The 121,629-nt window shown below is 41.4% G+C and overlaps 2 protein-coding genes, 2 non-coding genes and 10 pseudogenes across 4 annotated transcripts; 2 read left to right on the forward strand and 12 right to left on the reverse strand.

Moving 5' to 3' along the window:
- Positions 1–4,478: 4,478 nt before the first annotated feature.
- Positions 4,479–7,213, reverse strand: LOC149514800 (25S ribosomal RNA; annotated as a pseudogene).
- A 232-nt stretch (positions 7,214–7,445) lies between these two features.
- Positions 7,446–7,600, reverse strand: LOC149514801 (5.8S ribosomal RNA; annotated as a pseudogene).
- Positions 7,601–7,864: 264 nt separating this feature from the next.
- Positions 7,865–9,668, reverse strand: LOC149514802 (18S ribosomal RNA; annotated as a pseudogene).
- Positions 9,669–33,815: 24,147 nt separating this feature from the next.
- LOC149514803 (uncharacterized) lies at positions 33,816–34,510 on the forward strand. The gene is made up of 2 exons (XM_089744260.1): positions 33,816–33,989; positions 34,151–34,510. The coding sequence occupies exons 1-2, from the start codon at positions 33,816–33,818 to the stop codon at positions 34,508–34,510; spliced, it is 534 nt and encodes a 177-aa protein (XP_089600386.1).
- Positions 34,511–34,861: 351 nt separating this feature from the next.
- On the forward strand, positions 34,862–35,392 carry LOC149514804 (uncharacterized). The gene is made up of 2 exons (XM_089744261.1): positions 34,862–34,984; positions 35,099–35,392. Exons 1-2 carry the CDS (start codon positions 34,862–34,864, stop codon positions 35,390–35,392), a joined length of 417 nt encoding a protein of 138 aa, XP_089600387.1.
- A 7,241-nt stretch (positions 35,393–42,633) lies between these two features.
- LOC149514805 (25S ribosomal RNA) lies at positions 42,634–44,133 on the reverse strand (annotated as a pseudogene).
- Positions 44,134–62,807: 18,674 nt separating this feature from the next.
- On the reverse strand, positions 62,808–65,930 carry LOC149514806 (25S ribosomal RNA; annotated as a pseudogene).
- Positions 65,931–66,158: 228 nt separating this feature from the next.
- On the reverse strand, positions 66,159–66,314 carry LOC149514807 (5.8S ribosomal RNA; annotated as a pseudogene).
- Positions 66,315–66,603: 289 nt separating this feature from the next.
- LOC149514808 (18S ribosomal RNA) lies at positions 66,604–68,404 on the reverse strand (annotated as a pseudogene).
- Positions 68,405–75,940: 7,536 nt separating this feature from the next.
- LOC149514809 (25S ribosomal RNA) lies at positions 75,941–79,283 on the reverse strand. The gene has a single exon (XR_016328426.1). It is a non-coding gene; the product is annotated as a 25S ribosomal RNA (ribosomal RNA).
- Positions 79,284–79,511: 228 nt separating this feature from the next.
- Positions 79,512–79,667, reverse strand: LOC149514810 (5.8S ribosomal RNA; annotated as a pseudogene).
- Positions 79,668–109,082: 29,415 nt separating this feature from the next.
- On the reverse strand, positions 109,083–112,475 carry LOC149514811 (25S ribosomal RNA). Its single transcript, XR_016328424.1, has one exon. It is a non-coding gene; the product is annotated as a 25S ribosomal RNA (ribosomal RNA).
- A 219-nt stretch (positions 112,476–112,694) lies between these two features.
- LOC149514812 (5.8S ribosomal RNA) lies at positions 112,695–112,850 on the reverse strand (annotated as a pseudogene).
- A 277-nt stretch (positions 112,851–113,127) lies between these two features.
- Positions 113,128–114,940, reverse strand: LOC149514813 (18S ribosomal RNA; annotated as a pseudogene).
- Positions 114,941–121,629: the final 6,689 nt, after the last annotated feature.

Below are 121,629 nucleotides of genomic sequence, written 5' to 3' on the forward strand. Positions count from 1 at the left end.
CTTTTTATGGGAGATGGAATAGTACTTTCAAGCTACAGACGTTCAGGATAATGCTAGTAAGGTAAGTAGTACTTCCATGTATGTTAATAATGTCAGCTTATTATGGTGAAGGTGCATGTGTGATGATGTAAGGCATAGCGGCACCATGATTAGAACCTAGGATGCTTTCCAAAAGGAGTTCAGAGAGCAGTTTTACCCAGAGTATGGCAATAATGAGGCACGAGCAAAGTTACATCAACTTACTCAGTAAGGCACACAAGGGATTATGTCTAATAGTTCTTTGAATTGATACTTTAGATCTTATATTAGAATACGGTTGAGGGTCTATTTGCCTTCATGGATAGGCTCAAGCCATGGATGAGACGTGAGCTACAAAGGCAGAGAGTTCATGATCTAGCCAAAACCATAACTACAGTTGAGTCCTTTATAGAGTTTAGGCCATAGAACAAGTATGAGTCTTCCAAGCCCAAGGGAAAGAGTAGGTACAAGAGGGACTGAAAGAAATAGTCTAAAGGAAAAGACTATGATCGATAGCCTAAGGATGGGGATTGAGATCATTTGGAAAAAGATGGCCAAGGGAAGCCACCAGTAGGGAAGTCGAAGGCTAAGAGGGACCGAAAGTCGATCTCATGCTTCCTATGTTGAGAAGGCTACATAGCATGAAACTACCCATAGATGGGCAAGCTGGCTATCGTAGACAAGGTGTCAGATAAGGAGCTAGAAAAAAGAGTAGCAAAGCTTGGCCCAATAGTGCTCAAAGCTATCTAAAATAAGGGTAGCCATAAGCCAAAGGGCTTGTTATATGTGGATCTATTGGTTGTAAGACAAAATGTTAATGCTTTAGTAGACACAGGAGCATCACACTTGTTCATTTCAGGTGATGAAGCCTACAAGCTTAGACTGAAGGTGCAAAAAAAGACTGGCACCATCAAGATGGTGAATTCCAAAAAGGTGCCAACCATTGGAGTAGCTTATAGGGTAGACTTACAACTCAAAGACTAAAAAGGCAATCAAGGTAATACCCATGGATGACTATAAGTTTGTGATTGGTTTAGATTTCCTTGTTCAAATTTACACCCTTCTTCTGCCTTTTGCCAATTGTATTTGTATTATGGATGAGTGGTGCCAATCATTATACTATTAAGGTGAGGGTTCGAGATTGGAACCAAGGTGCTATCGGCCATTCAGTTTGCCAAGGTGGTGAGTAGGAATAAAGACACCTTCTTGGCTACCTTAAAGTATGATGGGCTGAAGGAAAAAAAGATTGACACCCCTTTGGAGGTGCTGGAAACCTTTAACGATGTGATACCCACACAACTACCTAGTAAGCTACCACCAAAAAGAAAGGTGGACCATAGGATTAAACTGGTGCCTGAGGCAAAGCCATCAGCCACGGTTTCTTACAAAATGTCATCCCTAAAGTTGGAGGAGCTGAGGAAGTAGCTCGGGGAGTTGATTGAGGTGGCTATATTAGGCCATCAAAGAGCCTGTACGATGCCCCAATTTTGTTCCATCACAAGCATGATGGATCCTTGCAGTTGTGTGTGGATTATAGGGCACTGAACAAGTTGACCATCAAGAACAAGTATCTTATCCAACTCATTACGAACTTGTTCAACCAACTTAGAGGTGAAAGGTGGTTCATCGTGCTAGATATGAGGTCAAGTTATTACCAGATCAGGATCGCATAAGAAAATGAGGCCATGATAGCGTGTGTCACCTATTATGGTTTTTATGAGTTCTTAGTTATGCCATTCGGACTCACCAATGCTCTGGCCACATTTTGTACTCTTATGAACAAGGTACTTCAATCGTTCCTTGATCATTTTGTTATGGTTTATCTTAATGACATTGTGATATAGAGCCAGACATTGGAGAACCATGTAGAGCACTTAAGATAGGTGTCTGAGGTGTTTTTGATACATGAACTGTATGTGAAGAAGAAGTGCTCATTTGCCTAGTGAGAGGAACCATTTCTAGGCCACATAGTGGAAGGTGGCAAGATACGCATGGATGTAGGCAAGGTGCATGCCATTCTGGATTGGGAATCATCAGCCAAGGTAACTAAGTTGAGGTCTTTCCTTAGGTTGGTCAACTACTATCGATGTTTTATCAAAGGCCACTCAGCTATAGCCATACCATTGATAGATTTGCTCAAGAAAAAGAGAGTGTCGGAGTGAAGCATCGAGTGCTAGGATGCCTTTGATCGGTTGAAATGGGTAGTGACCAAGAAGCCATTGTTGGCCTTACCAAACCATGCTAAGCCATATAAGGTGCATACAAATGCATCAAACTTTGTGATAAGGGGAGTACTAATGTAGGTGAACCATTTAGTCATGTTTGAAAGGTGAAAGCTCAATAAGATTAAGTGCAGGTACGTGATCTAGAAGAAAGAGATGATAATAGTGGTGCACTACTTGCACACTCGGTAGCATTACTTATTGGGGTCAAGGTTCACGGTCAGAATGGATAATGTGGCAACCAGCTACTTCTAGACATAGAAAAAGTTATACCCCAAGTAAGCCCATTGGTAGGATTTTCTAGCAAAATTTGATTACAGGTTGGAGTACAAGCCAAGGTAGGCAAACACAATGGGTGATGCCCTAAGTAGGAAGGGAAACCTTGCTGCCATTAGCCAACCAGAAGGGTTTTTGGTGACACGCATCAAGGAAAGGCTCATGCATGATCCTATAGCCAAAGCTCTCATCGAGTATGCTAAACAAGGTAAGACTAGGCAGTTTTGGTTGTAAGATGACTTGTTGTACACCAAGGGCAATAGGCTATTTGTGCCATAGCATGGGAAGCTCTATAGGGAAGTTTTGCAAGAGTGCCATGATTCGAGGTTGGCTGGTCACCTAGGGGTGAGTCGCACCTTAGGCTTTTTAGAGGAATGGTACTACTGGCTGCACATGAGGGAGGATATGGAGGCCTATGTGAATATTTGTCTTATGTATCAATTAGATAAGGTGGAGCTCAAAAAACTAGGTGGTTTCTTGGAGCCATTGTCGATACCAGAGTGACCATGAGAGAACATCACTCTGGATTACATAGTCAATCTACCAAAAATAGAGGGGTTTGGAAACATCATGATAGTGGTTGATAGGTTTTCCAAGTATAGGATTTTCATTCTAGCAACCAAAGAGTGCTTAGCCGAATAGGAAACCCCGCTTGTTCTTGAAGAATGTGGTGAAGTACTAAGGAGTATCGAGGACCATTGTTAGTGATTAGGATGGGTATTTCATAAGGCGGCTCTAGACTGAGTTGTTTAAGCTATTAGGGTTAGACTTGAACTTTTCCACTAGTATGCATCTATAAACCGACAAGTAGACAGAGTGAGTGAATGGACTATTTAAGGTACTATATGAGTGCCATGCAAAGGGATTGGCCAAAGCTATTAGATGTCACCTAGTTTTCATACAACTTGCAGAGGAGAAAAGAAATAAACCAGAGTCTTTTTGAGATTATGACAGGTTAGCAACTGCTAACACCTAGTTCGATCACTACAGGTTATACAGGACCCAATCTAGTAGCGTACAAGTTTGTGAAGGCTCAGTAGGAGTAACCCAACTTGGCTAGAGTTTGTCCATATAAAGTCTCAAAGAGGTCAAAAAAGTGGATAGACCAGAATATGAGGGACATATAGTTCCAAGTAGGGGACTTCATTTTGGTGAAGTTGCACCCCATTGTGCACCATAAAGTGCTACACAAAGGCTTAGTCTAGAGGTACGAAGGACATTTTAGAGTTCTTAAGAGGATAGGCAAGGTTGCCTACAAGCTGGATATGCCACCCAAGCCAAGGGTACACCTAGTGTTCCATGTTTGCATGCTTAAGCCGTTCCATGAGGATGAGGGAGATCTAGGATAGGTAGAGTTGAAGCGTGCACCATTGGGAGTCAGAGCCTTATATAAAATAAAGGTCCATAGCATCATTGCTAATCTAGAGGTGAGACAGAAGAACTACTAGTAAAGATAGGAGTACTTGGTGCACTGGAAAAGACTTCCAGATAGTAAGGTGAGTTGGAAGCCAGTAGAGGACTTATGGTAGTTCTAAGACCAAAATAGGTAGTTCCACATAGAGGATACAACAAAGGCATTATGCAATTAGGTGAGGGAGAATGTCATGCCCTGGACGTGTGCACCAAGCGCTCAGGCCTGAGCATCAGGGACCAAGGCTTGAGTACCAGGGATAGTTGTAAGGGTTGGCGCAATAAGCATGGGAGATAAGTCCAAACTACCCACACAATATACAGGCCTACTCACACATTTAGGACCAGCCCTACAACATACCTGTACCGTACCTAGGTGGACCCAGAAGAGCCTAGCCAATCTAGAATCTTTTAGAGGCATCTAAGATTGGCAGTATTCAGTATGAGGATTTGGTTGACCCTAAAAATCAGGAGGAGCCTCATGTAATCTATGTAATAATGTGTAATCCTTGATTTTTAGAAAACTTGTAAATCCTTTAATTTTAGGAGTTAGCCATAAGTAAAGCTAGGAGCCTTAACTATAAATAGAGGGTCACCCCACCCTCAGTTGTACATCATCACATCTTTAGACACAATATATCTTCAGTAATATACAGCATATTCCAGCATTCTCTGTTGTGTTCTCTAACTTGTGTATTTCACCATTTCTTCTTCTTGTTTGCCTATACACTAGTTGCATAAGTTAACTTAGGAATAAGGAGTTAATTCCAAGCCCTAAGGCTATACGGATTCAGGCTTAAGTTCGGAGCTTATGACACAATGACCAATTGTGTGAATCAGTGGTTCCACTCATACTTGGTTGAACTTCTATTTTGATGCTACCATCAATAGGGTTAAACTAACCTATCTCAAAATGGTCTAAACCTAGCTTATGTTCCCTATTGGCAACACTTGGTGAATTCTACTTCATAATGATAGGAAGACCTGACATCGAAGGATCAAAAAGTAATGTTACTATGAACGCTTGGCTGCCACAAGTAGGTTAGTAGGTAGGGATAGTGGGAATCTCATTAATTCATTCAAGCACATTACTAATTAGATGATGAGGCATTTGCCTACCTTAAAAGATTCACAATTACTTCTACTATTTACTCGTGCTTGGTTGAATTTTTTCACTTTGACATTCAGAGCACTAGGCAAAAATCACATTGCTTAAGCATCTGTAGGGACCATCACAATGCTTTGGGTTAATTAAACAGTTGGATTTCCCTTCTCATTATCAATTTTGAATCGACTATTCATTGCCCATGGAAGGCCCCAAAGGGAGCTGTTCCTAGTTCATCCCTTGGCCAACATGCAGTGACCCACTCTCACTATGGGAATAGCTCGAGTAGTGTAATGGTAGCTGATGGGTTTAAGACTGGGACCCTTATGCCTAACCCTTGAGCCAATCTTTTTCCTAAGGTTACGAATACAATTTGCTGACGTCCTTTGCCTACATTGTTCCATTGACTAGAGGCTATTCATTTTAGAGATCGAATGCGATTATTAGTATGATTGGGCACTGACAGCACTTGGTCTTCCAAATTACAAGGGCTATCGAGGGTGAACCAAACACTATACAACATGTGGCACTCTTCTGGCCTTTGGTTGAGCTATTTCCAATGTGGGTAGGCCATTAAAGAGAAAATATAACTCTTATCGAGATCTCTACTTATGTCTTTAGACTCCCTGACATTGCTGTTAGCCTTTGCATCCTGATTCTCTTTTGAAGCTCGTGCTAGACGCTCTATGAGATGGGCTTCCCTCATCTCTTAGGATTGACTAACCCATGTGCAAGTGATTTGATATGGAACTTTTCTTTTTTTCATTCTCATTTGAATATTCGCTACTACCACCAAGATTTGTACTGATGGCTACTCTACTAAAACTTGTACCCTAAGTTTTACAGTAACCTTTACACCTTCTTACCCATTGGGGCCTGGCCCTTACCTCGACAATTAGGTATAGGTTATGCACTTAAGTACCATCCACTTTCGAGGCTACTTGATTTGGTAGGTGAGTTATTACACACTTCTTAGCGAATTTTAACTTCCATGACCACTATCCTGTTGTCTTAATTAGCCAACATCCTTTATGGGTTCTAGGTTCATACATAGTTGGGCACTGTAACCTGGCTTTCAATTCTTCCCACATCGATAGTTTGATTTACCAAAAATGGCCCACTCAGAAATCTCAATTTTGTGGCACGACTCAATGAAGCAACCATGCCATCTTACCTATTTAAAGTTTGAGAATAGGTCAAGGATGTTATGCCTCTGATGCCTTTAATCATTAGCCTTACCCAATAGAACTTGCTAAGAGCTCCAACTATCCTAAGGGAAACTTTAGAGGGAACTAGCTACTAGATGGTTCGATTAGTCTTTTGATGCTATACCTAATCAGATGAAAGATTTGCATGTCAGTATCACTGTAGGCCTCCACCAAAGTTTCCTCTGGCTTCGCCTCTACCAAATCGACAGGTATGCTCACACTTAAACCCTTTTCAGAAGATCAAGGTCAGTTGGTAGTACATTCATGAAGGATCTTGCAAATTAGCTACCTTATGCTTTATGGGTTTTCTAGCCTTTTGACTAGCACACATTCAGACTTTTTGGTCTATGTTTCAAGATGGGCCAGGTAAGGAAATTGTAGGCTGTTGCTAGGAGCACACATGTGCCAAAGCACATTGATATGGCATGTGCTACATTTCGTGATTGTGGTGATGACATCTTTATGGGCATATCGAAAGCCCAAGCTTGATTGGGATGCATTGCTAGCCCCCACCTACTTCTTTTCCCACATTTTCAAGTACTCTTTAACTCTTTTTTCAAAGTCCTTTTCATCTTTCCCTTTTAGTATTTGTTCACTATCGATCTCTCACCTGTATTCAGCCTTGGACAAAATTTATTGCCCAATTGGGACTACATCCCCAAACTACCTGACTCATAAATAGTGCCTCATAGTGTGATAGGATCCAAGCACAATAGGGCTCTCACCCTTTCTGGCACCCATCCAAGTACAATAGGGCTCTCACCCTTTCTGGCACCCCTTTTAAGGGGACTTAGCCTCGGTCCACCACTAAGGATGTTTTTCCATACTATAATTTAGACACCATGGGTGTGCAATTCTCAGGCTAGACTTTTCCTAATTCACTCACCATTACTAGGGGAATCCTAGTAAATGTCTTTTTGTCTACTTATTGTTATGCTTAAACTCAACCGATAACCCTACTTGATGTAGGGTTGTAATGCAAGCATCAACTGAGTGATGCGAGGGTTTCGATAGGGTCTAGATGGACAACAAGTGCACATCACTAGAGACAAGGCATGCTGGGAGATTTACCACTAATGGTCATAGTGTTATCATTGTCAGGGAGTCACTTTTGGGCCAACCATGTCCAATGAGATCACAGGAGGCCATTTTCCACCCCTTCACTTGAAACCCAATAGGTAGGGGGTTGGAGGGGGCAACAATGCATGATGCCTAGGTAAATGTGCCCTTAGCTAATGGTTTAGGGCACAACTTGCATTTAAAGACTCAATGGTTCATAGGATTCTACAATTCACACTAAGTATTGAATTTCACTACGTTCTTCATTAATGTGGGAGCTAAGATATCCATTGTCAAGAGTCATTTTGGTTTTTCACAAAAAAAAGAGTCAAGGTGCTATACGTGCACACAAAGCAAATGGGATGGCGATGGCACATGTGCTCTTTTTCATTTCAGTTCCATGGTGCAATTTGTGTTGAGGAATCATTTCACTCACTAGAGAAGCAGAACAAATCAACCATCATGAATGCCCAAGGCCAGAAAGGGTTTGGCCACAGAGGTGGCCTTGCCTTCACCCTCGATGTTTTGTTAATAGGTTCGCAGGTCATTCATTGAGCAAGTTTCAATAATGATCTTTCCACAGGTTCACCTATGTAAACCTTGTTACAACTTCTTCTTTTTCTAAATGATAGGGTCTAGTGGACTTTTTGCGACATCGTGGGTAGTTAACCATCCATATCACTATGATCTGAACACTTCACTAGACCATTCAATTAGTAGAAGTAGTAGGTGGTGTGTACAAAGGGTAGGGACATAGTCAACGTGAGTTGATGACTCGCATTTACTAGGAATTCCTCATTGAAGACCAACAATTGCAATGATCTATCCCCATCATGATTAAATTTCAAAGATTACCTAAGCCTATCAACCAAGGCTATAGATTTCTTGAATACATCAATGTGGGGCATGTGGCCCAAAACATCTAAAGTCATCATAAACCTGTTATTGCCTCAAACTTTCTTGGCCTAAATGGCCATAGTCCCTTTAAGAAGCTAGCCATAAAAGATCACCTCCACGTAGCTGGTTAGTAGACTGAGGTCTCATTTGTTAACGAAATTAACAAGACAAATTGCTCTACCAACTAAGAATGGCCATGCACCACCACTTATTAAATCAAGAAAGAGTGTTAGAAATCTGTCAATCTTTACTATGTCTAAACCTAGAAGTTTCTCCGTGTTAAGTCAAATTAAGCCTAGGTTCCATTGCTAGTGTGCCCTTCTATCAATTCCTTTAAGTTTTCACTTTATGACCACACTCCCCTTAGAACCCAAAGATTTCAATTTCTCATAAGGTGTTGGCAGAGTCATAAAAGTAACATCCATCAATCCCTGCTCGGTATTGTTTATGGTTAAGACTAAGATAGTATTTGATTGTCCTCAAGCCCCTAACTTTTGTTCTTGATTAATGAAAACATCCTTGGCAAATACTTTCACAATTGTTCATCTTTCATAAATCTAAGAATTTCACCTCTGACTATGAAATACAAATGCCCTCGATTATCCCTGTTAATCATTATTTCAATGCCAAAGGCTGACACAATAGGATCAAAATCCTATGATGTTATCCAATCTAATGTATACAAGCATAGGCCTACTTCGAGAACTCTAATTTCTTCAAAGTAACAACATCGGAGGAACAACTCAGCTAGTTAAGGTTAGAAGCACATTGTTGATAGTAAGGATGAGTAGACACATGCTTACCATGAGGCGAATCAAATAACCCAACAATAGCTCTAACCATGAGCTTTTTAACTACATCAACTTAAATAGATGCAATTAGAGCTAGAATTACAACACCTACTACCAGTAGACTTGCCCTCTAATGGATCTTTATTAAAAGATTTAGATTGTACTCATTCCAATTGCTAGACTCATAAAGCCTAGTATTGCTATTTATTGTCAATACCTCCATTTATTAAGATTGAGTAATTTGCACCCATGCTGTCTTCCATAAATGTGGTAGCCATTTCTCATGCTTTCTCTCTAAAATCAAACCCTAATTCTCTTTTACTTATCACCACAATAATAGACCACTATCCAAGCATCAAAAGTTGATAGGGTAGAAATTTGAATGATGTGTCACCGACACAAAAGTCGTGTGATTCATCGAGTTATCATGAATCATTAGAGTAATGGGCAAAGCTCGTATTGACCTTTTATCCAATAAATGCATCCTTTCCAAAAGTTAAGGCTTGTTGCACAAATTAGCTTTAGAGTTACTACGATTATTTGAGTAGTAAATACCATCAAACAAACTATAATTGATTTAATGAGCCATTCATAGTTTCATAGTCTGAATTAGTTTGTACTTAAATGTGCGTGGCTTAACCTTTGAGACAAGCATATGACTACTAGCAAGATCAACTAGGTAGCATTCCTTCACGATGTTGGCACTACATGGGCCTCAATACATCAACTGAGCGACAAAAAGAGCCAACATGGAGCACAAGTGTCATACGTGTCGAGCACATAAAATCATAGCATTGGACGAACAAAGGTCAAAAGCCCACACCCACAAAATGTTTTGTATTTGATAGCATGATCGAACACCAGTGTACCAAAGTGGCCATAGAGGTTTGGGTGGCACACTTAGGACACAGAGCATGATTGAGGTCTGATGCATTGCCCTTAAGGACACAAGACAGATGAGGGATGGCAAGACATCCAGTTTCCATCAATTTAGGTATTAAGCATAGGATCCTGATTATGCGCCCAACATATGGGGGAGATTAAATAGGATGATGGGTCAATAGTTTGATGCATCGAGCATGGATCCTACCAACATGCACAACTATAGCACCACTCATATGCCCATTGTGTACAATTGGTAGCATCCATACACACCAGTCCACAACCCACCCAATCAATTTCTCAATGACTAAGCAAATGAAATGATGTATGAGGCCATGCCATAACCATTTATCATGGGAAAAACATAAGCAAGGGCCATGAGACTACCCATACCATCCAACAGGCAATAACAACATGACATCACCAATGCTTGGTTTAGCCAGGACTGCATACATAAACTCTATTATCACTACCTTAGGGGGATATTCTCGATTAAAGGACTTGCTTTTGAGGGGTCTTGGGTAGCATCAACTACATGTGTCATGGGCTCTGATCTTAAGCCCTATAATCATATAGCCTTAGGTGAGAAACAACCATTGATGTATGCCTAAGTCAATCTTTAACTGGGTTGAGTGTGCCACTCACTAAGGACTAGTCAGACCCTAGAGACAATCGAACATTATAGCACACTAAAATGGCACTGGTAAAAGAATACAAGATCTTTTCTATTACTAGAATAATGTGGCTTACATACAAATATGCTTGAATAGCTTTATGGGTTCACAAGCTCATTAGATCATAAGTTGGCCTTATAGGGGAAGAGGCACCCCTATTTATACTTGAGCCTCAATGGCCTAGGTGGTCATCAAGGAGCCAATGTATGGCTCTAATATATATTCTAGAGGGTTTTAAGGCTGTTAGACACATACAAAGTTAGTTAGGGAATTTTTAGAAAGAAGCTGGTTCTAAACACTTTGTGGCACACCGAGTCCAAAAGTTTCTTAGCTCTCTCATAGAGTGCTTGCACCTTAGGCCTTCAAGAAGCTTTCTTGCCTAGGGCGACAATGACCATACCCATTTTCATATTTGGCTCCTCTAGAAGGTTCTATGTCCCTGCACCTATCTTGTGTCCTAGGTTATCTAGAGCCTTCACGCCTACAGTGCTTGCACCTTTTTTTTGGGGCTTTCTATAAGCTTCCCTTGAATGGTCCTCAAGCTTAGTATTAGGTAACTATAGTAAGGACTCATTCTTGTAACTTGATGCTTGAGTGAGGGTCTGGCCTCCATGCGTTAGTGCTTAGGCCTTGGCTTCAATAGTGGACATGAGGTGTGTGACATTCTCCCCTATTTGTTTCATTGATGCCCTCATTATGTCTTTTTCATAGAACCTATCGACCTGATCCTAGAACTATCTTCAATTGGCTTTTAGCTTATCTTAGTATCTGGCTGGCTTTTTTATTATACCAAGTACTCATGCCTAGGCATTTGTTACATTTATTGTACTATGTGATTGGCTAAGATATGCCCAACCTCTCAATCATAAGAGGCCTTAATGCCCACTAGTGCTTCCTTCGATTGGCCTTAAAAGGGATCATTTGAGTTTTTATGGTTGGGTTTAAGCATACTTACATGAAAGATCAGATGTACCTTGACTATAAGAGTAGTTTAAACTTGTATGCAGTATTGCCTACTAGCTTAAAAACTTTGAAAAGACCTTCATACCTATAAGTAAGGCTTTTGTGCATCCCTGGATACCGTAGCACTAAGTGTAGCTTGACTAGTACCAAGTCACCTACTTGATACTGCATGTTCCTCCACTTTTAATCAGCCTACTTTTTTTATTGCTTCATGGCCTTATGTAGACATACTCAGGCTAGATCGACTTTTTTTTGCCATGCTTTGGAAAATTTGTGAGTTGCTAGGTTCAATCCCATGTACCCCAAGGCAATGGCACTGGGTTCACATGGCTACCGTCTTATCACAATCTCAAAGGGTCTTTGATTCATAGCCTCACTTTGCTAAAGATTGTATGAGAATTTAGCTATGTCCAACAATTTAGGCCAATCTCGTTAGGAGGCACTAACATAATATCGAAGGTACCTCTTCAAAAAGCCATTCACCCTCTCAGTCTACCATCTATCTAAGGGTGCATAGTGGTAAAGAACCTCAAGTTAGACCTCTGGAGCCTGAACAATTCACTCTAAAGCTTGTCAATAAATCAACCATCTCAATCATTGATGATGGATTAAGGAACACCCTAGTACTTGACTATGGTTTTGATGAGCAATTAGGTTGCTTCCTTTATTAGGCATTCCTTAGTTGTTGGAATAAAGGTTTCATAGTTGGAGAACTGGTCCACCACTATGAAGATGTTGCCATACCCATCCACCTTGGGTAGTCTAACAATAAAGTCCATAGAGACACTCTCCCATGGATGTTTGGGAACTGATAGTGGTTTCAAGAGGGCGACTAAGGACTTTTGCTCTATCTTGTCTTGTTAGCACACAAGACAAGTTCTAACATAGGCCATCATATCATCCCTTATCCTAGGCTAATAATATCGGTCCTCAATAAGGGCTAAGGTATGGTGTACACCTGGATGGCCTGCCCATCATGAGTTGTGAAACTCCTTCATGATTTCATTTCATAGCTTGTTAAATTGTAGGACAAAGTTGGTTTTCCTTGGTGTAGAGTAGATCACCCTCAAGCTAGAACCATCTAGTCTTCCCTTATTTCACATACTCAATCAAGGTTTTAACTATGGGATCTTAGATTAGCCCTTTTTGATATGTGCAAGTAGGGAACCTTTTAGCCTACTAATCTTTGCTAGTTCAACCTTATGGCTGAGTGCATCTACCATGACATTGGCTTTTCCTGACTGGTACTCCATGGTAAAATTAAACTTGGCTAGAAAGTCTTACTAGCAGGCTTGTTTGGGAGTAAGCTTCTTTTGACTTTGGAAGTAACTAGTAGCCATGTTGTTAGTCATCATGACAAACTTACTTCCCAACAAGTAAGGCCTTCATGTGCGTAAGCAATGCACCATAGTAGTCATCCCTTTTTCTTAGACTATAAATTAATGCTCGATCTCATTGAGCTTTCTACTCTCAAAGGTAATTGGTTACCAGTCTTGCATCAACACACTATTAAAAGTAAAGTTGGATGCATCAGTGCATACCTATATGGCTTGGTGCAGTCAAGGAGAGCTAGGACTGGCTCCTCTATGATAGCTTGCTTTAAGGGATTGAAGACCTCCTAACTCTCAGAACTCTATTCCCAAACTCTTCCCTTCTTGAGCATGTCGATCAAGGGTGCCATAATGGTTGAGTACCCCTTTATGAATCATCAATAGCAGTTTGCTAGACCAAGGAATGATTGCAACTCTATAACCTTAGTTGGTAGTTCCCACTCTTAAATTGCACTGACCTTGTTACCATTCATCTAGATCTGGCCATTTCCCATAATATGGCTTAAAAGTGAGACCTTGTGCTGAACGAAGGAACATTTCTCTTTTTTTATGTATCATTCATTCTCCCTTAGTACTTGGAACACTTGCCATAAGTGATCCATATGTTCTTCAAGTGATCAGTTATAGATAACAATATCATCAAGGTACACTATAACAAATCGATCAAGAAAAGGTTTTAGTACCTTGTTCATCAACATTCAGAATGTCATGGGCATGTTTATCAGACCAAAAGGCATTACTAGGAACTCTATGCCTTATAGTCAGTCACACATGGCATCTTTGGTTCATCACCTTTAGAATCTTAGATCTAGCTTGGTAAACCACCATGTTCCTCCCAACTGGTTGGACAAGTCAACAATAAGGGGAATAGGATACTTGTTCTTCATCATAAGCTTGTTTAGTGCTCGATAGTCAATGCACATCCATAAAGCCCCATCATACTTTCGTGAAACAAGATTGGTGCACCCTATATAGCTTTAGGGGGCTGATGAACCTTTAAATCTATAAGCTTTTTGAGATATCTCTTTAGCTCTTTCAGCTTTGGGGGTGACATCCTATATGGTGGCTTGGCATCGAGCACTAGTTTGATCTTGTGGTCTACCTCCTTTTTGGGTGGTAGTCTCTTAAGCAATTCTGTAAGCTTGACATCCTTAAAGGACTCTAACACCTCCAAGGAGGTGTTGTCATTCGATTCTTGAGGGTCATCCTCGTTTAGGGTCACCAAGAAGCTAGGCTCTTCTTTTTGCATGCCCTTGGCAAGCTGGATCGTAGATAGTGCCTTGGTTATGGTCCCTTGCTCTCATTTCATTGGGACAACACAATGGCACCGATGGTCCATGATGCAAATGTAGTTGGTGAAGGGAACAAGGAATGTATTGATCCTATCAAGAAAATCTAAGTCGATGATAAATTCATAGTCATTAAGAGGGATTACGTCAATGGATTCCTTATTTTTCTGCACTCCAAGTTCTAACTCAACTCCTTATGCTATGCCAATGATCAGAACCTCTTTAAAGTTAATGGTCTTAATCCATCCCACCTTTTTCTTGACCTTGAGCCCTAGTCTTTTGGCCATTCCTTTGAAAATGAAGAGATCAGATGTACCTGTGTCCACTAGGGCTTTCAAGTGCTTCCTTGCAATTAAGATTTTGATGAACATGAGCCATTTTCTCTTGTGCCCCTTCTTTGCTAATATAGAACTTAGCATGATTAAACCAAGTTTTAGTCCCTCCTACTTGGGTTGCTCTTTGTACCCCTTGATGATGGCCATAAGCTTGGCTTTATTAGGGTAATCCTTAGCTCGGTGTTGACCATCACACAAAAAATTGGTCATGGGTCCATTCCTTATCACTGGCCATTTGTTCTTCTTTTTGTCTCCCTCCTTAAAGGACTTCCATTTGTGCATTGGTGTCCTACCACTGCTACTCTTGTCCTTATCTCCCCCACTTTTGCCTTTTGCCTTTTGCCTTTGGGTTTGAAAGACTCAAACTTGTCCCCTTTATTGAATTCCCTAAAGGATTCAATAGTAGCCATGGCTCGGGTGAAGTTTTGGACACCCATCCTCATTAGCTCTTGCTTAGCTCATGGCTTGAGCTTGTCTATAAATGTGTAAAGCACCCCCTCCTCCCCAAGGTTGGGAATTTGAAGAATAAGTTTTGAGAACTCCAGAACATAGTCACACACTTCTCCACATTGGGTGAACCATCATAAATTGGTGAGTGTAACCTATACGACGTGTTATGGGTAAAACTATTGCCTAAACTCCCTTTGGAACTCCTCCCACTTTCCAATGGTAACACCTCTGTGCCTAGTCTCTTTGGACCTATGATGCCACCATAGAAGTGTGATGTTTACAAGTACATAGAGGTGGTGTTTACCTTAGTAGCATCCCCTTTAATGCCCATTGCATGGAAATACTACTCTATGCCCTATAAGAAGTTGTCTACATCTTTTGTAGACCATGTCCAATTGAACTCCTTAGGCTTGGGAACCTTCACCATAGTCTTAGGAGCTATTATGAGTATACCTCCCTCTACAATTGCCTTTCATATGGAAAAGATTCTCTTAGGCTACTCCATCTCCTCCCTCATGGCTTCTACCAAGGCCTTTAGGGTAGAGTTCTTATGGATAAGGCTTTCGATTTCTTCGGAAAGAGTTTGCTTTAACTCTTTCGTGATCTCTTTTCCAACCGAAACCAATTCCTCCACTTGGTCTTTATAATTGTCCCATATTTTAGCCATTACCAACTCCACCTTGGCCAACTAGGCATCAATGGCTGAGATCATGTCCCTACTAGTTTCTTTCTTACCCTTTCTAATAGTGCATGTCTTACAAGCCTTTTGCCCTTTACTTTGCTGATGGCTCATTTTGGAAGTAAACATTATCTTGGATTGGGGTCATACACTAAACTGTGCTTCGATACAAACTATCACTGACTTTGGTGTTAAGTTTTGCAACCTTTGATAGGAAACTACTATTCATGTATACATAAGTCAATCTTTAACTAGGTTGAGTAAGTGTGCCACTCACCAAAGACTAGTTAGACCCTCAAGAAATTGAACACTATAGTACACTAAAAAGGCATTGGTAAAAGAATACAAGATCTTTTCTATTGCTGGAAAAATATGGCTTATGTACAAATGTGCTTGAGTAGCTTTGTGGGTTCACAAGTTCACTAGCTCATAAGTTGGTCCAATGGGGGAAAGGGCCCCTATTTATACTTAAGCCCCCATGGCCTTGGTAGTCACCAAAGGGACAAGTGTATGGCTCTTATATACATTCTAAAGTGTTCCAAGGCCCCTAGACACATACAAGGTCGGTTAGGGAATTTTTAAAAAGAAGCTAGTTCCAAACACTCTATGGCGCACTAGGTCCAAAAGGTTCTAGGCTCTCTCACAAAATGCCCATGCCTTGGGCCTTCCATAAGCTTCCCTGCCTGGTGTTATAGTAACCATACCCATTTTTGTATCTAGTTTTTCTAGAAAGTTCTACACCCATGCACCTGGCCTGTGTCTAGGTTTATCTAGAGCCTTTACACCAATAGTGCCTGCATAACCTTTTTGGGACTTTCTAAAAGCTTTTCCCAAATGGTCTTTAGGCTTAGCATTGGGTAACTCTCGTAGGGACTCATTCTCGAGGCCTGGTGCTTGAGTGAGGGTCTGGCCTTTGGGCTTAGGTGCTCAAGCCTTGGACTTGATGGTGGTCTTGTAGGGTATGACACATGCATGGGCTTGGCCAGGCCAAGGCATTTTTATGGTCGATAAGAAGGGACCACGAAACTACCAAATACTCGAAAGACTTAGCCAGACCAAGCCTGTGACCACAACTTCTACTTGCACCCCCTAAGAGCTGTTGCTTGATTCAAGGACTTGGTCTGGGGTCTGAGGCAGCATCAACTGTAGGCATGAGCTTGAGCTTGGCATAGCTAAGCCCTTTTTCTAGATACATGCCAACCGGTTAAGGCTATAGGCACCTATAGCTCACTAGAGCAACCAGTCACTAGATAGCATGACTAGAAGGCATGCATGGCTTGGATTTTACTCCAGGGATATTGCCATGGATGTACACAACAGGCCCATCATGTACACCTTTGGACAATCACTCCCTAGAGAGCATGATAGATTTTATAGCTTTGCTACCAATAGACATTAAAGTGTTTACAATGGGAAACTTTTTCAAACAGGCATATCTCGCACAACAAGTCCATAGGTGCTAGTGGTGGTCAAAGTATGTGCTGACACCAAAGCCCAGCATGTGCCGATGGAGTTTGAGGGAAGTGCCCATAGAAAGGGCTAGCATGTGCTAATGGTATTCAAGGCAACTGCCCATACCAAGGGCCATCTTCTACAAATGTGGATCAAGGCTTGTGCTTGCACAAGTCTAGATTATGCCAATGTTAATCGAGGCATGTGCCCACACTAGGTCTAGATTATGCCAATGCTGATCGAGGCATCTGCTTGCATTAAGGGCCAGCATATGCCAATGTTGGTTGAGGCAAATGCCCATACGAAAGGCTAGCTTATGTCGATGATGGTCAAGCCAAGTGCCCATACCAAAGGCCAACTTGTGCTAATGATGTTTAAAGCCTTGGCTAAAGTTTAATTTTAGGCCACAGTGCACATGCTGGGCTCAAGCATGCGCTGGTGCCACATTTTTTTTGGCTAGGGCAGTATCACTAGAGAATCATCGAAGAACCTGATCGAGGGCATTTGGGCTTTCGATGATTAGGGGTGGCAGGCTGAGGGGGCGTGCACACATGATGTGTAATAGGTACTAGTCCTTGGCCTTTATATTGGCCCCTTATCCCCTAAGCAAGCTTGACAACTTACACCCCCTTAAAGAGTATAAGAGCTTTTATAGGTTTGCTACTAATAGCCATTCAAGTGTTTGAAATGGAGATGCTTTTTTCAAATGGCCACAAATTCTATACTTTGATTTTTTAGCTAAATTTTTTTATGGATGCCAAAAAAATACATGGATCACGTATACCAAATTTTGGGCCAAAACTCTTTTTAAAAAAAATTTCAAAAAATCTCAAACCATAAAAAAAATTAAAAATCATGAAAAATAGAAAAGAAGTCATCTTGCCATGAAACTTCACATGAAGGCTTAGGGGACCATTATATGAATTTACAAGTGATAAATATGACATTGGTATGGTAAAAATATGAAGATGTGCCTGAATTGCTTTACTACTCAGTCATGGTACACATGGTGCGCAGCTTAAGCCCAAGATATCTGTGCATGGTGTGCAACCAAGCATGTGCCAATGGTGTTCAAGGGAGTCACCCATACAAGGGCCAACATGAGCCTATGGTGGTAGAAGTATGTACAAATACAAAGGTTCAACAAGTTCCGATGGTGGTCGAGGCATGTGTATGTGTCATAAGCTGAGACTTAAGCTCTAGGCTTACGCGGCTCCAGGACACGAGAATGAACTCTTTCGTGTCCCAAATCAATCTAACATAAGAAACGATGTTAGACACTCTAGATTGTAGGGCTTGGCCTTCCAGTACACTGCAAAGTGAAAGGGCACAGCAAGTGCCAGAAGAAAGGCTAACAAAAGAACAACAGAAAAATTGAAGGCTTGAGTAAAGATGTTATTACTCAATGGTTCTGGTGTGTACAATAAAAGTGGGGGACTCTTTATTTATAGCTAAGTCCCTTTTACATTTAGTGCTTGATATACATTCCTAAACTCTAGAGATTATAATCTTTTGATTCTAGGAGCTAAGATACAATCCCTAATTCTAAGGGATTTGGTGCTGCTGCACAATCATTAACTCGTTAAAATCATGCCGAACACCAAGACTTCTAGAAGCCTCCAAATTTGATCCTCTTAGAGGTGTACCCACACTTGGGCCTAACCATACACCAATACCTCAGTCATCAGTGCCCCTACCTAGGTTCGATTGGGTGCCCATGCATTGCTCACTAGTGCCACCTTTGGGCTTAGCTCAATCTTACAAAACCTAAACACCTTCTCTAAGCCTCTAGAGTCTTGATCACTACTTGCCTCATTGTTCTGGGCTAGTTCCCCATGACCTGAACCTCTAATGCACCTCAGGGCATGGCCCCTTTCGCTGTCAAACTCTATCTTGCTAGAACTGAAACTACACTCAACTCAGAGAGAACCCTACTTGTCAAGAGTCAAGACTCTAACACTAGGCTCACATGACTCCAGGACATAGGAATGGACTATTTGCATCCCAAATCAACCTAAAATAAGAAATAGTGCATGTACAATCTAGACTGCAGGGCTTGGTTACCTAGCATGTTGCAAAATGGAAGGGCATAGCAAATGCTAGAAGAAAGGCTAACAAAAGAACAACAAAAAGGTTTAAGGCAAAAGTAAAGATGTCAGTACTAAATGGTTCTAGTGAGTGTACAATAAAGGTGGGGCACTCTCTATTTATGGCTAAGCTCTCCTTTATATTTAGTGCCTGAGATACATTCCTAAGCTTTAGAGATTACAATCCCTTAATTCTAAGAGCTAAGTTACAATCCTTGATTCTAAGGGATTTAGTGTTGCTACACAATCTTTGACTTGCTAAATTCACACTAAGGGATAGGCTTTCTAAAAGCCCCTAAATCTGGTCCTCTCAGGTTTGTGATTAAGCATGCCCACACTTGGGCTTAACCATGTGCCTGCCACTTAATCATCAGTGCTCATAGCTGGGTCTAACTAGGTGTCTGTGTATTGTTCACCTTTTCCTACCTTTAGTTGTGGCTCAATCCTGCCAAACCTGAACACCTTTTCTGAGCCTTTAGAGTCTCGTTCATTGCTTGCCTCATTATTTTGGGCTAGTTCCTCATAACTTAGACCATTAGTGCATGTTAGGGCTTGGTCCCTTTAGTTGTTAGACTCTATCCTACTAAAACTAGAACTATCACTTGACTTGACGAGAACCCCTAGGTCTGGACCACTTTGCCGACCATGAAGTTCTCCTCCACTCATTCTAGCAACACCCTTATTGCTAAGGGGATGATGTGCCTAGCTTTTACATTGGTTCCAACTCTTACACCACGAACCAGTTTTCCAACATTTTGGTCCCATACCCAAACATGTACTCTATTAGCTTTCATCATTCTCAATCTTACGTTCCTTACCACTTTGCTATAGTGGCCTCTTCTAACCATGCTGCCAATACTTCTTGTGCTTCCTTTGAGTTGCTCACAACACACTCTCTTATGAATAATTTGGCTACACTGTGGGACTCATGCTGAGGCACTTAGTTACCACTAATTTCCCTTCATTAGCTCTTCAAGAGTTCCTAACCCTTCGACAGTCTCAACTAGCACATGGCCACTCTTTTTTGGGCTCTTTCTTGTGTTGTTTACCATTGCCACTCTTGCCTTCGGATAGCCCTTTTACCCACTTGATGGCTAAAAGCTTCAAGCACTTCCTAACCTAATATGGATTAGCACAAAAATAGTAACTCAAGGGCCCTTTGCTCTTATTGGCGACTTTGTTAGTCTTACAAAATCTAGGCTCCCTTGTAGCCATTTTCATCCTTGAGGAATAAACATCAATGTCTCCCCCATTCTGGCCTTTTCCGTTTAACCTTGGAGACCTGGTGCACTTAACCTAAGTCAATGATTCTATAGCAACTCTGGCCTGACTTGACTCTTGCACACCATTTTGTCGTATCATTGCCTTTACCCATGACTTTAGTCCATCGATAAAATGTTTAGGCACCTCTACTTTCAGTCCCAAGCTTGCACCAGCAACAGCGGTAGCTCATAATGCAGCATGGTCAAACTTGAGCCTAGCTAGCTCCTCTCGTAAAGTTGTCACCATAGACTCTAACACCTCATTACATTGCATGAGCTTCTCCATTGCCTTATTCAAGGATCTTTCAACATCTCTAAACTAATTTATTATCTAAAGAATGGCCTCCTCACACTTCGCTAATCGAGTACTTGTTAGCACATATCTTGTTCAAACTTTCCTCTTCTTCTTTATAGGTAGGCACTTCTTGAGTAACTTGCTTTGGTCTCCTGTAAGGTTTTCCCAAGCCATGCCACAACATAAAACACACAAACCATTAGATCATGAATGCATAAATGAAAAGATTACCTCAACTCAAGTAGGCACTCAAGTGATCCGATTCTAGTTCTCACAAGCCAGCACATCAGTCTGTCAACATGGTACACCATACAACACACACTATCGAGCACTAGTTTGTACACTGGCTCAACACACAAGCCTCTCGATCAGGCTCTAGTATGTACACCTACACACCCACATATTTGCACAATGTCATAGGCTAGAAGCTTAAGTCTAGCTACCGTATGACCTTAGGTGGGAAACTACCATCTATATGCCTAAGTCAACCTTTTCCTTAACTTTATGTCGAACACTTTTCCCATACACTCCATTGGCTCTCAAGAATCTTGGGAGAAAGCTAAAAAGGGAAGTTAAAGCAATTGTAACTTCTATTTACTTGATGCTATATACAATTGTTCAATGCCTAAGTCAATGAGTTGGTTTTTCTTACTTGTATAGCTTTTAACTTCCTACAAATAAAGAGGAGGGCCCTTATTTATACTTGAGCCTCCCTAGCACATATGGCCCTTATCGATCCAAGTGTGTGGCCATCATAGGCCTTCTAGACCATTCCATGGTTCCAAAACACTTTTTAGGTTGGCTAAGGCCTTTGCAAAATCTAGCTGGTTCCAAGCTCCCTACTAAGCCCTGGGTTTGAAAGAGTCTGGGCAATCCTGCTGAGTGCTTGTGCCTAGTGGGATTCAGATCCTTCCTTGTCTGGTCACTTCTCTACCTATAGCTAAGGCTTTCAAGAGCCTTCATCGTTTAGGTGTTATAGTACCTACTACTATTCTTATGCTTGGCTTTTTTGGAACTTTTGGTGCCAACCCACCTAGCTACCTCTAGGCTTCTCTAGACTCTTCTAAGCTCACACGCCTAGTGTATCTCCAAGCTAATATAGAGCCTTCTATACCTACTACCTGCACCAGTTTGTTGACGCATTCTAGATCCTTCTAACAAGTAGTCCTCATTCTCGGTACTAGGATGCTCACCTTGCCATGCTCCCGCACCTTAGCCTAGGCTTTGGTCCATACACTTAAGCCTTGTATGTGTTTTTTAGACCTTGGTCTTAATCTTTCATGGTCTTTTGCCCATACCAACTCAAACAAGCTACATTTTTCAACCCACTCGGCTTAGGATTTGTGCACAAATCATGACATTCTCCTCCACTCATTTTAGCAATGCCCTCATTGCTAGGGAATGTCATTCATTCATAGCACGTGCATGCTGGATTAATGTCCCACTCTCGTCTTGATGCTCTTTAGCACACATTGGTTCTTGGTACATGATAGTTCTTAATACACCTTTATAGTCATCTTTTGTTTTGATCATGATCCCAATGTGGTTCCCATGAAACCATGCTCGTCAAAGCATGTAATGCCTTAGCTAGTGACATGCCACTACCTTCTCCCAATGATCAATAAGCCTTTTGAGGCATGCAACACTCATGCTACATGGGCTTCTATGATCCTGGCTTGTGAAAGCATGCACCACCTTTATATTTGATGTACCATTACCCTTTCCTTTACACCATGGGGTCCTTACCTTCTTCTTATGCTCAATGAGCCCTTTGAGGTGTGTAGCACACATGGGTGTAGGGTATGCAGTGCTCACATCTAAGCCATTACCCATTCTATGACAAATCATCCATCTCCAACATCTCCAAGATTGGTGACTTTTCATAGCCACACTCACCTTGCCCTTATTAGGAGCCTAAGAGATCCCTTTTTTTTAGCTCAACCACCATCGTGACTCTTGCCATTGGACATTCCTTAAGTCCTCACAATGGCTTTGGGCTTCTTTCGCTGTGGATGTTCCCTCACCTTATGTGGTCCTGAGCATAAGAAATAATTAAAGGACATGGTCACCCACACCTTTGTCCTAAACTGAACCCTTGGTCCTTGCCTTTAGATGTTGTAGTTCTTCATTGGCTTCCTCTTCCCCTATCGAACTGCTACTCGCATCTCCCCTATCAAGACCTTACCCTTGGGCTCAACCTTTAGCCTTGGGCTATGGAGACTTAGTGCACCCAGCCTCGACCACTAACTCAACAATTACAATACTCTTACTTTAAGTCCCATACCCTACTACTTTATTATGCTCTTACCCATGGCTTTTACCTTTCTTTGGACTCCTTTCATGTGCAGTCTAGCACTTGGATGAGATCATTGGTGCCCTTAAACTAGCTTTCATGGATGATGATCTCTCTTTTGAACTAACCTTTCTCTCTTTGCATGTGGCTGGGTGGCCTTCATGCATATTAACCATTCACTCAAAGATAAATATGAAGCTCGAACTAAAGATCTCCCATAGTTTCTTAGGAGCACTCAAGCATCCTTATGCCCTATTCTCAGTACCTATGATCAATAATGCCTACACCATCAACCCTAATTGCAAGTCAATAGCACAATTGGCATACTAGCATGCAAACTACTTATACAACCTAAACTAACATCAACATCGGTCATAATGAAGGTTTTGAAACCTTTTGGTTGGAACTGCTCTAATACCAACTATCACAGGATGAGAGCTTAAGCCTAGCTACCGTGCAACCATATGTAGACACCGATTTTGTTCGGGTCTACTGTTTCCATAATAATAATGATAATAATAATAAAAATTTTAAAATAAATATAATAATTAAAAAATTAATTAAAAATTAAAAAATTAATTTTAAAAAAAAAGAAGAGAAATGAGATAGAAACCAGAGGTTGGTACGACACCGCTGCTGCCTCTGTCCAACCCCTGACTAGCCCCCTGACCAGCTCTCTGTTCAACCCACCTACAGCCACCATACAGCCACCCAAATCTCCCTAATTTAAGTCCTTTAAAATCCTCAGCCCTTTCCTCTTCAAGCTCTCTCTCGAACACTCTCTGAAAAAACCTCGAGCTCAGATGAACTCCCACTCAAAACACTCTCAATAGCACCAGACAGACCCTCATTCGCACGCATAAAAAACCAAATTTCAAACAACCCCCCCAAAATACCTAAACCGAAAATGAAACAGATGTAACCAAAGAAAACAGAAACAAAAAACAACACAGTCCTCCCTGTAGGGAGAAACCTCAGCACCACAGCCACCTGAAACAAGAAGAAGAAATCATCAGTTTAAACCATCCAAAAAAAAAAGAAAAAGATGAGAGATCAAAAACTTTGAAGACAGATTCACGAATGTCGCGGCACTTTAAGGCCAAACGAAGGTCGGATCTGGAAAAAAGGGCGATGAGGGTAATTTCTGGTGACTTTTTGCCCATTTTTCGATCACCAACGACCACCGTCGGCGGTGACCCACACGGCAGTTGATGCAGGCACGGTGCCGGATTTCGGTGGATGCTAGAGAACCTCTAAAGCCTTTTTTTGTGAAATGAAACAAACTAAGGAAAAAAAATATGACTTTTATAAAAAAACATAAGGGCAAAACGATGTCGTTTTGAGCATAAGACCCAAACGATGCCGTTTCAAGCGTAAAGGATCCATGCGTGGACCAAAGCTGACCCGAGATCCGTGCAACCCGACCCAATGACCCGTTTCAACCAGCCTTGAACTGGTTTAGATGAACCACCCGTGAATCGATCTAACCGTTGATCACCCGAACCATCGATTCAATCGTCGAACCGATCAGGCCAGCCCATACCAGTGTTGACCGGTCCGATTCAGGTAAAAAAAATTTTTTTATCTAAATTTTTTATATATTATTATTTTTGTTATTTTATATTTATGCATGATAAATGTTTAAATTTATTAAGATAAATATCTAATTGTTATTAATAATAATAAAATTAAAATAATGTAGGATAATAACTAAAAAAAATATTAAAAATATTTAAAAAATAATAATAACGGAATAAGCTTTTTATTTTCCCTGCCTAGATGTTGGAGGGAATAAAAAATATTTTAAAAAATAATTTTGCCTAGATGCTGGGAAATTATTCTTAATAAATTTTCATAAAAAATAAATATAAGAAAATTTTAAATTAATTTTTAAAAATTATAAAAAATTGAACTTGCTCCGAAAGTCTGCCTAGATGATGGGGATTTTTAGAGATGTTTGCGTTTTAATTAAACCCCAAACCCTAAACTTAAACCCCAAACTTTTACCCTAAATCTTTTTCTAAATTTTAAGGATACGTGTGAAAATCTCACATAAAATGATTTGTTCCCGAATGCTACCTAAATGATGGGGTATTTAGGAAACTCCGTTTCATTAAGTTTTTCACACAAGTTCTTAATTCACATTAATAATAAGATTAATAAATAAAAAGTATAATAGTAAATTGAGATCTTAAATATAAACAGTCGCACCTAAGCTCTGCCTAGATGTTAAAGAGTCGGGGTGGTCTCATTATACTTAAGATCCAACTCTTAAATTGCATTTCATTTTACATGACATTCATTAGCATGTTGTCATCGATAATTGTCTGCATTATTCTCTCTTTAATTTACTGTTCAATTATAAAATATTATATAATAAAAAAAGAATAATACTTTTTTTAAAAATTTTTTTTTTATGATATTATAAAATAAAATAAAAATAATATTTCGAAAGAAATAATTCTTGGTACTCTACCTAGATGTTGGAGAGTCACTAACAATTATTTTCTATAAAGATTGTTATTTCATTTTAAGGATTATTGTGTTAAATCTTAAGCGAAAAGAGTTATTTTAAATTCTGCCTAGATGTTGGAGAATTTTAAGATAATTCTTTAACTTAAAGATTTTCTCAATAGTTCTAAATAAAAAATTTTTAGCAAAATTTAATGTTTCCAAATAAGGGAATTAGTGTTAAATTTCAAATTAAAACCATTTTTATCCAACACCGAAAATAGCGCGTAATTAAATGGTACCAATTTATGGGCGTTGTGGGGGTGCTAATCCTTCCCCACACGTAACTGACTCCCAGACCTATCTTGGGTTTTTACAGATCGAAATTTATCTTTTTGATAAATTTTAAACCCGTTTTTATAGTTTTATTAAACGGATAAACTTTTGAGTGGCAAGTCACACCCTAACAAAGATTGATGGCAACTCCCCCCTTTTATTTTTTTTCGATTTTAAAACTCACTTTAAATCTGGCGGTCCCAAAACCATTACAACAACTTGGCGACTCCACTGGGGACTAAATTCGAAAGTCAAGCCAAAAATTTTAATTATGCGCTATTAAGAATTATTGGATTTAATTGGTTTTATTTGACATTTCATTTAATCTCCTTTATTTTGATTTTTTAAAAATATATATGTTAATGAATAAGCTAAATTGTATGTTAGTTGTTATTTTATTTTAATTTTGCGTTTATGGTATTTTGATTAATATATTATTTTGCACACACTTTACATATTCATGCATGAGCTCTACACCTGGGCTCTATCCCTTTTAGGAGGAAATGAAGTAGCTACGCTCTCGTGAGGTGATAACCTCCGCATTCGCTAGCGAAACACTTCCACTCAGATTGAACTTGTTTCGTTAGTAACCTGTAATGGGTGAGGATCGAAGAGCCTTACTAGTCTATAATGGACGATGATGTGAGGAATAGTCTGGGAACCTTTAGACACGTAAATCTTAACCCGACATATAGTGAGCCATAAGGTCCAACTTTAGGATAGAGCCATATTGTCCCTTTTACAAAAAAATTACCCAAATTAAGACACTATGTATATTCTGTTATGACGTATGTTATACTTGTTAATTCATTTATTCATTTTTATTTATTTGTTTTATTTACGTTATTGATTTGTTTTATTGTCCTCGATTTTGTTGCATGCATCATATAGGTACCATATTTCTAGAGGGTATTGTTTTGGACCAATCTTCAACAAGAAAAACTTTCAAAAAACCTAAAGGATGTCATCTGTGTGTAAGAGCTACTTAGAGGTCAAAAGCCATTCAAAAGATACTCAGGGGAAAGAAGGAGATTGCTTAGTAGATGGTCACATATCGGTGCTACTACAGTTAGTGCATATGGATCTCAGTCAGAATAATATATCAGAATTGAAAGCCATATGGAAACAGTGGAGAACAGAGAGAAAGAAATCTTTTTCCAAGAAATATAAGGATGTGGCACTGCTTATGTTAGTGAAAGCTGATGAACAGCTGATGAGAGCCGCAATACAGTTTTGGGATCCATCTTATCGATGCTTTGTATTCAACCAAGAAGACTTGGCCCCTACGATTGAAAAATATTCTTTTTTACTCTGGATAGAGTTTACCAATCAAGATAAGATCTATTGGAAAGAGCATAAGACTATCGGATATAGAAAGAAGTTAGCCAAGATCATGCAAGTAGAGGTTGAAAAGATAGACAAGCACAAGAAGGAAAAGAATGGGGTTGAAACCATTCCATTAGCTTTTCTGCTCGAGTACATAAAGAAGTATATTGATACTGATCAGGGGTTGGAAGAGTTTGCTTTGGCCATATATGGATTGATGATATTCCCTAGGATTTTAGGACATATAGAAGCATCAGTGGTTGATTTCTTTGAGCAATTAGATAAAGGTATAAACCCTTCACCTACTATTTTGGCAAAGACTATTAGATCACTTAATTTTTGTCAAAGAAAGGGTGAAAGATGATTTATGAGGTGTGCTCAATTGCTTTTTGTTTGGCTTAAAAGCCATTTTTGGGGAAAAGAAAAGACATCATTTTGGCCATTCTCCGTTCATTTCAGTCCTATCAAGGAGTTTATTACTAAAAAATAGAGAAAAGATTGGACAAAAGGTTAATGGTTGGCATTCTTTCTGAAGGTCACTAACGAGGATGTCGCATAGAGGGCACCATGGATGCTTTCGATGGGCATCTTGTATAGTTGTGGAGACGAGTCATGGGTACCTTTGTTAGGAATATGGGAGGCAGTGAGTTACACGCCCTTTATGGTTCAAAGACAATATGACTCACGACAGTTCATCCCTATGACTCATAGGCTCGATTCACTTGAGTTTGATTATGAAACACCCGATTATGTGAAAAGGGTTTGTGAAATCATAAAAGCATGAAAGCAGGTTAACCGAATGAGCCTAGCTAGATTCACAGATAATGTTGCAGAAGGTTACCTTGCGTGAAGGATAAAAAAGGTTAATGAAATTAGGCCTTTACCAGTCGATGTTTCAAAGAAGTTACTAGCTCCTATTTCAGTACCGATATTGTCAACTTTTGAGATCACTCAGTAAGAGTTTGAGAATGAAAAGAAAAGGTTAGAGAAAGAAAAGACGGCTATGATGGATCAGGTTAACCAACTGAGATATGATTTGATGATGAGAGATGATGTAGTACAGAAGTTGACTAATGAGTGAAAAGTACTGAAAAAGGATCTGTAAAATCTGCATCAAGAAAATAAGAAATTGAGGTTGGATAATAGACCTTTGAAGGGATCCAAGAAGGATGTGGAGGAACTACGAGATATGGTGGAATATTGGAAGAATGGAGCTCAAGAGAACAAAGAAATGATCTCTACACTCACCAAAGAATAGCATGAATGGAAAGGAAAACTTTCAAGAGCTTCTGAAAAGGTAGCAAGGCACCAAAGAGAAAGTGAAAAGCTAAAAGCTGAACTAAGGAGGGAACAAAGCAAGAACTCCGATTTGCAAAGTGAGAAAAAAGCCTTAGAGCATGAATTAATGAGCTTGGAGCTTTAATTGACAAGCAATCAGAGTCATATAGACAAGATTTTGATTGAGTGGAAATACAATAAAGCATTGAAGCACAAATGGCTGAATTAAGACAACTATTGATTGGATCAATGAAAAGAAAAGGAGTCGCTGGCGCATCAAGGACAGGAGATGAGGTTAATATGGAAGAGCCATTATACCCTCCGAGATTCACTCCACCTCGGTTCAGGTTCAAGTTCCTCGGGGTATACACATACAACCACCAAGTGCACAATCATACCCCTATGTCAATCATTCTGCAAGTTATCAATCGACCCACTTGAATACCAATTCGAGACCCATCCTAGTCGATCCCATCATGGTACCAAATCTTGATGACCCTGTTGAATAAGAGAAGTCTCACGAAATGTCAAAACCTGTTATAAATTCAAAAATTTAAGACAAGTATGATGAACTCGAAGAGAGGCTCAAAGTGGTTGAAGGTAATGACATTTATGGGGTTATTAACGCCAAGAAGCTCAGCCTAGTGCCTGACTTAGTTATCCCACCAAAATTCAAGACCTTAAATTTTGAGAAATACGATGAGACAAAGTGTCTTTTTGCTCATATCACCATGTTTTATAGAAAGATAACGGGTTATACCCATAACGAAAAACTATTGATACATTATTTCCAAGATAGTTTGACTGGTTCAGCAGCTAAATGGTACGTGCAGTTAGATCAGAGCAAGATCCGTTCATGGAAAAACTTGGCCAAAATTTTTCTTGCTCAGTATAAGCACATCTTGGATATAGCCTTTGATAAGCTGTCATTACAAAATATGGAGAAAAAGTCGACGAAAACCTTTAAAGAATATGCACATCAGTGGAGAGATGCAGCGGCCCAAGTCCAACCACCACTGACTAAAAAAGAGATAACCGTGCTATTTGTCAATATACTGAAGGCCTCGTATTATGACAGATTGGTAGGAAATGCCACGAAAAACTTCTCTGACATGGTAATCTCAAGGGAGATAATAGAGAACGCTATCAAAAATGGCAAAATTGAAGGGCCCGAAAAGAAAACAGTAACTTTAAAGAAGAAAGAGAAGGAGACACATGCTGTCACTCATAGAAATCCCCCACACCATCATTTTGTCTCGTATAATCCATACCCACTTTACTACCCTGCCACAAACCAAATCTCTCAACAACCATACCATTACTGAAAACCCCAACAATCGTTACCCAGACCAAGTTTTAGTCCTCAACCATCCAATTATACCTTTGCACCTTTAGCTCGACCATTTATCTGACCAACCTACCTAAACAACAATCAAAGAAACTTACAGAATAATAACAATCAGGAAAGACCTCACCTTGACCTAATTCCTATATTTTACACTGATTTGTACCCTCAATGAATGAGAGGCCACCTTATCACTCCTACTTATGCGAAACCATTAAAACCACCTTACCTAAGTTGGTATGACGCTAATGCCAAGTGCGATTATCATTATAGAGTTACAGAATACTCTACTGAAAATTGCACGGCATTTAAACACAAGGTGCAAGGTTTGATAAATGATGGGCTTTTATCTTTTGATACTAAATTCAAGCCAAGTGTCAGTGGAAACCCTTTGCGGATCACACCAAAGGGAAAATCAATATGGTGGGTGAGGAAAAATATGTGAAGATCAAAAGATGCATGGATGAAGTGAAGACCTCTTTTGAACGGTGTATGACTATTTGTTGAGACGGGCATGATTCAACCATTATTTTTGGATGACAATGGCAAGTCATGAAGACCTTGACCATTTTTGTAAATACCATGAAAGAATAACTAGACATTTGATCCAAAGTTGTGAGGTCTTTAAGCAAATATTGCAGAGCTTGATGGATAAGGTCATCACTAAGTTCTATGATGAATATGATGAAAATAGTGTGAATATAGTGGGTGAAGAGTGTCCTGGCAAGTCTTTTTCCCCAAACCTCTCACTGTCTACTATGATGAGAAACCAGAGCCTCTAACTGAGAAAACCATCTCTTCTTCCAGGACACCAATGACCATTTATATCCCTAGTCCATTCCCTTATCAGACCAACAAAGTAGTCCCATGGCGATATGATTATGATGTAGTGATGCAAGGGCCTAATATGACCTCGAATAATCCAAGTGCGGAGAATGCTGCCAACATAGCAAAAATAGGAAGAATGACCTGAAGCAATCAAATTTATACCCTTGAAATGTTAGAAAGGGCTAAAAAAGGGAAAGGCAAGATAAGCGAAGAAGACACAAGGGAAAGCCAAGATTTTCAATCAGTGGTAAGCTCAAAAGTGCAAGTTAACAAATTGGTATAAAAAAAAGAAGCTTGTGAGTTTCTAAAGATCATCAAACACAGTGAGTATAGTGTGGTTGACTAGTTAAACAAACTGCCAACTCATATTTCCTTACTGTCGCTACTACTGAATTCTGAGCCCTATAGGAATGCTTTGCTGAAAGTGCTCAACCAAGCTTATATCGAGCATAACATTTCTGTTGATAAGGTAAATCTCATGATTGAAAATATTATAGCCTCAAATTTCATCACCTTCAATGATGATGAAATACCTTTGGAGGGACGTGGTAGTGTTAAGGCCTTACATGTTACTGCTAAGTGCAAGTCCCACACTATGGCCAAAGTGCTGATTGACAATGGATCGTCTATTAATGTTATGCCTCTGATGACATTATCAAAGCTTTCAATAGATCCCTCTCATATACGAAATAGCCATATGATTGTAAGAGTGTTTGACGGGGGGCGAAGAGAGGTAATTGATGATATAGATATCCCATTATAGATCGATCCTTGTACTTTCAATGTCATATTTCAAGTAATGGACATAACTCTTGCATATAGTTGTCTACTTGAAAGACCTTGGATTCACACGACTGGAGCTATACCTTCATCTCTACATCAGAAGGTAAAATTTGTCATGGAAGGAAAACAAGTTTGTATGGATGGTGAAAATGATTTATTGGTAACAAAAACCTTAACAACTCCTTACATTAAGACAGCAGAAAAAGTGATTAAATGTTCTTTCAAAGCTTTTGAAGTAACAAACATTACTTACATAAGAGAAGGGTTAAGGATATCGATCCCTCAATTATCAAAAGCTACGAATATGGTGATCAGTAGACTGTTGGTAAGGATTGGCGAGTCGGGCAAGGCTTAGGGAAAGCTCTATAAGGAATCGTAAGAGCACCATGCCTAGTTGAAAATAAAGAAAGATAGGGGTTAGGCTATAAGCCTACGATCGCTAATAAAAGGAATGTAATGCTAGAGAAGAAAGAAAAAAGAATGGCACACCTCAAAGGGTAAAATTCGATTGATAGGAAAATGGTGTTCCGTTATTTGTATGAAACCTTTCGTTCAGCCAGGCATATCTATCCTGGATCGATAGGAGTTGAACAAGGAGGACTGGTAATGGGATTAGAGGAAGCTTTCTCGCGATTCCAAGTGGAAGTAGATGAAGGAGTCATGCAAGATAAAGAGATCTTTTTTCCTTTTTAGGAGACTCAAGGAATGGTGTACCATTTTTGTTGTCCTTGAACCTTTTAACTCAAAAATTTCAATTGCTTCTGTCCAAATGCATGCGAAGGTTAAGTGTATAGGCTTACTTTCATTGTCTTAATAAAATGATGAATGCAATGCATTTCGCTTATACCATGTTCTCTATTTTTCAATTTTTTTTCTTTCATTACCATTCTCTTTGCCCTTGCCAAGATCAATATATTTTTTTGTGTGATTATACCGATTTTTAGGTTTTCTAATAATGAACATTATGGATGACCAAGGCAATAACACCGGGTTTGATTTTAAAAATTTGACTCACATTAGCAAGCTTGATAACGATGTTGATCAGAAGACTATGATTTACCTCATGATTTATTGAAATGGATGGAATAAAAAAAAAATTATAAAACCCCACCAAGAATCAACTGACCCATTAAATTTGAGAGATGGTGATAATAAGAAAGAAGTTAGGATTGATACTTCACTATCACCAATTGAGAAGTAAAAGTTGGTGAATCTACTGCAAGAGTACATGGATGTATTTGCATGGTCTTACCAGGATATGCTAGGACTTAGCACAGAAGTAGTTGAGCATAGGCTACCTTTAAAACCAGAATGTTGACTAGTAAACAGAAGTTGAGACGCATGAAGCCAAAAATGTTATTGAAGATAAAAGAAGAAGTAAAAAAGTAATTTAACGCTAGTTTCTTAGAAGTAGCCAAGTACCCTGAATGGGTAGCCAATATAGTCCCAGTTCCCAAGAAAGATAAAAAAGTTAGAATGTGTGTGGACTATCGAGATTTAAATAGGGATAGCCTAAAGGATAACTTTTCATTGCCACATATTGATACCCTTGTGGATAACACTGCTAAACACTCCATTTTTTCATTCATGAACGAGTTTTCTTGCTACAATCAGATCAAAATAGCTCGTGAAGATATCGAGAAAACTATATTTGTGATAATGTGGGGCACGTTTTGCTATAAAGTTATGCCTTTTGGGCTAAAAAATGCTAGTGCCACAAATCAAAGGGCGATGGTCACTCTTTTTCATGATATGATACATCAGGAGATAGAGGTATATATTGATGATATGATAGCTAAGTCTCAAGAAAGTGAAGATCATGTTGATAATCTTAAAAAACTTTTTGAAAGATTACGGAGATACCAACTCAAGTTGAATCTAGCCAAATGCACATTTGCTGTTAAATCTGAAAAATTGTTAAGGTTTATAGTCAGTGAAAGAGGTATAGAAGTAGACCCTGATAAAATTTGAGCTATTCAAGAATTGTCCGCACCACGTATGCAAAGGGAAGTGAGAGGCTTTTTGGGGCGATTGAATTATATTTCTCACTTCATATCCTAATTTACCTCGAAATGTGATCCAATCTTCAAGCTACTTGGTAAAAATAATCCTGGTGAATGGGATGAAGAATGCCAAAATGCATTTGAAAAGATTAAAGAGTATTTATAAGCCCATCGGTGTTGGTTCCACCTAAGAAAACCGTTGATTTATATCTAACAATTCAAAAAAAATCAATGGGATGTGTATTGGGGCAAAAAGATGAAACTAGCAAGAAGGAGCATGCTATATACTATTTGAGTAAAAAGTTTATAGAGTACGAGGCCAAGTACCACCAAATAAAACAAATATGCTGTGCCCTAGCTTGGACAACTCGTAGACTCAGGTAATACATGCTCTACCATACGACGTTGGCTAATATCAAAATTGGATCTCGTCAAGTACATTTTTTAAAAACCATATTTATCAGGCAGGCTAGCGAAATGACAAGTCATGCTCTTGGAATATGATATTGTGTATGTGACACAAAAATCCATAAAAGGGAGTGCAATTGTTGATTTTCTTGCTGATCGCACTACAGAAGATTATGAACTTATGAAGTTTGAGTTTTCAGATGAAGATTTTATGGCAATCTTGCAGGATGAAGATAAAGAGCTTGTAAAAGAAGTATTGAAAATATTTTTTTATGGGGCATCCAATATAATGAGGCATGGCATTGGAACAGTGCTAATATCCCCAAAAGGAAATCATTACCCATGTACCACAAGGTTAGATTTTAATTGCACAAACAATGTCGTTGAATATGGGCATATGTCATGGGGTTACAGATGGCCATTGAAAAGAAAATTGAAACACTAGAAGTATATGGGGATTCAGCTTTAGTAATTTATCAACTAAAAGGTGAATGGGAGACCAGGGACTCGAAACTAGTGTTATACCAAAGGCACATAGCTGGCTTAAAGAAACATTTTAAAGAGAATGTTCCTCGAGAAGAAAACCAGATTACTGATGCCTTGGCTACTTTGGCAGCAATGTTTAAGTTAAATAATAGTATGAGAATCCAGCCCATTAGAGTACAAATGAAAGTTTCACCAGCCCACTATTCAAATGTGGAAGAAAAGGTAGATCGACAACCATGGTACTATGACATTGTACAGTATATCAAGTGTCAAAACTACCCAGAGTAGGCTTTAAAAAATGATAAGAGGATCATTCGAAGATTAGTAGCAGGTTTTATGCTTGATGGAGAAATTCTATATAAAAAAAGTCGAGATCAAATTTTGCTAAGGTGCATCGATGCTGTGGAAGCGAGAATGATACTTGAAGAAGTACATGGAAAAATCTGTGGAACACATGCTAATGGGCATATGATGGCTAAATAGATCATGAGAGCTAGTTACTACTAGTCTACAATGGAAAATGATTGCATCAGTTATGCTAGGAAGTGCCACAAATGCCAAATTTATGCAGATAAAATTTATTCTCCTCCAGTCCTGCTACACGTTTTGGCACCACCGTGGCCTCTCTCCATGTGGGGAATGGATGTGATCGGACCCATAACCCCTAAAGCTTCAAATGGGCATCAATTTATCTTTGTGGTAATTGATTATTTTACAAAATGGGTGAAAGCAGCTTCGTATGCTAGTATTACGCGATCAGTGGTATGCAGATTTATAAAAAGAGAGATAATATACCGGTATGGTCTCCCGAAAAGGATTATCTAAGATAATGCTAGCAATTTAAATAATAAAATGATGAAAAAATTATGTGCGTAGTTTAAGATCAAGCATCATCATTCAGCACCATGTTGCCCGAAAATGAATGGTGCAGTGAAAGCTGCAAATAAGAACATTAAGAGAATATTGGGGAAAATGACTGACACATATAACGATTGGCATGAAAAGTTACCTTTTGCTTTGTTTGCCTACAGAACATCAATCCAAACCTCCACAGGGGTCACCCCATTTTCACTAGTGTATGGGATGGAAGTTGTACTGCTAATTAAAGTAGAAATTCCTTCTCTGAGGGTGTTGATGGAGACAAAATTGGATGAGGCAGAATGGGTTTAGGATTGTTTCGAGCAACTGAATCTCATTGAAGAGAAAAGGCTCTCAGCACTCAATTATGGACAGATGTATCAAAGAAGAATCATGCGAGCACATGACAAAAGGATACGACCTCGATGCTTTCGTGAGGGCAAATTGGTTTTGAAAAGGATTTTGCCATATCAGCATGACAATAGAGGAAAATGGATGCCCAATTGGGAAGGTCCATATATGGTAAAGAAGGCTTTTTTTGGAGGAGCTCTGATATTTACAGAAATGGACAAAGATGAATTACAAAGTCCTATAAATTTAGACGTTGTCTAGAAATATTTTGCTTAAAAAAATACAAAAAAACCAAAAAAAATGAAAAAAGGAAAAAATGAGAAAGGAAGTGATTCAGATTGAAAACCCGAAAAGGACAGTTTGAGTCAAAGGGGTCATTTAAGCTAAAAACCTGTAAAAGTGGCTTGAATGAAGGTGAAGCTCGGAGAAAGTTTTTCAGAGAACGAAGGAGTGGCACCAAATGGATGAATTGTCACCAGACTTAAAAGAGATGACTTTTAGGGGGCAAGTTCTCATTAGTCACAGATATGGGGGAAGGATTGGTAATATGAAATCACAGGTGACAAGATCATAAATGTAACGAATTTTTGGGAAAAGACCTGGTCTGAGTAAGCCGAGGTCATCCAAATGTTCATTATTTAGAGAATTGATATTTAATTTTTGAAATACTTTTGAGTCAACTGTTCTTTATGTTTCGAAAGGCTTATCTTCCTAAACCCAAAATACCCTATTACTGACTATGTTTCACACCTAATTTTGAACTTGAAATCATTGCATTTGTCATTTAAAATTAAGATATTGATTGATAAAGTCTATAATAGACCAATGCATCGTTCGAAAAGAGAATGCAATATGAAAATGACAAAAATAGGAATATGGGGGCAGAAAGAATGAAACAAAATCAATTGATTACTGAAAAAAAAAAAGATTTTAGAGCGACTAAAAGCCAGATGGGTCTGTCATGAGATAGATTTCTATTCAAAAATTAAAAGATTTAAAAGGACAAGATTACTAGAAACGGCTTTTAAAGTTTGAAAGAATTGAACCAAAAGTTGAATTAACTTGAATGAAATTCATGATATAATTCGTTGACGGCATCTTTGTCTTTTCATTCATCACAATCATTGCATGCATTACATACCTCTCAATAAGTTGCATAAAAGGTTTCTTTATGAGACATCAGGAAGAATCAATATGTTTTTTTTCTGAAACAAAGATAATGGCCTTGAAGATGGTATGTTAGCACAATCTTTAAAATCAAAACTATTGGTCTATAGAGTACCCAACCTCTTATTTCTCAACTTACAGCCCAGTCTTATATAGTTCCCCAACTTACGGTTCAGTCTCAGTCATCTTTAATCTTTGGCTCGTGGTTTAATCCCGATCATTTCTTTAATTCCTTGATCTAGGGTTCAATCCCAATCATCTTTAATCTTTGGCTCGTGGTTTAATCTCGGTATTTCATTAATTCCCTGACTTGCGATTCAGTCCCAATCATCTTTAATCTTTGGCTCATGGTTTAATCCCGATCATTTCATTAATTTCTTGACTTGCAGTTCAGTCCCAGTCATCTTTAATCTTTGGCTCGTGGTTTAATCCCGGTCATTTCATTAATTTCCTGACTTGCGATTCAGTCCCAGTCGTAGTTTAATCTCGATTGTTGTTATCCTATGACTCGCAGTTTAATCTTGATTTTTTTATTCTTCGATTCGCGGTTCAATCCCGATCTCTTTAATTCAAAGTTGCAGTTTAATCTCAATTATTGTTATCCTCTGACTCATGGTTTAATCCTGATCTTTTTATTTTCTTACTTGTGATTCAATCCTTTAACGTCATTTTTTGATTCACGATTTAATCCTGATCTCTTTATTCTCTGATTCACGGTTTAATCCTGATCCTTAGTATTTCTCTTACTCGTGGTTTAATCCCTGTCTCCTCGTTTCTGACTTGTAATTTAATCCAAGTTCAATCTTGATCTTGTTATTCCTTGACTCGCAGTGTCGTCCCGATCACTTTCTTTATTATTTGACTTTCGATGTTACTTTAATTGATTCTTTATTTTTCAACACACGATATCATTTTCTTTATCATTTGACCTAACTCGAAAAAAAATCCATGATTTGCTTTCGGACAAAATCGTTGTCTTTGTCTTTGCCCTATTCCAAATTCAGGAATGTGCAAAGAGGGGCAGCTGTAGATACCGATTTTGTCCAAGTCTACTGTTTCCATAATAATAATAATAATAATAATAATAAAATTTTTAAAATATATATAATAATTAAAAATTAATTAAAAATTAAAAAATTAATTTAAAAAAAATGATTTGCCTGCCTGCTAGCCATTCATCCCTCAAGGATGATTTGCCTCTCCTACACAAACACCATCTCATGACCCTTGGTTACTCATCAAAATAGCTCGATAAGTGGAAATTGAGGTGCATATGAAATGTTGTCGTCTAACCCCGACGGTTCAACATAAAAGAGCAATACAAGGCCTGTTGGCCCCAACTGTCCCTACATTTACCATGACCAAAGGAGGCACTGTGCCACACTCATAACCCAATGATGCCTACCCACCTAGACACCACATGTGCCTACAAATAGCTCACTTTAGACTAGCCAGGCCCTTGCCAACCCACTAGCCAAGGGGTGGTGGAGAGTTGACACCAATCATCCCCTATAAAGAGTGTAAGAGATTTCCCAACCATTTTACTATGAACCATAAGACTATCTGAAATGGGGATGTTATTCTTTCTAACCATCTTAGAACCTTTCTTCAACCAATTTAGGGCTCGGTAACTTGTCTCTTAGCCACCATAATTCTCAAATTTCACTCATTGCTCCACCAACTCACTTGAGGGTGCCTACACATGACTTTGACCAACAACACCCGACTGGCTACCTAGCTTAAAAGTGTTCGCCCACTAGCTCGTACTTGTTTATGCATCTTCAAGCCTAGGGCTCACACCACCCATACACACTATTAGCAACATGTTCTTAGGCTTACATTGTCTATGCACAGCTCTAAGACCATTATCACGACTATAAGGCCTCATTCGCTGCTGGGCTTAAGGTTAGTCCTAGCAAGATCGGGGCACACTAAAGCTTGACCATGACACTGGTCTAAGCCTAAGGGTTCCCTTCTAGTTAAAGAGTAGTTCTAGCTCTAACGGATAAGGTCTGACAGCCAGAGAGACCAAGCCTTGAGGCCTACTAGAGGCTTAAGTCATAGGAAACTAGCATAGAATAATGGTACGAGCAGTGATCAAGACTCTAGAGGCTCAAGCACAGTGTTCAAGTTTGGTAAAATTGAGCTAGGCCCAGGTATGGGCACTCCTAAACATAGTCCTAGAAGATCAGATTTGAAAGCTTCTAAAAGGCCCAATACTACAGCACAATCTTTGACAAGCTAGAATTATGTTAAGCACTTAAGTTTTGTAGGCTAACCTAAGCAGATAGAGTCAATGCCCTATCCAAGTTAGCATAAAGTTTAGCTTAAGGCTAGAGCCTGTGACATATGCATCAAGCATTATTTTGTGTTGATGACGATTGAGGGGCAAATAAGTGCCTTGGGTGGGAATATCACAATACACATTCTTGACTAAGTGCCACTGTTATGGGCTAGAGCTTAAGCCTAGCTACTGTGTAGCCTTAAGTAGGAAACTACCATCCGTATGCCTAAGTCAGCCTTTTCCTTAACTCTAAGCCGAACACTTTTACTGTGCACTTAATTGGCTCTCTAGGAACTTGTAAGAAATCTAGGTAGGAGAGTTAAAGCAAATGTAACTTCTATTTACATGATGCTATATACAATTGCGTAATGCCTAAGTTTATGACTTGGTTCTTTTTACTTGTGTAGCTTTTAACTTCTCACTAATGAAAGGGAGGGCTCTTATTTATACTTGAGCCTTTCCACTATATATAGCCCTTATTGATCTAAGTGTATGGCTTTTATAGGCCTTCTAGACCCTTCTATGGCCCCTAGACACTTTCTAGGTCAGCTAAGGCCTTTACGAAATCTAGCTTGTTCCAAGCTCCCCATGCAACCTCGAGTTTGGAAGAGTCTGGGCACTCCTGCTGAGTGCCCATGCCTATTGAATTCCAAAACCTTCCTAATCTAATCATTACTTTATATCTAGCTAGGGCCTTCTAGAGCCTTTCTCGTCTAGTTGCTATAGTACCTATTACTATTCCCACGTTAGGCCCTTATGGAATCATCGGTGCCCTCACACCTAGTTAGCCTCTAGTCTTCTTTAGACTCTTCTACACCCATATGCCTAGCCTATTTATAGGTTAATCAAGAACCTTTTATGCCTATTTGCCCATGCCACTCTTTTGGGGTGTTCCAGATCCTTCTAACAAGTAGTCCCCATTCTCAGCACTAGTCTACTAACCTCGGCATGCTTTCATACTTTTGCCTTGGCCTTACTCTACACACTTGGTCCTTGTATGTGCCTTTAGGACTTTGGTCTCGATCCTTCCCAGTCCTTCCCTAGCACTAAATCAAATAAGCTATGTCTCTCAGCCCATTTGGCTTAGGACTTACACATGGATCCATGACATTCTCCCTTATTTGTTCTAGCAATGACTTCATTGCTAAGGGATGTCATTCATTCACCATACGTGCATGCTAAATTAATGTCCCATTTTTGTTTTGATGGTCCTTGGCACATGATGGTTCTCGATACACCTTCATAGTCATCCCATATTTTAGTTATAATCCTATGCAGTTCCCATGAAGCTAGTGGTTATTAAAACGAGTAGTGCCTTAGTTTGTGATGTGCCATTACCCTTTCCTTGCACTCAATAGGCCCTTCAGGGTATACAGTGCTCACTGGTGTAGGGCATGCAATGCTCACATCTAGGCCATTACTCTTTCTTTGATGAACCATCTATCTCTAGGGCTGGTGGCTCTTGGTAGCCACACTTTCCTTACCCTTATCAAGAGCTTGAAATATCCTCTCCTTTTAGCTCAACTACCATTGTGACTCTTGCCATTGGACTCTCTCTAAGTCCTCACAATGGCTCTAAGCTTCTTCCACTATGAGTGTTCCTTGGCCTTATGTGGTCCTGAGCATAAGAAGCAGTTAAAGGATATGGTCACCTATACCTTTGAACCTTTGGTCCTTGCCTTCTTATGCTACAGTTCTTTATTGGCTTACTTTTCTTTTGAGGTATTGCTACTCTCGTTTCCCTTACACAAGCCCTTACCACTAGGCTTAGCCTTTACCTTTGAGCTATGCAAACTTAGGGTACTAAGCCTTAACCACCAACTTAGCAATGGCAATACTCCTATTTCAAGTCTTGTACCTTACCACTTCATTCAGCTCTTACCTATGGCTTTTACCCTTTTTTAAACTCCTCTTATGTGGAATCTAGCACTCATGTACAATCCTTGGTACCCTTAAGTTGACTTTTATGGATGACAATCTCTCCTTTTAACCAGCCTTTCTCCCCTTACACATGGGTGGGTGGCCCTCATACACATTACCTATGCACTCAACCATAAACATGAAGCTTGAACTAAAGATCTTTTCATATCTTTAGGAGCACTCAGGCATCCATGTGTGCTATTCTTGGCATCAACAACCAGTAATGATCACACTATACAACCCCACTACAAGTTAATAACACAACTGGTACACTAGCACGCAAGTTGCTCGCACAACCTAAACTGACATCAACATTGGTTATAATGAAGGTTCTGATGTCCCTATGGTTGAACCTACTTTGATACCAACTCTGATTGGAATTGGCTCAAATACCAATTGTCATGGGTTGGGAGCTTAAGCCTAACTACCATGTGGCCTTATGCAAGAAATACCATCCATATGCTTAAGTCAACCTTTTCCCTAGCTTTGTGCTGAACACTTTTGCCATGGATTCCATTGGCTCCCTAAGAGTTTGGGACAAAGCTAAGAAAGAAAGTTAAAGCAATTGTAACTTTTATTTACTTGATGCTAGATACAACTGCTCAATGCCCAAGTCTGTGACTTGGCTATTCTTACTTGTTTAGCTTTTAATTTTTCACTAATGAAAGGAGGGCCCTTATTAATACTTGAGCCTCCCTAACACATATGGTCTTTACTGATCCAAGTGAATGGTCCTCATAAGCCTTTTAAACCCTTCCATGCCCTAGACACTTTTTAGGTCAACTAAGGCCTTTGTAGAGTCCAACTTGTTCTAAGCTCTCCACTGAGCCTCAGGTCTAAAAGAGTCTAGACACTCTCGCTAAGTGCCCACACCTAGTGGGTTCTAGAACTTTCTTCATCTGGTCACTGTGTTGCATGCAATTAGGGCCTTCTAGAGCCTTTGGGTGCTATAGTGCCTATTACTATTTTTGTGCCAAGCCACTTTTGGAACCTTTAGTGCCTGGGCACCTAGCTAGCCTCTAGGCTTCTCCAGACTCTTTTACACTCGTACTCCTAGCCTATCTCTAGGGTAATCTTGAGCCTTCTGTGTCTATGTACCTATGCCACTCTTTTAGGGTGTTCTAGATTCTTCCAATGAGTAGTCTTCATTCTTGATACTAGGTTGCTAACCTCACCATGCTCTCTCACCTTAGCCTAGGCCCTAGTCTGAACACTTGGGCCTCATATGTGCCTTTAGGACCTTGGTTTCAACCCTTCCTAATGCTCCACCTGCACCAACTCTAACAACCTGCATCTTTCAACCTACTTGATTAGGACTTGTGCATGAACTATGACACTAGCATCTACCAAATAGGTGTCTGAGGCAACAACCCATACCAAGGGCCTACTTACACTAATGGTGGTCTAGGCAAGTGTCCTTACTAAATGCCAACATCAAGCAATGCATCTAAGGCAACATCCTCTACCAAAGGGCCAGCATTTGCTAATGGTGTTTGAGGTAATAACGGGCCAACATTGGTAGATGGTGCTGCATACAATTGCCTGCACCAACCAAGGCCTAGATGCTATTGGTGGTGTTCGATGCAACAACCTATATTAGGGGCCTATGTGTGCTAATGGAGTTTAATGCAAGTGCCCACACCAAGGGTGAGCCTATCCCTGTAATATATACTAAGGGTATTTGGTTATTGTTTATTTGGATGCTTAAGGGAGAGATGTCATCAACTGGCTAAATCAATTGCAACAGAGAAAACTATTTATCCCTAACCCCAGAGGGGTGTGGGGTAACAAAATGAAGTGAAGAGACTTTGGTGGCTATGGGGGGAGGGATGAATTGAAGTGACAAAGGGTTGAATCTCAGTAGATCATAGTAGCAAGGCCACTCTACCACTTACAATACCCCATCATGTATTTAAGTCATCTATAAAGGATCTACCCATCACTCAGTGGAAATTAAGCTTCAAAGATGCCTACGTAGCTTGTCTACCATGAGGGCTACATCTATGACACATGCCTTTGGGGGCCATGCGCCTCTACTATGGGTTGACAATAAGGCGATGGATGTGTGCATCACTTTTAGCTCAGATTATGACTTAGAGGTGTTTAGTCATAATCTAGCATATGGTAGCTTCATGCCGTTGGCTTTTTAACCAAGCATGATAACCAATTGTGCAAATCAATGATTCCTCTCGTACTAGGTTGAATTACTATTGCGATGCTACCATCAATAGTGTAAGACTAACCTATCTCATGATGATCCAAAACCAACTCACAATCCCTATTGGTGGGTGAACAATTTAACACTTAGTGAATTCTGTTTCAAAATGATAGGAAGAGCCAACATCGAAAGATCAAAAAGCAATGTCGCTACGAATGCTTGGTTGCCATAAGCCAGTTATTCTTGTGATAACTTTTCTGACATCTCTAGCTTTAAATTTTAAAGGTCTAAAGGATTGATAGGCCATTCTTTCATGGTTTGTATTCATATTAGAACTCAAAATCAAATGAGCTTTTACCCTTTTGTTTGACACGAGATTTTTGTTCTCATTGAGATCATTTTAGGACAACTGTGTTATCTTTTAACAGATGTGCTACCACAGCCAAACTCCTCACCTGAAAATGTTTTCCACCCAGATTGATTGACTGAGGTTGGCCTTGGGCCAAAAGAAGGGATCATGCCCTGCCTTTAATTCATTGAATAAGTAAAATAACATTAAAAGTAATGGTATTTCAATTTTGTCTAAAGGTTCCTATCATCCTACACCTCTAAAGTCATTTCACAAAGTCCAACTAGAGTTAAGCTAATCTAGGTCTTCTTTCCTTGCTAATTTTGTTGAGCCTGTTCCCTTGGCTATAGCTTCACTGGATAGTAGATAGGGACAGTGGGAATCTCGTTAATCTAATCATGCATGTTAGTAAGATGATGAGGCATTTGGCTACCTTAAGAGAGTCATAGTTACTCCTACTATTTACCAATGCTTGGTTGAATTTTTTCACTTTGACATTTAGAGCATTAGGCAAAAATCACATTGCATGAGTATCTGCAAAGACCATCACTATGGTTTTTTTTAATTAAATAGTAGATTGCCCTTGTCCATACTAATGTTTAGTTAATTGTTCATTACCTAGGGAAAGCCCCTAAGGGAGCCATTCCTAGTTCATCCTTAAACTGGCATGCGGTGACCTACTTTCACTATGTGAGTGGCTTGAGCAGTGCATAGACAATTGACAAGTTCGAGACCAAGACCCCTTTGCCCAACCCTCAAAGCCAATCTTTTTCTCAAGGTTATGGATCCATTTTGCTAACTTCTCTTACCTATATTATTCTATCGACTAGAGGCTATTCACCTTAGAGACCATATGTGGTTATGAATATGATGGGCATGGACAACATTTGATCCTCTAAATTTTCAAAGGCCATCAGGGCCATACTGGACACCATGTGACATACAGTGCTCTTCTAGCCACTAGACCCTACTTTCAAATGAGCTTTTTTAAGGTTAGGGAGGCTGTTAAATAGAAAAGATAACTCTTTCTAAAGCCCCCTAATGTCTCAGACTCTTTAATCTTGCTGTTAGTCATTGCATCTTGGTTTAGGAATTTTAACCTGATTACTTTTTAAAGCTTACGCTAGACACACTATCAAACAGGCTTCCCTCATTTCTTAGGATTGACTAACCCATGTGCAAGTGTTGTTCACATGAAACCTTTCCCTACTTCAACTTTTAAAGTTTTCATTTGAATAATTACTACTACCACTAAGATTTGTAGTGATGGTCGATTTGTCCAAGCTCACTCCCTTTCAGTGGTTGAAAAAGACCATGAGACAGCCAAATACCTAAAATACTTGGCAAAACCTAGCCTATGACCATAGCTTCTGCTTGCACCATCTTAAAAAGCTACTACCCTATTCAGGGACTTCCTCTAGGTTTTGGGGTAGCATCAGCCATAGGCACAGGCTTGAGCTCAATATAGCCAAGACACATTTCTGTGTGCATGCTAGCCTATCGAGGCCATAGGTGCCTACAGGTCACTAAAGCAATAAGTCACCAAACAGCATGACCAAAAGAAATACATAACCTAGATTTTTCAATAGGGATGAGAACCATCCTTTGAATAGCATGAAAGTTTTTACATATATACTAGTAGTAAACATTAAAGTGTCTAAAATAGGGACACTATTTTCAAATAGTCATATACTACACTAAGAGTTCATAGGTGTCAATAGTGGTTGAGGAATATGCCTACAACAAGGCCAAGGATGTGCTAATGGTGTTTGAGACAAGTGCTCATAGAAAGGGCTAGCATGTGCCAATGGTGTTTGAAGTAATTACTTACACCAAAGGCCATCTTTGACTGATGCTAATTAAGATAGGTGCCCACACTAAGGGCCAACATGTGCTTAATAGTGGTCGAGGTAAATGCCTATACCAAAGGGTAGCTTATGTTGATGGTGGTTGAGGTAAGTGCCTATACCAAAGACCAGCTTATGCCAATGATGGTCGAGACATGTACCTGAACCATGCATCAACACGTGCCAATGATGGTAGAGGCATGTGCCCGCACCATGCACTAGCATGTGCCCACACCATGCACCAACATATGCCATTGATGGTCGAGGCCTTAGTTGAAGTTTGATTATAGGTCACGATGCACATGCTGGGCTTGAGCATGTGCTAGTGATACATTTTTTGGCCTAGGTCACCATCACCAGAGCATCACTAGAGAACCTAATTAACAGCATTAATAGTTTTGGCGATTAGGGTAGGGGGTCGAGGGGTGTGTGCATAAGATATGCAATAGCTACTGGCCCTTGGCCTTTATATTGGCCCCTTATACCCCAAGAAACCTCAACAATTCACTTCCCCTTAAAGCATAAGAACTTTTAGAGGTTTGCAACCAGTAGCCATTTAAGTGTCTGAAATGGGTACATTTTTTTTCAAATGGCCACAAAATCTTCTACACTTTGATTTTTTAGTTGAATTTTTTATGGATACCAAAAAAAGTACAAGGATCACATATACCAAATTTGGAGTAGAAACTCCTTCTAAAAAAATTTCAAAAAATCCTGAATCATAAAAAATTTTAAAAACTATGAAAAATAAAAAATGAGTCATCTTGCCATGAAACTTCACATGAAGGCTTAGGAGACCATTATATGAATTTAAAAAGCCATAAAAATGGCATTAGCTTGGTAGAAATATGAAGATGTACCTGAACCTACCTACTACCCGATCAAGGTGCGCATGGTGTGCGGCTCAACATTTATCAATGGTGTTTGAGGGAACTGCCCACACAAGGGCTGGCATATACTGATGGTGGTTAAAGCATGTGCCAAGACAAAGGGTAAACAAGTCCTAATGGTGGTTGAGGCATATGCATGTATCATAGACTTTAGTCTTAAGCCTTGTAATCATGTGGCCTTAGGCGAAAAACTACCATCCACATATGCCTAAGTTAGCCTTTAACTAGGTTCAATGAGTATGCCACTCAGCAAGGACTAGTCATACCCTAAAGACATTTAAACACTATAGCACACTAAGAAGGCACTGGTGAAAGAATACAAAATCCTTTCTATTGTTTGAACAATGTGGCATATGTATAATTATGCTTGAAGAGCTTTGTTGGTTCACAAGTTCACTAGCTCATGAGTTGGTCCTATGGGGGTGGGGCACCCCTATCTATACTTGAACCCCCATAGCCTATGTGGTCACTAAAGAGCTAAGTGTGTGACTTTTATATACATTCTAGAGGGTTCCAAGGCCTTTAGACACATACAAGGTCGGATAGGAAATTTCTAGAAAAGAGTTGGTTTTAGACACTCTATGGTGCACTAGGTCTAGAAGGTTCCAAGCTCTCTTGTAAACTGCCCATGCCTCAGGCTTTCCAAAAGCTTTCCTACCTGATGCTACAGTAACCATACATATTTTCATATTTGGGCCTTTTAGAAGGTTTTGCACTTATGCATCTAGCCTGTGTCTAGGCTTATCTAGAGCCTTCATACCTATAGTGCCTACACCATCTTTTTGGGGCTTTCTAAAAGCTTCTCCCAAATGGTCTTTAGGCTCAACAACAAGTAACTCACATAAGGACTTATTCTTGTAGACTGGTGCTTCATCGATGGTCTAGCCTCTAAACTTTGGTGCTCAAGCCTTGGTTCTGATAGTGTTGATACAAGGTGTGACATTTTCCCCTATCTGTTCTATTGATGCCCTCATTGTATCTTCTTAATGGAACTTGTCAATCTGATCTTGGAACTACCATAATGCCTCAGCTGGCTCCTAACTTATCTCACTATCCGACTGGCCTTTCCATTGTACTAAGTACTCTTGCTTAGGCATGTGTTACCTCATGGTTGGCTAAGTTATGCTCAACCTTTCAATCATAAGGAGCCTTAATGCCTATAGTGCTCTCTTTGATTGGCTTTAAGAGGGATCATCCAAGTCATTATGGTAAAGCTTAAGCATACTTACATCAAACCCCAAATGTACCATAAGTCTCGAGAGAAGCTCAAGCTTGTATACATCTTTGCCTATTCACTTTAGAACTTTAAAAGGACTTTTGTACCTATAAGTAAGCCTCTTCTACATCCTTAGATACCATAGCACCAAGTATAGCTTGACTAGTTCCAAGTCCCCTACTTGATACTGTATGTCACATCATTTTTGATCATCCCACTTCTTCAATCACTTTGCTACCTTATCTAGACACAGTTAGGCTAAATCGACTTGTTCTTGCCATGCCTTGCCAAATTTGTAAGTGGTTGGGTTTGATCTTGTGTACCCTGAGATAATAGCACTAGATGTACATGGCTACTATTTAATCACAATCTCAAAAAGACTTTGAGTCATAGCCTTGTTTCACTGAAGATTGTATGAGAACTGAGCTACATCTAATAAGTTAGGCTAGTCTTGTTAGGAGGCACTAACATATTATTGAAGGTACACTTCTAATAAAACATTAACCTTCTTGATTTACCCATCCATTTGAGGGTGCACAATGGTGGAGAACCTCAAGTCTGACCCTAGGAGCCTAACCAATTCACTTTAGAACTTGCTTATAAATTGACCATCTCGATCACTAATGATGGATTGAGGAACACCCTAGTACTTGACTAGGTTCTTAAGGAATAATAGGGTTACTTCCTCTATTTGGCATTCTTTACTTGCTAGAATAAAGGTTCCATTCTTGGAGAACCAGTCCACCACTACAAAGATGTTGCCACACCAATCCAGCTTGGGTAGTCCAATAATGAAGTTTACGGAGACACTTTTCCATGGGTGCTTAAGAACCAACAGTGGTTCTAGAAGGTCAGTGGGGGACTTTTATTGTATCTTGTCTTCTTGGCATATAAGACAAGTTCTGACATAAGCCTGTACATCATCTTTTATCCTAGGCCAATAGTATCAATCCTTAACAAAGGTTAAGGTGCAGTGCACACCGGATGGCCTATTCATCATGAGTCATGACACTTTTTCATGACTTCCTTTCATAGCTTGTCGAATTATATGACAAAAGAGTTAGTTTCCCATGGTGTAGAGTAGATCACCTTCAAGCTAAAACTGTCTAGTCTTCACTTGCTTCATGTACTCAATCAAGGTTTAGGTTGTGGGGTCTTCGATCAACCCCTCTTTGATATATGCCACAAAGAACCATCTAGCCTATTGATTGCTACTAGTTAAACCTTACAGCTGAGTGCATCAGCCATGACATTGGCCCTTCTTGGCTTATACTCTATAGTAAAATCAAACTCAACTAGAAAATCTTGCAAACGTGCTTGTTTAGAAGTAAGCTTCTTTTGACTTTAGAGGTAGTTAGTCACCATATTGTAGGTTATCACCACGAACTTACTCCCAACAAGTAATGCCTCCATATGCATAAGCAATGCACCATGACAATCATCTCTTTCTCTTGGACTATATATGAATGCTGGTCTCATTGAGCGTTTTACTCTCGAAGGCAATTGGGTGCTAGTCTTGCATCAACACACCTCTAATAACAAAGTTGGATACATTAGTGTGTAAGTTATATGGCTCAGTGTGATAGCTTACTTTAGGCGATCAAAGGCTTTTTGGCTTTCGAGACTCCATTCCCAAACTTATCCTTTCTTGTGTATGTTGATCAAGGGTACTATAATGGATTAGTACCCTTTTATGAAGTGTTGATAGCAACTTGTCAGGCCAAGGAATGACTGTAACTCTATGACCTTGGTTGGTAACTTCCACTATTGGATTGCATGGACCTTGTTAACATTTATCCAAATCTGGCCATTTTCCACAATATGGCCTAAGAATGAAACCTCATGTTGGGTGAATGTACATTTCTCTTTCTTTACATATAGTTCATTCTCCTTTTGTACTTGGAACACCTACTGCAAGTGATCCACATGCTCTTTAAGTGTTCAGCTATAGATAATAATATAATCAAGGTATACAACAATAAAATGGTCAAGGAAAGGTTGTAGTACCTTGTTCATCAGTATGCAGAATGTCATGGGTGTGTTTATCAAACTGAAAGGCATGACTAGGAACTTATAAGCCCCATAGCACGTCACATTTGTGTTTTTTATTCATTAACTTCAACTATCCTTGCTTGATAGTATCCCAATTTTAGATCTAGCTTGATGAACCATCATGCTTCTCCTAGCTAGTCAAACAAGTTAGCAATGAAGGGAATGGGATACTTATTTTTCATCGTAAACTTGTTAAGCACCCAATCGTTGATGTACATTCATAAGGACCCATATGCTTATAGTAAAATAAGACTAGTACACCATATGGAGCTTTAAAAGGGTTGATGAACCTTGCATCTAAAAGCTTTTTGAATTGTCTTTTTAGCACCTCTAACTTTGGAGATGACATCATATATGGGGCTTAGGCTGGTAGCTTGGTATCAGGAAGTAGCTTGATCTTATGGTCTACCTTTTACTTAGGGGGTAGTCTCTTGGTAGTTTTGTAGGCATTACATCCTTAAATGACTCAAACACCTCTAGCACCTCTAAGGCAATGTTATCCTTTCACATGCCCTTAGTAAGCTGGATAGGTGATAGTACCTTGGCTTCAATCCCTTGCTCTCATTTCACTAAGACAATGCATTGGCATCGATGGTCAAAGATGCAAATGTAGTTGGCGAAGGGAACAAGGAGTGCATTGATCCTGTCAAGGAAATCTAAATCAATAATAAAGTCATAGTCATCAAGAGGTTTACCTCGATGGATTCCTTGCCTTTTCATGCACCAAGTTGTAACTTGACTCCTTGTGCCATGCCCACAATCAAAACCTCTTTAGAGTTAATGGTCTTGATCCATCTAGCTACTTTCTTAACCTTGAGCCCTAATTTATTTGCCACTTTTTTAGACATAAAGAGATCAGATGCACTTGTGTCTACCAAGGCATTTAAGCACTTGCCCATAATTGAGATTTTGATGAACATGAGCCCCTTTCTCTTGTGCCCCTTATTTGCCAAGAAAGAACTTAGCATGATCAAACCAAGCTTCAATCCCTCTTTCTTGGTTTGCTCATCATACCCCTTGACAATGGCCATGAGTTTGGCTCTATTGAGATTGTCTTTGGCTCGATATTGACCATCATAAAGAAAATAGGTCATGGGTTCATCCTTGGTCATTGGTCATTTATCTTTTTTCTTATCTCCCTCACCTTTACCTTTACCCTTGGGCATGAAAAACTTAGACTTGTCCTCTTTCTTGAATTTCACTAAGGATTTAATGGCTATCATGGCTTATGTGAGGTTTTGGACACCTATCTTCCTTAGCTCTTACTTAGCCTATGGCTTGAACCCATCCATAAATGCGTAAAAGGCCCCATACTCCCCAGGGTTGGGAAATTAGGGCATGAGTTTTAAGAAATCTTAAACATAGTCCCACACTTTTCCACAGTGGTAAGCCACTATAGTTTCGTGCGTGCCTCCTCCACAGCCTATTATGGGTAAAACTATTGCCTAAACTCCTTTTAATGCTCCTTCCATGTTTCAATGGTAGCAACCCTGCACTTGGCCTCCTTAGACCAATGACACCACAATAGAAATGTGATATCTACAAGATACATAAAGGTAGTGGTTACCTTAGTAACATCTTTCTTAATGCCCATTGTATACAAATACTACCCCATGCCCTATAAGAAGTTATCTACATCCTTTGTAGACCATGTGCCCTTAAACTTGTTTGGCTTGGGAACTTCCACCCTAGTCCTAGGAGCTATTATGAGTATGCCTCTCTTATGGCTACCTCACATATGAAGAGCCTTTTCTTGAGCTACTCTATCTTCTTCCTCATGGCCTTGACCAGGGCCTTTAGGGTAGAGTTCTTATAGGTGAGGATTTTGATCTCTTTAAAAAGAGTTTGCCTTAACTCTTCCTTGATCTCCTTTCTAGCTAAGACTAATTCTTCCATTTGGTCTTCATACTTGTCTTGAATTTTAGCCACGACCAACTCTACCTTGGCTAATTGAGCATTAGAGGCCGAGATCATGTCCCTACTAGTACCTTTCTTACTCTTTCCAATAATGTGTGTCTTATGAGCTTTTTACCCCTTAGCATGTTGGTGGCTTATCTTGGAAGTAGACATTGTCTTAGATCAAGGTCACACACCAAACTGTGGTCTAATACCAATTGTCACAGGCTTTGATCTTAAGCCTTGTAACCATGTGGCCTTAGGTAAAAAACTACCATCCACGTATGCCTAAGTTAACCTTTAACTGGGTTAAATGAGTGTGCCATTCACCAAGGACTAATTGGACCCTAAAGACAATCAAACACTATAGCACATTAAGAAAGCACTAGTGAAAGAACCCAAAAACCTTTCTATTGCTGTAACAATGTGGCTTATGTACAAATGTGCTTGAAAAGCTTTGTTGGTTCACAAGTTCACTAGCTCATGAGTTGGTATTATGGGGAAAGGGCCACCTCTATTTATACTTGATCCCCAATGGCCTATATGGTCATTAAGGAGCCAAGTGTGTGAATCTTATATACATTCTAAAGGGTTCCAAGTCCTCTAGATTCATACAAGGTCGGTTAGGGAATTTTTAGAAAGGAGTTAGTTCCAAACACTTTGTGGCACACCAGGTTTAGAAGGTTCCAGGCTCTCTTGTAGAGTGCCTATGTCTCAGGCTTTCCAAAAGCTTCCCTACTTGGTGTTATAGTAACCATACCAAATTTTGTATCTAACTCTTCTAAAAGGTTTTGCACCCATGCACCTGGCCTATGTCCAAGCTTATCTAGAGCCTTTGCACCTATAGTGCCTGCACCATCTTTTTGAGGCTTTCTAGAAACTTCTCTTAAATGGTCTTCAAGCTTAACATTAGGTAACTGTCGTAGGAACTTATTCTCATGGACTAGTGCTTGAGCAATGGTCTAGCCTCCAAGCATTGGTGCTGGGACCTTAGTTCTAATAGTGCTTATGTAAGGTGTAACACATGCACTGAGGGTGGTCGAGGCATGTTCTTGTGTCACAGTCTGCAAGTTGTCCAAGCCAAGGATTCTCTCTGAGTTAAGAAGCAATTCCAATTTTAGTGCAACAAGGTCTAACAGCCAAGGAGACCAAGCTTTGAGGTGTATTGGAGGCTTAACTCATGGAAAACTAGCATAGAACAGTGGTATGGGCAGTGATCAAGGCTCCAGAGGTTTAGGCATGGTATTCAGGTTTGGTAAAATTGAGTCAAACCTAAGTGCAAGTGCTGGTAAGTGATATGTGGGCATACAGTTAGACCTAGGCAAGGGCACTGATGATCAAGGTACGGGTGCAAGTCAGACCTAGGTGCAAGCACGCCTAAACATGTCCTAGGCAAATTAGATTTAGGGGCTTTTAGAAAGCCCAATACTTTAGCACAATCTTGGATAAGCTAGAATTATGTTAAGCACTTGAGTTTCATAGGTTGACTAAGGTGCACGAAGTCAATTCCCTATCTAAGGTGACATGAAGTTTGGCTTAAGATCGAGCCTGCCACACATGTACCAAGCATCATTTTATGTCTATGGCACTCTAGGGGCAAACAAGTGCCCTAGGAAGGATAAAAGAGTGGTGTGAGGGTTAAGTACCTATGTCGCACCAAGTGCCAATATTTGGTGATAATGTCAAGGCAACAACCCCTATCGAGGGCCAACATGGCCAATGGTGGTTGGCACATGGGTCGAGACTAAGGGCAAACATGTCCCGATGGTGGTTAAGGCATGTACATGCACTGAAGGTCATTAGGTGCCAATGGTGGTCGAGGAATGTGCATGTATCATGGTTTGCAAGCTGGTCTAGGCCTAAGGGTTCTCTCCAGGTCAAGAAGTAGTTCCAGTTCTAGTGGGATAGGGTTTGACAGCTAGGGGGACTAGGCCTTGTTGTATACTAACGGCCCAGGTCACTAAGAACTAGCCCAAAATAGTGGGATGAGGATTGATCAAGACTCCAAAGGCTTAGGCATGATGTTCAGGTATAGGAAAATTTAGCCAAGCTCAAGCACGAGCACTGGTGAGTGCTTATATGAATTTATAAGATAAAAAATGGCATTGGCTTGATAGAAATATGAAGATGTACTTGAACCCACCTATCGATCGATCATGATGCACATGGTGTGCTACTTGAGTCTAGGATACTTGTGTGTACTTTACAGCCTAGTGTGTACTGATGGTGTTTAAGGGAGCTGCTTGCATAAAGGGCCAACAAGTGCCAATGGTGGTTGAAGCATGTGTCATAGTTTGTAAACTGGTCTAGGCCCAGGGATTCTCTCTAAGTCGAAAAGCAGTTCCAATTCTGGTGGGATAGGGTCTGACAACCGAGAAGACTAGGCCTTGAGGCCTACTAAAGGCCCAGGTCATGAGGAATTAACCTAGAATAAGGGTATGGGCTATGATCAAGACTCCAAAGGCTTAGGCACAGTATTCATGTTTGACAAAATTGAGCCAAGCCCAGGTGCGGGCACTAGTGAGTGCTTATATGAGTTTACAATCAATAAAATAGCATTAGCATGGCATAAATATAAAGATGTGCCTAAACCACCTATTGCATGGCCATGGTGTGTATGGTGTGTATGGTGCACAGCCTAGGCCCAGGATACCCATGCGTGGTGCATAGCCCAACATGTGCTGATGGTTTTCGATGGTGATCGAAGCATATGCTAAGACCAAAGGCTAACATGTTGTGATGGTAGTCAAGGCATGTGCATGTGTCACAGTCCATAAGCTGGTCCAAGCCTAGGGGTTCCTTTCAAGCTGAGGAATAGTTCCAATTCTAGTGGGATAGGGTCCAATAGCCAAGGAGACAAGGCCTTAAGGCCTAAGTCATGAGGAGCTAGCCCAGAATAGTGGTATGGGCAGTGATCAAGACTCAAGAGGCTTAAGCACAATGTTCATGTTTGGTCAAATTAAACCACTCCTAGATATAGGCATCAGTAAGTGCTTATATGAATTTACAAGTCATAAAAATGGCATTAGCATGGCAAAAATATGAAGATGTGCATAAACCCACCTATTGCTCAGTTGTGGTACGCATGGTGCATGGCTCAGGCCTAGGATACTTGCATGTGGTGCATAGCCCTACATGTGCTGATGGTGGTCAAAGCATGTGCCAAGACCAAGGGTGAACATGTCCTAATAGTGGTCGAAGCATGCACATGTGTCATAGTTCGTAAGCTGGTCTAGCCCAAAGGTTCTCTCCATGTTGAGCAATTCTAGTTTTAGTGGGACAAGGTTCTATAGCTAGATGACCAAGTCTTAAGGCCTACAAAAGGTGCAGGTTGTGGGGAACTAGCCTAAAACAGTGGTATGGGTAGTGATTAAGACTCTAGAGGGTCATACACGACATTCTTATTTGGCAAAATTGAGTGAAGCCTAGGTGTGGGCATTGGTGAGTCTTAATTTGAATTTACGAGCCATAAATATGGAATTAGCATGGTAAAAATATAAAGATGTGTCTAAACCCACCTACCGCCTAGTCATGGTGCACATAGTGCATGGTCTAGGCATAAGACAATAGCACGTGGTGCACATGGTTGAAGCATGTGCCGAGACCAAAGGCCAACATGTCCTAATAGTGGTCAAGCCATGTGCATGTGTCACAGTTCGCAAGCTAGTCCAAGCCCAAAGGTTTTCTCTAAGTCAATGAGAAGTTCCAATTCTAGCGACATAGGGTCCAATAGCCAGAAGGACCAGGCCTTGAGGCCTACTAGAGGCCCAAGTCATAGGGAACTAACCTAGAACAATGGTATGGGTAGTGATCAAGACTTCAGAGGCTCAGGCATGGTGTTCATGTTTAGCAAAATTGAGCCAGACCTAAGTGCGAATGTTGGTGAGAGCTTATATGAATTTACAAGCAATAACAATGACATTGGCATGACAAAACTATGAAGATGCTCCTAAACCCACCTACTACCCGATCGTGGTGCACTTGGTGCATGGCCGGAGCCCAAGATACCTACATGTGGTGTATGATGCAACCTATGTTATTGGTGCTCAAGAAAATTTTCCACACAAAAGGCTAGCATGTGCCAATGGCAATCAAAGCATATACCAAAACCAAGGGCCAACTTGTCCAATGGTGGTTGAGTCATGTGCATGTGTCATGGTTTACAAGGTAGTCTAGGCCCAAGGGTTCTTTTTGAGTAGAGGAGCAGTCCCTATTCTTATGGGACAAGGTCTAATAGCCATGGGGACCAGGCCTTGAGGCTTAATGAGGCCCAAGTCATAAGGAACTAGCACAGAACAATGGTATGGGTAGTGTTCAAGACTCTAGAGGCTTAGGCACAGTGTTCATGTTTGGCAAAATTGAGCCAGGCTTAAGTGTGGTTGCTAATGAGTGCTTATATGAATTTACAAGCCATAAAAATGGCATTGGCATGGTAGAAACATGAAGATGTGCTTGAACCCACCTACTACTTGATCGTGGTACGAAAGGTGCATGGCTTGGGTCTAGGATACTCGTGCGTGGTGCATAGCCCAACATGTGCTGATGGTGGTCAAGACATGTGCCGAAACCAATGGCCAACATGTCCCAACTGTGGTCGAGGCATGTGCATGTGTCATGGTCTGCAAGCTGGTCTAGGCCTAGGGATTTTTTCTAAGTCATGGAGTAGTTCTAGTTCTAGTGGGATAGGTTTCAACAATTAGGGGGACCAAGCCTTGAGGCATATAAGAGGCACAAGTCATAGGGAACCAACCTAGAACAGTGGTATGGGTAGTGATCAAGACTCTGGAGGCTCAAGCATGATGTTCATGTTCGACAAAATTGAGGTTCGCCTTGGTGTGGGCATTGGTGAGTGCCTATATGAATTTACAAGCCATAAAAATGCCATTAGGACAGTAAAAATTTGAAAATGTGCTTGACCCTACCTATTGCCCAGTAGTGGTGCGTGTGGTGCATGGCCCAGGCATAGGATACCCTTGCATAGTGCACGGCCTAGCATGTTGCAATGGTGTTTGAGGGAACTACCTACACAAAGGGCCAACATTTGTCAATGATGGTTAAAGCATGCACTAAGACCAAGGGCCAACTTGTCTCGATGGTGGTTGAGTTATGTGCATGTGTCACAATCTACAAGCTAGCCCTAGCCCAAAGGTTCTCTCCAAGTCAAGGAGCAGTTTGAGTTCTAATGAGACAAGGTACAACAATCAGGGGGACCAAGCTTTAAGGCCTATAGGAGGCCTAGGTCATGAGGAAGTAGCATAGAACAGTGGTATGACCAGTGATCAAGACTCTAAAGGCTCATACACAGTGTTCAAATTTGGCAAAATTAAGCCATGCCCAGGTGCGGGCATCCTGCAGGCCAGGCCTTGGCCTCACGGGCTGGCCTGCAAGCTGTGCAAGCGTTCTGGCCTTGTCTCCTAGGCCTTGTGTGTAAATACCCACCAGAGCACCTGGTATGCGGGCCTCAACCTCTAGCTTTTGTGCTGGTGTGCCTAATGTGCCTGGCACACCCACCCAGGGCATGACATTCTCCCCCACCTGATTGCGCAATGCCTTTGTTGTGTCCTTTGCATGGTATTGCCTGATCTGATCCCCAAACTACCATAAGTCCTCTGCTGGTTCCTAGCTCGCCTCACTGTCTGAAAGTCCCTTCCACACACCAAGTACTCTTGTTTTGGTTGGTAGTTTTTTCGTCTCACCTCCTGATCAGCTAAGATGCTGTGGATCTCCTTCTCATAGAAGGCCTTTGCTCCCAATGGTGCACGCTTTGACTCTGCCCGTCCTGGATCTCCCTCATCCTCATGGAACGGCTTGAGCATGCTTACATGGAACATCGGGTGTACCTTCAGCTTGGGTGGCATATTCAGCTTGTAGGCAACCTTGCCTACCCTCTTGACTACTCAAAAAATTCCCTCATACCTCCAAACTAAGCCTTTGTGCAGCCCCCTGTGGCACATAATGGGATGCAGCTTCACCAACACCAATTCTCCAACTTGGAACTGCATGTCCTACCTATTCTAGTCTGCCCACTTCTTTGACCTCTTTATCGTCTTATGTAGACAAACTTTGTCCAAGTCAATTTGCTCTTGCCATGCCTTGGCAAACTTGTATGCTGCTAGATTCGGCCTTGTATAACCTACAGTAATCGATCCAGATGTTAGTGGTTGTTGACCTGTCACAACCTCGAATGGGCTCTGGTTCATTGCCTCACTCCTTTGCAAGTTGTAGGAAAACTACGCAACATCTAGCTGCTTTAACAAGTCCCTTTGTGTGGCACTCACATAGTGCCTAAGGTAGACCTCCAATAGTCCATTCACATGCTCAGTCTGCCCATCGGTCTGCGAATGCATGTTGGTGGAAAAGTTCAAGTCTGACCCCAACAGTTTGAACATCTCAGTCCAGAACCTGCCCGTGAAACGCCCATCCTAATCACTAACAATGGTCCTCGGCACTCCTTAGTTCTTAACCATGTTTTTTAGGAACAATCAAGCTGCCTCTTCGGGTGGGCACTCTTTGGTTGCTGTAATGAAGATTCCATACTTGGAAAACCTGTCCACCACTACCATGATGCTTCCAAACCCCTCTACCTTGGGTACACCAACTATAAAGGCCAAAGAAACACTCTCCCATGGTCGTTTTGGCACTGGCAATGGCTCTAAGAGACCGCCTGGTTTCTTGAGCTCCACTTTGTCCTGTTGGCACACAAGACAAGTCTTCACATAGGCCTCCACATCATCCCTTATGTGCAGCCAGTAGTATCGGTCCTTTAGCAATGCCAAGGTGCGGCTCACTCTTGGGTTTCTAGCCCACCATGAATCATGACACTCTTGCAAAACTTTCTTGCGAAGCTTTCCATGCTGCAGCACAAACAATCTACTACCCCTGGTGTACAACAAACCATCATGCACCCAAAATCGCCTACTCTTACCTTGCTAGGCATACTCCATAAGAGCCTTGGCTGTAGGATCATGCGTAAGTCCCTCCTTGATGTGCAACACCAGTGACCCCTCTGGTTGGCTAATGACAGCAAGGTTAGCCTTCTTGCTTAGGGCATCTACCACTAAGTTCGCCCGCTCTGGCTTGTACTCAATCTGGAAATCAAATTTCGTAAAAAAATCTTGCCATCTCACCTGCTTGGGGGATAGCTTCTTCTGTGTTGGGAAGTAGCTAGTCACCACATTGTCCATCCTAACCATGAACCTTGACCCCAACAGGTAAGGGTGCCAAGTACGCAACCAGTACACCACTACAATTATCTCCTTCTCTTGAATCATGTATATAATGCATCAGATTCCTGCTCTCGAACGTGACTGGATGTCCCTCCTTGCATCAACATGCCCCCTATGGCAAAGTCTGATGCATCCATATACACCTCATACGGCTTGGCATGGTCTGGCAAGGCCAAGAATGGCTCCTCGGTCATAGCCTATTTAAACCTATCGAAGGCTTCCTGCCACCTTGCGCTCCACTCCCATGCTCTCCCTTTCTTGAGCAAGTTAGTTCAATGGCGTGGCTATTACTGAGTGACCTTTGATGAAGTGCCTATAGTAGTTGACCAGCCCAAGGAATGACCTCAACTCAGTGACCTTGGCTGGTGGTTCCCACTCTAGGATGGCATGCACCTTGCCTTCATCCATGCGTATCCTACCACCTCTCATTATGTGGCCTAGGAATGGGATCTCCTGCTGGGCAAATGAGCACTTTTCCCTTTTGACAAATAGCTTGTGCACCCACAACACCTCAAACACCTATCTCAAGTGGTCTACATGCTCTCCCAAAGTCTAGCTGTAGATCACAATGTCATCCAAATAAACAATAACAAACCGATCAAGAAACGACTGAAGTACCTTGTTCATAAGGGTGCAAAATGTTGCTGGGGCATTCGTGAGTCCAAATGGCATAACCAGGAACTCATACGAACCATACCGAGTGACACATGCTGTCTTGGGCTCATCTCCCTCTGTGATCATGACTTGTTAGTAGCCTGACCTCAAATCCAGCTTAATGAACCACCTTGCGCTCCCAAGTTGGTCGAACAAGTCCGTAATAAGTGGGATAGGGTACTTGTTCTTGATAGTCAGCTTGTTCAAATCCCGGTAGTCTATGCATAGTTGCACTGACCCATCATGCTTGCATTGGAATAGAATCGGTGCAACATATGGTACCTTTGATGGCCTAATGAAGCCAGCATCAACTAACTTTTTGAGCTACTTCCTTAACTCCTCCAACTTTGGTGGGGACATTCGGTAAGGGGCTCTAACTGGCGGCTTGGCCTTGGACACCAACTCAATCTTATGGTCCACCTCTCTCTTAGGTGGTAGCTGGTTAGGCAGCTTTACGAGCATCACATCACTAAAGGTTTTCAGCACTTTTAGCACCTCCAAGGGTGACTCGGTCTCCTTCTCCCTTGGCTCCTCATACTTCAAGGTTGCCAAGAAGGTGTCTTCTTCTTTGCTTATCACCTTGGCAAATTGGATGGCTGACACCACCTGCGACCTAACTCTAGACCCTCTCTTCAATGGTACTAGGCATTGGCACCGTGCATCCAAGATGCAAATGCAATTAGCAAAAGGCAGAAGGAGGGCGTTAATCCTAACAAGGAAATCCAACCCAATCACAAAGTCATAGTCATCAAGGGGTATTACCTCTATGGTTTCCTTGCCTTTCCAGTCTCCAAGCTGCAACTCCACTCCCCGCGCTACTCCAATGGCTGGAACCTCTTTGGAGTTCATTGTTTTAATGGTACCAATCCCTTTCTGCACTTTTAGTTTAAGCTTCTGGGCTCCATCACCTAAAATAAAAAGATGTGAGGCACCTGTGTCCACCAGTGTGCTCACCTTCTGACTCGCAACCATCAGATCCATAAACATCAAGCCCTTTGGCTTGCGACTCCCCTTACTCTAGACAGCATTGAGCACCAACAACCTAAACTTTGCTGCCCCTATCTCTAGCTCCTCGTCAGACTCTTTGTCTACAATAGCCAGCTTGCCCTTCTGTGGGCAATTACGTGCTATATGGCTCCCTCCTCATAGGTAGCATGCTAGTGGCTCTCGGTCCCCCTTTGCTTTCCACTTACCTGCTGGTGGCTTCCTCTCACCATCTTTGGTTGAACGGTCTTGGTCCCCATCCTTGGACTCCCGATCACAATTTTTCCCCTTGGACTGCTTCTTTCGATCCCTCTTATCCTTGCCCTTACCCTTGGGCTTGGAAGATTCGAACTTGTTCAAAGGCTTAAACTCTATAAAGGACTCAACAGTAGTCATGGCTTTAACCAAGTCATGAATTCCCCTCCATTGTAGCTCATACTTCACCCATGGCTTCAGCGCATCCATGAAAGCAAATAAAGCATCATTCTCACCTAGATCCGAGGTCTGTAGCATCAGTTCAAAAAATTTTTGGACATACACCCTTATGTCCCCTTACTGGCTCAGCCTGCGTAACTTTGTCCGTGCCTCATCATCGGCATACTCCGGGTAAAATTGCTCTCTGAACTCTTTTTGGAACTCTGCCAAGGTTCTAATCTTGGCGCTCCATTGCCTAACATTATCACACCTGCGCCTCCACCACAATAAGGCTACATTAGTGAGATACATAGCAGCGGTGCTTACCTTTATTGCCTCATCCTGTATGCCCATGGCCTAGAAATACTACTCCATACCCTATAGGTAGTTGTCTACTTCTTTGGCCACCCTAATTCCCTTGAACTCTTTAGGCTTGGGGACATTCATCCTAGACTTAGACACTTCAACAAACATGCCATTCCCAATGACAATCTTGCAAGCAATGAGCTCACTGGTGAGCTCCTCTATCCTCCTGCTTAAGGCCTCCACCATAGCCTCCAAGGTCTCATTCTTTTGGGTGATCATGTCCATACCATTATTGAGAGCAGCTTGCAACTCGCCACTGAGCTCCTCCTTCATGGAGTCTAGCACTTCAATGTGAGTCTCCACATCCTCAAGCTTTTCTTGCATGTCGCCCATCCTCACTTCCACCTCGGCCAGTCTACTGTACATGGTAGACCAGATGTCTCTCAAATTGGCCTTCTTGCCTCTTCCACGCCCCTGCTCCTAGGCCTCTAGTTGTTGGCTAGCAACATCACTCTGGGATGCCATTTCCTCGACTGTGATCTAACCTAAACAACACAAACATATAGAACCGAACTTACTCTAATACCAACTGTCACGGGCTTTGACCTTAGACTCAGAATCTATATGGCCTTAGGCTTGGAATCACTTCTTTGTAGCCTAAGTCAGTTTAAAACACCAACGTACGGGCACTAGAACAATGGGAAGGGCTGAAGAAATAGGAAAACAAGATAGCTTGCTAGAATACACTTTGTATTCATTGAAACAAAAGTGTTTGATGACGTACAAATGAGGGTAAAGCAGCCTTCTATTTATAGTTGAGGCTCTAGCTACACTTAATGGCAATATCCCTAGAATCAAGGCTAAAATTAAGGAATTACAAAGATTACAATCAATCAGGATTCTAACTCTTGAATTCTAGGGTCAACCAAATCTACCAGGAGGCTCCTCCTGATCCTGCAGGCTTCTAAAAGATCTTGCGTATCTCCCACCTTAGGCCCCTCTGGATGTGGTGCGGGCATCCTACAGGCCAAGCCTTAGCCTCATGAGCTGGCCTGCAAGCTGTGTGGGCATTTTGGTCTTGTCTCCTAGGCCTTGCGTGCAAATACCTGACAGCGCACCTAGTGTGCGAGCCTCAACCTTTGGCTGTCATGCCTTGGGCGGGTGCACCAGCATGCGCACCTGAGGTTGAGGCCCGCACACCAGGCGCACTAGCGGGAATTAGCACACAAGGCCTTGAAGGCAAGTCCAGAACGCCAGTACAGCCTACAGGCCAACCCGTGAGGCCAAGGTCTGGCCTGCATGATGCCCGCACGACATCTAGTAGGGCCCAAGATGTAAGATATGCAAGTGGATCTTTTGGAAGATCCCAGGATCAGTAGGAGCCTTCTTGCAGATCTGGTTGACCCTTAGAATCAGGAGATAGAATCCTTATTGATTGTAATCTTTGTAATTCCTTGTTTTTTGCCTTGATCCTAAGGATTTAGCCATAAGTGTAGCTGGGAGCCTCAACTATAAATAGAGGGGTGCTCCACTCTCATTTGTACACCATCATACACTTCTGTTTTAGGCAGACTTAGGTTACAAGGAGGTGATTCCAAGCCTAAGGCCGCATGGATTCTGAGTCTAAGGTCAAAGCCCGTGACACCAGCATTTAGCTTTGGTGTCTAAGGTAACATCTCACACTAAGGGGCCAGCATCTATAGATGGTGTTGGATGTGATTACCTATACCAACCAAAGGCTAAATGCTGTTGATGGTGCTCATTGCAACAACCTAGATTGGGGCCAGCATGTGCCGATAGAGTTCGAGGCAAGTGCTTGCACCAAAAGTGAGCCTATCACTGTAAGAAATACTAAGAGCATTCAATTGTTGTTTACTTGTATGCTCAAGAAAGGGACATCATCACCCGACTAAATCAATTGCAATGGAGAACACCATTCATCCCCAACCTAGTGAGGTGTGGTGAAAAAAAAAATAAAGTGAAAAGACTTTAATGGCTATGGTGGGGGGAGGGGTGAATCAAGCAACAAAATGGTTGAATCTTAGTGGATCGTGGCAACAAGGCCACTCTACCACTTACAATACCCTATCGTGTATTTAAGTCATCTACAAAGGATTTTTCCCACCACTCGATGGGAATTGAGCTCTAAGGAGGCCCGTATGGCTTGTTTGCTATGGGTGTTACACCTATGACATGTGCCCTTCAAGGCGTAGGCTCTTACTACTAGTCGACAATTGGGTGACAGATGCATGTGTCCCTTCTAACCTAGATTCTAATGTAAAGGCATTCAGTCATAATCAAGTGCATGGTAGCTTCATGCCACTAGCTTTTTAACCAAGTGGGATAACCAAATATAGGAATCAACGATTCCTCTCATATTAGGTTGAATTGTTATTGTGATGCTGCCATTTTAGTAAAACTAACCTATCTCATAACAGGGTAAACTTAGCTCACATTCCTTATTGGGGGGTGAACAATCGAACACTTGGTGAATTTTGCTTCACAATGATAGGAAGAGCCAACATTGAAGGATTAAAAAGCAACTTCACTATGAACACTTGTCTACCATAAGACAGTTATCCTTCTGTTAACTTTTCTGACACCTCTAGCTTCAAATTCTGAAAGTCTACAGGATTAAAAAGCCATGCTTTCATAGTTTATTCGTATTGGAAATCAAAATCAAATGAGCTTTTATCTTTTTGTTCCATTTGAGATTTCTATTCTATTTGAGCTCATCTTAGGACACCTGTATTATCTTTTAATAGATGTGTTACCCCAGACAAACTCTCCACTTGACAATGTCTTTTACCTTAATTAACTAATCAAGGTTAGCCGTAGGCCAAATATAAGGGGTTCTGCCTTGCCTCCGATTCATGGAATAAGTAAAATAATGTTAAAAGTTATGGTATTTCAATTTTGACTTAGGGCTTCCACTTATCCTACACCTCTTAATTCATTTCAAAGGTTGCACTAGAGTCAAGCTGAATAGGGTCTTCTTTCCCTACTAATTCTACCAAGCCTATTCCTTTGATTGTGGTTTCATTGGATAGTAGATAGGGACAATGGGAATTGTGTTAATCCATTCACGTGCTCACTAATTAGATGATAAGGCATTTGGCTACCATAAGAGAGTCATAGTTGGTCCTGTTGTTTACCCTCACTTGGTTGAGTTCTTCACTTTGACATTTAGAGCACTGGGCACAAATCACATTGCATGAGTATTCGTAGGGACCATTGTAATGCTTTGTTTTAATTAAATAGTTAGATTCCCCTTATCTGTATCAATTTTGAGTTGACTATTCATTACTCGGGGAAAGCCCTCAAGGAAGCCTTTCCAAGTCCATCCTTTATTGGCACACAATGACCCACTATTGCCATGATACCAGTTCGAGTAGTACATCAACAGCCGATGAGTTTGGGATTAGGACCCCGTGCCTGGCCCTCAAAGCCAATCTTTTTCTTGAGGCTATGGATCCATTTTGTTGACTTCCTAATATTGCTATCAGCCTATGCATCCTGGTTCAAGAATTTTAACTTGATTCACTTTTAAAGTTCACATTGGACACACTATTGAATAGGCTTCCCCCATCTCTTAGGATCAACTAATCCATGTGCAAGTGTAATTCACATGGGAACCTTTCCCCTTTTCAGCATTCAATGTTCTCATTTGAATATTTGCTACTACCACCAAGATTAGCATCGAGACTACTCTACGGGGCTCATGCCCTAAGTTTTGCAGTGACCACCATGCCCTTCTACTCATTAGGGCCGACCTTTGCCCTTGTCCTAATAGTTGTGTATAGGTCGCATGTTTAAATGCCATCCATTTTTTAAGCTAGTTGATTCGATAGGTAAGTTGTTACACACTTAGAAGATTTCAACTTTCGTGACCCTTATCCTATTATGTTAATCAACCAACACCCTTTATAGGTTCTAGGTTAGCACACAGTTGGGCACCATAACTCAGCTTCCAGTTCATCCCTTATTGCCATTTTTGCTTACCAAAAATGGCCCATTTAGAACTCTCGATTCTGTGGCACAGCTCAATGAAGTAGCTGTACCATCCTACCTATTTAAAGTTTGAGAGTAGGTTGAGAGCATTACACCCTTGATGTCTTTAATCATTGGCTTTACCCGATAGAACTTGCTAAGTGCTCTTGCTATCTTGAGGGAAACTTCAAAGGGAACTAGCTACTAAATGGTTCAATTAGTCTTTCACCACTAAACCCAAGTCAGACGAATGATTTGCACGTTAATATCACTATAGGCCTCCATCAGAGTTTCCTCTAGCTTTACCCTACTCAAGCATAGTTCACCATCATTTTGGTCCCAACAGGCATGCTTACACTTGAACCCTTTTCAAAAGATCAAGGTCAGTCAGTGGTGCACCTATGAGGGATCTCACCAATTAGCTTCCTTGCACCTTATGGGTTTTCTAGCTTATTGACTTGCACACATGTTAGACTTTTTGGTTCATGTTTTAAGATAGACCAGATGGGGAGCCTACAAGCCAATATCTTGAGAATGCGAGTGCCAAGGCACACTAAGATGACTTGTGTTGCATTCCAAAATTATAAAAATGACATCTCTATAGGCATATTGAAAGCCCAAGCTTAGGCTGCCACCATGACCCGTATCGATCCATGCTTCGTGCCTATCTACAGGTCGGCTCTTGCGATTCTATGTTTGACCAAGGTGCATAGCCAACCCCCATTTATTTCCCTTATAACAATTTCAAGCACTATTTAAATCTCTTTTCAAAGACCTTTTCATCTTTCCCTTGCGGTACTTTTTTGCTATCGGTCACTCACCCGAATTTAGCCTTGGATAGAATTTACTGCTCAATTTGGGTTGCATTCCCAAACAACCTGACTAACAGGTTGCACCTTATTGTAGGATAGGGTCTAGGCATAATAGGGCTCTTACTTTTTTTGATGCCTTTTTTCAGGGGACTTAAGCCTGGTCCGCCATTAAAGATGCTTCTTTAGACTACAATTCAGATCTTAGGGGTGCCCGATTCTCAAACTAGGCTCTTCCTAGTTTGCTTGCCATTACTAGGGAATCTTGGTAAGTTTCTTTTCCATCACTTATTGATATGCTTAAACTCAGTAGGTAATCTTGCCTGACCTGGGATGGTAATGCAAGCATAGATTGAGCGATGTAAGGGGCCGATGGGGTCTAGATAGACAATGAGTGCATGTCATAGGAGATGAGGCACATCAAGAGCTTTACCATTGATGGTTGGTGCAATCATTGCCAAGGACTCACTTTTGGGCCAACCATGATCGACGAGATCATGGGAGGCCATCTTCTACCCCTTCACCAAAAGCCCAATGGGTAATGGGGTGAAAGGGCAACAACATATGGCACTCAAGTAGACGTGTCCTTGGCCCAATGGAATAGGAAGCAACTTGCATTCCAAGATTCAATGATTCATGGGATTCTGCAATTCACACCAAGTATCACATTTTACTACATTCTTCATTAATGAGAGAGCCAAGATATCTATTATAAATAGTCATTTTGGTTTTCATGATAGAAAGAGTTATGGTGTCGCCCTCACACACATCGCAAATGGGATGGCAATGGCACACACGCTCTTTTTCATTAGGGTTCCTTAGTGTGATTCATGTCAAGGGTTCATTATTCAGCCATAGGCAATGATACCAATCGTGTCACCCACTTAGAAGGCAAAATGAATCAACTGATGTACATGCACAAGGCTGAAAGGGGCTTAGGGCATAAATGCACCCTCATCCCTAGGTGTTTCATTAATGTGTTTGTGGGTCATTCATTGAGTAGGTTTCGACAATGATCCTTTTATAATGTCACCTATGAAAACCTTGTTGCAACTTCTTCTTCCTCTAAATGATAAGGTTCAATGGACTTCTTACAACATCTCTGGTAATGAACCATCCACATCACCATGATCTAAACACTTCATCAAACCATTCAATCGGTAAGAGCAATAGGCGATGTGTACAAAGGACAAGGACATAGTCAACATAATCTGAAAACTCACGTTTACTAAGAATTCCTCATTAAAGACTAACAATTACAATGATCTATCCCCATCACGGTGAAATTTCAATGATTATCAGAGCCTATCAACAAAGGCTATAGACTTGTTCAATACATCAATGTTGTGTATGAGTAGCCTAGAACATCTATGGGTGTCATAGACCTGTTATTCCCTCAAACTTCCTTGGCTTAAATGGCCATAGTCCTTTTAAAAAGCTAGCTATGAAGAATTACCTCCATGTAGCTAGTTAGTAGGTTAAGATCTTATTCATTAATAGAATTAACCAGACAAATCACTCCACCAACTAAGAATGGCCATGCACCACCACCTATAGAATCAAGAAAAAGCTCTCAATCTGTCAATCCTTACTATGTGTTGACCGAGTAAGTTTCCTCATGTTGAGTGAAATTAAGCTATAGGCTCTACTCCTAGTGGTGCCCTTCTATCAATTCCTTTAAGTTTTAGCCCTACGACCATATTCCCCTTGAAACTCAAAGACTTTGATTTCTCATAAGGTACCAATAGAGTCTTAAAAGTAACATCCATTGATCCTTGGTCAGCATCATTTATGGTAGAGACTAGGATGGTATCTGATCATGTTCTAGCCCCAAACTTTCATTCTTGATTAATAAAAATATCCTTGGTAAATGCTTTTGTAGTTGTTCATCTCTTATAAATCCAAAAATTTCACTTTTAACTATGAAATACAAATCCCCTTGATTGTCTCTGTTAATCATTACTCTAATCTTGAAGGCTAATACAATAGGACCAAAATCCTATGATGTTATCCCATGCTAATGCATACAAGCAAGGGCCTACTTTAAGCACTTTAATTTCTTTAAAGTAGCAGTGTCAGAGGAATGACTCAGCTAGTTAAGGCCAAAGGCACATCGCTAGTAGTAAGGACAAGTAAACCGATGCTTATTGTGAGGCAAAGCAAAGGATTTAACCCTAACTCTAACTATGAGCTTTTTAACTATAATAACTTAAATTTATGCTATTGGAGCTAGAATTACTATGGCTACTGGCATTAGACTTGCCTTCCAATGGATCCTCACTAAGGGATTTAGATTGTACTCATTCTAATTGTTAGACTCATAAAGCTCAATATTGTTATTTATTGTCACAACTCCCTGTGTCAAGATTGGGTAATTTTTGCTCCTATTGCCTTCTTTGGATGTGGTAGCTATTTCTCAAGCTCTCTCTCCAGAATCAAACCCTAACTTTCCATCACTCATCACCACCATAGTAGGCCACTATCCTAGCATCGAAACTTCATAAGGCAAAAATTTGAATGATGCGTTGCTAGCACAGCACAAAGGCCATGCAATCCATAAAGTTATCATGAATCATCAAAACAACGAGCAAAGCTAGTGTCGACATTTTATCTAATAAATGCATCCCTTTTAGAAGTTGAGGTTTCTGCACGTATTAGCTTTAGTATTACTATGCTTATCTGAATAGTAGATACCATCAAATAAACTATAACTAATTTAATAAGCCATTCACAGTTTCACAATCTGAATTAGTTTATAACACCACATAGGCCTCAACACACCAACAAAGCAGTGAAGAGAGCCAACATGGAGTACAAATGTCTTGCATGTTAAGCACATAAAATGCATAGCATTAGATGAACAAGGTTGACAGCCCATGCCCACAAAATGTTCCACATCTAAGAGCACTATCGAACACCAATGCACCAATGTAGCCATGGAGGTTTGGGTGGCATAATTAGGTCATGAGGCATGATTGAGTTTTAACTCTAGCCCCTAAAGACATAAGATTGATGAGGGATGGCAAGACATCTGGTTTCCATTGATTTTGGTATGCGACATAGGATCCTAATTGCACCCCCAAGCTATGATGACCACATAGGGGTAGATTGAAATGGATGATGGGTCAATACTTTGATGCATCAAGCTTGGAGCCTACCAACATGCACAACTGTAGCACCACTCCTATACCTATTACTACAAGTGGTAGCATCCATACAAACTGGTCTATAACCCACCCAATCGATTATTCGATGAGCAAGCAGATGAAACCATGTACGAGGCCATGCCACAACTGCTCAGCATGGGAAAAACAAAAGCAATGTGCATAAGATTGCCCCTGCCATCCAATAGGCAACAAAGGCATAATTGGGTCATGTGACATGATTGAGGTCTAACTCGTAGCCCCTAACGACATAAGATTGATGAGGGATAGCAAGACATCCAATTTCCATTGATTTTGGTATGCGGCATAGGATCCTAATTACACCCCTAAGGTATGATGACCACATAGGGGTATATTGAAATGGATGATCAGTCAACAGTTTGATGCATCAAGCTTAGAGCCTACCAACATGCACAACTGTAGCACCACTCCTATGCCTATTACTACAAGTGGTAGCATCCATGCACACTAGTCTGTAACCCACCCAATCAATTGTTTGATGAGCGAGCAGATAAAACAATGAACGAGGCCATGCCATAACTACTTGGCATGGGAAAAACATAAGCAATGTCCATGAGACTGCCCTTGCCATCCAATAGGCAACAATGGCATACACCACCAACGCTTAGTCTAGCCAGGACTATACATACAAACTCTATTGTCACCATTCGAAAAAGACATTGGCCGATTCAGGAACTTGTTCCTAGGGCCTTGGGCAGCATCAACTGCATGCACGGGCTCAATTAGGCCTAGCCATTTTTGTGGTCGATGACAAATGACCATGATATTACCAAATACCTGATAGACTAGGCTAGACCAAGCCTATAACCATAGCTTCTACTTGCACTAACCTAAAGAGCCATTACCTGATTCACAGACTTGGTTTGGGGTTTGGGGTAGCATCAACTGTAGGCATCAGCTTGAGCTTGGCATAGCCAAGCCCTTTTTACTATGCATGCCAATTGGTTAAGGCCATGGGTGCCTACGAGTCACTAAAGCAACCAATCATCAGACAACATGGCCAAAAGGCATACATGGCCTAGATTTTGCTCTAGGATGTTATTGCGAATGTACATAATGATAGGCCCATCATGAACACCTAAAGAGCATGAGAGATTTTATAGATGTACTAGTAGTAAACATTAAGGGGTTTAAAATGGGGGCACTTTTTCCAAACAGGCATATCCCATAGCAAAGGTCTGTATGTACTGATGGTGGTCAAGGCATGTGCCCTCACCAAGGCCTAGCATGTGCTGATGGTGTTTGACGTAACTGCCAGTAGCAAGGGTCAACAAGTGCCGATGTATTTGAGGCAACTACCTACACTAAAGACCATCTTCTGTTGATGCTAATTAAGACATGTGCTCACACTAGGTCCAAATTGTGCCAATGCTAATCGAGGCATATGCTTGCACCAAAGGTTGGCATGTGCTCGCACCAAGGGCTAGCATGTGCCAATAATGGTCGAGGCAAGTGCCCATACGAAAGGCCAGCTTGTGTCAATGGTGGTTGATGCAAGTGCTCATATCGAAGGCCAGCTTATGCCAATGATGATCGAGGCATATGTCGTACCATGTGCTAACATGTGCCATTGATGGTCAAGGCCTTGGCTAAAGTTTGATTCTAGGCTACGGTACACATGCTAGCCTTGAGCATGTGTTTTTACCTAAGGCACAATCTTTGGAGCATCATCGGAGAACCTGATCGGTGGCATTAAGGGTTCTGACGATTAGGGGTGGAGGGCCAGGGGTGTGTGCACATGATGTGTGATGGGTACTAGTCTTTGGCCCCTATATTGGTCTCCTATCCCCCAAGGAACCTTGACAACTCATACCTCCTTTAAGAGCATAAGAGCTTTTACAAGTTCATAGGCAGTAGCCATTCAAGTGTCTGAAATAGGGATGCTTTTTCCAAATGGCCACAAAATCTTTTACATTTCAATTTTTTAGCTAAATTTTTTATGAATGCCAATAAAAATAAAAGCGTCACGTACCAAACTTAGAGCCAAAAATCCTTTTAAAAAACTTTCAAAAAATCTTGAACCATGAAAAATTCCAAACATCATAAAAAATAGAAAACAAGTCATCTTGCCATGAAACTTAACATGGAAGCTTAAGGGACCATTATAAGAATTTACAAGCCATAAAAATGGCATTGGCAAGGTAAAAATACAAAGATGTGCTTGAACCCACCTACTGCTCAATTATAATATGCAAAGTGTGTGGCCTAGGCCTAGGATACTCACATGTAGTGCATGGACCAACATGTGCTAATGGTGTTTGAGGGAACTACCTACACAAGGGCCAGCTTATGCCAATGCTAATCGAAGCATGTGCCAAGACAAATGGCTAACAAGTCTCGATAGTGGTTGAGGCATATGCATGCACTGAAGGTCATTTTATGTTAATGGTGGTTGAGGCATGTGCATGTGTCATGATCCACAAGCTAGTCCAAGCCTAAGGGTTCTCTTTGAGTCAAGAAGCAGTTCCAGTTCTAGTGATACTAGGTCTAACAAATAGAAGGACTAGGCTTTGAGGCCTGTTGGAGGCCTGAGTCATAGGGAACTAGCATAAAATAGTGGTATGGGTAGTGATCAAGACTTTAAAGGCTCAAGGATAGTGATCAGGTTTGGCAAAATTGAGCCAGGCCTAGGTACAAGTGCTGGTCACTTTAACCCATGCTGTCAACACTTTCGGTGCTTTTCTTAGTTACCTGCAGCACCCTCTCTTGTGAAGAATTTGGTTGTACTATAAAACTCATGTTGTGGCACTCTATTGCCATTGGTTTCCCTTTATCATCTTTTCAAGAGGTCCCAATCCCTTAGCAGTCTCGACTAGCACCTGGTTGCTTTTCGTTGGGCCCCTTCTAAGGTTGTTTACCATTGCCGCTTTGCTTTTGGACAACCTTTCTTCCCATTTGATGGTTGAAAGCTTTGGGCATTCCCTAACCCAATGTGAACTGGCACAAAAATAGCAACTCATGGGCCCCATGCCTTTACTGATAGTTTGTTGATCTTACTAAATCTAGGCCTCCCTATAGCCTTTTCTTCGGTGTCTCCCCTACTCTTTTCTTTTTCCTTTGGCCTTGAAAACTTGGTGCACTCAACTTAAGTCAATGATTCTATAGCAAATCTAGCCTGACTCAACTCTTGAACTCCTTTTCATTATAGTTTGACCTTGACCTATGGCATTAGTCTATTAATGAAATGCTTAAGCACCTTCACTCTTGGTCATAAGCTTGTATTGGCAACCACAGTAGCTCGTAATGTAACATGGTCAACCTTGAGCCTAGCTAGCTCTTCTCACAATAGTCACCATGTACTCCAATGCCTCATTACATTGCATGAGCTTCTTTAGTGCCTTATTCAAGGGTCCTTTAACATCTCTAAACCAATCTATTATTTGTAAAATAGCCTCTAACACTTCACTAATCGAGTGCTTATTGGCATATATCTTTCTAAAGCTTTCCCCTACTTGTTTGTAGGTGGGCGCTACTCAAGCACCTTTTTTTGGCCTCTTGTCTGGTTTTCCCTAAACATGCTATAGCCCAAAACATGCTTGCACAACATACCACAGTGCTTGCACACCACACTAGGATGCCCGCATGCAAGTCCTCTAACTTGCACTAATGCCAACTCTGGCTCTTCACACCAACTTTAGCTTTTACTACAACTCTGGCTCCTCATGTCTTGAGTAGAGATCTGTTGCACACTCTAAACCAAGGCTTTAGTCACCACCTTTGGTTTGATCCAGGCTTTGATACCCCCTAGTATTTCATTCTACTGCGTACTCCTAGCTCCCCCAAACTAAACTTTGATTCAACTTGTCATAGGTTGAGAATTAAGCTTCAATATCGCATACCTCCATAACTGGGGAATGAACTCTTCTACATCCTAAATCAGTCTAACACAAGAAATAATGCATGATCACTTTAGACTATGGGGTTGGTTGGCCAATACATTGCAAAACAATAGGGCACAACAAGTGTTTGAAAAAAGGCTAAAAAAACAACATAAAGTTTAAGGCAAGAGTAAAGATGTTATTACTCAATGGTTCTAGTGTATGCGTAATGAGGATGGGGGGCTCTCTCTTTATAGCTGAATCCCTCTTATAATCAGAGCCTAAAATACATTCTTAAACTCTAGAGCTTACAATCTTTGATTTTAGGGGATTTGGTGCTATTGCACGATCTTTGACTTGTTATAATCATGCTAAGCACTAAGCCTTCTAGAAGCCCATAAATATAATCCTTTTAAGACTATGTTTATACAAGCCTAGACTTGGGCCTGACTATGCACCCATACCTTGATCATTAGTGCTCCTGCTTGGGTCTAACTGGATGCCCACCCATTGTTCACTAGTGCCTGTCCTTAGGCCTAGCTCAATCTTGGCTAACCTTATCCTCTTTCCTAAGCCTCTAGAGTCTCGATCAGTACTCACCCTATTGTTTTAAGCTAGTTCCATGTGACTTGAACCTTTAATGTACCTTATGGCCTAGTCTTTTAAGCTATTAGACTCTATCCCATTAGAACTTGTACTGCTACTCAACTTAGAAAGAACCCCTAGGCCTGAACTAGCTTGCAGACCATGACACATGCATTGAAGGTCATTGGGTGATGATGGTGGTCGAGGCATGCACATGTGTCATGATCTACAAGCTGGCCCAAGCCCATGGGTTTTTTTTAAGTTAAGGAGCAATTCCAATTTTAGCGAGATAGGGTCTGACAACTAAGGGGCCAAGCCTTGAAGTGTACTAGAGGCCTAGGTCACAGGGAACTAGCTAAGAATGGTGGTATGAGTAGTGATCAAGACTTCAGAGGCTCAGGCATGGCTTTTGAGTTTGGCAAAATTGAGCTGGGACCAAGTGTAAGTGTTGGTGAGCACTTATATGAATTTATAAGCCATAAAAATGGCATTGGCTTAACAAAAACATACAAATTGCTTGAACCCACCTATCATTCAATTGTGGTTCCCATGGTTCATGGCCCAAGCCCAAGATAGCATAACCCAGCATATGCTAATGGTGTTCAAAGAAACTGCCCACACAAAGAGCTAGTATGTGCTGATGATAGTCGAAGCATGTGCTAAGACCAAGGCCTAACATGTCTTGATAGTGGTCAAGGCATATGTATGTGTAATGGTCTGCAAGCTAGTCTAAACCTAAGGCTTCTCTCTGAGTTGAGGGATAATTCTAATTCTAGCAAGATAGGGTCCAATAGCCATGATGACTTGTTCTTAAAGGCCTACTAGAGGCCCAGGTCATAGGGAACTAGCCTAAAATAGTGGTATGGGTAATGATCAAGACTCTAGAGGCTAGGACATGGTGTTTATGTTTGGCAAAATTGAGAAAATCCTAGGTGCAGGCATTAAAGAGTGCTTATATGATTTTACAAGCCATAAAAATGGCATTGGCTTTGCAGAACTAAGATGTGCCTAAATCCACCTATTGCTCAGTTATGGTGCACATGGTGCATTGCCCAGGCCCAAGATACGTATGCATGGTGCATGGCCTAGCATGTGCTGATGGTGGTTGAAGTATGTGCCAAGACCAAGGGCTAACATGTCCCAATGAGGGTCAAGGCATGTGCATGTGTCTAGTCTGCAAGCTAGTCAGGCATAGAGGTTCTTTTCAAGATGAGATGCTATTATAGTTCTAGTAGGATAGGGTCTGACAGCCAGGAGGACCGAGCCTTGAGGCCTATTAGAGGCCAAAGTATGGGGAACTAGCCCAGAATAGTGGTATTGGTAGTGATCAAGACTCTGAGGCATAAGCACAGTGTTTATGTTCAATAAAATTGAGCCAGGCCTATGTCCAGGCACTAGTGAGCACTTATATGAATTTGCAAGGCATTAAAATGGCATTGGCATGGAAGAAATATAAAGATGTGCTTAAGCCCACCTATTACTTGGTCATGGTGCGTATGGTGCATGGTTGATGCTAGGATTCCTGCACATGATACATGGCCCAATATGTGCCAATGGTATTTGAGGGAACTGCCCATACAAAGGGTCAACATGTGTTGATAGTAGTCAAAGCACATGTTGAGTCCAAAGGCCAACATGTCTTGATAGTGGTTAAGGCACATGCATATGTCACAGTCCACAAGCTGGTACTAGCTTAGGGGTTCTCTCTAAGTCAAGGAACAATTCTAGCTTTAGTGAAACAAGGTCGATAGCTAGGGGGACCAGGCTTTAAAGCCTATTAAAGGCCTAGATCATGGGGAACTAGCCTAGAATAGTAGTATGGGCAGTGATCAAGACTCTAGAAGCTCAGGCATGGTGTCTAGATTTAGTAAGATTGAGCCAGGCCTAGGTACGAGCATTGGTGAGTGATGCACTAACACACAGTCAGACCCAAGTGCAAACACTGATGATCGAGGTGTGAGCACATGGCCAAACCTAGGTGTGAGCATGCCTGAATACAGTCATAGGAGGAGCAGTATATATTGGCTTCTAGAAGGCCCAATATTGTAGCACAATCTTTGATGAGTTAGAATTATGCTAAGCACTTGAATTTTGTACACTGACTTAAGCAAATGGAGTCAATTCCCTATCCAAGGCCACACAAAGTTTGGCTTAAGACCAGAGCTCATGACACATGCACCGAGCATCATTTAATGCCAATAGCGATCGAGAGGCAAGTAAGTGTCTTGGATGGAGGGGTTATGGTACACATGCCACACCAAGTGCCAACATCTACCAAAGAGGTGTTCAAGGTAACAACCTAAACCAAGGGCCCACTTGCATAGATGGTGGTGGAGGTAAGTACCTATGCCAAGTGCTAGTATCTGGTAATGGTGTCCTAGGCAACATCCCAAACCAAAGGTCCAACATCTGCTGATAGGGCCTAAGGCAACAATTTGTTTGCATCTATCAATGGTGTTGGATGCGATAGCCCACACCAACCAAGGGCTAGATGCTGTCGATGGTGTTCAAGGTAAGAACCTACACCAGGAGACAGTGTGTGTTAATAGAGTTTGAGGCAAGTGCCCTCACCAAGGGCAAGGCCATCCCTATAACAAATACCAAGGGCATTCGGTCCTCATTTACTTAGAAGCTCGAATGTAGGATTTCATCACCTGATTGAATCAATTGCAATGGAAAACATCATTCATCCCCAACCCTAGAGGGATGCAGTGTAAAAAAATAAAGTGAGAGGACTTTGGTGGGTGTGTAGGGGAGGGATGAATCGAAGCAACAAAGGATTGAATCTCAATGGATCATGATAGCAAGGCTACTCTACCATTTACAATACCCCATTGCATATTTAAGTCATCTTCAAAGGATTCTACTCATCGCTCAGTAGGAATTAAGCTCTAATGAGGCCTGCATAGCTTGTCGTAGCAGGGGCTGCACCTATGACACATGCCCTTGGGGGCCATACATCCATGCTGTAGGTCTGCAATTGCATGATGGGCACATGCATCACTTCTAGCCTAGATTTTGACTTAGAGGCATTCAATCATAATCCAGTGCATGATAGCTTCTTGCCCCTAGCTTTTCAACCAAGCACAATGACCAATTGTGTGAATCAACAGTTTTCTCATTCTAGGTTGAATTACTATTATAACATTGCTATCAATAGGGTAAAACTAACCTATCTCACAATGGTCTAAACCTGGCTCACATTTCATATTAGTGGGTGAATAATCCAACACTTAGAGAATTTTGCTTCACAATGATGGGAAAAGTTGACATCGAAGGATCAACAAGCAATGTCGCTAATGAATACTTCATTGCCACAAGCTAATTATCCCTATGGTAACTTTTCTAATGCCTCTAGCTTTAAATTTTGAAGGCCTAAAAGATCAATAGGCCATGCTTTCAAGGTTTATATTTGTACTAGAAATTATAATGAAATGAGCCTTTTCCCTTTTATTCCACATGAGATTCTTGTTCTCATTGAGATTATAATAGGACATTTGCATTATCTTGTAATAGATGTGCTACCCTAGTAAACTCCCCACTTGACAATGTCTTTTGCCTAGATTAACTGACCAAGGTTGGCCTTATGTCTAAAAGAAAGGGTTGTGCCTCACCTCCGATTCATGAAATAAGTAAAATAACATTAAAAGAAATGATATTTCAATTTTGTTAGAGGGCTCCCACTTATCTTACACCTCTCAAGTCATTTCAGTTAGACTAGAGTCAAGCTCAATTAGGTTTTCTTTTTTGCTGGTTCTGCTAAACCCGTTCCCTTCGTTGTGGTTTTGCTGGATAGTCGATAGGGACAATGGGAATCTTGTTAATCCACTCATGTGTGTCACTAATTATATGTAGAGGCATTTGGCTACCTTAAAAGAGTCATATTACTCCTATCATTTACCTCGATTGGTTGAATTTCTTCACTTTAACATTTAGAGCACTGGGTAAAAATCACATTGAGTGAGCATCCCTAGGGACCATAGTAATGCTTTGTTTTAATTAAATAGTCGAATTCCCTTAGTCCGTAACAATTTTGAGTTGACTATTCATCACATGGGAAAGGCCCCCGAGGGAGCCATTCCTAGTCCATCCCCTAACCTCCACGCATTGAATTACTCTCACTGTGGGGGTAGCCTGAGTAGTGCATTGGTAGCCAAAAGGTTCAAGACTGGGACCCCTACGCCCAACCCTTAGAGCCAATCCTTTTCCCAAGGTTAGAGATCCACTTTGCTGGCTTCCCTTACCTACATTGTTCCATTGACTAGAGCTTGCTCAATTTGGAAACCCATGCAATTATGAGTACAATTAGGCATGAATAACACTCACTCCTCCATATTTTCAAGGGCTGCTAGGGCAAATAGGATATAATGTGACATGCATTACTTTTTTGGCCAATGGAACCTACCTCCAATTGAGTTGTTTCTAGTGTGGGCAGGTCATTAAATAGAAAACATAAATCTTTCTAAGGCCCTAATCGATGTCTTTAGAATCCCTAATGTTGCTATTAGCCATTGTGTCCCAATTTAAGAATTTTAACTCAATTTCCTTTCAAAGCTCATGTTAGACCCATCTCTAAGGATCGACTAACCTATGTGCAAGTGCTGTTCACATATAACCTTTCCCTTCTTTGGCCTTCAAAATTCTCATTTGAATATTTGCTACTACCACCAAGATTTGCACTGATAGTCTCTTTGCACAAGCTTGCGCATTAAGTTTTGCAGCAACCATCATACCCTCCTACTTATCGGGGCTTGGCCCTTGCCTCGATGATCTAGTATAGATCATGTGCTTAAGCGCCATTTATTTTCAAGGCTAGTTGATTTGATAGGTGGGTTGTTACACACTACTTAGAGGATTTTGACTTTCATGATCACCATCTTATTGTCTTAATCGACCAACACCTTTAAGGGTTCTAGGTTAGCGCATAATTAGGCACTATAACCCAACTTTTAGTTCATTATGTGTCGCCAGTTCTACTTACAAAAAATGGCCCACTTTGAGGTCTCGATTCCATGGAGTATCTCAATGAAATAGCTACATCATCATACTTATTTAAAGTTTGAGAATAGGTTGAGGGCATTGTGCCCCAATGCCTCTAACCATGGCTTTACCCAATAAAACTCGCTAAAGGCTCTATCTATCCTAAAGGAAACTTTAGAGGGAACTAGCTACCAAATGGTTCAATTAGTCTTTCACCCTTATACCCAAGTTAGATGAATGATTTACACATCAGTATCATTATGGGCTTCCACTAGAGTTTCCCCTAGCTTAGCCCTACTCAGGCATAGTTCACCTCAATAGGTAAGCTCACACTCGAACCTTTCTCAGAAGATCAAGGTCGGTCGGTGGTGCACCTATGAGGGATCTTGCCAACTAGCTTCCTTGCACCTTATAGGTTATCTGGCACGTTAACTTGCACACATGTCACACTCCTTGGTCTACGTTTCAAGACAAGCTAGATAGGGAGCTCGTAAGCTAATGCTAGGAGCACATAAGTGTCGAGGCATGTTGAGATGATGTGTGTTGTGTTCCACGATCATAGCAGCAATGTTTCCATGGGCATATCGAAAGCCTAGGATTGGGCAGCCACTACGACACATGTCAGTCAATGCCCTAAGCCAATCAATGGACTAGCTCTCACCATTCCACATCTAACTGGGGTGCATCATCATCCCCCATCCATTTCCCTTTCGATAATTTCAAGCACTCTTTGACTCTCTTTTTAAAGTCCTTTTCATCTTTCCCTCGTGGTACTTCTTCACTATTGATTTCTCACTTGTATTCAGCCTTGGATAAAATTTACCAACCGATTAGGGCTGCAATGCCAAACAACCTGACTCGTAGATAAAGTCTTATGTTGCAATAGGATCCAAGCATAATAGGACACTCACCCTCTCTAACACCTTTTTTTAGGGGACTTAGGCCTAGTCCACCATTGAGGACGCTTCACTAGACTATAATTTGGACTCCAAGGGTTCTCGATTCTCAAGCTGGGCTTTTTCTGGTTCACTCATTGTGACTAGGAGAATCTTGGTAAGTTTCTTTTCCTTTGCTTATTTATATGCTTAAACTCAACAAGTAATCCTACCTTACCTAAGGTCACGATGTGAGCATCGATTGAGTGATGTGAAGGGTCCAATAGGTTCAGTTGGATGAGTGCATGTCACCGGAGATGATTCATACTAGGAGCTTTGGCACTGATGGTCACAGGGCTTTGATTGCCAGGGACTAGTTTATGGGCCAACCACAATAGACGAGATCACTGGAGGCCATTTTTTGTCCTCTTACCAGGAGCCCAATGGGTGAGAGGTTAGAAAGGGTGATGATGCATGATAGCCAGGCAGACATGCCCTTGGCATAATGGCTAAAGGTGCAACTTGCATTGAAAGAATTGATGGTTCATAGGATTCTACAATTCACACCAAGTATCATATTTTGTTGCATTCTTCATCGATGTGAGAGTTGAGATATCCATTGTTGAGACTCATTTTGGTTTTTCATGACAAAATGAGTCATGGTGCCACCTGTGTATGCACTCCAAATGGGATGGTGACAGCACACACATTCTTTTTCATTCCAGTTTCTTGGTGGGATTTATGTTGGGGGTTTGTTATTTAGCCCTGGGTGATGATACCAATCATTTCACATGCTCAGGAGCCAAAATGAATCAACCGTCATGCATGTCTAAGGCCAGAAGTGGCATGAGACTCAGGGCATGGAGGCATCTTTGCCCTCTCAGTGTTTCATTAAAACATTTGTGGGTCCTTTGTTATGGTGATCTTGGAGCTATTTTGATGGTGATTGATCGGTTCTCTAAGTACGCCACATTCATTCCCACTCACAAGTATTGTACAGCGGAAGACACAGCTTGACTATTGTTTAAACATGTGGTCAAATACTGAGGCCTCCCTCAAAACATTGTAAGTGATAGAGATCCAAGATTCATGGGGTCCTTCTAGAGAGAACTTTTCAAGATATTGGGGTCCCAACTCAATATTTCCTCAAGCTACTACCCTTAAACTGATGGTCAAATGAAACAGTTCAGTGGATTACTAGAGGAATACTTAAGGTAGTTTGTTCAAGCCAATCAGAAGAACTAGCCTTCGTTATTGGACGTTGCTCAACTCTGCTTTAATTCCAACAAAAGCTCTTCCACTAACAAGAGCCCATTTAAGGTGGTCACCAGACAATTACCAAGGCTACCCCATACTTTCTTGGAACAATATGGAGGGAAAATCCGAGAGCCTTCAACCTCGACAAAGAGTGGAAACAAAACACTAAGATCACCAAGCCTAGCTGGAGAAAGCATTGAAACGAATGAAGAAATGAGCAGACAAAGGTCACAGGGTGTAACGATTCCAAGTTGGTGATTTGGTTCTTATTCGACTAGTTTCTGAACAAACCAGGTTCTTAAGAAAGAGAGATCGTAGACTAGTACGCAAATATGAGGGTCTAGTGAAGATCCTTTCTAAGGTGGGAAATGCCTCTCACAAAATCGACCACCAAAGTGGATGAAGGTGCACCCAGTATTCATGTGAGCAACCTAAAACCTTTTCATGCAGATCCTATAGATGCTAGCCGAAGGGAGCTAACTAGAGCCGTCATTACCATAAGCCACCCTCAGAGCATCGAGTTGAAGAGATCTTAGCCGACAGGGAAACCAAGGTATCACGAAGACTAGTTCATGAATACTTAGTGAAGTGGGAGGGATTAGAACTAGAAGAAACCAACTGGGAAAGGGAACACGACCTCCAAAGATTCAAGAGGAATATTAAAGAATTTTAAGCCAGCAAGTTGACAAAGACATCGATAGAATAGATGGGGGAGGATGTCATGAGCCAACCTTATATAGGGCCATGACCGGGGCTTAGGTTGTCGTGAGCCACCAATGTATAGGGCCATGATTGGGTAAATCTCTTATGCTAGGAAAAGTGTCCCCATTTCAAACATTGTAATGGTTAGTGGTAGCATAGCTCTAAAATCTCTAAGGCTTTTTAGGAGGGGGTGAGTAGGTAGCGTACTGTTGGGCTATCTCACAGGTCGTGATACGGGCCTAGGCCATCCGCCAAGGGCTGCTCCCTGGCCTTAGTGATGGTGGAAGTCTCGAGTAATATCCTTGATTTTAATGAAATTCACTTTCGATTCAAATGTCTCGATTGTTGCCTTAATGTGTTTTACTTTTTATCGATGTGAATGTGCCTTCTTGTGTGTGCTTGGGATTGATCCTGATATGAATGTGTCTTATTACGTATGCTAGGGACTAACTATGGCTTATGGTTATTTGTTCAGATATTGAACTATTGAGGGCTGACTTGGGTGGAAGCATCCATTCAAGTACCGTACAGGCTATTGCTTGTTGAGAGAAAGCCTAGTCCTAACACCCAGCATGTGTAAATGGTGTTCTAGACAAGTGCCTGCAATAGGGCCAACATGTGCCGATGATGTTTAAGGCAACTGCTTGCACCAAAGGCCATCTTTTACTAATGCTAATCAATTAATGTGCTTACTCTAAGTCTAAATTATGCCTATGCTGATCAAGACATGTGCCCACACCAAGGGCCAACATGTGCCGTTGGTGGTTGAGGCAAGTGCTCATACCAAAGGCTAGCTTGTGCCAATGATGGTTAAGGCATGTGCTCGTAACATGAGCTAGCGTGTAACATTAATGGTCGAGGCCTTGGTTAAAGTTCAATTTTGGGCCATGGTGCAAATGTTGGGCTCAAATATGTGTTGGTGCCTTATTTTTTTACCTAAGGCTCTATTGCTAAAAAACCTGAAATATGACATTAGGGGTTTCGACAATTGGGGGTGAAAGGCTAAAGGGTGTATGCACATGATGTATAATAGGTGCTAGTCCTATGTTGATCAAGGCATGTACCCACACCAAGGGCCAACATGTGCCAATAGTGGTTGAGGTAAGTACCTGTACCAAGGGCCAACTTATGCTAATGGTGGTCGAGGTAAGTGCTCATACCAAAGGCCAAATTATGCTGATGATGGTTGAGGCATATGCTTGTACCATGCGTCAGCATGTGCCATTGATGGTTGAAGCCTTGGTCAAAGTACAATTCTAGGCTAGGTGCACATGCTAGGCTTAAGCATGTCCTGGTGCCATAATATTTTGCCTAGGGCACCATCGCTGAATAACCTAGAATTTGGTACTAAAGGTTCCGACAATCAAGGGTGGGGGCCTGAGGGTGTGTGCACATGATGTGCAATGGGTGCTAGTCCTTGGCCCTTATATTGGACCCCTATCCCTTAAGGAACCTTGACAACTCACACCCTTTTAAAGAGCATGAGAGGTTATACAGGTTCGCAACCAATAGCCATTCAAGTACATGAAATGGTGTCACTTTTTTCAAATAGCCACAAAATCTTCTTCACTTTGATTTTTTGGCTAAATTTTTTTATAGATGCCAACAAAAATACAAGGATCACATATAGCAAATTTGGGGCCAAAATTCCTTCTAAAAAAATTTTCTAAAAATCCCAAACCATGAAAAATTTTGAAAATCATGAAAAATAGAAAACAAGTCATCTTGCCATGAAACTTCTTATGAAGGCTTAGGGGACCATTATATGAATTTGTGAGCCATAAAAATGGCATTGGCATGGAAAAAATAAGAAGATCTACCTAGACCCACCTACGACTCGACCATGGTGTGCATGGTGCATAGCTGGAGCCTAGGATACCCGTACATGGTGTATGGCCTAGGCCACCAACATGGCCAAAGAAACAACCGGGCTAGATAAGGCTAGGAGTGTAATGTCGATAGTAGGTATGAGTAGACTGATGGCATATCAAATAACCCAACCCTAGTTCTAACTATGACCTTTTAAATTGCAATAACTTAAATATACGCTACTAGAGTTGGAATTACTGTAGCTACAGGCAATAAACTTGCCCTCCAGTGGATCATTGTTAAAGGATTTAGATTATACTCATTCCAATTACCAAACTCATAGAGCCCAGTATTATTATTTATTGTCACTACCTCTCCATGTCAAGATTGGGTAATTTATGTGCCTAATGCCTTCCTTGGATGTGGTAGCCATTTCTTAGGCTCTCTTTCTAGGATCAAACCCTAATTTTCCATCACCTTTTACCACCATAGTAGGCCACTATCCTACCATCAAAAGTTGATAAGGCAAAATTTTGAATGATGTGTCACTAGCACAAAGGTCGTGTGATTCGTCAAGTTATCATGAATCATCAAAGCAATAGACAAAGTCAGCGTCGACCTAAATGCATCCATTCCAAAAGTCAGGGTTTGTTGCATGTATTAGCTATAGAATTACTATGGTTATTCAAGTGGTACATACCAAAAAATAAACTATATCTAATTTAATGAGCCATTTATAGTTTCACAGTTTAAATTAGTTCATACTTACACATACATGGCTTAATTTTTGAGACAAGCATATGACTACTGGCAAGATCAACCAGGTAGCATTCCTTCGAAACATTAACACTACATGGGCCTCAATGGATAGACTAAGCAATAAAAAAAACCAATATGAAGCACAAGCATCATACATGTTAAGCATGTAAAATGCATAGCATTAGATGAAAAGTGGTTGAGAGCTTATGCCCATAAAATATTTTGTGTCTAAGAGCACAATTAAACACAAGTGAACCAATACACCACAAAAGGTTTGGATGGCATGCTTAGGACATGGGGCACATTTGGGACATGTGCAACCTTAGGTAGAAAACTACCATTCACATATGACTAAGTTAGCCTTTAACTAGGTTGAGTGAGTGTGCCACTCACTAAAGGCTAGTTAGACCCTTAAGACAATCGAACACTATAGCACACTAAAAAGGCACTGGTAAAAGAATACAACATCCTTTCTATTGCTTGAACAATATGGCTTATGTACAAATATGCTTGAGTAGCTTTGTGGGTTCTCAAGTTCACTAGCTCATAAGTTGGTTTTATTGGGGAGGAGGCACCCCTATTTATACTTGAGCCTTCATGGCCTAGGTGGTAACCAAAGAGCTAAGTGTGTGGCTCTTATATATATTCGAGAGGGTTCCAAGGCCCCTAGGCATATACAAGGTTAGTTAGGTGATTTCTAGAAAAGAATTGGTTTTAGACACTCTATGGCACACCGAGTCAAGGCTCTAAACTTTCTTACAGAGTGCCTACACCTCAGGCCTTCTAAAAGCTTTCATGCCTAGTGCTATAGTAACCATACCTATTTTCTTATCTGGCTCTTCTAGAGGGTTTTACACCCATGTGCCTGGCCTATGTCTAGGCTTATCTAGAGCCTTTGCACCTATAGTGGCCATGCCACCTTTTCAGGGCTTTTCTAGAAGGTTCTCCTAAATGGTCTTCAGGCTCAGCATCAGGTAACTCTTACAGGGACTCATTCTTATGGCTTAGTGCTTGAGTGAGGGTCAAGCCTTAGTGTACTGGCATTCAAGCCTTGGCCATTATGGTGCTCGCGTGGGGTGTGATATTATCCCCTACTTGTTCCATTAACACCTTCGTCACCTTTTTTTATGGAACCTATCATTTCGATCCTAAAATTACCATAATGCCTCAGTTGGCTCCCAACTTATCTCATTATCCGACTACCCTTTCCATTATACCAAGTACTTATGCCTAGGCATGTGTTACTTTTGTAATACCATGTGGTTTGCTATGATGTGCTCAACCTCTCAATCGTAAAAGGCCTTAATGCCCACTAATGCTCTCTTTGATTGGCTTTAAGAAGGATCATTTGAGTCTTTATGCTAGGGTTTGAGCATACTTACATGGAAGATCGAATATACCTTGAGCCATAAGGGTAGTTTAAACTCATATGCGGTCTTGCCTACTTGTTAAAAACTTTGAAAGGACCTTCGTACCTATGAGTAAGCGCTTTATGATCCTCGGATATCGTAGCACCAACTGTAGCTTGACTAGTACCAAGTCCTCTACTTGATACTACATATCCCTTTGCTTTGGATTAGCCTAATTTTTTTATCATTTCATTGACTTGTATAGACACACTTGACTAGATTAGCTTATTTTTGCCATGCATTGGCAAATTTGTAAGTTGCTGGGTTTGGTCACAATTTGAAAGGGACTTTGATTCATAGCCTCACTATGATAAAGATTGTATGAGAACTAAGCTATGTCTAATAGTTTGGGCTAGTCTCATTGAGAGGCACTAACATAGTACCAAAAGTACCCTTCTATTAAGGCATTCACCCTTTCGATCTGTCCATTTTATTTGAGGGTGCATAGTGGTGGAGAACTTCAACTTTGACCCAAGGAACTTGAATAGTTCACTCCAAAACTTGCCCAAAGATGGACCATCTCAATTGTTAATGATGGATTGAGGAACATCCTAGTACTTGACTACATTCTTGAAGAATAATAAAGCTACTTTCTTAGTTGGAAATTCCTTAGTTGCTAGAATGAAGGTTCTGTACTTGGAGAATAGATCCACCATTACGAAGATGCTGCCATACCCTTCCACTTTAGGTAGTCTAATAATGAAGTTCATAAAGACACTTTCCCATGGGTGTTCGAGAACTGATAGTGGTTCTAAGAGGCCAGCTAGTGACTTTTGCTCTATATTGTCTTGTTGGCACACAAGATAAGTTATGACATAGGCATCCACATCGTCCTTCATCCTAGGCTAATAATATCAGTCTTTAATAAAGGCTAAGGTGTGGTGCACACCTAGATAGCCTGCCCATTATGAGTCATGACACTCATTCATGACTTCATTTCATAACTTGTCAAACTATAAGAAAAAGAGTCAATTTCTCTTGGAGTAGAGTAGATCACCCTCAAGCTAAAACCATCTAGTCTTCCCTTGCTTTGCATACTCAATCAAAGTTTTGGCTATAGAACTTGGATCAATCCCTCTTTGATACATGTAACCAAGGAACATTTTAGCCTACTAATCGCTGCTAGTTTAGCCTTATAGCTTAGTGCATCTACCATGATGTTGGCCTTTCTTGGCTTGTACTTTATGGTAAAATCAAACTCGACTAGGAAGTTTAGCCAATGGGCTTGTTTGAGGTAAGCTTCTTCTGACTTTGGAAGTAGCTGGTTGCCACGTTGTCAGTTATCACCACAAACTTACTTTCTAACAAGTAATGCCTCCACATGTGTAAGTAATACACCATGGTGGTCATCTTTTTCTCTTGGATCATATATCAAAGCTCAGTCTCAAGAGCTTTTCACTTTCAAAGGTAATTGGACGTTAGTCTAGCATCACCAAACCTTCAATAGAAAAGTTAAATGCATTAGTGTGTACCTCATATGGCTTGGTGTAGTTGGAGAGAGCTAGGATTGAATCTTTTATAACAGCTTGCTTTCGACAATCGAAGGCCTCCTAGCTCTTAAGACTTCATTCTCAAACTCGTCCCTTCTTGAGCATGTTAGTCAAGGGTGTTACAATGATTGAATGCCCCTTTATAAAGTGTCAATAGTAGTTTGCTAGACCAAGGAATGATCGTAACTTTATGACCTTGGTTGGTAATTCCCACTCTTAGATGTCATGGACCTTGTTGCCATTCATCCAAATCTAACCATTCCCTATAATATGGCCTAAGAATGAGACCTCGAGCTAGGTGAATAAATGTTTCTTTTTTTTTAAGTATAGCTCATTCTCCCTTAGTACTTGGAACACTTACTACAAGTGATCCACATGTTCCTCAAGTAATCGACTATAGATAACAATATCATCAAGGTACACTACTAGAAATTGATTAAGCAAGGGTTGTAGTACCTTATTCATTAGCTTGCAAAATGATGCGAGAGCATTTGTCAAACCAAAAGGCAATACTAGGAACTCGTACATTGCATAATGAGTCACACATGCCATCTTCAGTTCATCACCTTTAGCTAACCTCACTTGATAGTATCTCGATCTTAAATCCAGCTTGGTAAACTATCATGCTTTTCCTAGCTAGCTGAACAAGTTGGCAATAAGGGGAATAGGATACTTATTCTTCACCATAAGCTTGTTTAGCGCTTGGTAGTTAATGCACATTCATAAAGACCCATTGTGCTTTTGTTGAAACAAGATCGGTTCACCATATAGAGTTTTAGAGGCCCTAATGAACTACATCTAGAAGCTTCTTGAGCTATCTCCTTAGCTGCTCTAGCTTTGGGGTGACACCCTATATGAGGCTCGGGCTAGTGACTAAGCCTCGAGCACCAGTTCAATCTTATGGTTTACCTCCCTCTTGGGTGGTAGTCTCTTGTGTAGTTCTATGGGCATGACATCTTTGAAGGACTCTAACACCTCTAACACCTTTAAAAGGGCATTGTCCTTTAATTTTTTAGGCTCATCCTCCTTTGAGGCCACCAAGAAAGTGGGTTCCTCCTTTCGTATGCCCTTGGTGAGCTGGATGGTAAATAGTGCCTTGGTTCCAATCCTTTGTTCTCATTTCACTGGGACAATGCATTGGCACCAATGGTCCAAGATGCAAATACAGTTAAAGAAGGGAACAAAGAGTGTATTGATCCTATCATTGAAATCTAAACTAATAACTAAGTCATAGTCATCAAAAGGGATAACTTCAATGGATTCCTTACTTTTCCATGCTCTAAGTTGTAACTCGACTCCTTGTGCCATGCCCACAATCAAAACCTATTTGGAGTTGACGATCTTGCTTCATCCCACCCTAATCTTAACCTTGAGCCCTAGTCTCTTGGCTACTCTTTCAGACATGAAGAGATCAGACGCACCTATATCCACTAAGGTGTTTAAGCACTTGTTTGCAACTGAGATTTTGATGAACATGAACCCTTTTCTCTTGTGCCCTTTCTTTGCTAATATTGATCATAACATGATTGAACCAAGCTTCAATCCCTCTTTCTCGGGCTACTTCTCATACCTATTAATGATGGCCATAAGCTTGGCAATATTAAGATAGTTTCTAGCTTGATGTTGATTGTCACATAGAAAATAGGTCATGGGTTCATCCTTGGTCACTAAGCATTTGTCCTTCTTTTTGTCTCCCTCCTTAGAAAAGTTCCATTTGTGCATTGGTGTCCTACCACTACTACTCTTATCCTTGTCTCCCCTACCTTTGCCCTTACCTTTGGGCTTAGAAAACTCAGACTTTGTCCCATTTCTTGAATTCTCCTAAAGATTTAGTAGTGGTCATGGCTTAGTATCCTCCTTACCTTTTTTTTTGCCCACGGCTTGAGCCATCCATAAATGTGAAAAGGGCCTTACCCTCCCCAAGGTTAGGAATTTAGAGCATTAGTTTTGAGAACTCTCAAACATAGTCTTACACCTTTCCACATTGGGTGAGCCATCAGAGCTTGGCGTGTGCCTCTTTTGTGGTGTACTATGGGTAAAACTTCTACTTAAACTCCTTTTGGAACTCTTTCCATGTTCCAATGATAGCACTTTCAGACATGGCCTCTTTAGACTTGTGACACTACCATAAACGTGAGATGTCTACAAGATACATAGAGGCGAGGCTTACCTTAGTAGCATTCTCCTTAATGCCCATTACATGGAAATACTATTCCAAGCCTTATAAGAAGTTGTCTACGTCCTTTCCAAATTATGTCTCTTTAAACTTCTTCAGCATGGGAACCTCCACCCTTGTGTTAGGAGCTATTACAAGTATGCCTCCCTCTATAGCTACCTTACATTCGGAGAGCCTCCTCTTGAGTTACTCCATTTCCTGCCTCATAGCCTTCATTAGTGCCTCTAGGGTATAGTTCTTATAGGTAAGGCTTTCGATTTTTTTGGAAAGAGTTTGCCTTAATTCTTCCATGATCTCCATTCAGTTGAGACCATTTCCTCCATTTGGTCTTTGTATTTGTTCCACATTTTAGCTATAGCGAACTCCACCTTAGCCAACTAGGAATCAATGGCTGAGATCATGTCCCTATCAGTGCCTTTCTTGCCTTTTCTAGCAGTGCATGTCTCATGAGTTTATTGCTTTTCAACATGCTAGTGGCTTATTTTAGAAGTAGACATTGTCTTGGATCAGGGTTGCATACTAAACCATACTCTAATGCCATCTGTCATGGGCTTTGGTCTTATGCCTTACAATCAAGTGACCTTAGACAAGAAACTACCATTCATGTATGCCTATGTTAGCCTTTAACCAGGTTGAGTGAGTGTGCCACTCACCAAGGACTAGTTGAACCCTTAAGATAATCAAACACTATAACATAATAAGAAGGCACTGGTAAAAGAATACAAGATCCTTTCTATTGCTAGAACAATGTAGCTTATGTATAAATGTGCTTGAGTAACTTTGTGGGTTCACAAGTTCACTAGCTCATAAGTTGGACCTATTAGGAAGAAGGCACCCTTTTTTATACTCGAGCCCCAATGGCCTAGGTGGTCACCAATGCACCAAGTGTGTGGCTCTTATATACATTCTAACGGGTTCTTAGGCCTTTAGACACATACAAGATTAATTAGGGAATTTATAGAAAGAAGTTGGTTTCAAACACTCTATAATGCATTAGGTCCAAAAAGTTCTAGGCTCTCTTATAAAGTGCTCATACCTTGGGCCTTAAAAAGTTTTCCTACCTGGTGCTATAGTAACCATACCCATTTTCATATTTGGCTCTTCTAGAAGGTTTTACACCTACTTGCTTGGCCTATGTCTAGGCATATCTAAAGCCTTTACACCTATAATGCCCTTACCACCTTTCAAGGGCTTTCTAGAAGCTTTTCCCAAATGGTTTTCAAACTTAGCATTAGGTAACCCTTGTAGGGACTTATTCTCATGACCTGGTGCTTAAGTAAGGGTCTTGCCTCCATGCGCTGGTGCTCAGGACTTAGCCTCAGTGGTGTTCACATGAGGTGTGACACATACATGGGCTTGGCCAGGCCAAGGCATTTTTGTGGTTGATAAGATGGGATCACAAGACTACCATATACTTGAGAGACTAGGCTAGACCACGCCCATGATCATAGCTTCTACTTGCACCACCCTAAAGAGCCATTGCTTGTTTCAAGGACTTGGTCTAGGGTAGGTGTCATAGGTCAAGAGCTTAAGCCTAGCTACCATGCAGCCTTAGGTAGAAAATTACCATCCGTATGCCTAAGTCAACCTTTAAACTGAATTTGTGCCATGCACTAACTAACTATGACATGTACTTATGCTAGAACTTGACCAACCTCTTAGAAGTTTAGGAGAAAGTTATAAAGGAAATGGTTAAGACAAGAGTAGTTTATTTACTTGATAGGGTATGTCCACTTGCTCTTGGAACACAGTCCCTATGTGTTCTCTACAAAGGCTTTCATTGCCTAAGTCTTTAATGCTCATACTCTTTCCTCTCTATATTGTCACTTAGTTATGGCTTATTATTTATATACAAATGAAGGGGAGGCTCTCTTATTTATACTTGAGCCCCCTTGGTAGTTGTGGTTACAATGAATGCAAGTGTATGGCTAGTATAGGCCTTTTAGATAGTTTTAAGGTGCCTAGGCTCTAATAGGGTCAGTTAAGACCTCTCTAGAATTCTGTTGGTTTTAGGCTCTCTGTCGAGCCTCGAGTATGGAAGTGTTTGGGCACTTTTACTGAGTGCTGGTGCCTAGTAGGTTCCAAAGCCTTCTCCATCTAGGTGCCACTCTACCCGTAGCTAGGGTCTTCCTAAAAGCTTCTTCATCTGGGTGCTATAATGCCAATCACTATGCTTGTACCTAGCCTTTTTGGAACCTTTAATGCTTGTGCACCTAACCTGTCTTTAGGCATCTCTAAACCCTTTCATGCCCACCCACATGGCCTATCTACAAGCTGATCTAGAAGTTTCCAAGCCTCCATGCCTGGTTTTAGGCCTTTTTATGCTTGGCTACTTGTGCCATATTCTGGGGCTTTCTAGAACCTTTTAATGAGTAGTCCTTATCCCTGGCACTATACAACTCACCTCGAGTGTACTCCTGCATTCTGGCCTTAGCATGCACACTTAGGTTAAGTATGTGCCTTTAGGTTTTTAGTTTCGATCCTTTTAGTCTGTTGGCCATACCATCTCAAGCAAATCACATCATATAACCCTCTTGGTCTTGAACTTATGCACAGTCAGTGACATCCTCCCTTTCTCGTGCTAGCAACATCTTTGTTGCTATGGGAATGTTGATCTTTCACCACACATGCATGCTAGATCGATGTTTGTCCCTCATTCTGATGGTTTTTTGCACACTTATATGGTTGTTCTTTTCTCTTATCTTGATGTCAATATGTATGCTACTAAATCGATTTCCTTCTTAGAAGTACTTGTTGCCTACTTTGATGTGAGGGATTTGGCTAATCTCTTTAGTTTGACTGGTGGCTCTCCACGGCCATACTTTACTAATTTGGTTTGCTTAATTGGTGGCTCTTCATGGTCACACCATTATCGCCTTTATTAAGAACTTGAGAGGTTCGCTCTTTAGACCTTGACCAAATACCACCAAGCCTCAACACACCATTAGAGTCTTCAAGGTGCTAATTGCTACCATTATTCTTGCCACTGGACTCTTCATAAGTCTTCACAATAGCTATAAGCTTCTTTCATTAAGGGTAATCCTTGGGCCTATGTGATCCTAAACACAAGAAGTAGCTAAATGTAATGTCTTTCTTACCTTTGTCCTTATCAAGCTTCTTGGCCTTTGCCTTGCTATGCTGAGGCTTCTCTTCATCCTTGTCTTTTGATGAAGACCTACTACTACTCTTGTCTCCCTTACTCAAGACATTGTCCCTAGGCTTGAGGGACTTAGTGTGCTCATACTCGACCAACGATTCAGCAATCATAATTGCCTGACTCAATTCTTGGACCCTATGCTACTTCAACTCGATTCTTGCCCATGGCTTTAACCCATCAAGGAAGTAGAGCAAGGCTTCTTGCTCGCAAATGCTAGGAACCATAAGTGACAATTTTGAGAACTCTCGACAATAGTTTCGCACTCTTCCCCTTTAAGTGAGCTAGCGAAGCTTTTTCTAAGCTTCTTTTTTTGCATACTCTTGCTTAAATTTTCTCATTAGTTCTCTCACAAATTGATCCCATGTGGTGATTGTAGTCTCCCTTGCTACATGCCCTCGCACCTTCGATGCCACCATAATAGGTCCATATCAACTAAGTACATGGCAACAGTGTTTACCTTGGCTTCCTTTACTTTACCAACCACTTGGAAGTACTACTTCATGCCCTATACAAAGTTGTCAACTTTTTTGGCCAAGTTATTTCCCTATGAATGGCTTTAGCTTGGGCACTTTCACCCTAGTTCCCAAACCCCTATTTACAACTATGAGTTTCATGGGATAAGATGAGCCTAGTGTTGCTTTAGGCTGGCTGCTAACTAGCTTTTATGTTGTACCCTTGGAATCTAACCATGAGAGCTTGCAGATGATATGCGTAGGCATGGTGTTTGGTTCTCATCATGCTAGAATGAGATAATATTATGAGAATCAGGGTTATGTGTACTTATGAGCAAGGTGGGTTGGTACTCGAGACATTGATGTCTGTGGGTAGAGATGGGTGCTCGAGGCCACCCTAATAGTCATAGGCTACTAAGTTGATGGGAGTTGGGTTCCTCTCTATTAAGTTTGGGAATGTATGAACCTATAGGGTTAAAGCCAAGAAAAGCTCACGAGTACATAGCTTGAAGGATAAAAAATGATCTATCCATGGAGAAATGGACTTGAGAAAAGCTAACCATGACTAAAAGTAGTCGTGCTGCTACACAGACGCATGGTTTTAGTCTAAGGAATGCCTAACCTATGATACACAGGCTTGAGCTTGACACAATTGAGCCTCTTTTCTACATACATGCCAACCAATAAGGCCATGGGTGCCGGGGGTCACCAAAGCAACCAATTGTCGAACAACATGGCTAAAAGGCATGCATGGCTTGGATTTTGCTCCAGGTACACTACCACGGATGTATGCAATTACAAGCCCATCATGCACACCTACTCTTACTGTAGGTGGGAGAGGGAAGCTTGGACAATTACCCTCTAAAGAGCACGAAAGATTTTACAAATATGCTAGCAGTAGACATTAAAGTGTCTAAAATGTGGACACCTTTTTTCAAATAGGCATATCCTGCACCGAAGGTTTGGAAGTTTTGATAATGGTCAAGGCATGTGGCCATACCAAGGCCCATTGTCATGGTCAGGCCTTGGTGTGCCTTAGTCCTACCATGATTGACCCTTAGCTAAGTAGTGGTAAGGTGTTGTGGTCAGGACAATGGTCTTGAAACTTTGGATAGGCATAGTAAGCCTAGGAACATGTTGTTGATAGTGTGTGTGGATGGCGTAAGCCCTAGGCCCTAAGATGCATAGGCAAGTGCAAGCCAGTGGGTGGTACACTGGAGTTAGGTAGCTAGTCAAGTGTTATTAGTTGAAGCTATGTGCGGGCATCCTTAAGTGAGTTGGTGGAGTAATGAGTGGAATGTCAGAATTATGGTGGCCAAGAGACAGGTCATTGGGCCCTTAGTTGGTTAAAGAAAGGCCTTAAGGTGGCTAGAGAGAAAATTATGTCTGATCGATAGAGGTGTGCTACAGTTGGGGTACCACACCCGAGTTTCTTAAGGTGGGACAAGTATGATGTTGACTATTCATAATGCACGTGGGCAGCGTAGAATGTAGCTTAGACCCTAAAATATGAGTTTCAGGGGACGAAATGAGCCTAAAGTTGCTTCGGGTTGGTTGTTGACCAGCTTTTCTATTGTGCCTTTAGGTTCAAGGCATGAGAGCTTGCATATGATCAAGGTGGGCAAGGTGTTGGGTTCTATTCATGCCATAATGAGATAGTATCACAAAAGCCAAGGCTGTGCACCTATATAAGCCAGGCGAGTCAAAGCTTGGGCCCATGATGCCTGCAAGCAGATATAGGTGCTTGGGGCCACCCTAAGAATCACAAGTTGATTAAGATAATGGGAAATGGGTTCCTCCCTATCGAGTTTGAGAATGTTACGTGTGACCTTACAGTTCAAGCCAAGAAAAGCTCACGAGTATGCAACTTAAAGAATCAGAAATGATCTACCCATGGAGAAATGGACTCAAGAAAAGCTAACCTCAACTAAGAATAGTCTTGATGTTGCACAAACACATGCTTTCAGTCCAAAGATCTCATGGCCTATAACATTTGGTATCAGAGCCATGGTTGGCTTAGTGGTGAGACTAATGCAGCCCTAGGTGTGGGCATGATAACATGAAATTGAGGTGGTGCTAAGCTTTGAAAGGGCTATTAAGACTAGAAAGTGTTACAGTGGCTAAGTGGGCTTGAAAATGAGCCATCGAGGCAATACATGGTAAAAATTGGCCTAGGTGGAAGGCCTTAGAGTGGATTTTGGATGCCAAGCAAAAAGGTATGGAAGTCATGCCTCACCTTGCAAAAGATAATGGTGAGTGCATACATGTGATGCCCTTACGATGGGAAAAAACTATGTTGAGACCATAATGCGAAAAGGGCTACACCATGAAATGGTGTTTGAGCAAAGCCTTATGGGCTAAGATGCATATGGTCCTTAGGGACATGATTTAAGCTTTTTTAGATTAGTTACTAATATATGGGTACTTGTAAGATGGTGCTGGTGCCCTAATAGGGGTATGAGCAAAGTATTTGGGGTCCTAGCATAGAGCCATTCTACAGAGACAGACAAGTTTGAGTTGGCTGAAGATTGAAGCCATGAGTTTATGATGGTTAGCTAGCCATGAGTTGTAGTGGTCAAAGGATCATGAAAATGTGTTGGTTAGTAGATCGTGCTTGTGTTGGTCGAGAGAAAAGGCTTTATGAGATATGGTGGTTAGCATACCACAATAGTGTGCATTTCAAGGAAGCACACAAGCGAGAATTGGCCAGTTGACAAGGCCTTGAGTTCTATGGGTCAAAGGACTAATTGGGATGAGTAATCTGATGCTTCAAGTGGATTTGGTTAGTGGATTGGATAAGTTTTAGCAGGGCAGAATTAAGCAAATATGAAACCTTTTTTAGTAAATGTTGGCCAATAGAAGGGCCATGAGTTTGAGTAGGTTAATGGACTATGAGTATTAAGTGGGTTGGTGAACCCTAAGATTGAACAGTTAGTGAACAATGTGATTAAATGGATCGGTAGGTCCTTGAGATTGGTGTGGGCTTTGAGTTGCCCTTTGAGTTATACCAAAATGAAGGAAGACGAGTTGAGGAACCATCATGGAGACATGGTTGCATGTAGAGTCAAGTTGAGTTTGAGTAAAAGTGAGGGAGACTTGTGATTTCCTATGGAACTAAGCCAAGCTAGTAGAGCCTACGAGTTTATTGAGTATGTGATTGACTTCAAGATAGCATGCATTAAGGTGCTATTATGATGGTGGTTGGTTAGAGGACCACACCTAGAGCATTAACCTTGGAAGGGCCGAGAGGACCAAAGTTGTGAGATGACCAAAGTGTTTGATTGTCACCATACTAGCGTCTATTGTGGGTGATTCCATATGAGTGCAGTTGACCTAAGCACCACGTCCAAAGGGGCACACCAATGTGTGGTAAAACAGGTGGACATTCACTCAATTGAGGGTCATGATCAATAAGGGTACCTCAATGTCACAAAGTTATGAGATCATGGAGAAAGCCATGCAATGGCACATGAGTAATTGAGATAGGGTTCAGTGGTGAGATTTGGAGATAGCATAGAGGTACAGTGCAGCTAGAATGATCCATTGACATCAGTAATAGATGAGTACTATGGCCAGTGCCTCATTTGATAAGATCATGACTCAATCCTCGAGGGCACACAAGTATGGGACATATGAGAAAATGTCAACTGTGTGCAACAAGACAATTAGGTGTGCTCTTGGCATGGATGAGGGCATTGACATAATAACTGAGGAAGAGTGTCATGGTTAGGCCTAGGTGTGCTTTGGTCTTACCATGACTAACCCTAAGCTAAGCAACGGATGAGGCCTTGTGGTTAGGACAGTGGTCCTAGAGTTGTACGCAGGTAGTGTAAGCTCGAGAACATGTTGCTCATAGTGTGTACAGGTAGTGTAAGCCTGAGAACATGTTGCTAATAGTGTGTAAGGATGGTGTAAGTCTTAGGGCCCAAGATGTGCGAGCAAATGTGAGCTGGTGGGCGAGGGCCCTGAAACTAGGTAGCGAGTCGGATGCCATCAATTTTAAGCCATACATGGGCACCCTTGAGTGGATTGGTGGAGCAACGAGTAGAATGTTAGAATTATGGTGGCCAAGAGACATGTCACTTGGCCCTAAGTTAGTTGAAGAATGGCCTTAAAGTGGCTGGGGAGAAAACTATCCCCATTTTAGATATTCTTACAGTTCCTGGTAGGATGGCTGAGAAATTTCTTATGCTTTTTATAGAGGGATGACTGGTATCAACTTTCCACCACCCTTTTGGTTAGTGGGCAAGGAGGCCTATCTAGTTTAAAGTAAGCTATTCCTAGGCACACGTAGTGTCTCAATTAGCAGGCATCATCATGTCACGAGTATAGCACATTGTTTCCTTTGGTCATAGTAAACCTAGGGATGGTTAGGGCCAATGAGCCTTATATCATGCCTTTGCATTGAACCATGAGCTTAGATAGTAGCATTTGCTATGCCCCTCAATTTCTCCTCTATGAGCCAGATCAATAAGTGAGTAACCAAGGATCATGAGACAGTGATTGCATAGGAGGGGCACCATTAAGCCTGAGGGATGAGCTAGCCAGCAAGCAAGCATGCTACTAGACCTTTGTGGCCAATCAATAAAGGTGCGTTATGGCTGGGGTAGCACACTTGAGTTCCTCGAAGTGGGACAGGCATGATGTAGAGTGTCCATCATGCATGCTAGCAGCCTGGAATGAGGCTAAGGCTTGAGGCCCCAAAATAAGAGTTTTATGGGATGAGATGAGCCTACTCTGGCTTCGGATTGGCTGTTGACCAACTTTTATGCTGTGCCTCTAAGTTCAAGGCATAAGATCTTGCGTATGATCCAAATGGGCATAGTGTTGGGTTCTTCCCATGCCAGAATGAGATAGTATCATGAGAACTGGGGCTATGCGCCCTTATGAGCCAAATGGGTCAGAAATCAGGACCTTGATGCTTGTAGGTAGAGATGGGTGCTCAGGGCTACCCTAAAAATCATGGGTTGATTAAGATGATGGGGCTTGCTCCCTACTGAGTTTGAGAATGTTGTATGCAACCCTATGGGGTTCAAGCTAAGAAAGGCTCTTGAGTATATGGCTTAAAGGATTAAAAATGATTTGACTTAGAAAGGCAGACCTCGAATAAGAGTAGTCTTGTGCGTGGTTTTGGTCAAGGATCTCATGGCCTATGACACCCACCATGTGCCGATTGTGTTCAAGGCAACTGCCTACACCAAAAGACATCTTCTACCCATGCTGATTAAGGAATGTGCCTGCACCAGGTCCAAATTATGCCAAAACTCCTAAAAAATTTTCAAAAAATTTGAACCATAAAAAATTTTGAAAATCATGAAAAATAGAAAACAAGTTATGTTGTCAAGAAACTTCACATGAAGGCTTAGGGGACTATTATATGAATTTACAAGCCATAAAAATGGCATAGCATGGAAAAAATATAAAGATGTGCCTTAACCCACCTACTACCCAGTCGTGGTGCGTATGGCGCATGGCTTGGGTCTAGGATACCTACACGTGGTGTGCAGCCTAGCATGATGTTCAAGGGAACTATCCACACATGGGCTAGCATGTGCTGATGGTGGTCAAAGCATGTGTAAAGACAAAGGGACAACAAGTCCTAATGGTGGTCGAGGCATGTGCATGTGTCACTGGTTAAGACTCAAGCTCTAAGCTCACATGACTCCAAGACACGAGAATGGACTCCTTCGCATACTAGATTAGCCTAACACAAGAAATGGTGCACGAACACTCTAGACTGTAGGACTCGACCCCCTAGTACACTATGAAATGCTGCAAAATGAAAGGGCACAACAAGTGCTAGAAGAAAGGCTAACAAAAAACAACATAAAGGTTTAAGGCAAGAGTAAGGATGTTATTACTTAATGGTTCTAGTGTGTGTACAATAAGGGTGCAAGACTTTTTATTTTTAGCTGAGTCTCCCTTACATTTAGTGTCTGAGATACATTCTTAAACTCTAGAGACTATAATCCCTTGATTCTAAGAGCTAAGATGCAATCCCTAATCCTAGGGGACTTAGTGTTGCTACACAATCCTTGACTTGCTGAAATCATGCTAAGAATCAGGCTTTCTAGAAGCCTCAAAATCTGATCCTTCCAAGACTGTGTTCAAACATGCCCACACCTAGGCCTGATCTTGCACCGTACCTTGATCATCAATACTCCCACTTAGGTCTGAGATGGTGGCCACACATTGCTCTCCAATGCATGCCCCAAGCCTTGCTCAATCTTATTCAACTTGAACACTTTCCCTAAGCCTCTGGGGTCTTTATTACTGCCCGTCTCATTGTTTTGGGCTAGTTCCCTGTGATTTGGACCTCCAGTGCACCTTAGGGCCTGGTACCTTAGCTGTCAGACTCTGTCTCACTAGAACTAGAATTGTCACTCGACTTAGAGACAACACCACTTGTCACGGGCGAAGCTCAAGCTCCTACCTCGCAAGGCTCCAAGGCACAAGAATGAACTTTTTCGTATCCTAGATCAGCCTAACATAAGAAATAGTCCATGGACACTCTAGATTGCAGGACTTGGCCACCCTGTACACTGTAAAATGAAAGGGCATAGCAAATGCTAGACGAAATGGTAACAGAAGAATAATAAAAAGATTTAAGGCAAGAGTGAGGATGTCACTACTCCATGGTTTTGTCGAATTTACAATGAGGGTGGGGGACTCTCTATTTATAGCTGAGCCCCCCTTACATTTAGTACCTAAGATACATTCTTAAACTCTGGAGATTACAATCCCTTGATTCTAGGAGCTAAGTTATAATCTTTAATTCTAGGGGATTTGGTGCTACTGTGCAATCTTTGACTTGAAATCATTCTGAGTAGCAAGCTTTTTGGAAGCCCCCAAATATGATCTTCCCAGGTATGTGTTCAGGTATGCTTGCACCTAGGCTTGACCATGCGCTCACACCTCGATCATTAGTGCTTGCCCATCCCTTGGCTTGGCTCAATCCTACTGAACCTGAACACCTTCCCTAAGCCTTTGAAGTCTCAATCACCACCCACCCCACTGTTTTAGGTTAGTTCCCCGTGACTTAGACCTCTAGTGTGCCTGAAGGCCTAGTCCTCTTGGCTGTCAGACTCTATCCCACTAGAACTAGAACTATCACTTGACTTGGAGAGAACTACTGGGCCTGGGCCAGCTTGCGAACCATGACATTCTGCCCCACTCATTCTTGTAACGCCCCCATTGCTAGGGGATGATGCACCCACCTTACATGCTGGTTTTGACTCTTGCCCCACAAATTAATTTTCCAACATTTCGATCCCATACTCGAACATGTACTCTATTACCTTCTACTATTATCGATCCTATGTTCCTCAGAACTCTGCTACAATGGTCCTTTCCACCCATGCTACTAATGCTTCTTGTGCTTCCCCCAAGTTTTCTATGACACACTCTCTTGTGAGGATTTTGGCTGCACTATGGGACTTATAACGTGGTACTCTGCTACCACTGGTTTCCTCTTATTAGCTCCTCAATAGTTTTAAACCCTTCAGCAATCTTGACTAGCACCTAGCCATTCCTTTTTAGGCTTTTTTTGATGCTATTTACCATTGCCCCTCTTACTTTCGGATAGCCCCTCTGTCTACTTGATGGTTGAAAGCTTCTGGCACTATTTGACCCTATGTGGATTGGCACAAAAATAACAACTCAAGCACCCCTTGCCATTGTTGGCATCTTTATTGGTCTTGTAAAATTTGGGCTTCCCCGTAGCCCTTTCCTCCCCTTAGGAACAAATACCGATCTCTCCCCCACTTTGGCTTTTTCCCTTTGGCCTTGGAGACTTGGTCACTTAACTTGAGTCAATGATTCTACAGCAACACTATCCCAACTTGACTCTTGCATGCCACTTTATTGTAGCTTGGCCTTTACCTACGGCTTTAGTACATCAATGAAATGCTTAGGCACCTCCACTCTCGGTCCTAAGCCCACACCAGCAACCATAAATAGCTCGTAATGCAGCATGGTCAACCTTGAGCCTGGCTAACTCCTCTCACAAAGTTGTCACCATGGATTCTATGCCTCATTATACTACATGAGCTTTTCCATTGCCCTATTTGAGGATCCTCAATGTCCCTAAACTAGTCTATTATTTAAAGAATGGCTTTCTCACACTTCGCTAATCAAGTGCTTGTTGGCATATATCTAGCTAAAGCCTTCACCCACTTGTTTATAGGTAGGTGTTCCTTGAGCACCTCCCTTTAGCCCCTTCTCTGGTTTTCCCTAGCCATGCCACAACCCAAAACATGCAAACTATTAGATCACGAATGCACAAACCAAAAGATTTTCTCCACTATAGTAGGCACTCAAGCAATCTAATTCTGGTTCTCATAAGCTAGCACACCAATTTGTCAACATGGCACACTAACATAGCATACACTATTGGGCACTAGTCTACGCACTAGCTTAACACACAAGCCTTTTGGTTAGGCACTAGTGTGCACACCTGCACACTAGTACAACACACCTACATAGTACACCCATAACACACAACAACAACTTGTTGAGTACTTGTCCTACATTCTAACTTGCCCGTACCTAGCACATTATGAGTGTTTCACTAGCACACGAACATAGTAGCCCTTTTAGGATGCACAACCAAGCAGCAAACTACCCACACCACACAGTTAAATGTCTTCACACACAATAGGATGTATGCACAACTCACCACAAAGCTCGTATACCACACCGGGATGCACGTATGTAAGTCCTTAGACCTACACCAATGCAAACTTTGGCTCCCCACACCAACTTTGGCTCTCATGGCAACTTTGGCTCCATTTGTCATGAGCAGGGAACTACTGTACACTTTAAACTAAGGCTTTGGTCACCACCATTGGTCTAATCCAGGCTCTAATAACCCTTGGTATTTGGTTCTAACACCTACTCTAAAGGTTCCCTTAAACCAGGCTCTAATACCACTTGTCACGAGTTGAGACTCAAGCTCTAGGCTTGTGTGGGTCCAGGACATTGGAATAGACTCTTCTGTGTCCTAGCATGCCTGCACCTGGTCCTGACTATGTGCTTGCACCATGATCATTAGTGCTTTTGCTTGGATTCAATTAGGCCCATGCATTGCTCACCAATGCTAGCTACTAGGTCTGGCTTAATCTTGTCGAACCTGAACACCTTTCTTAAGACTCTAGAGTCTTGATCACTGCCTACCCCATTGTTTTAAGCTAACTCCCTATGGCTTGGAACTCCAATGTGCCTTAGGGTCTGGTCCTCTTGGTTATCAAACTCTATCCTACTAGAACTAGAACTATCACTTGACTCAAAGAGAACTTTTAGGCTTAGACTAGCTTGTGGACCATGACACATGCATCAAGGGTCATTCAATGTTGATGGTGGTTAAGGCATGTGCATGTATCATGGTTTGCAATCTGGTTGTCATGGGCTGTACATTCCTTAGATTGAAACCACATATCTATATGGCACCAACACTACTCTTAGTCAAGGTTAGTCTTTCTCGAGTCTAGTTCTCCATGGATATATCAATTTTTATCCTACAAGTTGTATGCTCATAACCCCTTCTTGGCTTGAACCCTGTAGGGTCATATGCAATATTCTTAAACTCAGTAGGGAGGAATCCACCTCCCATGAACATAATCAACCCATGATTCTTAGGGTGGCCTCAAGCACCCATCTCTGCCCACAAGCATAAAGGTCCCGAGCACCAACTCCCTAGCTCATAAGGGCACACAGCCCGGTTCTCATCATATTATCTCATTCTAGCATGGTGAGAAACAAACACCATGCCCACCCACATCGTACACAAGCTCATGTGCCTTGAATCCTAAGGCATAACACAGATGCTAGACAACAGCTAGCCTGGAACCACACTTGGTTCATCTTATCCCACGAAACTCATATCTCATGGCCTCAGCTCTTAGCCTTATTCTAGGCTGCCTACACGCATGATGGACACTGAACTTCTTGCCCATCTCATCTCATAGAACTCGAGTGTGCTACCTCAACAATAGCACACCTTTACCGATTGGCCAAAAGGGTCTAGCAGCGTGCCTACCTACTACCTCACTCATCCCTCAGGCTTGATAGTGCCCCTTCTATGCATACACCATCTCATAATCCTTGGTTACTCATCAAATCGACTAAAAAAGAGGAAACTGAGGGGGCATAGCAAACACTATCATCTAACCCCATGGTTCAACACAAAGGCATGATATGAGGCTCGTTGGCCCTAACCATTCTCAAGTTTACCATGACCCATAAAGGCACCGTGTCACACTCGTGACCTGATGGTGCCCACCTACCTAGACACCACATGTGCCTAGGAGTAGCTCACTTTAGACTAGCTAAACCCCTGCCTACCCACTAGCCAAGGGGTGGTGGAGAGCTGATACCAGTCGTTCCCCTATAAAAAACGTAAGAGATTTCTCAGCCATCCTACCAAGAATCGTAAGACTATCTAAAATGGGGACACTTTTCTTCCTAACCATCTTAGAGCTTTTCTTTAGCCAACTTAGGGCCTAATGACTTGTCTCTTGACCGTCATAATTCTCATATGTCATTCATTGCTCCACCAACCCATTCAAGGGTGCTTGTCTATGACTTTGACAGATAGCAACCGACTAGCTACTTGGTTTCAAGGTGCCCACCCACAGGCTTAATCTTACCCATGCATCTTGGGGACTATGGCTCATATAGCCTGCACACACTATCAACAACATGTTCCTAAGCTTACATTGCATACGCATAGTTCAAAGACCACTGTCCTGACCACAAGGCCTTATCCGATGCTTAGCTCAAGGTCAACCATGGTAGGACCAAAGCACACTAGGCTTGACCATGACACTAATCTAGGCCCAAGGGTTCTCTCCAAGTAAAGGAATAGTGTCAATTCTAGTGGAATAAGGTCTGACAACCAAGGGGACCAGGCCTTGAGGACTACTTAAGGCTCAGATCATGGGGAACTAGCACAAAACTATGGTATGGGCAGTGATCATGACTCTAGAGGCTCGGGCACAGTGTTCAAGTTTGACAGAAGAGCCAAGCCCAAGGGCAGGCATTGGTGAGCAATATGTGGACAGAGAGTCAAACCTAGGTGAAGGCACTAATGATCAAAGAATGAGCACACATTTAGACATGCTTGAACATAGTCTTAGTAGGATCAGATTTGAAGGTTTCTAAAAGGCCAAGTATTGCACCACAATCTTTAATAAGTTGGAATTATGCTAGGCACTTGAGTTTCGTTGGCTAACTTAGGCACACAGAATCAATTCCTTATCAAAGGTCGCATAGATTTTAGCTTTAGGTCAGAGCCCATGACATATGCATCGAGTGCCATTTGGTGCCAATGGCACTCGAAGGGTAGACAAGTGCCTTGAAAGGGATAGAACAATGGTAGAAGGGTCACGGTACATATGCCACACCAAAAGCCAGCATGTGCCGATGGTGGTTGATGCATGTGCCAAAACCAAGGGCCAACATGTCTCGATAGTGGTCGAGGCATGTACATGTGTCATAGTTTGCAAGCTAGTCTAGGCCTAGGGGTTCTCTTTGAGTCAAGGAGTAGTTTTAGTTTTAGTGAGATAAGGTCTGAAAACTAGGGGGACTAGGCCATGAGGTGTACTAGAGGCCTAGGTCGAGGAGAACTAGCCCAAAATAGTGGTATAGACAATGATTAAAACTCTAGAGGCTCAAGCATAGTGTTCAAGTTTGGCAAAATTGAGCCAAGCCTAAATACAGGTGCTAGTGAGTGCTTATGTGAATTTACAAGCCATAAAATGGCATTGGCTCTATAGAAATATAAAGATGTGTCTGAACCCACCTACGGCCTGGTCGTGGTGAGCATGATGTGCAGCCAAAGCCCAGAATACCCGTACGTGGTGTGTAGATCGGCATGTGTAGATGGTGTTCAAGGAAATTGCCTACACATAGGGCTAGCATGTGTCGAGACTAGTGGCCAGCATGTCCTAATGATGGTTGAGGCATGAACATGTGTCACAGTCCATAAGTTGGTCTAAGCCCAAAGGTTCTCTCTAAGTCATGGAGTAATTCCAGTTCTAGAAAGATAAGGTTCGATGACCAGAGGGACTAGACCTTGAAGCCTATTAGAGGCCTAGGTCATGGGGAAATAACCCAGAATAGTGGTATGGGAAGTGATAAAGACTCTAAAGGCTTAAACACACTGTTCATGTCTAGTAGAATTGAGCCAGGCCCAGGTGCAGGTGCTGGTGAGCACTTATATGAATTTACAAGCCATAAAAATGGCATTGGCATGGTTGAAATATGAAGATGTGCCTAAACCTACCTACTACCCAGTCTTGGTCTACATGTTACATAGCTTAAGCCTAGGATACTAGTATGTGGTGCAAGGCCCAGCATGTGCAAATGGTGTTTAAAGGAACTACCCGTTCAAAGCACCAACATGTGCCGATGGTGGTCGAAACATATGCCAAGACCAAGGGCCAATATGTCCTAATGGTAGTCAAGTCATATGCATGTGTTATGTATACCAACAAAAATACAAGGATCACATATACCAAATTTGGGGCTCAAACTCCCTAAAAAAATTTCAAAAAATCTTGAACCATGAAAATTCCAAAAGTCATGAAAAATAAAAAATGAGTTAACCTAACATAAAACTTCACAAGAATGTTTAGGAGACCATTATATGAATTTACAAGCCATAAAATGGCATTAGCACAACAAAAATATAAAGATGTGCTTAAACCCGCCTACTACCCAATTGTGGTGCATATTGTGCATGACACGGGCCTAGGATACTCATGAGTGGTGCACGTCCCAGCATGTGTCAATGGTGTTCAAGGGAACTACCTACATAAGGGCCAGCACATGCTAATGGTGGTTGAACATGTGCTGAGACAAATGGCCAACAAGTACCTATGGTTGTTAAGGTATGTGCATGCACCAAGGGTCATTCAATGCTGCTAGTGGTTGAGGCTTATTCATGTGTCATGATTTGTAAGCTAGCCCAAGCCCAGTGGTTCTTTTCAAGTCATGGAGCAATTTTTGTTCTAGTAGGATAGGGTCTAACAGCCAAGAGGACCAAGCCTAGAGGCCTACTTGAGGCCCAGGTTGTATGTAACTAGCATAAAACAATGATATGGACAACGATCAAAAGCCCAAAGGCTTAGGCACGATATTTAGGTTTAGTAAAATTGAGCCAAGCCCAGGTGCTGGCACTGGTGAATGATGCATGAGCACACAATTAGACCTAGGAAAGGGCACTAATGATTAAGGTATAGGCACACGATTAGACCCAAGTGTGAGCACACCTAAACACAGTCATAGAAAGATTAGATTTGGGGGCTTCTAAAAGGCCTAGTACTGCAGCACAATATTTAAGAAGCTAGAATTATGTTGAGCACTTGAGTTTTGTAGCCCAAATTTGGCACATGGAGTCAATTCCCTATCTAAAGCTTCACAAAGTTTAGCTTAAGAATGAAGCCCATGACACATGCACCAAGCATCATTTGGTGTTGATGGCACTTGAGAGGTAGACAAGTGCCTTAGAAGGGACAAGAAAGTGGTGGTAGGGTCATGGTACACATGTCACACCAAGTGCTAGCATCTGGTGATATTGTTCAAGGTAACAACCCACACTAAGGGCTAGTATGTGCCAGTGGTGGTCGACGCATATACAAAGGCCAAGGGCCAACATGTCCTAATGGTGGTCAAGGCATATACATGTGTCACAGTCTACGAGCTAGTCCAAGCCTAGGGGTTCTATCTAGGTTAAGGAGTAGTTCCAATTCTATCGAGGCTAGGTTTGATAGCCAAGAAGACTAAGCCTTGAGGCATACTGGAGGTTGAGGTCATGAGGAACTAGCACAGATAATGGTATGGACAGTCATCAAAACTCCATAAGTTTAAAAACAGTGTTCAAGTTCAATAGAATTGAGCTTTGCCCAATAGCATGCATTAGTGATCGCATATATGAATTTACAAGCCATAAAAAAGGCATTGGCTTGGTAAAAATATGAAAATGTGCCTAAACCCACCTATTGCCCAATTGTGGTGTGTACCCTGGGCCCAGGATACCCATGCATAGTGTGTGACCCAGCATGTGCCGATGGTGTTCGAGGGAACTACCTATATAAAGTGCTAGCATGTGCTAATGATGGTTAAAGCATGTGCCAAAACCAAGGGCCAACATGTCCTAATGATGGTCAAGGCGTGTGCATGTGTCACATTTCGTAAGCTATTCCAGGCCTAAGGGTTCTTTCCAAGTCGAAGAGCAGTTCTAGTTCTAAGGGGACAAGGTTCGATAGCTAGGGGGTTAGGCCTTGAGGCCTACTAGAGGCCAAAGTCATAGGGAACTAACCTAGAACAGTGGTATGGGTAGTGATCAAGACTCAAAGGCTTCGACACGCTATTCATGTTCGGTAGAATTGAGTCAGGCCCAAGTTCGGGCATTGGCAAGCACTTATATGAATTTACAAGCCATAAAAATGGCATTGACATGGCAAAAATATGAATATGTGCTTAAGCCCACCCACTGCCCAATCATGATGTGTATGGTGCATGGCTTGAGCCCAAAATACCCACACATGGTGTGTAGCGTAGCTTGTGCCAATGATGTTCAAAGGAACTATTCACACAAAGGGCTAACATGTGCTGATGGTGGTTGAAGCACGTGTCGAGACCAAGGGCCAACATGTCCTGATAGTGGTAGAGGCATGTGGATAATTATAGTCTACAAGTAGGTCCTAGCACATGGGTTCTCTCCAAGTTGAGGAATAGTTCTAGTTTTAACAGGATAGGGTTAGCTAGGGTGACTAGGCCTTGAGCCCTACTGGAGGCCTAGGTCATAGCGAACTAGCCTAGAATAATGGTATGGATAGTGATCAAGACTCTAGTGGCTCAAGCATGGTGTTCAAGTTTGGCAAAATTGAGCTGGACCTAGGTGCTGGCGCTGGTAAGTGATGCTCAAGCACACAATCAGACCAAAGTGTAGGTATTGATGATGGAGGTGCTGGCACATAAACAGACCCATGTGCAGGCACTAATGATCAATTTGCAAGTGCACGATCAAACCTAGGTGTGGGCACACTTGAACACAATCTTGGCAGAATTAGATTTATGGGCTTATGGAAGGTGTAGTATTACAACACAATCTTTGACAAGCTAGAATTATGTTGAGCACTCGAGTTTTGTAGGCTGACTTAGGCAAACAAAGTCAATCCCCTATCCAAAGTCGTACAAAGTTTGGCTCAAGATTGAAGCCTATGACACATGCATTGAGTGTCATTTGGTGCCTATGGCAATCAAGAGGCAAACAAGTATCTTGAGTAGGAGGTTTATGGTACACATGCTATACCAAGTGCCAGCATCTACCAAAAAGATGTCCAAGGTAACAACCCATACCAAGGGCCCACTTGTGCCAATAGTGGTTGAAGCAAGTGCCTGTGTCACGGGTCGAGACTCAAGCTCTGAACCCATGCGGCTCCGAGACCCGAGCATTCACCCTTTCGACGTCCTAGATCAGCCTGACTACCACGATTCACACCATTGTAAGATATTGTCCGCTCTAGCCCCCTTGCCTCACGATTTTGTCCTACAAAAGGTGCCTCACAAGGCAGAGGTGGTGTGAACCCTTTTATACCCCAGGGACCCTCCTATTATGTTCGATGTGGGATTCAGGACTCTTCCTTAGGTCCGTGACATTCTCTCGCACCCAACCTCGTGACGCCCTCGTCACGGAGGCCGACCACCCTGCCTACCTCCCTCGAGGTGCTTAGCGTGGATCGAACGGTTTAGGGCTGGCTCTGATACCACTTGTCACGAGTCGAGACTTAAGCTCCAAACCCACACGGCTCCGAGACCTAGGCATTCACTCTTTCGGCATCCCAGATCAGCCTGACTACCACGGTTCACACCTTTGTGAGGTATTGTCTGGTCTGCCCCCCTGGCCTCACGGTTTTGTCCTATAAAAGGTGCCTCACAAGGCAGAGGTGGTGTGAACCCTTTTATACCCCAAGGACCCTCCTATTATGTTCGATGTGGGATTCAGGACTCTTCCTTAGGTCCGTGACATTCTCTCGCACCCAACCTCATGATGCCCTCGTCACGGAGGCCTGCCACCCTGCCTACCTCCCTCGAGGTGCTTGGCGTGGATCGAACGGTTTAGGGCTGGCTCTGATACCACTTGTCACGAGTCGAGACTTAAGCTCCAAACCCATGTGGCTTCGGGACCTGGGCATTCACTCTTTTGGCATCCCAGATCAGCCTGACTGCCACGGTTCACACCTTTGTGAGGTATTGTCCGCTCTGCCCCCCTGGCCTCACGGTTTTGTCCTACAAAAGGTGCCTCACAAGGCAGAGGTGGTGTGAACCCTTTTATACCCCAGGGACCCTCTTATTATGTTTGATGTGGGATTCAGGACTCTTCCTTAGGTCCGTGACACCTGCACCAAGTGCCAGCATTTAGTAATGGTGTCCAAGGGAACATCCCATACCAAGGCGCTAGCATCTGTTGATGGCATCTGAGGCAACAATATGCCAGCATCTACCAATGGTGTTGGATGCAATTGGCCACACCAACCAAGTGCCAGATGCTGTGATGGTGTTTAAGGCAATAGCTTACACCAAGGGCCAACATGTGCCAATAGAGTTTGAGGCAAATGCCTACACCAAAGGTTTGCCTGCACCAAGGTGAGCCCATTTCTGTAAAAATACTAATGGCATTCAATTTTCGTTTGCTTGGACATTCAAGGGTGAAATGTCATCACCAGGCAAAATCGGTTGCAAGGGATAAGACCATTCATCCCTAACCCTAGAAAGGTGTGATGTAAGAAAAATAAAGTGGGAGGACTTTAGTGGGAGTGGTGGGGGGAGGGATGAATCAAAGCTACAAAGGGTTGAATCCTAGTGGGTCATGGTAGCAAGGCCACTTTGCCACTTACAATACCCATCACGTATTTAAGTCATCTATAAAGGATTCTACCCAACACTTGGTGGGAATCCAGCTCTAAGAAGGCCTGTGCGGCTTGTCTATTACAGGGGCTACACCTATGACATATGCCTTTAGGGGGCATCGGCCCCTATTGCAGGTCAGCAATTAGACAATAGGTGCATGCATCACTTCTAGCCTAGATTCTGACTTAGAGACGTTTAGTCATAATCTAACGCATGGTAGCTTCATGCCACCAACTTTTCAACCAAGCGCAATTACCATTGTAAGAATCAATGGTTCCTCTCACACTAGGTTGAATTACTATTACGATGCTACCATCAGTAAGGTAAAACTAGCCTATCTCATGATGGTCTAAACCAAGCTCACATTCCCTTTTGGTGGGTGAAAAATCAAACACATGGTGAATTTTGCTTCATAATGATAGGAAAAGTTGACATCAAAGGATGAAAAAGCAATGTCAATATGAACGATTGGCTGCCATAAGCCAATTATCCTTGAGGTAACTTTTTTTACACCTTTAGCTTGAAATTTTGAAAGTCTAATGGATCGATAGGCCATGCTTTCATGATTCATATTCATACTGTAAATCATAATCAAATGAGCTTTTACCCTTTTATTTCACATGAGATTTTTATTCTCATTGAGCTCATCTTAGGACACTTGCATTATCTTTTAACAGATGTGCTACCTCAGCTAAACTCTCCACCTAACAATGTTTTTTGCTAGGATCAACCAATTGAGGTTAGCCTTAGGTCCAAAAGTCATACCCACCTCTGATAAATGGAATAAGTAAAATAACATTAAAAGTTGTGGTATTTCAATTTCACTTGAAGGCTTTCACTTATCCTACACTTATTAAGTCATTTTATAAAGTCGGACTAAAGTTAAGCTCAACAGAGTCTTCTTTCCCCATAGAATCTACTGAGCCCATTCCCTTGGCTATGGTTTCACTAGATAGTAAAAAGAGACAGTGGGAATCTTGTTAATCCATTCATGCCTGTTACTAATTAGATGACAAGGCATATAGCTACCTTAAGAAAGTCAAAGTTACTCCTACCATTTACCCATGCTTGGTTGAATTTGTTCACTTTGACAATTAAAGCATTGGGCAAAAATCATATTGTGGAAGCATCTACAAGGACCATCACAGTGCTATGTTTTAATTAAATAGTCATATTCCCTTTGCCTATACTAGTTCTGAGTCGACTATTCATCACTCGAGAAAGGCCCACAAGGGAGGCATTCCTAGTCCATCCCTCAGGTAGCAAGTTATGACCCACTCTCACCGTGGGAATAGCTAGAGTAGTGCATTGAGAGTTAATGGGTTCAAGACTGGGACCCCCATGCCTAGCCTTCAAAGCCAATCTTTTTCTTAAGCTTACAAATCTATTTTGTTGACTTCCCCTACCTATATTATTCCATCGACTAGAGGCCGTTCACCTAGGAGACCAGATGCGATTATGAGTAAAACCAAGCATAGATGGCACTCGATCCTCTAGACTTTTAAGGGCCATCAAGGGTGCACTAGATATTGCATGATGTGCAGTGCTCTTCTAGCTGCTAGACCCTACCTCTAGCTGAGCCATTTTCAGGGTGGATAGGCCATTAAACAGAAAAGATAACTCTTCCTGAGGCCATCACTAATGTCTTTAGACTCCTTAATGTTGTTGTTAGCTACTGGATCCTAGTTTAGGAATTTTAACCCAATTCTCTTTTAAAGCTAACACTGGACGCGTTATCAGAAGAAAATTTCCCCTATCTCTTAGGATCAACTAACCCATGTGCTAGTGTCATTCACATGGAACCTTTCCCCTCTTCAGCTTTCAAAATTTTCATTTGAATATTTACTACCACCATCAAGATCTGTATCGACAGCTACTCTACCCAGGCTCATACCCTGGGTTTTGCAACAATCACCTTGCCTTCTTACTCATTAGGGCCCGATCTTTTCCCTGACAGCTAGGTATAGGTCACACGCTTAAGTACCATCCATTTTTGGGTCTAGTTGATTGGTAGGTGAGTTGTTACATACTCTTTAGTAGATTTTGACTTCCATGACCACCATTCTGCTATCTTAATTGACCAACCCCTTTGTGGGTTCTAAGTTAGCACGTAGATGGGCACTGTAACTCAGCTTTCAGCTCAACCCACCTTGCTAGTTTTGCTTATAAAAAATGGCCCCCTTAAAGCTATTGATTCCATGGCATTGCTCAATGAAGTAGTAACATCATCCTACTAATTTAAAATTTGAGAATAGGTCAAGGGCATTGCACCTCTAATGCCTCTAATCATTAGCTTTACCTATAGAACTCACTAAGGGTGTAGCTATCCTAAGGGAAACTTCAAATGAAACTAGCTACTAGATGGTTTGACTAGTTTTTTGCCCCTATACCCAAGTTAGATGAACGATTTCAACATCAATATCATTGTGGGCCTCCATCAGAGTTTTCTTTGGCTTCACCTTGCTCAGGTATGGTTCACCATCTTTTAGGTCCTAACAAGCATGTTCACACTCAAACTCTTCTTCAAAGATCAAGGTTGGTAAGTAGTGCACCCATGAGGTATCCTACCAATCAACTTCCTTACGCCTTACAAGTTTTTTAGCCCATTGACTCACACACATGTCAGACTCCTTAGTTCATGTTTTAAGACGGGTTAGATTGGGAGCCTACAGGTTGATGTCAAGAGCACGTGGGTACCAAGTTACACTAAGGTGGTGTGTGTTGCATTCCATAATTATGGTGACAATGTCTCTAAGGGCATATCAAAAGCTTGGGCTTAGGCCACTGCTGTGACCTAAATTGGTCCATTCCCCAAGTTGATCAACAAATCGACCGATCGATAGATTGGCTCTTACCATTCTACATTCGATTGAGATGCATCACTGGCCCCATCTGCTTTCTTCCTAACAATTTCAAGCACTCTTGGACTCTCTTTTCAAAGTCCTTTTCATCTTTCGCTTATGGTACTTGTTCACTATCGATCTCTCGAGTGTATTTAGCCTCACATAAAATTTATAGCCCGATTGGGGCTGTAGTTTTAAACAACCCGACTCACAAACAATGCCTCGTGGTGTGATAAGGTCTGAGCACAATGCAACTCTCACCCTCTTAGTGCCCCTTTCCAAGGGAGTTCGACCTAGTCTACTACTAAGGATGCTTCTCTAAACTACAATTCAGATGCCATGGGTGCTCGATTCTCAAGCTAGGCTCTACTCAGTTCGCTTATCGTTACTAAGGGAATCCTAGTAAGTTTCTTTTTCTCCACTTATCATTGTGCTTAAACTTAATAGGTAATCCCACCTAACCTAGGGTCATAATACAAGCATCAGAGGGTCTGATGGGGTCTGGATGGATGACGAGTGTACATCACTAGAGATGAAACACATCAAAAGCTTTACCACCAATGATCACGACACTATCATTGTCGGGGACTCACTTTTGGGCCAACCACAATCGATGAGATCACGGGAGGCCATCTTTTGCCTTTTCACCCAAAGCCTGATGGGTGGGGGGTTAAAAGAGGTGATGATGCATAACACCTAGGTAGGCATGCCCTTGGCCTAATGGCTTGGCGTGCAACTTGCATTCAAAGATGCGATGGTTCATGAGATTCTGTAATTCACACCAAGTATCACATTTCGCTATGTTATTAATTGATGCGAAAGCCAAGATATCATTTGTCGAGAGTCATTTTGGTTTTTTACGACAAAAAGAGTCATGGTAGCACCTATGAACGCATCACAAATGGGATGGTTATGGCACATACTAGTTCCTTTGCATGATTCATGCAGAGGGTTTGTTATTCAATCATGAAAAATGATATCAATCATTTCACCTACCCAAGAGGCAAAACAAATTAACCATCATGTATGCCTAGGGCTAAAAACGACTCCAAGCATAGAGGCACCCTCACCCCCTTGATGTTTCATTAATGCATTCACAAGTTGTTCATTAAACAGGTTTTGACAATGATCCTTCTTTAAGGTCACTTATAGAAACCTTGTTAGGACTTCTCTTTCCTCTAAATGATAAGGTTTAGTGGACTTTTTACGACGTTGCAAGCAACAAATTATCCACATCATCATGATCCAAACACTTCATCAGACCATTCAATTAGTAGAAACGACAAGCAGTGTGTACAAAGGGTAGGGACTTAGTCAACATAAGCTAATGACTCACACTTGCTTGGAATTCCTCATTGAAGACCAATAATTGCAATCGTCTATCCCCATCATGATGAAATTTTAAAGATTACCAAAGCCTGTCAGCCAAGGCTATAGACTAGTTGAACACATTAGTGTAGCATGTTTGCGACCCAGAACATCTAAGGGCATAATAGACCTGTTATTGCCTCAAACTTCCTTGGCCTAAGTGGCCATAGTCCCTCTAAGAAGCAAGCCATAAAGGATCACCTTCGTATGGCTAGTTAGTAGGCTGAGGTCTTGTTCATTAACAGAATTAACTAGACAAATCACTCCACTTATTAAGAATGGCCATGCACCATCACCCATAGAATTAAGAAAGAGCTATCAATTAGTCAATACTTATTATGTTTGGACCAAGTAAGTTTTCTTATGTTGAGTCAAATTAAGCCGCATGCTCCACTATTGGGGGTGCCTTTTAGTCAACTCCTTTTAAGTTTCAACCTTGAGACCATACTCCCCTCAAAACCCAAAGACTTTGATTTCTCATAAGGTGCTAGCGGAGTCCTAAAATTAACATCCTCCTATCCCTGGTCAGCATCATTTATGGTAGAGACTAGAATGGCATTTGATCATCTTCAAGCCCATAACATTCATTCTTGATTAATGAAAACATCCTTGGCAAATGCTTTCATAGTTGTTCATCATTCATAAATTAAGGAATTCCTCCTCTAACTATGAAAAATGAGTACCTCTAATTTCCATGTTAATCATTACTCTGATCCTAAAGGCCAACATAATAGGACCAAAATGCTATAATGTTATCCCATGCTAATGTATACAAGTGTAGGCTTGTTTTAAGCACTCTAATTTCTTCAAAGGAACAACACTAGAGGAATGACTTGACCAGTTAAGGCCATGAGGGCATCATCTGTAATAGGGATAAGTAGATTGTTGCTTATCGTGAGATGGATCGATGACCCAACCTTAGTTCCAACTATGAGCTTTTTTCCTGCAACAACTTAAATATATGCTATTGGAGCTAGAATTACTATGCTTGTTGGCATAAGACTTGCCCTTATATGGATTCTTGTTAAGGGATTTAGATTGTACTCATTTCAATTACAAGACTTATAGAGCCTAGTATTGTTATTTATTGTCACTACCTCCCAATGTTAGGATTCGATAATTTGTGCACCTACTGCATTCCTCGGATATGGTAGCTATTTCTTAAGTTCCCATTATAGAATCAAACCTTAATTTTCCATCACCCATCATCACCATAGTAGGCCACTATCCTACCATCAAAAGTTGATAGGGTAAAAATTTGAATGATGCATCACTGGCACAAAGGCCATGCGATTTGTTGAGTTATTGAGTTATCATCAATCATCAGAGCAATGGGCAAAGCCTTCATCGACCTTTTATCTAATAAATGCATCCCTCTAGAGGTTAGGGTTTGTTGCATATATTAGCTATAGAATTACTATGGTTATTCAAGTAGTAGATCCATCAAACAAACTATAATTGATTGAATGAGCCATTGATAGTTACACAGCCTAAATTAGTTCATACTTAGACATGCATGGCTTAATCTTTGAGACAAGCATATGACTACTATCAAGATCAACCAAGCCACATTATTTTAGGATGTTGGCAACGCATGGGCTTCAATGCACTGACTGAGTGGTAGAGAGAGCCAACATAAAGCATAAGCATTAATTGTGTCAAGCACGTAAAACACATAGCATCAGATGAACAAGGGTTGAGAGCCCACGCATATGAAACATTTTGCATTCAAGAGCACAATTGAACACCGATGCACCAATGTGGCCATGGAGGTTTAAGTGGCATACTTGAGACACAGAGCACGATTAAGATCTGACTCATAGCCCCTAAAGACACAAGATGGATAAGAGATGGTAAGGCATCTGGTTTCTATCGATTTAGGTACATAGCATAGGATCTTTATTGGATCCCCAAGGTATGATAACCATATAGGGGAGATTGAAGAGGATGACAGGTCAATAGTTTAATGCAATGAGCATGAAGCCTGTTAACATGCATAACCATAGCATCACTCATATGCCTATTATGTACAATTGGCAGCATTCATGCATACTGATCCATAACCTACCCAATCAATTACTCGATGAACGAGCAGAGGAAATGATGTACAAGGCCATGCCATAACATATGGCAAGGGAAAATACAAGGAAAGGCAATGAGATTGCCCCTGCCATCCAACAGACAATAATGGCATGACACCACTAATACTTGGTCTAGCTAGGACCGCACATGCAAACTCTTTTGTCACCTCTATAAGGGATGTTACTCGATTCAATTACTTGTTCCTGGGGTCTTGGGTAGCTTTAACTACATGCAAGGGCTTGGCCAAGCCAAGGCATTTTTATGGTTAACAAGAAAGGATGGCGACACTACCAAATACCTAAGAGACTTGGCCAGACCAAGCTTATGACCTTAGCTAATGCTTTCCCTACCTTAGGGAACTATTGCAAGATTTAGAGACTTGGTTTAGGGTCAGGAGCAGTATCAGCCATTGGCATAGCTGAGCCTTTTTTTTGCATGAACACTAATCAATCGAGGCCATAACCACCTGTGAGTCACCAAAGCAACCAATCACTAGACAATGTTGCCAAAATGCATGCACGACCTGGATTTTACTTTAAAGACATTATTGTTGATGTATACAATGATAGGTCCATCACACACACCTACTTCTTTTATGGAGGGAAAAGGGGCTCAAACAATCACCATTTAAAAAGCTTGAGATATTTGACAGATATGCTAGCAGTAGACATTAAAATGTCTAAAATAGGGACATTTTTTCAAATAGACACATCCAAGACCAAGAGTCCGTAGGTGCTAATGGTGGTTAAGGTAATTACTCATATCAAGGGCCATCTTTTATCGATGCTGATCGAAGCATATGCTTGCACCAGGTCTAAATTATGCTGATGCAAGTCAAGGCATGTGCCAGCATCAAGGGTCAGCATGTGTCGATTGTCATCGAGAAGTGCTCATACTAAAAGCCAGCTTATACTAATGATGGTTGAGGTATGTGCTTGCACCATGCACTAGCATATGTCATTAATGGTCACGACCTTGGCTGATGTTTGATTTTGGGCCATGGTGCACATGATGGGCTTGGCCATATGCTGGTGCCACATTTTTTTACCTACAGCACCATCACCTAAGAACCTAACTAGTGGCACTAGGGTTTCGATGATTAAAAGTGGGGGGTCGGGGGGTGTACGCACATGGTGTGTGATGGGTACTGGTTTTTAGCCCTTATATTAGGCCCTTATTCCCCAAGAAATCTCAATAACTCACACCCCCTTATAAAGGGTAAGAGCTTTTACAAGTTTGCAACTAGTAGCCATTCAAATGTCTAAAATAGGGATGATTTTTTCAAATGGAAACAAAATCTTCTACATTTCTATTTTTTGGCCAAATTTTTTTATGGATGCCAACAAAAATACAAGGATCATGTATACCAAATTTGGGGCCAAAACTTCTAAAACATTTTCAAAAAAATCTAAATCATGAAAAATTTTAAAAATTTCAAGCCATAAAAATGGCATCGGCATGGCAAAAATATGAAGATGTGCCTGAACGCACCTACTACTTAGTCATGGTGTGCATGGTGCATGGTCTAACATCTACTAATGGTATTCAAGGGAGCTACCCACACAAAGGCCAACATGTGCCAATGGTGGTTGAAGCATGTGCTGAGATAAAGGGCCAACAAGTGCCAATGCTGGTTAAGGTAGGTGCATGCATCAAAGGCCATTTAGTGTTGATGGTGATCAAGGTATGTGCATGTGTCATTGTCCACAAGCTAGTTTAGGCCCAAAGGTTCTCTTTGAGTCAAGGAATAATTTTTGTTTTAGTCAGATAGGGTCTGATAACTAGGGGGATCAGGCCTTAAGGCCTATTAGAGGCCCAGGTTATAAGAAAATAGCATAGAACAGTGCTATAGATAGTGATCAAGACTCTAGAGGCTCAGGCACAGTGTTCAAGTTTGACAAAATTGAGGTAGGCTTAAGTGCGGGTGCTAATGAGTGATGTGCGGGCACACAATCAGACCCAAGCTTAGGCACTGATGATTGAGGTGTGGGAGCATAGTCAAACCCAAGTGTAGGCACTCCTAAACATAGTCATGGGAAAATCAGATTCAAAAGGTTCTAAAAAGCCTAATACTACAGTATAATCTTTACAAGCTGGAATTATGTTAAGCACTTAAGTTTTGTAGGCTTACTAAGGCATACAAAGTCAATTCCCTATCTAAGGCCACATAAAGTTTGGCTTATGGTCAGAGGTTGTGACACATGCACCAAGTTCCATTAGGTGTCAATGGAACTTAAGGGGTAGACAAGTGGCTTGGAAGGGATAAAAAATTAGTGGGAGGGTCATGGTATACATGCTATACCAAGTGCTGACATCTGGCAATGGTGTCTGAGGCAACAACCCCCCAAGGGCTAGCATATATCAATGGTGGTCAATATATGTGCTGAGACCAAGGCTAAAATGTCTCGATGGTTGTCAAGGCATGTGCATGTGTCATGGTTTGTAAGCTAGTCTAAGCCCAAAGGTTCTGTCTGAGTTAAGAAGCAATTCTAGTTTTAGTGAAACAAGGTCTGATAGTAAAGGGGACCGAGTCTTAAGGCATACTAGAGGCCCAGGTCATGAAAAACTAGCCCAAAGCAGTGGTATGGTGTCATAGGCTAAGCTTTCACTCATTGAAGCAATAGACCATGTGGCACTTGGATGGACACTTTCACATAAGTTAGCTTAGTTTGATATCTTAGCCAGTATGGTAGCCTAACAATTCACCAATTACTCACTCCCTCTAAAGAGCTTAAGAGAATTTATAGCTATGCTACCTAAAGCCATTACAATGTTTGAAATGGGGACATTTTTTCCTAGCACATGAGATCTATCAACCCCCTTGGCACCTCTACTCAATCATGGCCTTATACATGGGTGGCTAATTGACATCCTATGCCCAATCATGGCCCTATACAAGGTTGGCTCATGACATTTTCCCCTACCTATTCTGTCATGCCTTCATTGACTTGTTCACCTAAAATTCTTCAGTCTTTAGCTGTAATGCTCAGAGGTCATGGTATCTCTCCTAACTAGTTTCTTTTAGTCTTAAGCCCTCTCACTTCACTAAATATTTATGAACTATTCTTTGAGATACTTGGGATACCCTGTTAGCTAAAATCTTTTCAATTCGATGTTTTGATGGTGGTTTCATGGTAATGGCAACCTTGGTTGATTCACCGTGACTTGCATCTATGGGGTTTACATGTTAGGGCTTTAAATTGCTCACATGGAATACTGGATACACCTTCACCCATTTTGGTGGGTTGATTTTGTTAGAGGCATTCCTTACTTTGGAAAGAATCCTAAATGGACCATCATATTTATGCACTAACCTACGATCATATTTCCTTAGGAACTTGGTTTGTTAGAGCACTAGTCTGATAAGAACAAGATCAGTAACTTTGAATTGTTGTGTCTTTCGACCCTTATCTACCCACTTCTTCATGTGCTTCAATGCCTTCTCTAAGTATGATTGTGTAATTTTTGCATTTTGTCTCCATTCTTTGCTAAGGTTGAAGGCTCCTGGATTTTTCCCCCAATATGCTTTAAAGGATGTATGCAGCAATCTTAGTAGTTGTCTAGTGACCACTTCAATTGGACTCTTGTTTGTACAAGAACACTTATTGGAATTAAAATAAAGCTAAGCTACATCCAACAATGAAGGCTAATTCTTCTTATTAGCTTGAACAAAGTGTTTTAAGTCTCCTCTGATAACCCATTAAATTGTTCAATTTGACCATTAGTTTAAGGGTGATAACTTTAAAAGATGTTGAGCTAAGATCCCAAGATCTTGGAAAGCTTTCTCCAAAATGGCCTAGAGAATGTCAGATCCCTGTCACTATCAATGGTTTAAGGGAGGCCCTAAATCTTGATTACATGTTTAAATATTAGTCGGGCAGTATCTTTTATGATGTAATACTTTTGGGTAGGAATGAACATAGCATATTTTGAGAAACAGTCAATCACCACTAGGATAGACCCAAGATCAACAACCTTAGGAAGGCTTGATATAAAGTCAATGGAGATGTTTTCCCATGGTTTTGTGGCCACAGGTAATGGTTTAAGCATGCTTGCTTGTTTTTTCTTTTCAACTTTATTCTATTGGCAAACAAAGCAAGTTTTCATATAGTCTATCATATCTTATCACATATGAGGCTATAATAGCCTTCTTTTAGTAAAGCCAAAGTATGTTGCAAACCAAGGTAACCTACCCATGGTGTGTCATGGCATTCCTTCATTACCATCTATCTTAGACCTCCTACTTTTGACATAAACAACTAAAGACCCTTGGTCAATAAGACCCCATTTTTTTGCCAAGAGTACTTAGACTTCCCTTCTTTTGCTAGCTTCAAGATGGCACTAGCCTATGGGTTTTTATTAGATTATCTTCAATTAGGTTGCAAATATCTATTGTGATTTTACTAGCCACCATGAGGGTGATTCTCCTAAGGGTAGCCGACTCTGCCCATCTACTTAATGCATTTGCCAATTGATTGGTTCTTCTAGCTGTGCTCAAAACAAAACTCAAATTTGGCTAAAAATTCCTACCATCTAACTTGCTTAGCCATGAGCCTCGGCTGGGTGAGAAAATGACTAACCGTTGCATTATCTATCTTAACTACAAATTGTGAACCCAACAAATAATGTCACCATGGATTACTACCAAGAGTTTTTTCTCTTAAAACGTATATATCCTTTTAACTTTGCTCAACTTTTAACTTTCAAATGCTATCGAGTGCCATTCTTGCAAAAGAACTCCCCTAAAAGCAAAATTAAATGCATCTATTTGAACTTTAAAAAGCTTCCCAATGTCATGGAAAGCCATGATAGGGTCCTTTATCATGGTTTTTTCTAAGCCCTCAAAAGCCTCCTGACGTTCACTTGTCCAACACCATTTATACTCTTTTTTCAATAGCTCCATAAGGATTATGATTGTATGAGAGTACCTATCCGCAAATCTCCTATAATTGTTAGCTAATCCCCAAAATGATAGGAGTTCACTGACATTCTTTGGTGTTGCCCACTCCTTGATAGCATTAGCTTTTTCCATGTCCATTTGAATTTGGCTTAGAAAGTGAATCTATGTTTGAGCAAATGTACATTTCTCCTTTTTAACATATAGTTGATGGTCTTGTAGTCTTTGAAATGCAAGACAAGTGCTCTTGGTGCTCTTTCATGGTAGAACTATAAAACACTATGTCATCTAAATAGATGACCATAAACTTGTTAAGTTAGTCATGGTCCAACTGATTCATCAAGGTACAAAATGTGGCAGGGGCATTAGTCAATCTGAAAGGCATACAAGAAATTCAAATTCACTATACTGCATTGCACAAGTGGTTTTTGGCTCATCTCCTTCAATAATTCTAACCTGATGATAGCCAGATCTCAAGCCCAATTTTAAGAAGTACTTGGCCTGGCTTAGTTGATCAAACAAATTCATAATAAAAGGAATAGGATATTTGTTTCTCATAGTGACTTTGTTCAAGGCCCAGTAGTCTACACATAACCACAAACTCCAATCATGCTTTCTTTTAAATAGCATGGGTACCCCAAATAGTGCTTGCGATGGCCTAATGAATTCGGCTTGTAAGGGCTCATCTAATTGTTTTCTCAATTCAACCAACTCTAGTGGAGCCATGCAATATAGGCCTTTAGCTAGTAGCTTAACTCTTGAAAGAAGCTTAATCTCATGGTCTATTGATCTTCGAAAAGATAAGACCTTGGGAAATTGCTCTGGCATCACATTTTCAAACTTTTCCAATACTTTCTACACCCCATCAGGTATCAATTCTAGCTCAATACTATCTTTGTAAATTGGCATGGCCACATAGAAGGGCTTTCCTCTATTTACCTCTTTCTTGAATTGTAATGCTAAAATCATTTTCTTCCCACTCTTAGGGAGGATCGTGGCTAGCACAATATGCGAGCATTCCCCAAAGAACAATAAACAACTAGCAGTGGGGATTGGGATTGCTTGAGCCAACATCATGAAGTCCAATCCTAGGACAACATCAAAGTCATCCATAGAGGACTGTAAAGTCTACATTTCCTTCCTATGGCCTCAACTTGGTCATCACACTCTTAGAGTTCCACTAATTGTAAAGGTCAGTGAGTTAACCACTTTCATTTGCCAACAATCCTTATTAACCTTGAAACCACACCTTTTTGCTTCCTCTAGTGTGATGAAGGT

This window comes from Durio zibethinus, chromosome 15 (assembly GCF_047325235.1).
Source record: "Durio zibethinus cultivar Kanyao isolate XHJ-2024 chromosome 15, ASM4732523v1, whole genome shotgun sequence".
NCBI classification, from domain to species: Eukaryota; Viridiplantae; Streptophyta; class Magnoliopsida; order Malvales; family Malvaceae; genus Durio; species Durio zibethinus.

Coding starts and splice junctions, on each gene's coding strand:
- LOC149514803 (XM_089744260.1), top strand. CDS start 33,816: ATGCTCTTGGAATATGATATTGTGTATGTGACACAAAAATCCATAAAA. Junction 33,990..34,150: donor ATAAAGAGCTTGTAAAAGAA/GTATTGAAAATA, acceptor ATGGGGTTACAG/ATGGCCATTGAAAAGAAAAT.
- LOC149514804 (XM_089744261.1), top strand. CDS start 34,862: ATGGATGTGATCGGACCCATAACCCCTAAAGCTTCAAATGGGCATCAA. Junction 34,985..35,098: donor CTAGTATTACGCGATCAGTG/GTATGCAGATTT, acceptor TTATGTGCGTAG/TTTAAGATCAAGCATCATCA.